The sequence below is a fragment of the Ctenocephalides felis genome, unplaced genomic scaffold (genome assembly GCF_003426905.1).
Source record: "Ctenocephalides felis isolate EL2017-DRISC unplaced genomic scaffold, ASM342690v1 CF-g0.4_SCAFFOLD_01886, whole genome shotgun sequence".
Classification (NCBI taxonomy): Eukaryota; Metazoa; Arthropoda; class Insecta; order Siphonaptera; family Pulicidae; genus Ctenocephalides; species Ctenocephalides felis.
In genome coordinates this window covers 77,459,069-77,599,068 of record NW_020538040.1, presented here as the reverse complement: position 1 = coordinate 77,599,068, position 140,000 = coordinate 77,459,069, and the positions used below count along the sequence as shown (strand labels likewise).

The 140,000-nt window shown below is 29.0% G+C and overlaps 6 protein-coding genes across 6 annotated transcripts; 5 read left to right on the top strand and 1 right to left on the bottom strand.

The window, feature by feature from the left end:
* Positions 1-18,062: 18,062 nt before the first annotated feature.
* On the bottom strand, positions 18,063-24,307 carry LOC113375379 (ADAMTS-like protein 3). Its single transcript, XM_026615316.1, has 13 exons — positions 24,293-24,307; positions 24,090-24,221; positions 23,617-23,787; positions 22,702-22,962; positions 22,051-22,195; positions 21,832-21,961; positions 21,533-21,635; positions 21,326-21,421; positions 20,870-21,028; positions 20,588-20,712; positions 18,783-20,106; positions 18,250-18,381; positions 18,063-18,128 (listed from the first exon to the last, which is right to left on the bottom strand). Exons 1-13 carry the CDS (start codon positions 24,305-24,307, stop codon positions 18,063-18,065), a joined length of 2,859 nt encoding a protein of 952 aa, XP_026471101.1.
* Positions 24,308-34,120: 9,813 nt separating this feature from the next.
* On the top strand, positions 34,121-42,361 carry LOC113375378 (pseudouridylate synthase 7 homolog). Its single transcript, XM_026615315.1, has 12 exons — positions 34,121-34,426; positions 36,664-36,768; positions 36,979-37,207; positions 37,499-37,640; positions 37,719-37,862; positions 37,956-38,193; positions 39,325-39,421; positions 40,829-41,097; positions 41,309-41,424; positions 41,568-41,805; positions 41,875-42,023; positions 42,102-42,361. The coding sequence occupies exons 1-12, from the start codon at positions 34,338-34,340 to the stop codon at positions 42,359-42,361; spliced, it is 2,076 nt and encodes a 691-aa protein (XP_026471100.1). The 5' UTR covers positions 34,121-34,337.
* Positions 42,362-43,174: 813 nt separating this feature from the next.
* On the top strand, positions 43,175-45,040 carry LOC113377625 (BTB/POZ domain-containing adapter for CUL3-mediated RhoA degradation protein 3). The gene is made up of 4 exons (XM_026617998.1): positions 43,175-43,298; positions 43,379-43,611; positions 44,010-44,269; positions 44,532-45,040. Exons 2-4 carry the CDS (start codon positions 43,446-43,448, stop codon positions 44,979-44,981), a joined length of 876 nt encoding a protein of 291 aa, XP_026473783.1. The 5' UTR covers positions 43,175-43,298; positions 43,379-43,445; the 3' UTR covers positions 44,982-45,040.
* Positions 45,041-47,173: 2,133 nt separating this feature from the next.
* Positions 47,174-61,259, top strand: LOC113375377. The gene is made up of 8 exons (XM_026615314.1): positions 47,174-47,384; positions 52,431-52,542; positions 55,686-55,801; positions 57,265-57,346; positions 58,081-58,144; positions 58,218-58,351; positions 60,006-60,233; positions 61,201-61,259. The coding sequence occupies exons 2-8, from the start codon at positions 52,431-52,433 to the stop codon at positions 61,257-61,259; spliced, it is 795 nt and encodes a 264-aa protein (XP_026471099.1). The 5' UTR covers positions 47,174-47,384.
* Positions 61,260-61,289: 30 nt separating this feature from the next.
* Positions 61,290-64,615, top strand: LOC113377361. The gene is made up of 4 exons (XM_026617654.1): positions 61,290-61,370; positions 61,548-61,690; positions 61,761-61,911; positions 64,031-64,615. The coding sequence occupies exons 1-4, from the start codon at positions 61,368-61,370 to the stop codon at positions 64,166-64,168; spliced, it is 435 nt and encodes a 144-aa protein (XP_026473439.1). The 5' UTR covers positions 61,290-61,367; the 3' UTR covers positions 64,169-64,615.
* Positions 64,616-69,052: 4,437 nt separating this feature from the next.
* Positions 69,053-134,175, top strand: LOC113377217 (heparan sulfate 2-O-sulfotransferase pipe). The gene is made up of 11 exons (XM_026617452.1): positions 69,053-69,076; positions 69,408-69,643; positions 99,966-100,099; positions 107,378-107,427; positions 119,763-119,828; positions 121,733-121,929; positions 125,018-125,174; positions 127,772-127,896; positions 129,576-129,730; positions 129,872-130,055; positions 134,039-134,175. Exons 2-10 carry the CDS (start codon positions 69,603-69,605, stop codon positions 130,039-130,041), a joined length of 1,095 nt encoding a protein of 364 aa, XP_026473237.1. The 5' UTR covers positions 69,053-69,076; positions 69,408-69,602; the 3' UTR covers positions 130,042-130,055; positions 134,039-134,175.
* The last annotated feature ends 5,825 nt before the right edge of the window (positions 134,176-140,000 follow it).

Genomic DNA, 140,000 nt, shown 5'->3' with positions numbered 1-140,000 from the left:
CATTCCGTTATAAACATGTAATTATGCAATAAATGTCTTACCTTTGGTTGAAGTAGATTGATCTCCAAAAGCGAGCTCAAATTGAATATTTTTTCCAGCACACTTTTTATCCACAAATGATAATTCAAAAATTATGCAACAGCAATTAAATTCATCATAATTCCAAATCGTTTCCTTAAATTAAAATAGTCAAGTTTTATAAACAAATTAATTATGTATTAGTAGCTAGTACATTATTAGTTTTTTTATCATTAGAACAATACATACTGGATCAATGGGGTGTATTACTTCTAATCCTTTATGTCCTTCAAATATTTCATTACCGATTGATGAGGACACTGATACTAGAAGACTTCCTAAATAGAACGGACCTGGCTGTATGTATATAAAGGCTGGACCAAACGTAGGTAAAAAGCCTAACAAAATATGCAAATTTTAAATATTTTTTAAATTTGAGAATTAAAAAAAATATAGAGATAAACTTAATGGTGTTCAAGTGATGATAGACAAGTTCGTAATTTGTAGTGGAATGAGTGCGAGTTCTATTGTTTACAGAAATTATTAATTTACATACTCTATGTCTGATTAAGATGGCATCAAAAAATTGCTCTTCCCTAAAATAGCAATCAAGATACAGTAAGATCTGTTTTATTTGAGGTGTTATCCTTAAATAATGACCTTATTAACTTCCCGTAGGGTAAGTTATTGTAATCGTCCAAAAATCGAAAATGAAATTTTTTACATTTCTTCACGTTTTGAAGGTTTCTGAACATTTTGGCACACCTCAGAAAAAATGGATATGTGTGTGTGTGTGTGTGTGTATTTATGGATACAATTTTTCGTCCACGTTTTCGGGCGCACGGATCAACCGATTTGAATGGTTCTATAAACATTCGATTCATATTAATAGGGAGATGTGCTGATTAGTTTTTGGCAAAGGCAGGTGCAGCCGTTTCGGAGATACGGAAAATAGAAATCGAGTTTTTGAGAGATCAGAGTATCGGATTTGAATTATCCAAAAAACATTCAATTCGTAATGACGGGGAAAAGTGGTGATTAGTTTTTGGCAAAGGCAGGTCTAGCGGTTTTGGAGATACAGAGCTAAATGTGAAAAAAATAGCAGTTTTTGAAAGAACTAAGCGTCCGATTTGAATGATTCAAAGAACTTTCTGCTTATTTTAACAAAATAATTGTTTTTGAAAAAAAAATTTGTTTCCATTTTTTTTACAATTTTTTTTTATCAAGAAATATTTTTTTGTGTATATCAAAAATAATTCAGATTTTAATTGCAATTCTGACTCAAATTCTAATATGCTTTAAACAACTATTTTCAACTTTGCAACTCAGTTTATATAATTCTTATAAATATTAGACAATGTTACGGTGTTTATTTATAATAATCTATTTGTAAACATTTAATATTCCTCGAACATTTCGTTACGGTACGAGAAGTTCCAGCAATTTGCCTTAAGGCACGATGCCACACACACCGTAAAATTTTTATATATCTTTTCGTTTCAGAAGTTTCTGAACATTTTGGCATACCTTAGAAAAAATTGATGTATGTGTGTGTGTGTGTGCTGATACAAATTTTCGTCGATGATTTTGGGAACACGGTTCAACCGATTTCAATCTTTTAAAATACGTTAAAAATTTAACTTTAATACAACAATCACAAACAGTAAACATGAATACAATTCGGCTCTTACGATATCAATAAGGAGAAGTTTACGATACCATTTTGGATATTGTAATATATAACGAACTAGCTGTAAGTGGAATTCTGTCTTAAGGCAATTAAGGCATCGTGCCTTAAGGCAAATTGCTGGAACTTCCCGTACCAAAAATTATTATTTTTTTAAAAACGATTAACATTTTTGAAAAAAAAATTACTTCGAAAAAATAAGATTTTTGACAAACAATTAGACAAAAAATTACTTTTTTTTGAAAAAAAAAATTTTTTTTAAATTTTTTTTTTAATTTTTTTTTTTTTTTGAAAAAAAAAATGTTTTCTTTATTTTGATATATTTTGAAAGATCTAAACTTTTTTTCAAAGCAATCGTACTGCTTTAACTGCATAAAGACGAAATATCAAACCGCGTAAGCGCCGCGTCGACGTCTAACGCGTAAACATTGGTACGGAACCCATAGGAATGTAAACCAAAATTATACTTATTGTTAAAATCTCTATAAAATATCTGATAATTTGATGTCCATATGTCTAATGATCATTTCTGACCGCCAAATGGCATTTTTTTTTACTTTTTTCATTAGATCTCCGAAACCGCTAGACCTGCTTTATGAAAATTTGATCGGTTCTTCACCTTGTCAATACAAGTAAAATGTTTTTTGAATTATTAAAATTGGACGCTCCGTTCTCTTAAAAACTGAGTTACCGTTTTTGGCACTTTTTGCCCCGTATCTTCGGAACGGCTAGACCTGAATTCGCCAAAAACTAATCAGCACGTCTCCTTATCAATACAGATCGAATGTTTTTTGAATTATTCAAATCGGTGTTCCCGAAATCGTCGACGAAAATTTGTATCCGCACATACATACACAGGCACACACACACATACATCCATTTTTTCTAAGGTATGCCAAAATATTCAGAAACCTTTGAAACGTCGAGAAATGCAAAAATTTTCATTTTCGATTTTTTTTCGATTACTTTAACTTGCCCTACGGGAAGTTAAAAAAAAAATTAAAATAAAATTTAAAAAAATTGAGCTGATCAAGAGTTTTGGATCGCGATAGAATTGATGATCATTGCGTCTTTTCTAAACAAAGCGCAAATTTGTCAGGGGCTTGCTCCGCTTCCGACACTAAATTATAAGGTGAACGTGCCTTTTGCTACTTTTTTCCAAATTCTGGTTCGGAATTGGTAATGGATTAAAAGTCAGCACATTTGAAAGTGTTATTCAAAATTTTCTAAAGTCAGTACAGTGTTTTATATTTTAATAAATTCAGTCGAGGACATCGTAATAAAATCGCTAGAATTCCCGGGCGGGAGCCTAGGAAAATGTCACAAGACATGGACGTCTTGACGAGCACCGTGTTGAAGAATAAGTACCAGGCGTTATCGGACCGCAGTGAAATGGATACAGACCGGGAGATAGATGAGTACCGGGTTGTGAAACGCAAGAAGCGGTTAAGGCAAAACAACGCAGACAATGTTATAGGAAACCAGATCACTAACACTCAGAAGCCATCTACATCGAGAACGGGGCATTTAGCACCCAAGAACTCCACCGTACCAGAGCCAAAGATCCCACCTATCATCGTTAAAGGCCAGCTGGATTTGAAAGTCATTAAATATATCAAAGATACGACGAAAATAACATTCAGGACCCAATATTTAAAACCCCAATTACACAAAATTTTCGCCGATACGATTGCAGATCACGAAAAATTAAAAAGCATACTAAGGGATTGTGATTTCCAATTTTACACCTATTCTATGCAGCACGACATCCCGAAGAAAATTACTATAACTGGCCTAAATCCAGACATAACTGAAACGGTGGTTCTTGATGAGCTGAAAGCCAAGGGCATTAAGGTGAAGCAGGTGGTCCAAATTAAGAAGAAGGAATCGGACGGCAGTCAACGCAAACTCCCTATATATATTGTCCTTCTAGATAAGGAACAAGAGATGGCCAAACTGAAGGAAATAAACAATATAGAAGGACATATATTTAAATGGGAAAGCTACAGGCCACTAAACAAGACCATCCAGTGCCACAAGTGCCTAAACTTCGGCCACACCTCGTACACGTGCGACATGCGGTATAGATGCATAAAATGCACGAACGTGCACCCACCGGGAGTGTGCACGAAGCCACCAACCGAGGATCCGAAATGCGTGAACTGCCAAGAAAACCACCCGGCTAACTATTCTAAATGCCCAGCTCTAATCAACTATAGAGCAAAAAGAGACAAAGATGCGCTTAAGAGAAATCCAGCATACAAGCCAGCGCCAACACCTGCGCCGCTGACGAGGAGCTTCTCGTCAGCATTACAACCCACCAACGATGGCCGTAACAACAGATCTGCGTTTCCTGAACTCCCGGTACCATCATCACCACGAACACAGCCGGCATCCCAGTATCCATCGCCGAAGATCCAGCCAACACCAGAACCGATCCGGCCAGCATCCTCACGAATCCGGCCTACCACCAGCCAGTCCGATCCAGACCTGAGTACACTGGAGGGACTATTTACTGTTATGGGCAAGATCAGGAAGTTATTCGCGGATCCCGAGGTAAGACAAATTTTCAGTGAGCTTTATAAACTGACAAAGACATTGAACACAAATATGACTTACAATGACAAATACACAACCATACTTAACTTTTTAACGGCATGCCCATAAATCACGCACGCGACATACACATAATGTACTTCAACTCCAACGGACTCAAAAACAACGTAGACGAACTGAAACAGACCATAACAAAATATGACTTGGACATTGTACTAATTAACGAGACACACCTTAAACCTACGGACAGACTTTACATCAACAACTACAAAGTATACAGGAACGACAGACCGACAAACTCACGCGGATGGGGAGGCACTGCGATATTGATCAAGTCTAATATAAGACACGAGCAAGTGCCAAACCTGACAGCGGGCGGTTCTGAAATAACAACTATTAATGTATACAAAAGAGGTCAAAAAGTGACTATAATATCGATTTACATCCCGGCAAGCGGACTGCAACTGACGGACCTACAAAACCTACTTGACTCAAATACACACGTCTTAATGGCAGGAGACTTCAACGCGCAACATACATCCTGGAACTGCAACTACAACAACGCGAACGGAATCCGACTCTACGAATATCTGACGGAACACAACACCACGGACGCACAACTACACTATCCTGACACGTCGACCAGATACGCCACCGTACAGACGCACCATCACAGCACGATCGACCTGGCCTTGACAAAAAATCTTCACATAACATCCGAACCCATAACTAGAACACTTTTCAACTCTGACCATAACCCTGTTTTTATGACTATCTCTGACAGACTCGACGTCGACAATACTCCAGAACGCAACATTTTGGATTATTGCAGAGCCAACTGGCCACTTTTTAGAGAAATTATTACAGACAATATACGACACACGATACCCATAGAGACCAATACAGACATAGAGGAGGCTGTGACACATCTGACACGGACGATCACGGACACCATCCAACACACAATACCGCTGCGACACGCAAATGCATCCACATTTGACACACTTCCTCAACAAATATTAGTAAAAATTAAATTAAAGAACAATATAAAGAAACTGTGGCAACGTACTGGTGACAAACTACTAAAGGAACACGTGAACAGACTGACAAAAATTATTCATAATGAGATACGTGAGCACCGGAATGACACTTGGACTAAAAAACTAGAAACCATCAACACTGACCCGCACAAAGTTTGGCAAACAGCCAAAAGGCTGACGAGGAAAACAACACCTATCCCGCCACTCAAACTGCCTGACAACAACTACGCCACGACACCAGCAGACAAGGCAGAAATTTTAGCAACACACTTTGAAAAGATACACAGACAAAACGCCGACATGTCCAACGCAGACTTAAGACGAGACGTACGCAATTCTATTCAAAATTTTACTGAAAAATTTAACGACAAAGACCTACGAATAGACCCTGCCACAGTTTCAGAAATAAAGTCGACAATCAGAAAACTACCGAACAGGAAAGCACCCGGACCGGACGGACTACAAAATATAATACTGAAACAACTACCAACGAACGACTAATATATTAATACATACTAATCACACGACTGGTTAACCGCATAATGGCCAAAGGCCACTTTCCTGCTTCATGGAAAACATCAACCATATTTCCTATCCTGAAGCCGAGGAAACAGCCAGACTCTCCGCAAAATTACAGACCAATCAGCCTCCTCAATACAATGAGCAAAGTAACTGAAAAAATACTGCTCAAACGCATCAACAGACACATCAGACGAAACAAGATAATACCAGACACACAGTACGGCTTTAAGAAACAGCACTCTACGTTACATCCACTGACACAACTAATAGAAAACACTGTACTCAACTTCAATAGACGAAACCATACCGGATTGGTGTTGCTTGATTTCGAGAAGGCCTTCGACACCATCTGGATGGACGGACTGATACATAAATTCATAACCCTTAACTTTCCACCATACATCACAAAACTACTCTATTCTTACCTCGCAGACCGCAATTTTACAGTACAAGTAGACAACACACCCTCGACGATTAAACAAGTGACGGCGGGAGTGCCGCAGGGCTCGATCCTGGGACCGTCCTTGTTTAACGTCTACATCCACGACATGCCCACTGACGCCGACACAACACTGCTGACATTTGCTGACGACACTGCCATTTACAGATCATCACGTTCACCAACGCTACTGATTACAAAAATACAGAGACATATAGACGCCCTGACTGATTACACGGAAAAATGGCAAATTAAAATTAATCCTTCTAAAACAGAAGCAATTTTCTTTACAAAAAGCCGTTGGTCCATTGCACTTACTGACTTGACGAAACTAAAGGTAATGGGCCATGAAGCTGAGTGGTCCAAGGAAGTCAAATACCTTGGCGTAACCTTGGACTATAGACTCAGCTTCACAAAACGTACGAATACAAAAATTGGACAGGCTTACGGGATGATGAATCTACTGAGACCTCTTTTGAACCACAACAGCCCGCTAAGCGTGAAGAACAAGCGGACAATTTACTTGACACTCATAAGACCGTTACTGACATACGCCGCTCCGGCATGGAACGCGACAACCAAGACCAACAGACGGAGACTACAAATAGCACAGAACAAAGCACTGAGATTGGTACTAGACAAATCAAGGGACCCACTGACGAGACACTACTATTCAACGAAATATTTACACGAACAGACGGACATACCGACCATACTCGAACACATAAAAAAGCTCACCGAGAATTTTTACCGAAAGTGTAGGGATCACGATAATAGTACCATCCGCGCGTTAGGCCAGTACACATCAGAAATGATCTGGTACGGGAATTATGCCATGCCTAACTACCTGATCGAGCCCGCAGTGGATACATAAGCCATAAAACACTGTAAAAAGGAATTTTTTTCAGGAGAATAAAACTATTCTCCTTTTTTTGTCCTTGTATCAAAATGAATGAAATATTGTGCAAATATTAATATGTTGTAAAACTAAAACAATTTTTGGGTAGAATACCTCCTCAGGGTAGAAAAACCCACATTCAATTCAATGTATATACAAATATAATGAATAAAATTTTTATTTCTGTTCTGTTCAACATTTTAAAAAATTCTACATGAAAAACTAAACGTAAAATGTTCCAAAACCCAAATATTAATATTACACATATGTTAGAAATACTTGAAAATGTAAAATTGATTATGGTCAACCCGCAAATCGCTTCGGTTTTCTAAATAAATTTAAAATCAATGTATTTTTTGTGTACTAAATCCAGAATGATTAATAATCAATTTAAAAAATTTACGTAAATATTTATGTATATAAGTTTAATACAGTTAAAATTATTGGGGCCGGGGGGGGGACGCTAGAACAAATTTTGTATGCGGGCGCTGAGGACCACCCCAGAACCGGCCCTGCATACATACATACGCACACAAAATACACATATTGATCCATTTTTTCCAATGCATGCCAAAATAATCAGAAGGTTTTGAAACGTAAAGGTATATAAACATTTTCATTTTCGTTTTTTTTGCGATCACTATAACTTACCCTGCGGAAAGTTATTTTTGGAAAACTTATCAAAATTGAATAAACTGCAATAGTTTTTTGCATATTGATGCTACAACAATTCGGTATACTTATAAAGCACTCAAATAAATCACTGATTAACATATTGATTTCTTGTTAATTAAGTCGATCATTTTTTGATCGACACATTTTTGATATCTCGACAGCTCTACGAGCTTAAGATGTTAACAACTCTGCAATTCGTTATTCTAACTCGCGTTTTAAAGTACTGCGCGGACCTAATATAATTCTTTAGATTAAAACTTACGGTAGGCAAAATTGGATGGACTGGCATTAATTGTCGGAGGATCGACAGAATTTTTGGAGGGCCTCTCGTGCTTGACACGAGGCCCCAATAAGACTTATTAAATATTATATAAGATATCCTTATTTATTAACTTCACAAATAGACATTTATTTTTTTGTCTGGAAAACCGGTTAAAACTGTTAGTTTTATTTTAAACTTCCCGTAGGGTAAGTTATAGTAATCGTAAAAAAATCGAAAATGAAAATTTTTGCATATCTTCCTCCCAATCAGAAAAAATGCGTGTGTGCGTGTGTGTGTGCGGATACAAATTTTTACGGATATTTTGCACGGATTAATCGATATGAATAATTAAAAATTCGGTTCCAACTGATAAGGACACGTGCTGATTAGTTTTTGGCAAAGTAGGTCCAGTCGTTTCGATGATACAGGACAAAGTAACAAAAACGGTAACACAGTTTTTTAAGAGATCGGGCGGTCAAAAATGATCATTAGACATATGCATATAAAATTGTCAGATTTTTTATAGAGATTTTAACAATAAGTATAAATTTTGTTTACATTCCTATGGGTTCCGTACCAATGTTTATCCGTTAGACGGCGACGCAGCGCTTACGCGCTTTGATATTTTGACTCTATGCAGTTAAAGCAGTACGATTGCTTGGAAAAAATGTTCAGAACTTCCAAAATATTTCAAAATAGAGAAAAGTCTTTTTTCCAAAAAAATATTTTTTTTTCAAAAATTTATTGTTTCTCAAAAATCTAATTTTTTCAAAGTAATTTTTTTTTTCAAAAATGTAAATCTTTTTAAAAAAAATAATTTTTGGTACGGAAAGTTCCAACAATTTTCCTTAAGGCACGATGCGATACTAGTTTTCGAATTCAAATTGACCAAATTGTGACCAAAATTCTTTTCTTCAATAATTTTTTGCGTTCATATAGAATAGTATAATATAATATGTGTTTAAAAAGGATAGTATAACATTTGCGTCTTTACTACTTAAACAAATCTACAACCTTGGTACCATTTGCAAAGAGCATTTGAGGCACTTTGTCCTCGAACTTTTTCAAATATATCTTCCGTTTCTCCGTAACAATTACTGTTTTTGAGTTTTGGCAAACTGTGATTGTTACAATTTAACGAATAATTAAGAGTTTTATCTGCTTTTTTTGGTATGGCTCCGACTCTAACATATTATGTTCATAATCCGGATAGTTTTTGATACATCTTTGGTAAAATATAAATAAAATATATATATGTTTTGACAAATACCAAAAATCTATATGAAACTGTGTAAAGACAGCGTATTTCAACCATTTTAAAATTGAATTGCGCAATCAAGTTTTTTTTTAATATTTGTAACAGCAATCAGAACCTTACGTCCTATGAGCTGTTGGGCTGAAACTTCTCCTCACTTCGTATCCGCAATCAAGATGAAACATGGGTTTTTTACACTATGTGCCAAAATTGCATTTACATTATTTCCAGAAGAAAAAAGAAATGCTATAATTTCAATACCCCCGTTTACCTTGTGCATGCTCGAAAATTATGTAAAAAGACTTCTGAAGAAATAAAATAAAATATGTGTTATTTATCATTTTGATTTGAGGTCATACTAGCACATTAGTATATCTCGAAAACTAGAGTTGTTAGCAAAGTTATGTTACTTTTTGCGGAATCAGCGTTCTCGAATTACTTAGGAACCATCATAATATCTAAGGAAAAAAAATCTGTCACCCAGTGTTATCTTTAAGTTTAAAATTATAATAATTTGATTTAAGTAAATTGTGAATTATAATTACACGTCGGTTGTTGTATCTTTATTTATTGCCGAAGTAACAATTTTATGTTATGCTATTACCTTTATCGCTGGCATCACTGATTGCAGATATTTCTAAATCATGTTGGGTTATGACAGTTTCGTACCCACAAGTAGAAGCCTTGAGTTCAATATTCAAGTGTTGGCACAATGGAGGAAAAGTGGCGACGAAACAAACAGCTTCGTTCCATTCGGTCGATGAAGTATATCGATGGCGTGATGTATTCATCTAATTTGTTAATACAATTTTATAAACTTTATATTGAATATTTCAAATTAATCTCATGTTTAAATATATCCGTCAATTAGTAATTTAAGAGTACCGTTCTTCCACCGAATGTAGCAGATACATGTAAATATTTCCCTCGTCTTCCATATCCACATCCGGGCCGAATCACAAAATCTCCTTTGTGAACATGTAGCTTGTATTGGGCTGCATCCGTACTTGTAGCACTAGACGACGGAAGCAGTAGGTTGCTGTTGATTTAATTAAAATTTATTCGTTTTGCTGCACAAGAAATACTGTCTTTTTACCTAATGGAAAAATAAAACCATTCCTTAAAAATTCCAATTTATTTTAGTGTTGCTTGTTTCGCAATCTTTTCATGGCAGGAGAGATTATTTTACATAGTTTTTAACATTACATTTAACATCATAACATGTCATTACATAGAAAATGTGACAAACAATTTTGTCCACCTAGTTAACTGTGATTGACGAATATTCTCGCCATGAACACGTATGCTCGCCATGTGTATAAATCTTTGACCGTTGACTATTTATATTACAATTTTTGAGAAGAAAAAAACAAAATCTAATCACAAATTTCAAGATATTCAGAATATTTTGAAGTTATGTTGGTATAAAATAAATAGTGGTGGTGGCATTATACATAAAAAAACGACATTTTATATCAATTCTGATGAAATAACACGGTCAATAGCCCTGATCTGGTATTTTGTCAAAAATATTGGTTTTTTTACCCCTTATAGACCTTGTATAGAAAAAATTGTTGAATCCAACTTACACTTAACTAACTTTTGAATTTAATATGAAATTAATTGAATGACGTATTCTTAAAAAATATATTAAGGTCTAGCCAACTAAGCAACAGTGCTCACAAAAAAAAAACAAATTACAATGAAAGAAAATACTTTTGTTATGGATTTTCAAACATTGTTTATCTCTTGATAGCGACGTCTTAAAAATCGAGGCGATGGCTGATTATACATCTCTTTCCCCCACTTTCAAATATTGTTACACAAAATCTTCACTGTTTTTTAAAATATCGGTGGTGAGCCTTTTTATCCTCGGATCTTCAAGGTTTGATTAAACTATGCCTCATCATAAAAAGTTTAGTCAAAGTTTTTAAATTTGTTAATCTACTTATCTACGATTTTCAAACAGTTTCGGCTTAGGGTTCTTTGCAAGAAGTGGCCAAAAATTGTTTGAATTTTAAAAAACATATCAGTTGATTGCCTTGAAAAACTAATCGCCGCATAGTCCAGTCATTTAAGCTTAAATTAGGTAAGAATCTCGGAATTCGAGATAACCAGCTGTAAGTCTATAAATACTCTGCAAGTACACACTAAAAGTTGTCTCAAAACCTATTATATTAAAAGTTTCAAACTATTTTTTTTTAAATAAAAGCTGTGATTATTATTTAATATAATACACAAATATATAATCAGTTGTGGCGCACACATTGAACTTTATGTACAGTTTTGTGTCGTCAGAATTGATATAAATTGTTGTTTTTTATGTATAATGCCACTTACCACTGTTTATTGTACGTACCACACAAATTTTAGCTTCCATACACATTCACATATTTATTATAGACCAATTATCAGGTAAAATAGACCACAATTTAGCGTTGTTATAGAAACGCCTTGTTACGCTTCTTTCTTAGTCTTAAAAACTGCCTATTGCTATGTATTTGCTGTGCGATCAGGCGTTCTACACATAAAATCTAAGTTTACGCGTTTGTTATTATGACATATCATAAAGATGCATTTATGATTATATTCTTTTTTTGACGTTTGTGCGTTTTCTAGGCTAGGTATTATATATAAAACGCCTGGCTGCACAGCATGTACATAGGATTTTGGCAATTTTAAATACTAAGAAATTACGTCACATATCGTTCCTATGTTATGGTCTATTTTACCGGAGACTGAGAGGCCAAGTCTTTCGAATTATAGACTCAAACAATTAAGCAAGTCGGATTTTCTACTGGAAATAAACTTCTCCTTCAAAAATTAATCATATCTTTTTTTCAATGCGTAAAAATATAATTAATTAGTAGTAAAATAGTTTTTTACTAGATAACAATAAGTATGAATACAAGGAATAATTTATTAACTTATGTATGATAAATCAATTATATTAATTTTTGATGCGATTAATTACCTCAATATATCTTCTGTATGAGGAACAACGGGTTTATTATAGATTATTTCATCTTTTGCCAGTACAATTAAATCAACAAGCAGATATCCGGCGGGTCTAACGGTTCCGCTGTAATTAGTACTGAGGACAGCCCACTTGTGATAGAACTGCCGATCTATTAGAAACGATGATCAAAAAGATTATTTTTAAATAGTTATTGTTATTAAATTGGTATATAATAGCCATTTCTAGTAAATGTTATTTCAATATTTGTACAACACAATATTCAATTATACATCTGTATATTATTCAATATATTTCAGTTAGGTGACCATACGTCCCGTTTTAGCCGGGAAAGTCCCGCATTTCCACCTTGTGTCCCGGGCTTATCTAAGAGCAATATTTGTCCCGCTCTTACTTGATAATAAAATTACAACTCCCCATAAAATATCTAAAAATGTTATGTACAACTGCATAGTATGCTTTTATGATAACAATACATTATGAATGAGGGTTAGAATAGCTTCTCACAATAATAATTTAGAACTCTTATTTTTATTTTCACGAAAAAATTATGGAATTATACTTTTTGACTGCTTGGAATAAACGCTTATTATTTTTAAATAATTATGAAGATATATCAAAAAATATTTATTAAAAGTTTAAATGTTGAAAAAATATGTAGTTCCAAAAATATAAGATAAAATATAGCATATAATGGAATAATAAAGTTCCTAGTTAGTTTTTCTGATTAAATAAAAATTGATTCAATTAAAAAAGGCAAATTTTTATTGCATTCTTAAATAGTATTTGTTATTTTCAAATAAATATTCAAAATATTTCTCCGTCCCAGATTAACATAACTAAAAATTACTCTTCCGGTTTTGACTAGGAAAAACATGGTCAACTTAATTTAAGTCTTAATGCCAAAGAACAAAGCTTTATTTAATGAACATTAAAATTATAGAATTTAAATTGTTATATTATAATCAGACGTTATAACTAGTTACCTACTCTATTACACATATTAAAAAGCCGTTTTTCAAAATAAATTAAAAAACAAACTTGTTTGCGCTATTATATACCTTTTTATATATCTTAACTAATATAACAAATTTATAGCCGTAAGGACAAAACAATAGTGAAATTTTCGTTATTAACTTCCCGTAGGGTAAGTTATAGTAATTGCAAAAAAATCGAAAATGAACATTTTTATATATCTTTACGTTTCAAAGGTGTGCGAATACAATTTCGAAGACGATTTCGGACATCAAATTATCAGATATTTTATAGAGATTTTAATAATAAGTATAAATTTTGTTTGCATTTCTATGCCGGCGCTTACCCGCTTCGATATTTCGACTCTATGCAGCGTTGCAAAAAAGTTCAAAATTTCCAAAATATTTCACAATATAAAAAATCACTTTTAAAAAAAAAAACAAATTTTTCAAAAACTTCAAAATTCTCGAAAATCGATTTTTTTCAAAGTTAAAAAAAAATAATCTTCTTTGAAAAAAATAATTTTTGGTATGGGAAGTTCTAGCAATTTGCCTAAAGGCATAATGCTATATACCACTAGTTTCTTATTTTAATCATTTTACGCAGTGTTTTATATAAATAATAAAATACTGTTTATAATATTTATTGTTTTCAATGTACTTAACTACTTTGTTTCCATACAGAAGCAATATCCAAGGTCGCGCTTCCTACAATTTTATCGCCCTTCATGCAGAAGGTCCTCTGCAGTACATTCAAAGTGATTGGTGTTCGCAGGAGGTTGTCCAACGTCGTGTAGATATCAAATACAAAATGCTGCGATAGAAACTAAAATATAGCGAGTTGTTTAATCGATTTTACTTCTTGGATCCGACATTTTATGTTTTTCAAGTTTTTAAAGGTCTCTGGGTAATGATCAAACCCGTTAGTTAGAGGAAGTACGGACAAAATGACATGGTATTTTGTTTTTTAATGATATTTATTTATTTAATAATTTTATGACCGATCTCGATCGTTTCTACTCATTTTTGGTTCATTGACTACCCGTATCATAATATTTAAATTAAGTTCAAACTATAATAACATATTTATTAAGGAAAAATGCAACCTATTACAAAAACCATTTTATCCATAAAGCACTGAAAATATGACATATAGAGTAAACAGATGCTAATTTTTAAAATAACAATTCATAATTAAATCGTTTCGTCTTCTTTGGTACATTAGTACATGAACCCAAAGGGATAAGCCATGTATGGTATAAGTCTTTTCTTTTTACCGATGGATCTTTTGGTCTGTCATTAGCAATTATTTCTTGCAAACTTAAAGTAGGAGTTAAAAACCAATTACCTTTGACAGGTCTTAATTTTTTTTGGTTCTGTAATTCTTGGGAAATAAAACTACGTCATTTTGTTCATTGTATAAGTATGTCATTTTATCCGAAATTGAACAAAAATGAATAATTAATCAAAGTGTTACTAAACATCTGATGATTGCAATAAAATTGTTCGAAGTAGTACTGGCATAAGTTAATTGATTTTAATTGAAGAAATTACGAATATCAATAAATAGGTTCCCAAAAAACATGAGAAAAATATCCTCAAAATAATTTTTTCAATGCGCGAAACACGTTTGAACAGATTACAAGACTGTGACAATGGCACTCAACATCTGAAAGGATTGTTATTATAGCTTTATTCATGTTAGTAAAACTAACCAATTTTTAAATGAGGTCACTGTGTCATTATGTTCATATATACCATTTTGTCCGTATTTCCTTTATATATTAATTCCACAGGAAAAATTAGACAAGCATTATGTAGATGTAGATAAGAAAACAGACGTATAAGCTTACTTTTGATATCGCAGAACGTGATAAAAAATTATTTTTAGTATAACACTTAAAATCATTGTGATAGTATTAATTTTATAAGCAAGTTTAGAATATTTTTGCATATTGTTTTAAAACCCAATTTTAAGAATATTCAAATATAGTATCTAAACTTTGAAAGTTATGCTGATATAGTTATTTAGCCTAAATCTTATTTTCTACTTAAATAAATTTAGCTTTTTCACACACCAACTTTCTGGCTGTCGTTGTTAATACTCACTGAATGTTATTTGAACTATTTAAACTTGAAATTTTGAACTATAGAAATCTTGAAAGAAAAGTTATATTCTAATATGTATGCATAATATACACACACTTAGGTATCCACAAACCACTATTTTGTTTGTAGAATGTGCCGAAATGACCACGGTATTTTTAAATGTGAAAACATAAAATATTTATCTTCCATTTCAATAACTTCTCCTATACGTATAAATTACTATACGTTTGATAAATAAGATTTTTTTTGTTATATAAGAACTAGTGACCTCATTGAAATATGGACTATCAGTTTTTCTTTGAACTTTAGTGCGTTTCTTTGAACTGCCAATTTTAATGACTGCATATGTATCCACTGCGGCCGTTAAAAGCTCTCTTCCCTCTAAAATGTTTGCATAGATCTGGTAGTACTGCGAAAGCTGTTCGATATCTTCACGTAACATAATTATTTGGAAATGATTTATTATTGAATTCAAATAATATACGGTTATTTAATGGAAGGCAGGCGTATGAACTATGATACATCGACATCAATAAACAAATGCAAACTGCATGACAATTTAAAATGACTAAAAGTCACTTTTTTGTATAAACGTATATTTTTTACAATTTTTTTTTAAATTTTAAAAAAATATACGTTGTAAGTCTCAAATAAATACTGTGCATTGTAATGAAGAAATGCTCTTTAAAATCTAATTTATATATATACCGTTTTTCTAAAATTTGTCATCTGTCCTTTTTTACTCCAGAGGCTGGGTAAAAAGGAGCAAGCTAGAGGGCAAACAGATCCAATGTCTTAATTTTAATTTTAAAGGGATTTAACGAAATGAAAGCTATATTATTCAGTCAATGCAAAATATAAATTTGTTAGCATATTTTTTTGCAAAGATTACACCCTATGTAATCTTGATCTTGGTATTTCGTCAGAAATATTCATCAACAGAGTTGGAATAATTTAATTATCTCTTTTAAAATTGCATTTTTAACACAGGTTTACTTTTCTATTTATTATTTTTTGTTGTTCACACCTTTGCCAAGATAAAAATTCAGTTGGTCTAATTTATCTCACTTACATGTAAGCATTTAGAAAGGCTATATAAAAAACTGTTGAGTCTAAATTACAGTACATATTATAAAACAATTAAATAACATATACATAAAAGCTATATTAAAGTCACATAAACTAAATAATAGTGCTCAATACTAAAAAACTAAAAACGCAAAATATACTCTTGTTATGAACCAAAATGTAGTGGCTGGTTAAACAATTCCTAACTTCACTTGTTTTTTAAATATCGGTGGTGGACCTTTTTATCCGCAGACCTTTAAGCCTCGTCCTACCTTATATATGTATATACAATTTATACACATATATAATAATCACTATAGCAAATGTTATAAATATCAAGATTTTAATAACATTTTGCAAGTTCAAAGTTCTTATTGGGTTGAATAGTGGTTTTCATACGGCTTATTGAATGGTTTCAATTATATCTGTTTAACAATTATGTTAAACCAATTGTTTTAAGTATGTCTTTTTTAATAATCGGTTAAATAATTGTTTGAGATCAAAACAGTTTTGAAAAAAAAAATTAATAACCGCCGATAACAGCCCAAAGATCAGTAGACAATTTATGACAATCAAATCAACCCTTCGTCGCGTGATAGTCGAAATTATTATCTATCTTATTATTTAGATTTTTCGAATTCAGTATTCTCTATTTTTACACTAACAGGGTTGTTGTAAAGTATTATTTTTATTGATTATATTTTTTTGTGTTTGTATCAAAATATTTTTTTTACAGAAAAAGTGTCAAATTGGAACCCATTTTCATCATTTGTATGTATGCCTACTTGAAAAGTATATATATATATATATTTATTTATTTATTTATATGGTGGAGGGTCAGTGTAAGTATGGGGATGTTTTGCTGTAAATTATTTTGTAAAAATTGAGTGTTTCATGGACAAAAAAGTCTACCACCACATTCTTCAGCGGCACGCATTTCCGTGTGGCAGAACAATTTTCGGTCGTGGATTTATTTTCCAGTTAGATAATGATCTTAAGAACACTTCTAAATTTTGCCGGGATTACATCGCAGCCAAAGAGAAGCAGAAAGAACTCAAATATATGAAATGGCCTCTTCAGTCGCCGGACGAGTTGGAGAGACAAGTGAGAAAATTGCAACCAACTAATACAAAACAGCTTTAGACATTCCTACAGAATCGCTGGAATCAAATAACGACGATATTATTGCATAAATTGATTGAAAAAATGTCCAGAATATGCGCTGCTGTTATACGAACAAAAGACGGATATTTCGAAGAAGCAAAAATATAGATACGGGGGTTTCTTTGTGACATATATTTTGTTTAAACAGTGATTACTTTTTCATAAATATACATAAAAAAACTGATTACTTTTTCATAAAAAACAATGAACGAAGAAAACCATCGTTTGTTGTACATTTCATCAACTTTGTGGACCTAACTTTTGACCGGTTGTGTATGTATGTATTATTAAAGATATAAAGATAACGACGAAAGATAGAAAATAATTCGCGTAGATATTAATTTATTTTAAATTAAATTGATTACAATTTTTGAGTTAATTGAAGTACTTTATTACAGAATTGGTTGATACATTAAATTTAACTACTATTTTCATAATTGCTTTGGTTGCCAAGTAGTCGAGCCAATTCACTTGCTATGAGCATCTATATTGAAAGAAACCATTATTAGTTATATCAACATATATATATATATATATATATATATATATATATATATATATATATATATAACAATTATATAGTTACATTATAACGATTAACTTGCCTTTAAAGTGGAAATGAGCATGCTGATATTAGGCACAGGGCGTTCAGCTGAACTTGCGGCGACTGCTACGTTTCCGGGTGCTGCTGTGTCGCTACCATCGTTCTGCTCGAAAATATGTGACGAAAGAGCTTTCTTCTTTGCAAAACAGTCATAGTAAAAATTTTGCAATATATCGAGATTACGTGCAATATATTAGAATTACGGATATTATAAAGTTTGTTATAAAATATTGTATATTTTGCTAGTGCTACTTAAATACATATGTAATAAATAAAGCGAGTCGATAAATACTTGAACCAGTGGTTTCCAACCTTTTTCAAACCGCGTTAGTTTTTTTAACAATTTAATTTTATAAATACTCAGCTGATATTATCAGACTACAAATTAATATGCAATATTATGTAAAATTATGTATAAAAACTAATTATTATAAAAGATTAAAGAAAATATGTATATATAAGTATCGATTTTTTTTTAAGTATTGAAGCATTATATAGATGTTACGCATGCTCTTAATTCTAAAGTATATTTACCTCTGTACTATTTTCAGATTGCAAAATTGTTGTAATAACTATCCTATTGGCAGCTGTACGTTGCGGTTTTGGACTTTTTGGTTCATTGCTTTCTTTATTGCTTTCATCGTCTGGTTGATATAACAGTTTAGCTTGATTATCACCTGTTCGATGCTGTCCGGCATCGAATTTTTTGCTATTACTGTATTCACCCGGTTTTGTCTTCACTGCCAGCACAAATTTTGCATATGACTGACCAGCGATACATGTGTAAATACCACCGTCGCGATATGTGACTTCCTGTATACGTAAGACGCCTTTTCGCGAAACTCGATATTTGTTTGACTTTGTTATTTGACTATCGTCTTTTGTCCAGAGTATACGTGTTTTATTAAACTTTTTGACTGGGCATTTTATTTTAACGTGAGTCCCATAAAATACCGTACCAGCGCCTCCGATTTTCAACGTAACCTTTTTGCGTTTTAAATCGTGCTGAATAAAAGAACTATTATTCATTGCTATGTGCGGTTTATCTAAGGAGACACAATTTTTATTATTGCAAGATTTTCTATCTTGTGGTCTAGCGGTAGCGCAGGCGCTTGCAGGCCTTTCAACTTCATGATTTTGTGCCATGACTTGCATACAACTGACATGCCGCATTTTCATACCTCCTCCGCAACTTTTATTACATCTTCCCCATTCACCAATTTTCCATCTCGCAGGGCAATCCAATACATTGCAGTACTGTCTGTCGGGAGGAGGTGGTTGTGGGCACATATTATTAGGAACTACGACTGTATTTCCACCGCCGCGTGTTACTTCGTGTATGCAATTAACTTCACGAGTTTGAATGCCAATACCGCAAGACTTTGTACATGGTTGAAAATTAGAATAATTCCACCGTGGCGGACAGGGATGATCATTACATGTTCGGATTCGATTCTCTGGCCTCGTTTCGGGCGAGCACATATAAGGTGAAGCTATTTTATCAGTGTCATCACGTACACAATTGATAATAAGTTCTTGAACACCACCCAAGCAGGAGGCACTGCAATGTGTGTAGCCTTGTTCTTGCCATGAATACGTTTTACCGGGGGTTCCGGCAACACGAACGCTATGCAAATCGTTAGGATAGGCGGCATCGCTAAATCCATAGGCAAATGAGCACGGCTCCAGTGTGCATCGCTCGGTCTCTGGTAATGGTTTTATGCCAGGACATTTTTCGTCTGGTACAATTGCTATTGTTTGAGAAAATTCTAGAAATATTTTACAGTGAAACTCGCGGCGGCGAACTCCTTCTCCGCACGTAACGCTACATGCGCTCCATTGATAGTCTTTTATAAATCTGAAATATTCAGAGAAATACTCAAATAAATCTTGCGATGAAGCAAATTGTTGGACCTTATCGATTATTTATAAAATTTTATGTTTTAAACTTACAAAGTTTAAAATCATTTTGGAAATTTTTGATAAACTGATTATTTTTTATTAATACGATATCATGAAACTGAGTATACGTACACAAACACACGTAACACACTCTCAAACACCCATTACATGTGAAATTTATTTGAAGACCTTGAATAGCAAAAATATCAAGAAGATATTATTGTTTTATATAATATTTTATGGTTCAATATAATATCGTTTTTTGCTTCAAAAAAAAAATTGAAAATTATTGGATATAATCATTCACACGTTTTAAAAAATTCAAACCCAAAAATATTCACGCTTTAAATGAAATCATACAAAATATCATAAATATAATTTTATATGTAATGGCATTGAATTTATTTATAAAGTTATTTTTTAAAATAGAAACCTACGTTGCTTCTGAAGGTGCAGCTTGCTTTGCCATAAGCCTTTCCGCTACAGCAGGAGGAAATAATTGAATTAATGGTTGAGTGTGATACAAAGCACTAGAAGAACGATCCTTTTCTTTTTCATTATCCTAGAAAAAAATGGATTGTGAGTGAACATAAAATAAATGTTCCCAAAATTGAGCGTAAATATAATAATCTTAAATATCTTGCTTATAAGTAAAATCATCATTCATTATTTAAATATTCCAATAAAAATACATATTTGAGAATGTTTCAATATCTTACCAATTCGAGATGGTGTTGTATAGGGCATGCAATTCCCGTACTACATGCTTCCATACGTTCTGGCATTTTGGATTCGTCGCAGTTCTGATCAATAGCTCCATCCAAATTTACACATTCCACTCCGCGAACACGAATTCCAGAACCACAGGAAACAGAGCACTTAAGAAGAAAAAATATATATATTTGATATACAACCATTTTCTTCGAAAATTTTCAATTAGAAATATTTTATAGTTCTGAAATCTTCATCTACACGGTGTTGGTAAGGGTTTGATCGTGATCAACAAATACAGTTTGTTATTTATTCAATTCAATAAATGTATTTTTTGTCCTATTTATTATATTTTTTTGTTAAATAAAATATAAGTAAACTTTACAAAACTTTATAAAACTTATAGTATATGACAAAAGATCAATTATCTCTTCAGAAAATATCCTTAAATATAATGAGCTTACCCCAGACCAATTTCGCGTTTCCCAACGTGAGCAGCCTCTGAGGCCGCAAGGCTCCTGCGTTCGCGGACGATCTAACCTGCAATTGCTATCTGGAACCTGCAAATAACAATACGTATATTGTTTTCTGGGTATATATTACTATTAATTATATATTGGAAATTTCTATAGTTAATGAATCTAATGTTAATGTGAAAAAAATATATTTACTTTAATTATTGTCCCATTATCTTCTTCCACACAGTTCACAACTCTTATTCTCACGCCGCCACCACATGATGCAGAGCATTCGCCCCACTCGCTGACCATCCACCTATTATTAACAATATTAATTATTTGTATGACATTAAATATCATTTATATGTTTATTAAATAGTTCAACTAGTAAAATAATCACACATGTGGGTAACCTAAGTCATTACATATAGTCTTAATCCTGCATAGTTCTTTAATCTAGTAATAATATTTTTAATGTTTTTAATATATATTTATACGTGTAATTGACTCACTTAGCAGGACATTTAATCATATTGCACTGGATAACTTGCATATCTGGTCTTTGAGTTTCGTTGCATAATTGGTCTTCTACATCTACCCCTGTAACACGATTTCTACACGTCGGTCGTGACATCTTGTAACCTATAATATATAATATTTAAATATAAATATTTTGCAATTGCCTCTGCTAATATTTTTGTAAAATGTATTTTTGATCAAACATCATTTACCTCCTCCGCAAGTGGCTGAGCAATGGGACATTGTTGATAGTACCCAATGGTAAAGCGGTAAACCGCATGACTTTCCATCACCGCCGCATATGCCGCAAACATCAACCTTCTTAGATGATCCAATTCGCAAATCACAACCAACATGCTAAAACACAAATTACGTTATTCTACAAAGACTTCCTACTTTGCTACTACATATTTAAAAAAATTGTTTTGTCGCAGGATGATTCTTCAGAAATTATTGAAACTGCATAATACTGATGTCAAACTTTCATAATGAAGTCTTTCTTTATATTCAACTTCATTTTTGTTTTTTTTTAACTTTTCTTGGGGTGTTAATAGAATCATAAAATACTGAAAATATTTGTACGTTTAGTGCACTTTGATCATTAAAATATCTTAAGAAGTAAAAAAATTATTATATATATTTATATTTATATAGTATAAAAAATATTCGATTTGTTTTTTCAAAAGTACGAATGCACATTTTCGAAGAAATAAGATTCTTTTTTAGCTCTGTTGGTCAGTACTTTTATTTATTGATTTTGTAAATAAACTAGTTTCTTGATTTTATTTATCTAATATTTGTTAATAGATGGAAATGGAAAGTTTATAATAGCATTAACTTCTATTCTACTAATTGATGCATACCTGGCATTGTCCATGAATACACATATCAAGACTGCCAGGCCGGCACCTTGTTCCATCTTGTACCCTTGGCGCCATTTGGACAACCATAATGGCATCTTCATCTATTGACGACCCCTGAGCGGCTGGACGACCGCGGCAAGTTAACGCACATGGCTCGGAATCGTCATAATGAGGACTCCAAAGCCATAGCACACCTTCATACAGCATACCATCGTAAGCTGAACACTGGTGTGCGCGGAAATCTTGATATTCTGGACAAGGCTAGAAAATATACATTTAGATGATGAGAAGATCAAGGTATTTGAATTTTTTTTTTGTTACAATTTATTTTTGTTAATCAAGACATCAATGTCTTATTTACAAAATTGATATGAGCAAAAAAAAAACAAAAATACAAAAAAATGCAATAAATTGAATATAAAATGATAAAAAGTTAAAATAAAAACAGTAATACAAAAATAATAACATAAATGAACTACGACGTGAAGATGTATGCCGCGTACTACGTCAGGGCGCGTGCAGACATTGGGCTAGGTGTTTGGTAGATCGGAAGGCCATTTCTTGCTCAATCTTCTTAACGGTCTGGGAATCGCTTGAATAGTAGGATTTGTATGCTGGATTAATTTATTGTTGAAAGATGAACATCTAATCTTGATCATTTCGTTGACTGTTGAGATTTTCAAATCCTTATGTAGGCAAAAGTTCGAAATATACCAAGGGGCATTAGTAAGGATACGCAGAATTTTCTTCTGGCACCTTTGAATGATGTTTATGTTAGATTTGCAAGAGCAACCCCATAGTTCGATTCCATAAGTCCAAATGGGCACTGTGATAGTATTTGAAATGATGCGAAAAACGAGAAAGTGGAAAAGAAAACATTACTATTAATGAGAATTAAAAATTATATTTTTTTACCTGCATGTTGCAAATTTTGTAACGTAATGGCTCTCCCTGACAACCTTGTTCCGCAATGCAGCGCCTTAACTGATGGGAAACTCCACCATCGCAAGACCGCGAACATGTTGACCATTGAGACCATCTGCTCCAACTATCATACCATTCTTTATTGTGATCTGAGGCAGCAGTCTGTGATGATATATTGATAATTTGATCATTAAATTAAGTATATATTTTTGTCAAAATTATGAAATATCCGTTGTAAGAGAGTACCATATCTCGCAATAATCTAATTACAAAAAATAATCAAATGTGGAATATGATCTTGTTGTGCAATTTAATTTTAAGTAGAATCACTACTTTCAATTTTTGTAAAATAAGCATGAGTTTTAAGAGAAATCTTTATCTGCTGTAAAAACATTCGGCTTTGTAATTTTTAACTATTTATCTTATATGTCTAATACCAGAATGGAAGATACGGTCACACTCACCCAATTTGAATTAGAATTATCATCTATTCGAAAGTTGTCATATATAATTATATCTTGTGTTGTTGTGACAAAATTATTATCATTTAACCAAGCTGCTGGAGCCAAAACTGCTACACTGACAAAAAATACAATCTGCAAAAGCAATTAATTATAACATATGTTTGTAATTCTTTTTACAATTTTTATCTATTCAAAGGACTTACAATAGAAAAACTCATGTTGGTAAAGTAAACAGCGAACAATGCTTGGACTTAATTTGTTCGGTTTCAGAGTTTTTTAGACTCGAATAAGGTGGTAATAAGAATTTAGAGCTACATTTGGCATTTGCATAATGCTCACCTCCTACTGAAATAGATAAAGAATTTTTAATAGTTCAGTTTACTACATGTTTCTAATGTCATTTTTTGGTACCCAAAATTGATAAAGGTTTTTATTTTTCAAACTTTATAAAATCTGGTAAAGTAGGAAAGAGACACTGAAAAATATGATACGGGCAAAATATTTGCTTTGAAAACTTGAAAATATTTTTTAAAATTTATCTCTTTTTCAATGAAACACATAAACAGTAATATACGCATCTTCATATAAGGATATTCTATATTATATTATAAATGAAACATTATTTTAACAATTATGTGCTAGTACTGAAATCTTGGCAAGCAACTTTTATTTGCGCCATGATCCGAGAAATAATATCTAAATTACATGGTCTATCTAGTGCATAGAATTGAGATAGTACAGAATTATTTGTACACACACACAAATAAAAATATAATATATATATATATATATATATATATATATATATATATATATAATTAACATACCTTAAAATAAATCATCGTTTGATATTATTTATGAGATCCAATCTGGATAGTTTTTGATACTTAACATTTTTAACTTTGTTATCTGCATTGTTAGTATTTATCCTACAAATTAAATTATTTTATTAGTTAAATATATTTTATGAATAAATCTCTAAAAATTATGTTGTTGTAGTTGGTTGGTGTAAAACATTGATTCGAACAAAGCATTTGTTTCAAAGTTTATACACATGTTTAGATAAGACATTTAAAAATAAAAAGAAAACCATTTTGATACTTGATATTTTAAATAAATGAATATTATAATCTATTCGATAAATCATCACTTACATTATAGTGACTATTTAAATGGTATCAGATGTATTCACTTAATGAATTGTTGTTTTGTAATTATTGTAAACTAATTTGTCATGCTGACAAATAAATAATTCTAATTAGAATAGAAACATTTTAAACCCTTACAAATCTTATATTCAAATATAAGAGAAATCTATAAATTAATTCTAAAACGAACAATGCAACCAAATTCTAACATACAAATTAAATCCAACATCAAACATATTTTTTCTTGAAGACTTAATAATATTGTTTGAGCAGAGGGGTGATACTTTACAATAATAATTAGCAAAAAATTGAAAACAAAAACACATTCAATATTTTATCAATAGTTCGTATCCATCATTTATACGCCAGATATTTAAAATTAAATGATAAAATTTATAAAATTATTTAATTGCGTGTTTAGATATTTTTCCAACCAAATACATTGTTATTTACTGCTAATAAAAAGAACAAATATAACTTTTATTTTTGTTGAAATGTAATAAAAATTATCAGCAATTGATAATTATCGAAACTTATTTCACTTATTTATATTTACTTGTATACGCTATACTATTTGGGGTTGACCCATTGACGTACTGTTTTGCGCATGCCTAATATATACTTGCAAACAAATATATGTATATATATATAAATATATATATGGTAGAGCGGGGCTTGAAGGTCCGCAGATAAAAAGGTAAAGTTAGGAATTTTTTAACAACGTTATTTGACAGTAGAGGGCAAAAGATGTATAACCAGCTATCACCTTAGTTTTTACAACGTTACTATAGGGAATTAAACGGCAATATTTGAAAATCCATAACAAAAGTATTTCCTTTTGATTGGCAATAAAACTATGGAAATAAATAAAAAAAAAGTATTTCCTTTCGTTGTTTGTTTTTTTTTGGGTATGAGCACTGTTGTTTTGTTTACGAAAGCTTAATGTAATTTTAAAGTATATGTTATTTAATTGTTTTATAAGAAGTATTATAATTTTTATTTTAGATTGATGAAAGCATATATATGAGTGGGATGAAAAAGACTAACTTTACCCGGGCAAAGATGTAATATAATAATAATAAATAAAATAGTAAAATTTAAAAAAGCCATTTAAAAAACGGTAAATTAAATTGATAGTTATTCCAACTCTGCTGATGAACATTTCTGACGAAATACTAGATCAAAGTGATATACAGTTATGTTATTTTTGTAAAAATTGTCCCCATGAAATTTATATTTTGCATCAATGTAGCTATTATTTCAAAAAACTCCTTTAAATTCAAAATTAAAACATTAGATTTGTTTGCCTGCTGGTCTTCCCATTTTACCCCGCCTGTGGGGTAGAAAAGACAGTGACAAATTTTAGAAAATTAGTAAAAAAAAACACTTCTCTAATTGGAAATTAACTGGGAGATTTTGTTTGATACATTATGTGTTAATGTAGTTTATTTGGTTGGACAGTATAATTACTGCTTAAAGTCAAATTGAACCTTTGTGCCCCGGCCTACGCTAAATTTATACATATATGTACGTATTTTTGTTAAATAACAGCATTGTTAGCTTTTTATAATAATAAGGTTATAATGGTTAATGAATTATTTCTCTAATTAATGTGAAACTGTACACATTAACTTTTACTAATAATGAAAAATAATTTCAAATGTTACTATGCAATCTGCAAAATATGTTAGAATTACTTTTTGCTACCGTTAATGACCTTATCGCAAAAGTTGTTTAAATTTCAATATTTTCATATGCTTTTTTTTTCAAAGACAATTATTTCTGCGTGCAATATCGAAGACTAATTGATAAAATTTATTACACATCTAATTATTTTACTATTGACACGTGATTAATTGCAAATATAATTATTTTGGTACAAAAGCTTATAGGTCGTTTTACAATAAATTTGTGTTCTTCGGATTTCAATCTGAATTTCACTGGAAATAATTCGATTGTTCCATTATTAAAACGCAATAGATCGGTTTTCTTGTCGTTGGTAGTCACATTACCAACACTATGTTACATACTTGCTTGCGGTTTTGGCAATTCGCATTTTCTTTAGCCTGATTTAGTATTCGGTTCAATAATTTCGCATAATATATACAGATAAATTTTAATATTTTCACATAACTCCTATAATAAAATCATTTTTTCGTTCCTAATTATTACTTAAACAGACAATTGTTGAATATGCTTGAATTGCATGCATTTGATAAAACTTTTGCTTGTTCTTAACATTTCTATAGAGCATTTTTGCTGGTCATATATTATTAATATTTCAATTGATGTTTTGTGCACTAATATACCCAACAAACGTAAAAATATATGAAAAATCTCATGTCAATAACAAGAGTATGATTGTTCATAATACAAATACTGTTATCATAAGGAAAATTAATCGAAGGGAAATTTATATAGAAAATTCATATAGTTTATAACAAATGTTAAATTCATTGATATAATAGTCGCTATTTATTCTTAATATTCAATAATTTTATTACCATTAACATTGTATATGGGTTAAACAATTTTATAGATCTAATTTTGTTGTTTTTGTTATTATGATAATCAGATATTTTGTTGAATTGATCTACATGTGCATAAATATATATATATATATATATATATATATATATATATATATATATATATCACATATAATTACATGCCTATACGTTTAGCAAAATTATCACTTGGAGGAGTATATTTAGCCTATGTCTTATTTATTGAACCATATATAAAATGATACATTTTGCAATACTTACTCAAGTATTCATGAACTTCGAAAAAAGTCAATACTCAATCTATTTTAACAACGTGAAAGGGCGCACTAATTTCAAAGATACACACCCCGATATCACTCATATAATAACAACTTAGTCCAATGTGCTTGATTGCATTTTGCAGATATTTTAGTATTTAGCAGAATAGGAGTCATGAAATACACAAGAAAAAAACATAAAACCCTCGTATGGGGTTACTATCTCATAGAAACTGCAATGAAAAGCTCCGTAGAGTATCGGCCGGATAATTCGCCAGAAAGAGACCGTAAGGAAAATCCGAGGAGGGCGCCGGCGCAATATCTTGTTTTTAAAAGGGACGGCATTGCTATTTGCATACGCAGATATCTATATATATACACACAAATATATATATATATATATATATATATACATATTGTGTATCTATATGTATAAATATAGATACACAATAGATAGAGATATATTATATATATTGCTTTTTCCCTTGTGTAAGTAACTGAACTCCTCCCAAACGACTGGACCGATTATTATGTGAAATTAAGTTGATTCGAGAACAATTAAAAAAAATAATATTTAATACGAGAATAAGGATATAATAATCATAAACTCATTGTCTCTAGCGTATTAGCGGGTTCAGCTCCTCCCGAAACACTTGCCCAATAGTTTTGTTACTATTAAATTTATTCAATTCAATACTTATTACTTATTAGTATTAATTAAATTTTAATTTGCTAGTTTCATAAAAGATAATTAACAAAGTTTTATATTAAAAGATTAGATTTTTTTAAAAAACTTTTATTTATCTGTAAAGTTTTCTTTTTGATAATATAACCGCTTTTTGATAGTATAACCGCTTCAGAAATAATTATTTTCTATGCTTTTTGTGATAAATTTAAACTTTTATCCAAGATGCGCTAGTTTAAATCACTTTATATATATATATATATATATATATATATATATATATATATATATCTTGACAGTCTTTCCGACGTTAAAACATATTGAAAAATAATTAACAGTCCATTCGTCAAACTAAAGTTATAAAAAAATAACTTCCTTTATTAATATACGTTTCGACACTTGATGTATGTCATCATTCAGTAATCACCAGGATAAAAGCACAAAACTTAAAGCAATATTAACAAACTCATATAATGAGAGACCCAAAAATGATTAGTAATGAATTAAAAAAAAATAAAAAAATATTATTAAAAAGGGAAGATGGACTATGTATAAATATTTTTATCATGATTTCTTATATCAGACACCCCTGTTTGACGTAAAATATGTGTCATATATTAATAAAAAAAAGTAATAAATATCAATATGTAATCTTATAAACGCGGTACGTGAGCGGTGTAACTTCATTATCATATTGAAACATATATTATCGAGTTAAGTAAAAAATAAATAAATAAACGATAAAGTTAAAATGCTACTCCCAGATTACAATTTCTGGTACGATTCGTCTATTGCTATATTTTTCTTATGCATGATTCAATAATTGATTATTATAGTAATACAGCTTGATTGTAATATACAGTATACTATATCATATGGCATGTCTTAGGACAAGAAATATATACAATAAACCCTGTTAAAACAATTTCTGAGAATCCTAGTCATTCAACCTGAAGCGTAGTGTAAAGGTTTCTCACAAATTAAAAGAAATATTTAATAATCGCAAATATATGTCACTCTTTAATTATTTTTTTTCAAACAAACTGATTTATTAAATCATTTATAGCTGTGAAAATGACTCAGATTTTCTAAAGATTCTGGAAAAATTGGTAGATTTTGATTATCACTTGCTTACCACGCAGCGGTATGCCCCTGTAATTCAATTAAAACCTTTTCCAATTTGTCAAACTTTTTGTTTGCTTTTTTTTGCTACACGCCTTATAATCTGTATATTTTCTTTAATTTTATCATTTGGGTGGCTTACGATTCTCTGTTTATAATTATTGCTATGAATCTGAAATCCTGCATATAAGTACTGTATTGATCTTTATGTATAAGCTAATTTGGTACAAATTTATCGAGACGAGGAAATGCGAGCGTGGTTACTGAACGAATTAGGCTCGTAAGGCGAGGTATTACTGTACTTGGCGACATTTGATTGGCGTATATTAGTATTGAACAGGTTAACTGAAGAACACCTATTTTTCTTGAGAGTAAAATAAATTGACTTCGAATCTCCATAGTAACAACCATTCTTCGATATTTGGCAGTTGAATCTGTGTTTTTGCGGATGCTTTTGATGGGTCTTGATGTACTGCAAGTATTGCTGTGGCATATCCATAAGTGTCTTTTATAGATGAAGTAGATGTTGATGTATTGTATATGAATTTGAGGGATTTCTGCAGTAAATATTAAGTAGAGAATGGTCCGAGAACACTTCCCTGCGGGACACCAGCAGCTGCCGAATGTTGTGAAGAATGTGTATCTTTAATGTTTCAGATATATATGATTTTAGTAGTGTGAGAATGTCAGTAAAAAGATCTTCTTAACTTTGTATAACAGGCCGGGATGCCAGACTTTATCAAACGCTTGGCTTATGTCTACAAATGCGACCGAGAACTAAGAATTCTGTTGAAGTGCATCCATTATTTTGTCTGTATTTGTTCAGTGGTTGAATGTTTTTGTTTGAATCCAAATTAGTGTTTTGGTATTGCCTCTATGTGTTCTAGACAATGACTTATTCATTTCAGGAGGAATTTTTCGTATATTTTGAATATATATTGATAGGAGTCTTATTAGTCTGTAACTTGAAGGAAGATTTGGGTCTTTACCAGATTTTGTGACTACTATCAATTTAGCCGTTTTCGAGATTGATAGAAGTTAAAATACTTTAACTCTTAAATTTTTCAAAATATGTAGTCCGTTGGTCCGTAACGTAGTAACTGGTGAGTGAAGCTGAGCAGCTAACTGAGTTTGATTTGTTTTTGTGACTTTCGATTCACATTGAACATTCTTCATTGAACACTTTCGATATCTCTTCTTCGATATTTGTTTTTGAGTACCTATCACGTATTAAACGGGACAAGTCGTATTAAGCGTATAGAAGTATTTTTTAACGTGCACAAACCAGCGTAAAAATACGTATTATGCAAAAATCATATTAAAGATAATCGTATTAACCATAATCGTTTTAACGGGGTTCTACTGTATATTGTGTATATGATTTGTAGCTCTTCTTTTATCTATGATTTGTATATTTTTCTTTTATCTATGATTTGTAGCATAGGCAATATTATACTTATTTATAATCTATGATATACACATGTAACTAGTGGGGTGCATGGCATCGTACCTTAAGGCAAATTGCTGGAACTTCCCGTACCGTAATTAAACATTCGAGATATGAAAACAATCAATAATTGTTTCAAATAATTTCAAATAATTTATTTATTATAAATACATACTGTAAATGTATAAATGCTTATTAAATTGGGCGACGAGAGTATTCCGCAAGCAACTTATGTGTTTATAAGAAATTTGTTCTTTTTTTAAATTTGATTTTTTTGATAATTCAGAAATTTTTTCAAAATTTTGAAATTTTTTCAGAAGTTTGAATTGTTTTGAAATTTCAAAAAAAAATTTTTTTTCTTAATTAAATATTCGATTTTTTCAAATTTCGAAATAATCTCAAATTTTTGTAAGAAATCGATTTTTTTTAAATTTTATTAATATTTATAATATTTATAATTATTATTTTAAATTTTTCAAAATTTAGTTTATTTTTTGAAAACGATGAAAAATTTCGAAAGTTTTAATTTTTTGAAAATTTTGATTTTTTTTTTGATAATTTTCAAAAATGCAAAATTTTCTGTAAGACCGTTTTTTGCACACCATCTACTCAAGCAAAATGTTATTCGAATTAATTTAATCGGATGATCCGTTCTCTCAAAAACTGCCATACCTCCGAAAGGCAAAATTTTCTTTTGCAAAGACACCTCGCGATCGAGTACGAACCTACGAACTGAATAACAAATCGTGGTTATTACATAATGTCGAAAATGTCGAGGAACCATATTTGTTTGAACGATATACGTAAATTTTAAAAATACAAATCTTGGTACGAAACCCAAAAAAATGACACAAAATGTGTACACGTTATTAAAATCTTTATAAAACTAGTTGGTATTGGTATTTAGCCTTGAGGCAAGTTAGATGAACTTCCCGATATGTGTAAATAATCGACTTAATCAATAAAATATGAATTAATTAATAAGTGGTTGAAAGTATTCCGAGTGGATTTATTACACATAATTGACAACGCAAATTGAATATTTTCGAAAAGCAAATTTTCACAAATTAATAATTTTTATAATTGAACCAGTTTTCATAGGACGTTAATGGTTTAGTGTGTTCATTAAGACCAAGTAGTCTATCATTATACCAAGTACATCATCTAATTTTAATTTTAACAAATGTCAAAAATCTACTCATTTTCTCACACTTTGGTGAATTTTTTAAATTAAACTACTTGTCGTAAGGCCGTAGTATTTTAATATGTTGTATAAGACAATGATATATATCGCCAAAAAAAGTTCCACAAAAATGGGCTTAATTTTTTTTCAACAGTTAATTAAAAGAAAACGGCTCGGTAGATTTTCACCTAAAACTAATCAGTACCATTCCCAACTAATATCTTTCGAACAGTTTTTGATTTTTTTAAATTGGTTCGGTAGAATGAGCTTAAATGTGGACGAAAAGTTTAAAACTTTTTTTCAAATTACAAAGAAACGGCTTGGCAGATCGTCGCACAAAACTGACAAACGATAGTCCTCATCAAAATACATCAAATGGCTTTTAAATTTCTGAAATCGGTTCAGGCGTTTTTGAGAAAACGTCGATGAAAGGTTTCATTTTGACAAATGCCAAAAAAACGATACCAATTTTTGCAAACTTTGGCGAATTTTCAAAGTTAAACCAATTGTCGTAGGGCCGTAATATTTTAGTATGATCTATAAGACTATAGTATCTACCGTCAAAAAAATAATAATAAAAATCGTCGAAAAAAAATTTTTTAACACTTTATTACAAGAAAATGGCCCGGCCGATCTTTACCAAAAACTAATCAGCACGATTCCCAATCAATACCTTTCGAACGGTTTTTGAATTTTCATAATCGGTTCAGAATTGCGGGCCAAAACGTGCACGAAATTTTTTTCACTTTTCTGTTATTTATAAAGAAACGTCTCGGGCGATCGTTCCGCAAGGCTTTTAAATTTTTGAAATCGGCCCAGCCGTTTTCGAGAAAACGTCGATTTATGGCAAAAAAACTGTTCACATACACACACACACACACATACTTTTTCCAAATTTAGTCTCATTCGATTCAGAATGGCTTGAAACGTCGAGAAAACATAAAATTAGCGAATCGGATTTTTTGATGAAAGCATAAACTTCTCCTTCGGGAAGTTAAATCTGATAATTTGATGCGCATATGTCTTATGGTTATTTTTGACCACCAAACGATATTTAAAAAAAAAAATTGAAACTTCACAATCGCTGAACCTGCCTTTCCAAAACAGTTTCTTCGTTTAATCAACATAAATAAAATGTTTTTATAAATTATTCAAATCGGACGCTTCGTTCTCTCACAAACTAAATTACCATTTTTGGTACTAAAAACTAATCGGTACGTCTCCTTATCAATACGAATCGAATATTTTTTAAATTATTCAAATCGGTTGATCCGTGTTCCCGAAATCGTCGACGAACATTTGTTTTCAAACGCACACACACACATCTATTTTTTTTTTTCTAACAATAAGGTATGCCAAAATGTTCAGAAACCTTTGAAACGTAAAAATATATAAAACATTTCATTTTCGATTTTTCTGCGATTACTATAACTTACCCCATAGATAAGTAAACATAAACTGACTTACCCTTAATTATAAAATGACTTACCCTTTTATGCTTATTTATCTATGAACTTACCCTACGGGAAGTTAATAATCATCATATGCAATCATATGCTTATTTATCTAGGTTAATAATATAGGTTCGAAGGTTAGTATCAGAATGTTTTAACAGGGGTTCGAAGCCTAGATGCAAATACTATGGTTCGGATTGGAACCTGGAACATTGGTAATTTAACACGTGCTCATGAATTGACAGTCCATGGTGTATAATAACCTTATAATAATTAACATCGCGACGGAAGAATAACTTCATTTACTATATTTGATTTTATAGTGAAGTTACTAATTTTACTACTTGCTATTCAGTTAATTCCCAAATATAAAAATTGTGATTTTATATTTTCATTTGACGTTATTGGTTTATGTATGAATTTAGTGATTTGACTGACTTGTAAGATGTATCGTGGTAATCGAAAACATTCAGCCGGCAGACGTAGATTTGGAGAAACTAAGAAAAAACCATTCGTTACAAACAAAAATATTAGGTATTTATTCTTTTCAAGCTTCTGGTTATGTTGCGTTTTCATAAAAAAAGTAAAAAAATGAGGGTCAACAAAATTATCCCTAAAATTTGATGACATTTATTTATGATAGAAAATTGAATAAATAGGAATACGAACCGGTAGGACTATCTACAAATAATAGGTTGTCAAATATCTCCCTTCCGCCTTTTTGTATTATAAACCAAGAGCAAAAAAGCGGAAGGGAGATATTTGACAACCTAATATTAAACATTAATCATGTGCCCAATAATATGAAAACCTATAATTATCTACACATTATCATATGTACATTCACACATATTATATGTGAGTAAGTTAGCTACCCTCATCAATTATTTACTGTTTTGTGTTATTGTATTTCTTTAAATTATTTTTATGTATTCACATCGTTGATAAGTTATACCAAGGCATGATTGTGTAATTAAATTTTTTAAATTAGCTGGCATTGTTTTCATTCAACAATATGGATTCTTATTTAATACATATCCTTTACCATCCAAAATACTATATATATATATATATATATATATATATATATATATATATATATATATATATATCTTATATATAAAAATGGATCGCAAAATGTGTTGGTAAGTGCATAACTCAACAACGCCTGGACCAATTTGGACAATTCTTCTTTTAAAATGTTCGTTCATGTCCAAGGATGGTTCTTACGGCGAGAAAAAAATCGAATAATTGCCGGGAAATCCCTAAAAACAGCCCTTTTCTTTTTTGATCGAGTAGGCAACGAAATTTGTAGAAAAACCAATGATCTATGTCATGACATTTTGTGTAGTTTTTGATAATCTAATTTTTAATATATTTACATAAACATAGAAATATCTTTCTATTAATTAACGAGCTATATTGGCAGCCAAAACATTGATGTAAATAAATTAAATTTCAAAATTCAAGAACAAATTTCAGGCGAATCAGTTGATTCGGCAACTAACCAAGACGATCCACCGGAGTTTTTAAACTCGCTGGATTTGCTAGGATTGTCACCTCACAATCTTCAATTAAAGGTTGGATCGGCAATTATAATGTTGCGAAATATTGACCAACCGCGCCTTTGCAACGGCACAAGGTTAGCGATAAAAAAACTATCAAACAACGTGATGGAAGCAACTATATTGAAAGGATTATACTACATTTACATATTATACTATATTTAAAGCAGAAGATGTTCTCGCACCGTGCATCCCAATGATTCCGACTGATGTGCCATTTGAGATTAAACGACTACAGTTTCCTGTGCGTTTATGGCATCATTAAGTGTTTGTGATATGATTTTGGTAAACCCATGTTTTTCACATGGAAAATTGTATGTTGTCTGTTCCCGTATTGGAAAACCATCAGATTTGTTTGTCTATGCGCCAGGTAATCAAACAAAAAACATCGTTTATCACAAAGCACTACAATAAAATTTGAACTGATTTTTGAATTATGATTTACATGATTAAAATTACTTACTTTTAAATGCTTATAGTGTTTTATTTAATTATTTTTAATTCACACCGAATTATTACCAGGGTGACCTTTCTGTTTAGGATAATTTTTTGCAAAGAATAGAAAAAAGGTAGGAACAGAACACCGCCACATTACAAATTTTTTTGACAGGGCGAAGTCTGTCGGGTCGGCTAGTATATATATATATATATATATATATATATATATATATATATATATATATATATATATATAGTGTACGTATGCTATACATAGTTATAAGGGTTTATGTTATTGGGCACATGATTAATGTTTAATATTCGTAGATAAATAGTTCCCATCCTAAACATTTACTTTTACATCTTTTATTACTACGGACAATATTTATTTATTACAATAAATATTGTCTGTATATTGTCCAATACCATCATGTTGATTTAGATATAATTTTATGCATAGTACACTACTCTCTGATTTTCATTGAAAAACTAATGTTTATTTTATAGTTTTTTTTTTTCATCAGATAAAATACGTCTCTAAAATAATGAATTTCTACTTATCGACTATTGCATAAAAGCATTCACCCTTTTGCTTGCTTTTGTTAAAATTATTAAATAATATATTATTGCAACCTTGAGTATTTTACAAAATATTAAAATTTTACCTTTTAAAATTGCTTCGTAACTGCTGATGACATTTAAATTATGTATTTTTATTCATATTCTTATGCTTTACTGGATTATACTAAACTTCTCTATTTATTTTAGTAATAAATTTACCAATGATCCAGGAAAAAGATTAAGTGAATCAGCTGTAGGTATTACTGAATACATAAGCGACTTGCCTGGCTTTAGTGGAATAATTAAAGCAAGGTATGTATAGAGAACCAAACTCAATTAAAAAAAATCTGTGATAAAATAAATTGAGGTTCTGTAACTATTTTAATCACCTATCTTGTGAAATAATTCAAGCTTATTAAAAATAATTGTTTATTGTACTATATGTAGTGTTTGTCTATAGGGTTCAGTTCAGTAAGATTCAGTGATATAATAATTGTGTTTTAAATATATTTTTATTGCTAGATATTCAGATTTTCATGTAAATGAAATAGATCTCTCTGGAGCAATTACTAAATTGACTGATATTGAATCTCCACCAACTCCGCCTCAGTGCAGTCAAAATAGTAGTAACGCTAATCAATTAGAAGATGATGTCAACAATCCCCATAAATATGATATTGAGATATTACCATTGGAAACATGGAAAGAAATTGAAGAAATTATAAAATCTGATGATAAACGTATTGTAAAAGTAAGTTCAAAGGGTTTAGGATAACAATGTGCATCTTCATTACATTATTACCGAGAGATAAATAATCCTGTAAATGGTATTTGTATATATATATATATATATATATATATATATATATACTCGTATATATATATATATATATATATATATATATATACTCGTATATATATATATATATATATATATATAGATATAGATATATAGATATATAGATATATAGATATATATTACATAATGATGAAATTGTATGAAAAAATAATTTATAAACTATATCTGTAATTGAATATCTAGGTTGATGCATGTTTGATAACCAAAGAAGATCGAACAAAAATATATGGTGCAGTCAAACAAAAATTTGGGAGCGCTGTTGTTGGCAGTACACTGAATGAGGCTGATAAAAAATATATAACATTTGCAAAGTTTAATAAATCTGGTAAAATATATAAAAATTACAGCATGCATTTTATTTATAAGTAATATTATTAAAGAATTTGCTAAATTTACCTTTCAGTTCGTATTGACAATCGTGAAAAGTGGCTCTGGCCTGGAGAGTGGGTACATTTTTTACTTCATAAATTTAATCTTGATACGATGCAGGCAGCTGCTGAGTTAGCGCAAGGTTTACAAATGAAACCTGGAAATATAACTTATGCTGGTAAGTATAGTTTCACATGCTTATTGAAAAAATATATTGCATATTATCTATGTTCTTTAAATTCACTGTTTGTTTTAATATGGTTTCTTCTAGGAACAAAAGATCGTAGAGGTAAAACCACACAATGGTTTTGCGTTAAGAAAGTACAACCTCGGCGTTTGTTAACAGCTTGCAAGTTTGCAAAAAACATTGCTATAGGTAATTTCACATTTAAAGATCACGCTTTAAAACTTGGACAATTAAAAGGAAATAGATTCAGAATTGTTCTTAGAAACATTGTTGGTGATATTGAAGTTATAGATAAGGCTTTAGAGAGCTTGAAGAATAATGGGTATGTATGATATTTTGGGCAGTTGTTCGCTTGTAAACAAATTATTCACAGTTGTATTATCTGCTAGAACATTTTACAGAATTAACAATTGCTGTATGTATATTATATATATACAGTGATACTCCGTATAACGTACGCCTCGCACAATGGACGATCCCCATAATGTTTGTTTCGGTCTCTAACGTCGTTCCATACAACAAACTTTGTTTCACATAATGTACTAAATTATTATCATTTGTAGTCAAAAAACATATATTGCTTAAATTAATTGAAAGAGCGTACCATGGAAATTTTTGCTCCACAGTGAAAACTTGTTGGAAAAACCTATCGACAGTTTATTTAAAAATTCAGAAGCTAAAAGGGCACCGAAGGAAGCAGTATGACTCTGATAACTTATTTCGTAAATCAGTAATATTTTTTTAAATGTCTTAATTATGTGTAAAATGAATCTTATTTTCTATGACCACATTTTAAACTACATAATGAATTAATTTTATATTCATGTATTTGCATGGAAAAACTCGTTTCGCATAGCGAACTTTTCGCACAACGAATTAAGTACGTAATGCATAATATATATATATTAGGTTGTCAAATATCTCCCTTCCGCTTTTTTGCTCTTGGTTTATAATACAAAAAGGCGGAAGGGAGATATTTGACAACCTATTATATATATATATATATATATATATATATATTTATTATTTTATATACTTTCACAATATATATTTGTTATAAAACAAATTTATTAAATTGATCACTTTGACACTGAAGATGGGTCAAATCAAGACCCGAAACGTATGTTTTCATACTAAAAACATTTTCCTATATATATTATAAATATAATATATATATATATATATATATATATATATATATATTATACAAAATAATATAATAGAAAATAAAATAATATAATAAAAAATATTACAAAAATTTCATTTTGTCAAATTTTAAATATTACCTTACTGAACAAAATTTCTGATGTGAGTCTTCTTTCATTCTTATGTGATGCAACTGACCTAATCAGAAGCCGGTATATATTTGATTAACCTACCCTTATTATTAGACAGTACAGTAAACAGTAGAAAACTGTTTGAATTTATTTATAATTATACTATCATATTTCAGGTTCATAAATTACTATGGGCTTCAAAGATTTGGAAGCTGTGTAGAAGTTCCTACTTATGCTATTGGCTTGGCTTTGCTTAAAAGTAACTGGAAAGAGGTTAGTGATTCAATTTTGATTCCTCACTCATATAAGTATATATATATATATATATATATATATATATATATATATGAGTGAGTTCTTGAGGGCGATACATCAAACAAAGAAAAGCCAAAGATTTATAAAATAATCTAATCTAATAATAATTAGATTATTTTATAAATCTTTGGCTTTTCTTTGTTATTTATATTCATATATATCAAATTATTCATATATATCAAACAAAGAAAAGCCAAAGATTTATAAAATAATCTAATCTAATAATAATTAGATTATTTTATAAATCTTTGGCTTTTCTTTGTTTGATGTATCGCCCTCAAGAACTCACTCATATATTTCAACATCAAAATTAACTACTAAATCATATATATATATATATATATATATATATATATATATATATATATATATACAAATGTTGTCAAATATCTCCCTTCCGCCTTTTTGTATTATAAACCAAGAGCAAAAAAGCGGAAGGGAGATATTTGACAACCTAATATATTACATATGGCCATCTTCAGTGGTACTGAACAGATCGAAACCAGAATACAATAGAATTGAACTATAAAACCAGAAAACAATAAAACAGTTAATGATAATTAAAACTAATATAAAATACATAAACAGCATGAAAAGACAATCTTTACAATCTCAAGCACGTCTGAACTAATTCGTGTCAATTTAAAAACCTAATCCATTATTATAAATTGAAATATAATAACTTCCTTGCTTTCTCTACATTCATTAAATTGCTTGCTATAACTCTTTAAGTTTGATATAGTAATAAGTTTTCCTTTGGAACTTATACTATTGACAAAAAATACTATTTGCTATTCGCATTTGTATGATAGGTGAATTATTAAAATTGTAAGATATTTTTAATGTTATTATATATAACTATGTATTTATGCTATGTATAAATTTCCATATTATGTTTAAAATAAAAATGTAATTGTCAATTGGTTCGCTCTGTCCATGCTAAAATTAAATCTTAGTGTGCCATGCCATCCTCTTATATTGTTCAGGAAACATGTACTCAAAACAAAAATATTTTTTTAATCAATATTTATTTTTGTATAAATAGATTTTTTTTTTTTATATATTTATTTAATTTTTTTAATGAGAGTGCAAGAGTGTTAAGGTTAATTTGCAATGTCTTCGCTGCCTACTGAATCAAGGATTACTAAAGAGGTTGCATTTTATTATATAGCCCTTGTCTTCTATGTATATATAATATATGTGATTGTTCTTTAGTTATAATATTCTCAATATTTATAGCTAAAATATAATTTAACGAGTATCAATATTTTGCTTTTATTATCAGATTATATCTATATAAATCGAATTAATAGATTTCAGTTTTTTTTTACTTTGTTTTGATGTTATATGCATTTCACTTTGCAGGCTATAGATCTTATTCTCCAACCTCGTCAAGATGAAAGTGATTATCAAATGCAGCTTGCAAGGAAAGAATGGATGGAGACCAGAAATCCAATTACTGCTTTAAATGAGTTATGCCGTCATAAAAGCACTGTAGAGTACAAACTCTTATTTGGTTTATCAAAATGCAACAAGAATGATTATGTTACAGCTTTAGAATACATACCTAGAAATATGAGATTACTTTATTTGCATTCCTATCAAAGTTTTGTTTGGAATAAGTTGGTTTCAAGGTAATAAAATTATTATAATGAGGTTTTAAAAAAACATCATTAATTTATTGCTAGAACTTGAAAAATATGCATTTTTTTATTTTAAGAAAACTGGATTTACACATTTTTTTTATTATTTTATTTTTATATCTCAGTCAGGCAGGGGTGCCTCATTATGAAATAATTTACATAAGCATACATGAAAGCATAAATGAGAATCTATTATTTACAGGCGAGTTCGTGAAGGTGGTTTGAAACCTCTGGTAGGGGATTTAGTTTTCATTAATGATAAAGAAATAGAAGAAGTAACTGATGATTTATTATCAATAATTGAAGAAAACGATTTAGGTATGAAACTTCACTATATTTACTATTCATATTTCTAAATTGGTTTAAATAAAATATCTGAAAACATGATATCTGTATGGAAATGACCAGACTCTTTTATGATCCTTAAAAAAGTTGGAGTAAATAGTACTATGATCTCTCAGGTGAGCCATCTCAAAATGAGAAAATAGAAAATAATGATAAAATTGAAAAGGATCAAAAACTACAAGTTAGGGCATTGACAAAAGATGATATAGATTCTGGACAATTTTCTATATTTGATGTAGTAATGCCACTACCTGGTTTTGATGTACTTTATCCGAATAATGAGTTGGCAATTTGGTATAAAGACATGCTTGTTGAAGATGGTTTATCTATAGATTCTATGAGAAACAAAGTCAAGTAAGTATTTTTTATTTAACTTGATTTTTGTGTTCTTATTTGTAGTTGTTACTAATATTTTAACATCAGGTGTTACTCATTGTCTGGATCATATAGAAAAATAATATCTAAACCAGAAAGTATTGTTTGGGAGGTAGCATTTTATGATGATCCTAATGAAAACTTAATATTGTCAGACTTAGAGGAACTTAAAGGCGAAAAAATAGCTAAAAAGAATAGTAAGTATATTACAATAACCTAATATTTCGTTCTTTGTTAAAAAATTAAAGTACTATATTCTTATTGCTTATTTGCAGATGGCAAGTATAAGGCATTACTATTAGACTTTTGTTTGAATTCATCAACATATGCTACAATGGCACTTCGGGAATTATTAAAAGGCGATACATCATCAGAGAGTCAAGCTAAATTAAATTGTTATCACACATCTATTGAAAATAATGATTTACAAGTGACCAAGGAAATTCCTGAAGAAAAACATGAACCTAGCGCTTCCAAAAGAGAAAATGAAGATGTGGGGGATGAAATTGCATCCAAGAAATTGAAGTCAGAGTAATTTAAACAATTTTTATAGAAAATATCATTGTTTTAATAAAATATTTTTAACTAGTATGTTTTTATTATTTGTAATTGATGTATGTCTCTGTGTGTGTATGTACGAGTATGTGTGAGTGTGTATGTGGATACAAAATTTCGTCGACGATTTTGGGATCACCGATTTTAATAATTCAAAAAACATTTGATTCGTATTGATAAGCAGACGTGCTGATTAGTTTTTGGCGAAGGCAAGTCTAGCCGTTCCAAAGATACGGGGCAAAAAGTCCCAAAAACGGTAACTCAGTTTTTAAGAGAACGAACCTTTCGATTTTAATAATTCAAAAAACATTTTACTAGTATTGACAAGATGAAGAACTGATCCAATTTTTGGGAAGGCAGATCCAACGGTTATGGACTCTCAATAAAAATAAGTTATAAAAATGTCATTTGGCGGTCAAAAATGTTTATTGGAAATATGTACATCAAATTATCAGATATTTTATAGAGATTTTAATAATGTGTACACATTTTGTGTAAATTTTTTTTGGGTTCTGTACCAAGAGTTTTAATTACGGTACGGGAAGTTCCAGCAATTTGTCTTAAGGCACGATGCCATGCACCCCACTAGTTTTCTATTTATTCTTGCATTTGCTTTTCTGAAAAGCAATGATGTGTTCGTGAAAATTCCGGCAAATTAATTTGCGTATTGAAAATTCATATTCTCAAAGTTTCATTCCATTTAAATCGTTTCTGCAACAGAATGGCGCTAAAATTTGTAGGACTCAAACTCGGTCTAACGAAAGAGTCATCTTCTTTTATCTATGGGAAGAGTGGTCAACAGGTCATTTACAAATTCTGCTGTCACTGTCAGTGTCAGATTGTCGGTGTCAACGTCATAGATCGAGTTCGAGTGTCCATCAAATTTAATTCAATAATTTAGCGTAAACTAAATAATTGTAAGATTAGTAGTATATTATTTTTCACATGTTAACAGTAACATATGATTTATTTAAATAACTTTCCTTTTATATTTTAGGTATAGTGCATTCAATAGAAATATGAGAATAATAAATATCAGTTGTTATAATTAGACATTATTCGAAATGTCAGGCGATCAAAAAATTCTTATCAAAGGCAGCCCTTCCCAATATGTAAAATTGAATGTTGGGGGTTGTTTACATTATACAACTATAGGAACTCTGATAAAAAATGATTCAATGCTCAGAGCTATGTTCAGTGGCCGAATGGAAGTGTTGACAGATTCAGAAGGTGAATATCATTCCAATATATATTCATAAGTACATGTATGTGAACTATATTATACTGTTATTGTTTTGTCTATTTGTTCGTAATCTGAACTATAGTTTTGAAGTTGAATTCTTGAGCCAATATTGTTTACGTGCCGATCATATATATTGTACCTCTCTTAATGACATTTTCAATAAAATGTAATTTATATATTATTACGTGGAACTGATTTATCTTATGTTAGGTTTATGTTCTTTGTAATGATAGTTGAATCTAAAATAATGGGCTAAACATGATTGTTAACTGTTATAAAATAATATGATTATAATTGTCTTATTGCTTTATATATATATATATATATATATATATATATATATATATATATATTCTGTATATAACAATTTATATACTTGGTATAGGCTGGATACTAATTGATCGTTGTGGAAAGCATTTTGGGTCTATATTAAATTTTATGCGTGATGGAAGTGTACCACTACCAGAAAACAAAGAAGCTATGGCCGAACTATTAGCTGAGGCTAAATATTATTGCGTTTCGGAATTAGCGGAATCATGTGAAAAGGCTCTTATGAGAAAAGACAGAGATTTAGAATCCATATGTAGAGTTCCACTTATTACATCTTTAAAAGAAGAGCAAATTCTTATTGGATCAACACTCAAGGTATATTATCTTCTATGTGCAATGCTTTTCATCAATAATATTTATATCAACTAATTTTTACAATTGTATTATTTGTGTCACAATACATAAGAATAGTGTATATAAAAAGTTAATCATTTATATATTTATTGACAGTGGAAAATTGTTGATTTGAAAAGAATTTTTTTTATGATATACCACTAAAGGATTAACTTCAGTGATACTATATCTGCTTAAACAATGTTTTAATTTTTAATTTAGTGTTAAATATTTTTTTCTACAGCCCGTTGTAAAGCTGTTGATCAATCGACACAACAATAAATATTCTTATACCCATACATCAGATGATAATTTGCTCAAGAATATAGAATTATTTGATAAGCTTTCTTTGAGATTTAGTGGTCGTGTGTTATTCATAAAAGATGTAATTGGATCTAGTGAAATATGCTGTTGGTCATTTTATGGGCACAGTAAAAAAATTGCAGAAGTCTGCTGCACCTCAATAGTGTATGCCACTGATAAAAAACATACTAAAGTAGAGTTTCCGGAAGCTAGAATTTATGAGGAAACATTAAATATATTATTATATGAAAGTAGAAATGCTCCTGATCAAGAACTAATGCAAGCCACTTCAATGAGAGGAGCAGGATTATCTAGTTATACAAGTGATGAAGAAGAAGAGCGATCTGGACTAGCTCGACTCAGATCTAACAAACAGAATAATATAACATGATGAATGTACTTGTATTTTTATACAAAGAATAATTATAAAAGTGATAAGGTATAATATATTGATTGTATGTTTACTGTTTAAGCTGTTCTTGAACATTTGAGTTTTATTATTTGTTATATATTGATATATATATTAGTAAGTAGTAACAAAGTCATAATTATACATCTAAAACATTATCAACGGTCCTGAAGGACCAAATTTTTTGTTTTGTGTGAACTATCACTTTTTTTTTACCAGATACATTATATTAATCATACAAATATTTTAGAGTTTTTGACATTTGCATGTTTATTATCATTTTCCGAAGTAACACAAATAAATTATATGAACATAATGTAGACTGATTTTTATTCTGCAAGTATACTAAAATAAATATATGCATATATATATTCCGATAAGCAGGAGTTATATTTACATTAATGCAAAAACCTAGTGTATACATATATATATGTATATATATATATCAACAGTAGTGCCTCATGTAAGGAAGAATTCAATTCAAGAGGTGCATTATTCAATCGCAAGAGTGCTTTAACTGTGAGATTTTTCTTCAACAAGTTTGTTCTCAAAGTGTGGCAAAAATTCTCAAGATTCACTCATTGAATATAACTTAGGATTACTTGGGTCATTTGATTGGACTGCAATGAACAGGTAACTTAATTTATTTACTGCAATTGATAGCACTGCAGCACGTTGTGCGATGCAATGTTTGTTGTAAAATTCGTTCACGCTTGTGTGAAGTAAAGTTAATGCCCTAATTTCATTGGATGTTTAGAACAAACATAAACACACTCATGTATATATACATATTACATATATATATAAAAAACGTATATTTATAAAATAGAATAATAGTATAATCTATTTTCGACGTTTCGGATCTAAGTCCATCCTCGGGATATATGTTGAAAGCTTTGCATTTGTTCAAAATTATTTTGGCGCATATGTCAAGAAACTCATTTATTTATTGATAAATGAATATACGATTGAAATATGCTCATTCTGCGTTTTTTAGTATCTAAAATTTTCCAAGTGCGGATGTTGTAGTGACAACGGTGAAATATTCGAACTGATGCGCGGCCCAATAGTTAGTGGATAGATGGATGTGTATACATGCAATTTCTCTTAATGTTAATTCTTCTTTATGATATTCCACAATAGTAAGGATAATTAATTTTTACAATTTTTAAACGAATGCAGCATATTAAAATATTTCAATAAAATTGATCGGCCAAAGCCGATGTTTGGAGAAAGCGTATTATATTGAAGAAATATTAAGTAACTCAAGCGCTTAGCATTTGCGATGTATTATATATTGTATACTCTTTCTCTCCACGGTTTTAATTTTAATTATAATGAATCTTAATATGAAATCATAATTTGACTTGGGTTTTTACTTAAAATGCATGTTTTGTTTATTAACTTTCCGTAGGGTAAGTTATAGTATTTGCGAAAAAATCAAAAATATTTTTTTTGCATATCTTTACGTTTCAAAGCGTTCTGAACATTTTGACATGCCTTAGAAAAAATTGATGTATGTGTGCGCGCTGATACAAATTTACGTCGCCGATTTCTGGAACACGGATCAATCGATTTGAATAATTTACAAAACATACGATTTGTATTGATGGGAATGACGTGCTTATTAGTTTTTGGCAATGGCAGGTCCAGCTGTTTCAAAGATACGGGGCAAAAAGTGCCAAAAGGTGATATTCAGTTTTTGGAATCGTCCGATTTCAAATTCAATTTCCGGGCGTCCGATTTGTTATTCAAAATTTTATTTGTGTTGATTAGCTAAGTAGCGCTATTCCTTTGAAAAAAAAGGTCAAAGTTTTCAAAAATTTTAGACTAATAAAAATTTTTTTCAACAATTTCAAAATCTTCAAAAATCTTTTTTTTTTAAGTTTTCAAAAAAATTTAAAGTTTAAGGCACGATGTCATGCACACCACCATTGGTTTAATTTTAAAATAATTAACCACATACACGCAAATACACACTTGAATTGTAATGGTTCAACACATCCTCTCCTTTATTTCCCGCCATTTCGAATAAACAAATATACCAATGTATATATATATATACATATATATATATATATATATATATATATATATATATATATATATAATATATCACACGTTACGGGGAATTGCAATCAGGCCGACGTTCTATTCTTGAACATTGGCATCTCGTATGTAGGCGAGCAAGTGTGGGTCGAACTGATCGCTCACGTAGTATCAAGATTCAGTAATGTTTTATGTAAAGTTCGAAAATTTACGTTCAACACGAAACAACAGCAAAAGTAATATAATTCGCGTTTAATTTATACATTTATTGTAATATTTTCAGTTTAATTCACCATTGTTAAATATATGTAATAGTTGCCACTTAATAAAACCAGAGTAAGTTTTAATGTTATATAAAATCTAACTTATTACAAAAACTAACCTTAAATAGCATTCGTCTTCTACATTTCTGCACGTTTATATTCTATATTTATAAAATCGGTTGCTTATAGATACTAATTCGGTCTTGATTATAATTTGAATTTAATGATGCTGTGAAAATATAAATGATATTTTTTCAGTAACGCAGTAATACAATTATTTATATAATCGTTAATGCAAATATATTGTATTAAATAATATTTAAGAAGATAACATTAAACGATACGCATCTTATCTGTGTGAGTGATATTAGTGAAGGTCGCCGTCGAACTTGCACACAGAAAATGACGCATCAGATTTCTAATTTTGAAGGCTATTTTGATTATGTATACACAAATATATATATATATATATATATATATATATATATATTGTGTAGGGTGATAAATCTTGTCAAGGTGTAGTAGAATGCTGTAATTTGGGTGTATCGTTACTTGTTCTTTGTTCTTGAGCAACCCACTATAAACACATGTTTGTTTTCGTTTGTGAGTTTTCGTTTTAAAATAAATTTTTGGCAAGGATATGACTCATGACATAAAATTTTCAATGCTACTAGGAAAATATATTTTTCCAGGAAATTATATTCTAAAACATCTTTTTATTCATTGTCATTATCTATATATAACATTACATTTTGTGTTGAATCTGTTACAAGGTCTTATTCTGAACCCAACGCAATAAATAATTTTTGTAAATGAAATAATATAAAACGTTTAATGTTTATATTCTTACTTTTTGCTATTTTTTATGAATCTAATTATTCTTTAATATAAAAAAAATATTGCAGCTAATATGCTGTTTTTTAACAGTGTAAACAAAATGTGATTTGAATTTTAATACTTTTTTGTAAATATTATATAGTAATCTCATTTAACTTTTTTTTATTTTTATCTCGAATGAGACCGAATTTGAAAAAAGTGTGTGTGTATGTACGTAAGACGATTTTTGACCTTTTGTCGATTTTTTTTTATTTCATAAGCCATACGATGTAACTCGATGAGGACTAGGGTTTACTAGATTTGCGCGATGGTCGGCTAAGCCGTTTCTTTGTAATTAACAAAAAAAGTGTTAAATTTTTCGTTCACGTTTTAGCCCATAATCCTGAACCGATTTTAAAATTGCTAATTAGGTTTTGGTGAAGATCGGCCAGGCCGTTTTCTTGTAATTAACTGTTAAAAAACATCGACGATTTTCATCAAACATTTTTTGACATTTAGTCTTATAGAACGGCATGGTCTTATAGAACATACTAAAATATTACGGTCATACAAAAAGTTGTTTCATTTAAAAAAAATTAAAGTTTGAAAAAATATGATCAAAAAAGTTTGAAAATAAATAAATAAATAAAGGAATTCATTATTTAAAAAAAATGTTTCAGCGTTTTAACATGCCAATAAACATCATGTACTGAACAGCCCTGCGAAAATTGGTTGAATTATATAAATTAATTAAAATTTGGTTTAATTTGGCGCTATTACTATATACAAGCACGTATTTGTTTTAGAAAAGTGAAAACTTTATTTCAGAAATAAACGGTTGAAAATTGTATTACACCTATAGGGATGTCACTTTGAACTAGTTTCATTTTGCATTATGTTTTACTAATATTGATATTACAACTAAACTAAATTTGATTAGTAACAACAAGAACTGATTCGTTAACAGCTCAGCTAATGCTTGATCAATTAAATTATGTATCTAACAAATTGCATAATATTTATGCATAAAAATAATTAAAATTTAAAATATGGAACAACAGCTTATTTGAAGTAAGATAGACGAAAATAGAATTATTTGGGTGATGGGCAAGCAAGAAAAATATAAACCTTTCAACGAACTGTGATATTTCATTATCATCTAAATATATAAAAACGTTTGAATGGGGGATCGACGTTGCGTATTTTACGTAAAAGATATATTTTTAATATAAAGTGCATTTTCTGAAATGTACTTACTTGAGAGGATGTATTTACATTCATACACATTTTAATATTAAAATTTTTACTAATAATCAAATTGAACATATATAATACATTTAATTTTATTTATTACAATGTTTATTAAAAACTGTTGGTTTTAATAATTTTAAACCAAAAAGTGAATTCTTTCAATTTTCAAATGAAATTTTATGATAATATTTTTAAACGAAATATTAAATAATTTTTAAGTAAAAAGGCTTTATATGTAATATTTCAGATTATATATTAGGTTTTTTGGTTTGGCTAATATGTGGTTATTTCACTTATCGTGTTTTGAATGTGAATGATTGAAATCACTTTAATTTATTTCTTCTATAAAATAAACATAACTTCATAGCCCCCTATCAAGTAATTTAGTATGAATATATTTTTTCTTTGAATAGGAGTCGATTGATTGATTGATTGATTTTTAATTCACAAGTGAGGCAATAGCAATCATCAGGCATTTAATAATTTGTGATTTATATTTATATATTTAGTGCAATCATATATTGTGAAAAATTGCATAAAATGGAAGTTGTTTAGGTTTTTTCTATATTTTATATATTGCTGATGACAATATTTTAGAAAAAAAGGTGCGCAGCTGTTATTTCCTAATATTTCGATTTAGATCTCAGTGCTCGATTTTTAATTATATATACAATTATATATATATATAATATATATATATATATATAATATATATATATATATAATATATATATATATATATATATATATATATATATATCTGTGCATGTACATATATTTACATCTCATGTTATTAAAACACGCGTTAAAAATGTTTTCATTCTCTATAGTTTATATTTTATCATTGTAATTACAAACAAATTAACAATATTGTAATAGCAATAAACATGGTTATAAATATGATTAATTAAAAACTTATTGATTAGACTCAAGTATTTTCTTACTGCTTTGCTAGACTTGGCTCTTTGAAATGAATACTGATGAAAACTTTAATTAGAAGCAGCAAGTGATTTGGTGAGGTAGTGAAGTAAAAGTAATGAATAGAGAAATATAAATTGTTAATATTTTTGCGCAAAACGAGCTGTTTTTTCATAATTAGGAGAAAAGTGATTTTTTTTTCTCATAATTTCGGTAAAAATGATGATACGATATACGTTTTGCCTACTTTTTGGTAAGGATCAACCAAGGCGTATTGTTAGACTTTTTTTTAACGATAATATATTTTATATTATTATGTATTATTATTGGAGCGAAATGGTTCATGGTTTTAACGAACAGCGCTCGATCGTGCAGTTGAACAGCCGAGTGCTTACTAAGGCACATTATTATAAAACATTATAATTTATACATTATAATTTATACATAGCTCTTAAACCTTTTGAATTACGGCGTGAGCTTTCCGGTATGGACCAAGAGCTACTGAACATTTAGAATATCGGTATTCCTGTAAGGTTACAATTTTTTGTACTGGTGATTCTTAGCGTCCTAAGTACGAAAACCATCGTCTGACATGTTTCAGCTCTGCACATTATGGTCGCTCAGGAGTTATCTTTTTAAAATCAGTTAGACAAACACATATAAATTTTAACCTTATAAGACAAAGTTTATTTTAAGGCATATAAAACTGAATATTTCGGCACAAGTACCGAACTTGTGCAGGTTGAAATCGTCTGTCAATTTGATTTTTGAACTTCTCATAAACTCATAAACTCATAAAAATTGCATAAACATTTGAAGTTTACATGAACAGGCCTAACTGTCGTTTTTTTTAGCATTTTCAAACTCCTGGGCGACCATAATGTGCAGGCTTGAAACCTGTCAGACAATGGTTTTCATACTTAGCACGCTAAGAATGACCAATACAAAAATTTGTAGCCTTACCGGAGCACCATTATTCCAGAGCTTCAGTAGCTCTTGATCTCGGTTCATACTGGAAAACTCATGCAACTTTTCTTAATGCAAAAACTACTTACTTTTGTTTGTTACTTAATTTGTTGAATAGAGAACGTATTATTGAAGAAATTACTATACTTAATTTTAGAATAAAAATCAAATCAAATAATATATTTTGCTTTGCGCAAAATCATGATTTTTTGTTCTACGGCTTATCTTTAGTGGTAGTTTGTAATTGTTGTGAACGTAATTGTTCACAGAAAGCTCATTTTCTATATCGATTGCATCTGATGTCAGACATTTAAAAATATTTTTCTTTTTACTCAATTTTTATTTATTAAAGAAATTACACCTAAAGCGGTCAAAAGTTTGGGTCCACTTCTCAATATCGATGAAATGTACAAGAAACCAAGGTTTCCTTTGTTCATTATTTTTTATTATCAATATTCATGAAAAACTAATAATTGTTTGTACAAAATATATCAACTCACAAAGAAACCCGCAAATATTTTATCTATATTTTTGATTTTTCGTAATATCCGCCTATTGCTCGTATAACTGCAGCGCATATTCTGGGCATCCTTTCATTTGGTACTTATGCAGTCGTTATTTCATTCCAGCGATTCTGTACAAACGTGCAAAGCTGTTTTGTATTAGTTGGTTGCAATTTTTTTACTTGTCTGTCCAATTCGTCCCACAGCAACTCATCCGGCGACTGAGGAGGCCATTCTATATATTTGAGTTCTTTTTGCTTCTTTTTGGCTGCGATGTAATCCCAGAAAAATTTAGAAATGTGCTTAAGATTATTATCTTGCTGAAAAATGAATTCGCGACCCACAATTCGTTTTCCACACGGAAAAGCGCGTTGTTGAAGAATGTTGTGAAAGACTTCAACTTTCTTGTCCATGATATCCTCAATTTTTACAACGTCACCAACAATGTTTCCTGTACATTTCATTAACATTGTGAAGTGGTCCCTAACTTTTGACCGATAGTGTATATATCGAGTTGCATGAAATATAAAATATCAAATTAAAAGTTGACATAATTCTAATATTAATTTTATTATACACATATACTAAAATTATCTAAGTGCAACATGTGAATAGAAGCTCATTAATATAGTTTAAACAAAATAATAAATAAATTAAATTTTCAGATGACTGGAGATTATCATGAGAGTTACAGTAATGTATCTGGATCAAGCAACAACATGCTTCGCTCGCCTATGTTACGACCCCAATCACCGCAGCACCTCGACTCTTGCTTAGGTATTATTTAATTTTATTATATATATATATATATATATATATATATATATATAAATATTTATATATATATATTAGGGCGGGTCGATTTAAAAGTCGCTTAAGCACATATAATTTTCGGATACTAGGGATCAAAATAAGATACTTCGCTGGAAAAACCATACCTCTAAAATGAATTCTGATAAAGATTGATTTGATTGATTTTGAAAAATTCCGTTTTAATCTATTTAGAGTGCTCAAATTGCATCCAAGTGTCAAAACTCCTACTAACTTTGGAAGGCCGATCCACCTATGCCTATGGTTCACCCCTGGAACCTCCCCTTAGAGGTCTACCATACAAATATTGCAAAAAATCATCGTTTTTGGTATTTTACTCAGCAAAAAATGTTTTTTTAGACAATTTTCTTTAGATATTAATTCAAACACACATAAAAAACTTTTTTACAAAATTTTTTTATTAAAATTCTTCTTTGTTTCAATTTTTCCAATGCATTTTGTCTCTGCGTTTCTATGCTAGCTAGAGGCTGTTACGGCGACGATATTAGAGAGCCGTGCAAAATTTTCCAGACTTGAAACTAAAAAAGACTTCAAACAATAGTTTATGAGCTTTACATAGTTTTATTTACATATCTTATGATTAAATAAATATTAAAATAAAAATGAATCGCAGATTCTTGTCATGTTGAAGTACCCAAAATGATGCAACTTTTGTATGGGGGACCTCTAAAGAGAGGTCCCAGGGGGTGAAACATGGGCATGGGTAGATCGGCCTTCCAAAATTACTGGAGGTCGGTCATACATTTGGACATTATTGAGGCGCTCTAAATGAGCCAAAACAGGATTTATTAATATTTGACCCAATCTTTGGGTGAATGCACGGACATCAGAAGATAGAGTTATGGTTTCTTCCGCAAAGTATCTTATTTTGATCCCTAGTATACGTAAATCATATGTGCCTATGTGACTTTTTTTACCCATACAAATCGACCCGCCCTTATATATATATATATATATATATATATATATAAATAAACTAGCTGTAAGTGGAATTCTGTCTTAAGGCAATTAGGGCATCGTGCCTTAAGGCAAATTGCTGGAACTTCCCGTACCCAAAATTATTATTTTTTTTAAAAACGATTAACATTTTTGAAAAAAAATTACTTCGAAAAAATTAGATTTTTGAAAAACTATAAATTTGATAAAAAATTACTATTTTTTGAAAAAAAAAATTTTATTTGAAAAAAAATTTTTTTTTTGAAAGAAAAAAATTTTTTTTGAAAAGAAAAATGTTTTCTTCATTTTGGCATATTTTGGAAATTCTGAACTTTTTTTTTTCAATGCAATCGTACTGCTTGAACTGCATATAGAGACGAAATGTCACAGCGCAAGTGCCGCGCCGCCGCCTAACGCATAAGCATTGGTACGGAACCCATAGAAATGTGAAAAAAAATTATACTTACTGTTAAAATCTCTATAAAATATCTGATAATTTGATGTGCATATGTCTAATGATCATTTTTAACCGCCGAATAGCATTTTTTTTTACTTTTTTCGTTAGATCTCCGAAACCGCTAGACCTGCCCTCATGAAAATGTGATCAATTTTTTATCTCGTCAATACAAGTAAAATGTTTTTTGAATTATTCAAATCGGACGCTCCGTTCTCTTAAAAACGGATGTACCGTTTTTGGCACTTTTTGCCCCGTATCTTCGGAACGGTCAGACCTGCCTTCGCCAAAAACTAATCAGCACGTCTCCTTATCAATACGAATCGAATGTTTTTTGAATTATTCAAATCGGTTGATCCGTGTTCCCGAAATCGTCGACGAAAATTTGTATCCGCACATACATACACACACGTACATACATACATACATACATACATACATACATACATACACACACACACACACACACACACACACATACATCCATTTTTTCTAAGGTATGCCAAAATGTTCAGAAACCTCTGAAACGTAAAGATATATAAAAATTTTCATTTTCGATTTTTTTGCGATTACTATAACTTGCCCTACGGGAAGTTAATAAATAAATAAATAAATATATATATATATATATATATATATATATATATATATAAAGCGAGAGGTTTTTCTTCAGATGGTGAAATAATATGGTAACATTGTTTCTTGGGCATCCATCCAGTAATTAAAAACAGTTTTATTGAAGGAAAATGTTTTTATTCAGAGAACATACGTTTCGGGTCTTGATTTGATCCATCATATAAAGAAATTTGAAAAAAAATCATATAAAAAAATATGAAACAAAAAATTGATAAAACGTCGAGTTTTGATAAATTTTAAAAAAATTGTAAAATTTAAATAAATAATATATTTATTATAAAAATATATTTTATAATAAAAAAGCTTATTCCAAACGAACATGTTGTCAGCTTGGAGTATGTATTACGTGTGTAATATAATAATAAAATATATTATTTATTTTAATTTTACAATTTTCGTATCATTTATCGAGCTATATAAAAATGATTGGGCTACTAAAATTATTATTATGAAATAGGACAGTGAAAAGTTGTATGTATTTTTCAAATTCAAAATTCAAATTTTCAAAGTTAAAAAGAAAAGAAATTTGATTCCAAAACTTTAAAAAAAAGTTTGAACAGCCCTCGATAAAAATAAATTGGTTTTTGAAGGTAAATTTAAGCTTTTTTATCAAATTAAAAAATCTCAATCAAAATTCAGTGAAAAATACTCATTGACTGAAAGCTGGTAGAAAAATTATTCGATTACTAAAATGACTTTTACGAAATAATAGGGGTTTGTGATGAGAGGGTGGAAATTTAGAACCGTATGTATTTTTAAATACAAATTATAAAAAAATAAAATAAATTGGTCCACAAACTAAAAAAAATCGGTATGCTCTTCGGTATGAAAAATAGATAATACATATACGATGCGATGATAATAGATGATTTGATTGATTTGGAGCCGATATTAAAACATATTGACATTTGCATTAAAAACTAATAAATAGATGATCTGAAGAATGTTTATGGTATCTAAATATCATTGGTGAACTCTATAAACCTGAAATTCCAGACGGATTTTTTTTTTGACATTAACCGACCATTAGTTTACATTATAATTGACTATTTTTACATTGCAGATGTTATGTTAGATGACTTACAAGCCACAGTTTCACGGCCAGGCAGCAGATTAGACGACCACACAAGATCGAGTACGAAAAGATACACTACTACATCGACTCCGGTTAGCAGACAGGTCAGTAATATTTATTTAGAGCTTTGGTCTTTCAAATCGAAGTTATCAGGCATAAATAAGGGTGTAAACTAGTGGCGTATGGCATCGTGCCTTAAGGCGAATTGTTGTAACTCCCCGTACCGTAACGAAATGTTTAATAAATATTAAATGCTTTCAAATAGATTATTACAAATACTGTAACACTGTCTAATATTTATAAGAGTTATATAAACTGAATTACAAAGTTAAGATTATTTATTTGAAGTATATAAGTGAGTTTTAGTATTTAGCCAGAATTAAAATTAAAATCTGAATTATTTTTGATATACAAAAAATAAATTTTTTTGCGAAAAAAAAATTTGGAAAAAAATAATTGAAATAATTTTTTTTCCAAAAGCAATTATTTTGTCAAAATAAGCATAAAGTTTTTTTAATCATTCAAATCGGATGCTTAGTTTTTTCAAAAAGTGCCATTTTTTGCATATTTAGCTCGGTATCTCAGAAACGGCTGGACCTGCCTTTGCCAAAATGTAGTCTCCACTTCTCCCCATCATTACGAATTGAATGTTTTTTAGATCATTCAAATTGGATGCTCCGTCTCTCAAGAACTCGATTTTTATTTTCTGCCCTCTTTGCTCCGTTTTTCCGGAACGGTTGGACCTACCTTTGCCAAAAACTAATCAGAACATCTCCCTATCAATAGGAATCGAATGTTCTTTGAACCATTCAAATTGGTTGATCTGTGCGCCAGAAAACGTGGACAAAAAATTGTATCTATACATACATACACACACAAACATATACATCCATTTTGTCTAATAATAAGGTATGCCAAAATGTTCAGAAGCTTTTGAAACGCACAGATATATACAAATTTTTATTTTCGATTTTTTTGCGATTTCTATAACTTACCCTTCGGGAAGTTAATATGGTCCGATGTCAACCAGTAGTAATAACAGTTTCCGCTTGAAAATATTGATGAAAATAGTCAAGTAATATATTTTCGAGTGAAAATAGTCTTTCCTCGGCGTTGATGCATCAAATTTAGTAATTTTGATTAGCTATATAGTTTTTTATGTGTTATAACTTTATTAACATATATTTTTCAGTATGGTGAATCTCAAAAGAATCAAGTTCAAGAGGATATCGATCATATCTATACATACATACACACACAAACATATACATCCATTTTGTCTAATAATAAGGTATGCCAAATGTTCAAAAGGTTTGAAACGCACAGATATATACAAATTTTTCATTTTCGATTTTTTGCGATTTCTATAACTTACCCTACGGGAAGTTAATATGGTCCGATGTCAGACCAGTAGTAATAACAGTTTCCGCTTGAAATATTGATGAAAATGAAAATATATTTTCGAGTGAAAATAGTCTTTCCTCGGCGTTGATGCATCAAATTTAGTAATTTTGATTAGCTATATAGTTTTTTATATGTTATAACTTTATTAACATATATTTTTCAGTATGGTGAATCTCAAAAGAATCAAGTTCAAGAGGATATCGATCAACTTGTACAATTATTGGATCACCATGGATCGAGTAATGGTACGTTAATATAATAACAGAATTACATTCTAAATCTTTAGTCAACGTTCATAAACACTTAACGTTCACAAAAAAAATATGAAAGGAATAACATCAAGTAAAAGTTACAAAGTAGTTTTATAAGTTACTTAGAACTTCAATTAAGTCTTCTTATTAGTTATTTGTATCTTCCATCGAAATTATCTGGAATGAAAACAAAAAGTATAGGCACTTAACAATATAAATATAACTTATATTGATGTAATATCAAATTTCTCAATTTTTCAATGTTTATGTCGCTGATTCAGGGTCAAGAATATAGGTTCTGATTATTCCACTGATATTAGTGTAAGTAAGTATATTAGCGATAATTCATACCAATTTCTTACAAGTGAAGCTTGTATGTAAGGCCACAGGGCCAAATTAATTAGAAATGTTACAATTATATATATATATATATATATATATATATATTATATATATATATATATATATATATATATATATATATATATATATATAGTTATTTTAATTGACAAGAACTGGTTCAGTTGTGCATTTGTGAATATGTTACTAGTTAATTGGTGTTACTGCAGTTTCAATTGAAGATAACATTTGATCATATGTCGATAGTATGAAAGTAATCAAGATATTATAAAATATTTTACATTATTATTTAATTTATTGCTCCGAAAAATTTGGTATATATATTTATATCTAAAGCATAAAATAATTTTTTAATGTTTATATTTCAGGAATGAATAAGTCAACAACTGGGCAAGATACGAAGTCTACGTCACTGACAAATACCAATCTAAAGTAAGACTTTTTATATATATTCAAATTATATTAAATTCAAATAGAAATTAATTAAAATTCTGTATTATTCAAGCCTGGGTTCATGGAATAGTGATATGAACGCTGGTGATATGACGTATACACGAACGGAAACTATTACGCGCGATAGATTCGGAACCGATAGTTCAGGAAGGATATATCGGGACTCAAGTCCATTACGATTGACTGGTAACAGAAATAAATTTTATGTGATACTATTCATAAACTCTTATGAAATCTAACCGATTTGCAATGCTAACACATATTAACAACAATAATTAAATTTATGTTGTTCTAAAATGCATAACGTAGCTGCAGATTTTTAAACCCTTAATTTAATAGGAATTTGCATTGTGCATTTTTAATTTTATCATCTTATTAAGGATTAGTTTACCATTAAAGATTGAAATAGAATATAGTAGATAACATATACTGTAAAATATATGCAATCAATTAAAAAATCTTAACATGACTACAAGGATTATTAAATCTGATTAATGCGACGATTTGATTTCAAATAGTTTAATACAGTTTATGGTAATCTTGAAAATCAGCTTGGTTATTAATTTAGTGAAGAATGGTAATGGAGATCAGTTAGGAATTAGCTATCAAAAGCTATTTATTTGAAATACTATTGTAAATGTTTGTATTAAATTTACGGGCTTTTACAAAAAAATATTTGGTTGTGACACCTTTTGTACTGCAACTCCCTCACCCGTTTGTTTTAAAAGTTGAGCTTTTTTATAAGAAAAATTATATATTTTTTGATAATCTAATTTCATAAATGCTTAACTGATATTATAATTTATTTAACAAGCTGGTAAGGATGGTCATTTTTTTATACCAGTTCGAGTTTTTTGTTTGTATTCGAAAATAGTATTTTTGCTGCATGATCTATAGCAACAGTTTCCACTAGTCAGAAATCAATGCCGTAACACATATTGTTTTCTTATTAAATGTGCACTCATGAATAAATACGTACGAAAAACTATTTATTTGGTAATTTTTTGACATGAATTCGAGTTTTTTGTTTGCATTTGAAAATAGTATTTTTGCTGCATGATCTATTGCAAAAGTTTCCAAAATTTGGAAATCAGTACAACACAATGTTTTCCAACTAAATCTTATAAACATTATAAATGAAAAATTCCCCAAATAAATTCGGTTTGAAAATCAGCTAGTGGTGCATGGCATTGTGCCTTCAGGCAAATTGCTGAAACTTCCCATAGCGAAAAATAAATTAAAAAAAAACTTTTTAATATTTTTTATTTTAAAATCAGATTTTTGAGAAGTTTTGAAATTTTTTGTATTCGCAAAATCGTCGACGAAAAATTGTATCCGCACATACATACACAAGCACACACACACACACGTACATCCATTTTTTCTAAGATATGCCAAATTGTTCAGAAACTTCTGCAACTTAAAAATATATAAAAAATTTCATTTTCGATTTTTTTGTGATTACTATAACTTACCCTTCGAGAAGTTAATAACACTGAAACGTTACTTATAGTTGAAGTTCGACTCACGCAATTTTTTCTAAGATATGCCAAATTGTTCAGAAACTTCTGCAACTTAAAAATATATAAAAAATTTCATTTTCGATTTTTTTGTGATTACTATAACTTACCCTTCGAGAAGTTAATAACACTGAAACGTTACTTATAGTTGAAGTTCGACTCACGCAAAGCGGCTATCTTTTAGAACTCATAGTATTTACTAGCAATTGATATGTATATATTCCATATATATATACATAAATATAAGATTATGTGCTTAACTATATTACTGAGCAATGATATCCTGCAAAGCTAAGCACATTGTATTTTGATTTTTTTAGGTCCAGGAGCTCCGGCATTAAACGCGCCATCAACAACAAAATCGTTTGTCGTCTCGAAACATAAAGTGGACTCGTACGTTCCTCATGCATCAAACAAAATGTCTTCGGAAAGTTCTAGAGAAGGAATTGAGTACAATATTCCAATAACTCATACAACCGTTCAGGGACCTGGAACAAAAACTAGGACTATTGAAACTTCTTATTCTTATGAAGTACAAGGAGACGGCGGTGAGTGTATAATTAATTATTTATATGAGATCAATTTGATGAAACAGTTATATTTTATTTGATGTTATCAACCTTATAATTATAAATAACGATTTAAAGTTTGAGATTCATACGTTTTTTATTTTAATTTACCGTTTTAACTTGAAGAAACAATTATTGTGCAATATAAGTTGGAGTTTTTTGAGATCATTCATTTTCAGTAACTTCCTAATTATAACAACTATTGATTTTATAATATTTACTATTCTGAACAAAAAATATAGAATAATAAATATTATAATTGCTAGATAAATGCTGTATTTTAAACATACTACTGGATTTGTAGGAAAACGGTTTCATCTTCAAAATTTTAAAACAGCGGCGTTAAATGGTCAACCAACAGTAGTAATAGAGAGTTGAGAATTGTAATAGCAAGTTGAAATTGATAAATTTAACTTCCTATCAATCTTTCTTGTTAATTGTCGGAATTAAGCTGTAGGTCAACTTTGATGTTGAAATTACGGCATCGGTACCGTCAAAATATTTTCTTACCTAGCCCCAAAGTTTTGTTTCTCAACTTACCATAGGTGTGATTTTTTTACATTTTCAAGATTTATTCGATTTAAAATCACAAGAATCGTTGCATATTAGCAAAGATTGATAAGTTTGAAAAGAAATACGATGTTCAAAATTCAAAATTAGTCGATAATAATACCGCAGTATGAAATTTTATAAATTTATCATTTTTATATCACCTATCGAAAATGACGGATCTGCACAGTTCTGTTTATTGCGTCGGCCTGCGAGACAGTAGCTATGATGTTATTATGCAGAACGGTTTACATGTTCAATCGAGACAAAAAAATATTTTAACATCGTTTAACATCGATAAAAACATCCTATAAACGTCTATCACTAGTAGCCTCAATTAAAAATAACAAATACAAATTATATATATTTTTATTGTTCATATATTTTATGGTTTTAGATAATGCAAGGAACTTTGAAAGAAATGGAAAATTTGAAAGCAGCGGAACTTCAATATAAATGAAAAAAAAGCAAGAGAAAAATACAAATGAAAAATCTACTGATCCAAATAAAGCCTTACCTCCTAAACATGTCGATGAGTTAATAGAAACGTTATCTGATAGTTCAATGGTTAGTATGTGCACAAACAAAAATTTATATGTTAATTTATTTAGTACGCTTTGAATAAGTTGCATCTATCACTTAGCTATTGGAATCATTTAAATGATGAAATGAGTGGAATTACCAAAACATTTTAATTATTTTTTATATTTAGAGAAAATAAAGTAATATACATTCATATTGCAGTACGGCCAGAATCACAATGTTGGAAAAACCTCTGACATGTCGATGTCTTACGCTTCTAACAAATCTCAACAAGCTCACGACAGATCTTTTGTCGATGGCAAAAACAATTATAATTATAAAGTTTCATCATCTACAACTCAAAGGTACAAATTTAAAATTAATTTGCAATAATCTCAAATGATATGTTTTATTAATGTTTCGTGTTAAATTCAGTGCTGGCGGTCAAGCCGGTTCAGGCATGGCTGGTAACCGAAGTCATAACATCGTGGGATCTCCAGTCTATTATCCACCTAACTATGAAATAAATTCACGCAGAGATCAAGCAAATCTTGGAACTGGTGCTAATTATTCCAACGCTGGAATGGTATGATATTTTAAATTCGATTAACTTTTATTATTCATACATATTCCCGAATATCGTCATCAGCTTCAGCAAACAAACATTATTCAAATGTACTTAATTAACTTCCCAAAGGAGAAGTTTATGTTTTCATCAAAAAATCAGATTCGCTAATTTTATGTTTTCTCGACGTTTCAAGCCATTCTCAATCGAATGAGACCAAATTTGCGAAAAGTATATGTCTGTGTATGTGTGTGTGTTTGTGAACAGATTTTTTGCCGTAAATCGACGTTTTCTCAAAAACGGCTGGACCGATTTCAAAAATTTAAAAGTCAGTTGATGAATTTCAATGAGGACTATCGTTTGTCAGTTTTGTGCGACAATCTGCCAAGCCTTTGTAATTTGGCAAAAAGTGTTAAACTTTTCGTCCACATTTAAGCTCATACTACCGAATCGATTTTAATAATTCAAAAACTGATCGAAAGATATTAGTTGGGAATGATACTGATTAGTTTTAGGTGAAAATCCACCGAGCCGTTTTCTTGTTATTAACTGTTGAAAAAAAAATTTAAGTCAACTTTTATGGAACATTTTTTGGCGATATATATCATGGTCTTACTGAAATATTACGGCCTTACGACAAGTAGTTTAATTTTAAAAATTCATCAAAGTTTGAGATAATGAGTAGTTTTTTTGACGTTTTTTAAAATTAAAATTAGACGATTTACTTGATATAACAATAGAGTACTCGGTCTTAATGAACATACTAAACCATTAAAGTCCTACGGAAACTGGTTCAATTATACAAATAGTTGATTTTTGAAAATTTGCTTTTAGAGAATACTCCGAGTTAACGTGTTCATTCTTTTTCAATGATGGGTAATAAATCTACTCGGAATACTTTTAATCACTCATAAATTAATTAATTTTTTATTGATTAAGTCGATTATTTAAACATATCGGGAAGTTTATGTAACTTGCCTCAAGGCAAAATACCAATACCAACTAGTTTTATTTTAGCTTCAATTGCATTCATTTTATCTTTTTGATATTAAATATGATTTTATTTTATTTTATTTTTATTTTCATATTTTAACGGCACTCAGAATCTTGCGTCCTATAAGTATTTGGGCTGAAACTTCTCCTTACGTCGTATTTTTAGATGATAACTCAAATGTTGATCTATTCATAAATATATAAAATTAAATATAATATTTGTATATTGAATAAAAAAAAATTATTTTTATGTTTAAAATGACTGTTTAATATGACTATCCAAAACTACTGCGTAGAATAAGAAATTTTGTTCACACCCAATTTTATCTAAGCTTTTAATCTATGCAATCTTCTGCAAGACTTGAGTATGAAGTTGGATTTAAAATATACGAGGTCTGTTCAAAAAGTACCCGGAATTTTCGTTTTTTCAAAAAAATATTTATTTATTCGTCTACATTAATGTGGTCCCCTTCAAAGTAGTCCCCCCAGATATAATACACTTATGCCAGCGTTTTTTCCAATTTTCGAAGCACCCTTGATATTCACTTTTTGATATGTCCTTGAGCACTCTCAGCGATTTTCTTCAATCGAGGAAAACCGCCGTCCTTTCATGGGTCTCTTCAACTTTGGGAATAGGAAAAAGTCACACGGAGCCATATCTGGTGAATTTTTGCACTTTGCAACACTTTATTTCATTTTTTACGCAAAATTTAATACAAATTCTTTGACTTTTCAATTCTTCCATTGTAAAAATCGCCGAGCTCAGAAAAACACGTCGAACCTTAGCGACTACCACAGACAAAGTAAACAGTGAATATAGCTGAAAATTTCATCATACTTTAGGGGCATGTATACCAACACAATAAAAAAAAAATTTTGACAATCAGACACTCCAGACCCGCGAAATTTAATTATTAGTAATTCCGGGTACTTTTTGAACACACCTCGTATAATTAAATTTTTGTCGGGGAATATATAAGATTTATGGTAATTTTAGTAACAACTACTTCGTACTATTAATCCAGAACTTGATTTAGTCTAATATAAGTAGTATTTAATTAATTGGATCATGGAAGTAATAGTACAGTAAGCCATCACAAATAATATATTTTGCGGATTGGAATATAATAGTTATTATAATTTTCAGCAGGAAAACTGGGAATCAAGTAACCGTCATAAGCAGGGTCATGGTAAGTCTAAGTCAAGATCAAAAGATGATCCGAAGAAAGTTGCAGTGCCCATTTGCCTGCCACTGTGTTGCGGATTGCCTTGTACTATCATGTAAAGTTTCAATTATATTACAAAGATTGACGCATTATAAAATGTATATAAATGCAGTATGCGAATTTAATAACAACAAATTAATACCATCCATTCATTTATTTTTACATTTCACTATATTTCTACGAGATATAGCATTCAAGCATAACATTTTTAACGTTTATCATAATCCGTCCATTCAGTGTTCGAATTTAAATTTTATTTTGAAAACTGATAAATCATATAGAATTTTCAACTATAAAATTATAAGTTTCAGTTAATTGCACCACCATTGGGATTTTTCTATATGAAGTTCTACTTAAAATGCATATTTTTATATTAATAATATATAATATTAAAAAAAAATGTAATAGTGGTTTAAGCTTACGAAATGACCACATTAAAATCATATAGCCAAAGCGTTGCTTAATAAAATATATAGTTTTTATTATCGTAGTCACATTAATATAATTAGAAACTGCAGCTTTAGTGTTCAAAATATATTTTTCTATCTTATTGCATATTTATTTATTATTCGTTCAATTGAATTGCAAATTATATCATATGAAGTTTACCTTTGCTGGAGAATTTCATGGTTGATTATATTATTGATACTATTTAATAACGCGCGTACGCGTAGATTTTTTTAGGTAGTGTTATTAAAAAATTATAATATAAGAAATTTACAGATAAATATGCCCTATCATAATTATTTTTATAAACTATTTTATAATAAAAAGAAAATATGTTAATTATTTAAATGATTTATGTCATAGTCTCGCCACACTGAACTTTTCGATAAAGTAAAAGTTTTGATGATTTATCGTGGTTAGAAAAATATTTCGGATTTATTCCAAATAACTTCGTAATGTTTTGTTAAACTTGGTGCATCATTGATATCTTTTTTCTCTGAAATACCTAAAAAATTTAGTATTACAAATTTATGAAAGACCTATCTTATCTTTCATGCGTTTGTGGTTATTAGTGGCTTGATATATATATATATATATATATATATATATATATATATATATATATCATATTGCTGTCTCAAAATATTATCCTAAACAAAGAGCGTTTTAATATATATTTTTATAAAGTTGAATGAACAATAAATACCTAACTTGATATTATATTTATGTATTGCTATGCAATATGTTATGAATCTTACATGTGCCAACGTTTTTATTTATATGTTATAATTAATAATATTACATTTACAATTATTAATTAGCATGCAACTATTAGCTTGTATTTGTTAAAAATAAGATCTAGATTCTTCTAATCCTACAATATAATTTATTTTTTATATCAAAATTACAATATGCACCAAATTATTTTCACAAATGTTGGTGTAAGCGTATGTTCCACAAATAAGTGCAACTATTAAAATTTACAAAATATTATTAATTTTATCTTAAAAGCGATTGTTGAATTAGCGATAAATTATATCAGCGCTTTTTCCAATCTGAGGAACATTTTTCTTATTTACTTAAAAACTGCTTTATGATATTTCGTTAATTTTAAAAATGCTGAAAAACGAAACACAATCACAACGAAAGGTATGCGATAATAAATTGATGCGGTATGAGAAGTAACTTTTTTAGACATACAAAATTTAAAAAAAAATGCATTTATTTGTTGAACAATCCCTATACACGAAGACAATATTTTATTCAGAAGTATTCATGTGTCACAAATTTTGTTATTTCAATCATATATTTTTTGCTTGTATAACTGTTGAAATAAATTATTGCCTACTAAATTTAATGTTTTTGCTTTCCAGCAAAATGTTCTGATCAAACATCAAAACAAACGGAAATATGTAAGCTTGCTCACTAAAGTTATATTTTTAATAATATTGATAAACTTTAAATTTATCAAATAACATAAACCTGAATTAAAATAAAGAATTTGATTTTTTGATACAGTAAGGCTATTTTGCTAATAGCGCCGTTTACAAATATTGCTATTTATTGTCTTGGTATCGACCATTTCAAAGTCGCCCAGCCATTTATGCAACATTTTGCTGCATTTCTATTTCATGCAGTAGCGATATAAATTTTCACTTGCAAATATAGATCATAAATATGTTACCTAGTAAAAACAGCCTTTCCCGGGTATTGTTGCACCAAATTGATTGATAGTCAGCCCTATAAGAAAAATTCGAATGATAATGTAATCAAATATCAATAGATCAACCGTTGGGTTACCATCTTAATCAGTGATTCCCAACCTTTCTTGGGCCCCGCCCCACCATGAGGTTTCTTAAAACGTTATGCCCCCCCCATACAATTTTTTTTGTTCCTGTACAAATGTTAATGATAACTTTCAAGATAAAAGCACTGTTAAATTGTTATTAAACATCATAAGTAAAATTTTGGAATAAGGTAAAAAACGAGAAATTTATTTAATGCGATTCTTAAGCTTACATGCTGCACCAAGATTTTATATTCTAACTTACTGAGCTTTAAACTCAAGTCTCCACGTTGTGCTATATCCAATACTATGACAATAAGTCAATTTTTTTATCAATAAATTATAGCAAAATATTTTACATATGGTTACATTTGGGCATTTGGTTTCAATTTCTTTATAAAGCTGCCAGAAACTTTGTTTACCAAATTTTTTGGTAGTTTTCGTAAATTTGAAAATGAAAGTTTAGAATAATTAGTAAACGGCTATTTGGATCCTTAGAATTTTTGCATTCCGTAACATTCTCTTTCAGAATCGCATATATCATTTTTAGATTATGACGGAAAGTTGTAATTTTACTCTAAAAATAATGAGGAAAATTCAAATTCAAACTAAACTTTTTAAAAAGTCAGGTTAATCCGGGAAAAAAACATAACAACCCGTCCAAATCGGGACACCTCAGTTGGATCTAAGAAGCATTTTTTGTTAAATAGTTTATCGATACTATATTATATTACATTCAAATCATCATAATTTATAAATTGCCCCTCTGAATTTACAAATTGCTCCCCGGTAAAGAGTGCGCCCCATAGATAAGTAAACAAGTCCCACGTTAGGAATCACTGATCTATATATTTTAGGTAAGGAGAAGTTTCAACCCAACAGCTATTAGAACGTAAAGTATGAATTGCTGTTAAAATAGGAGACAAAAACTTGTAATACATGAAGTTATACATTTTACACACCTTTTAGTATGGTAGAAAATCACTAGTGTTTTATCTGTTGCCATCGATTCGTCTACCGGCTATAAATATTTGTCTTGAAAAAGTGCGAATTCGATAACTCGAATACAGATGGACCTCAAGTAGTGTTAGCTCGTACATCACTTGGTGAAGAATAGGATGATGTCACACCAGAGAATACAAAATATATTTTTCAAGGAGGAAAGAGGTCGAAATAAGGATAAGTGATAGTGATAAATTTCCATTATTCATTAAGTGAATTTAAAATGTAATGTATTACAACTTTTAATTCACAACAAGTCAATAAACAATACTTTTGTACCTTTACACAGTTTTACATTTAACATCACTCATATAGATATACACAATATATTTCTGTATGGACTACCATATAAAAATCTAATTAATTTTATATAAAAAGCAAATATTAGTATAGGATACTAAAAATAATTAGTATTTTTGAACTGTAGACGTGGGTACAGTACAACGTTTGTCGGGTCAGCTAGTATATATATATATATATATATTTATATATATATATATATATATATATATATATATAGAGAGAGAGAGAGAGAGTTAAGTTTGAAGATCGAACATTACATCAATGAAAAACTGTATGATTTTTTTAAATTTCTTTAAAACCCATATGTTTCGGCTAACATCTAAGCTTTATTCAGTGGAATTTTATTTTTGGTACCCATAATTAATTCCAAATGCTTAATTAATATAATTATTTAACATCATATTCCACTGAATGAAAGCTAGGATGTTAATAGTCGATACGTATGGATTTAAAATAAATATATAAAAAAATCAAACGATTTTTGTACCGCATCTTTAAACCTAACTAATATATATTATATCAACATCAAGTCAAGATTATATAACAAATTATATATATATATATATATATATATATATATATATATATATATATATATATATATATATATATAAACGGTAAAATAGACAAATTCTTTATTCTATTAAACATTTCGACACTTAATGTGTGTCATCATTCAATAATCTAAAAAAAACATTACATAAATTTATTGTATATTATATTATATATATATATATATATATATATATACAAATTTATCAGTTAATCAAAATTATTAATTTTATTATCATTACGATATTACAAAAATATAAAATTTTGAATAATGATTTTTTCGCCAAACATACATCGGTAAACAATGTGTGGTTTAGTTTGTTTTTCCATGATTATTATACAGAATACTAGTGATCAGTGTTATTAATGTATAAGGTTGTCAAATATCTCCCTTCCGCCTTTTTGTATTATAAACCAATAGCAAAAAAGCGGAAAGGAGATATTTGACAACCTAATATATACATAGTTACATAGTTTCATATTTTGTTCATATAATCTGTTCCCGAAACGGTGATTCCATCCATATTCCAAGTAAATTAGCAAATTTTTTAATTCTAATATTTCAAAAGGTAATTGAATCATTAATCGGATAGACTAAGTAATTAAGTAATCCGTTAAAATATAATAATTCCATTTATTTTCTTTTCAAAATTATAAGTTTTATTATATTGCGAAATATACAGCATGTAAGATATAACAAGTTACTCGTAATATATTAAATCTTTTCATATATAGATGGAAATTTTATAAAATCACGATATTTTTAAATCAAGTGCTTTATGATTGATATCGATATTATTCGATATCAATGCCAACAAATTTGGCATTCTTTGGTAGGATATTGACAGAAATGTTAGTAACATGAAATCTATAGGAGGTGCTATAGCAAAACAATTGTTGAACTAGAATTATAGGCTAATGTCAATTAATATGTTGTAAATGATGGAGGTTTAATTTTTTTTTAATTGCAGTGTAAACCAAATTGATATTAGCCTAGTATATATATATATATATATATATATATATTTATAATGTGAGTGTGTGTGTGTGGTTAAATGGTGTGTATTTGCAAGTGCAATTGTTTATGTCGGTAAATGAAAACAAATTCACTACTGTTTATGTGCTTTAAATAAAAACAATGCGACTATCATAGTGCATGAAACGGTTAAAACAGGAATGGCAGGCAATTCACGCGACCGACTTTACAGGCCTACAATCAGTTCAACTTCAGCAACTTGGCTGCATGCGCCTTCGTACACATTGTCTTCGTGAGTGGATAAATTCAGTTAAATTTGATGATGTTTATTTAATATTAAATCAAATTTGTGGACAGTTTTATGAATTAAATCAGTGATCAATTTTACATCCTAATCGGTTGTGAAAATTGTGTAGAATTTATATAAATGATGGATAATATGTTCCGGAATAGAAGATGCCCAAAGCGGTAAGTTTTTTATTTTTTCATATTATTTTAGTATATTAAAAAAATATTTGAACAAGATTAATTATGTATTTACGTATCACTATTTACAAAATATTTTGCTATTAATAAATAAATATTTTAATAATTCCGTATCAAATTGGGATTAATTAATTTCTATTATTGTGGATATATATATATATAATATAATATAATATTATTATTATTAATGTTAATATTATTAATATCATTACTATATAATATTGATTAAAATGTTAAAACATTAAAAATTTAAATGTTGTAGATTTTCGTTAATTGACGCGACTATCGGTCTAATGATATATAAATATATATATATATATATATATATATATATATATATATTATAAAGACAAAATATTAATAGCTAATTGTACACCTACCTAATTGATATCAATACAATCGTTGAAATTACATAATGAACTATAGTGGATTGGAATTAATTGTAATATATGATAATAAAAATAATGCAAAAATTCTATACTAATGATATATTATTATTATATAGTATGTATTATATAGTATAGTATGAATTTTAATTTTCATAATGAATTTTTGAGCTCATCAAATAGTTTACTTCAGCCGATTATATATGGATTTTTTTCTCTTCATTTGATATTATTTTGTTCTATCTCATTATTGTCCTACATATAATATTTTTATTAGATTTTGGCGTCCTTCAAAAATTGCGAATATCGGACTTTATTCAAGAGTTGCTGTCTCTAATTAAGCCATCCCAATAATTTTGTTTTAGTGATATATATTATTACTATTACTACGATTTCGTGCGAGATTTGTATATTTATAATAATATCCAATAATCCATATAATCCATTTTATATATTTTTTCTATTTTTTTATCGATTTGTACGTTAAAATATATAGCGTTGCCGCAGGAATGGTCTGTCCAGTATAACTGTAACTAGAACTGTCAATAGGCGGCTTCTCAAACCGTCGTAAAAATTTATTTGAAGAATTGATTTCGAATATTTCGTATATATTTATCATAAATGTATACATAAATTTATGCATATTATAAATTAACACACACGGATATATATATATATATATATATATATATATGTGTGTGTGTATGTGTATGTGTGTGTATGTATGTGAAAGTGTTTTTAAATCAATTAATCAAAGAAATAACTAGTTGTGTATGGCATCGTGCCAAATTGCTGGAACTTTTCGTACCGTAACGAAAGTTCGAGAAATATTAAATGTTTTCATATAGATTATTATAAATACTGTAGCATTGTCTAATATTTATAAGAATTATATAAACTGAATTGCAAATTTAAAATTATATATCTAAAGTATATAAGTGAGCTTTAGAACTTTAGCCAAAATCAAAATTAAAATCTGGATTATTTTTGAAACAAAAAAATATTTTTTTTTCAAAAGCAATTATTTTGTCAAAACAAGCAGAAAGTTTTTAGAATCATTCAAATCGGATGCTTAGTTCTTTCAAAAACTGCAATTTTTTGCACATTTAGCTCGGTATCTTTGAAACGGCTGGACTTGTCTTTGCCAAGATCTAGTCACCACTTTTCCCCGTCAATACGAATTGAATGTTTTTTAGATCATTCAAATCGGACGCTTCGTTCTCTCAAAAACTCGATTTCTATTTTCTACACTCTTTGCTCTGTATCTCCGAAACAGCTGGACCTGCCTTTGCTAAAAACTAATCAGCACATTTTCCTATCAATAGGAATCGAATGTTGTTTTGCACCATTGACGAAAATTTGTATCCATATATACATACACACACACATCCATTTTTTCTGAGGTATGCCAAAATGTTCAGAAATCTTCAAAACGTGAATAAATGTAAAAATTTTCAATTTCGATTTTTAGACGATTACAATAACTTATCCTACGGAAAGTTAAAAAACAATTGGTTTTTTGGAAATGTATAAATACGACACTTCGAAGCTAGATACGTTCCATCATCAGGTTTTTCTGTCAAAAATATTTTTTATATAGACTAACAATATTAATGATGATGATTACAAAATTGAGAAAAAATTTAATAAAGAAAATGGATTATGTATCAAAAGAAAGTAAAAAAAGAAGGAAGATGTGTAGAAAAGTACAAAAAATATAAAATTGAGAAGCAAAAATTATTTACTTAGAATATTGATCTATAAATCTATATCACTAATTTTTTGTCAAAAGCACTGGCAACTAATATGTATATTTGACATTTTTTGACTTGGTAACTGTCTGTAATGCAGTTCTGTGAAAATCCAGGACTTATCATTTAAATACTACTATACTAGATTAAAAAAGAAATTTTGTTACTTCGACTTTATAATATTTTTGTAATGACAAACTATCATAACTTCATTTAATATCCTTTCAAAGGTCAAATTATCCTTTGCGATTTTAGTTTTGTTTTTTTTCCTTTCCATGGCTTTTGTAGTCTGTTTTGCATTTGTAGTAATATTTACCACATAATTTTGAATCATGTGTGTTATTACAGTATTTTATATCTTGAAAAACAAGCCCAATTACAGGTTCAAAACGTGTCATTATGAACCTTCCCAAAATATGGCTCTGCTCTTCATTACTCTTCATCGTTTTTATTTGTATGTAATATATAGCAAAATTCATATTAATTAATTAATTAATTGATTATGTGTTTTAATTTAAAATTTCATAATATCAATTTGAATAAAATATTTTTATTTGGGGAAAAAATAATACTTTGAAAATGAATTAATGATAATTAATTAATTATAGAAAGTTAAAAGTACTATTGTTGGCTAGTAGTTATAAGATTTTTTTCATATTTAAAATATAAAAATGATAGTGTACCTTTACAGCAACCTTATAAGAACAATAATAATTATTTTAAAATATTGATACTAACGAAAAACTCGAAGGTTGTTTTGAAAAGTTCTGTTTCAGTGCAATTTTGATTTCGGACTATTTTTGTCTTAACTTGAGGTCTTACAATTTGTAATACACAAATTAGTTATTGCAAATACTACCATTCGGATGACTAATACAAAAATAGTAATACGAAAATTACCTTATGTGTGTAACAAGGAAAAAATAATTTTGATGAAAGTAATATCAAACCAAGAAACGCATGGCATTTATTATACATTAATGACTGATACTTCTGGATTTTTTTTGTATCTACATATAATTGAATATGTATATTCGGCCACAATTGTGTTCCTGATCGATCTCTGCGATATATAAGAATCAAATCAATGATGATAATATATCAATTTGGGCCACGTTTATTCCGTTAGCTGGCAAAAAAACATCGATTGCAGAACCACTTAATAGGAATTTTAACGTTAGGTTTGGCGATCAGCTCGTGCTACACATGTGCCATGGGCTATCTTACATTTCCGTTAAATGGCCCAAAGACTACATTTTAATATTATATTTTTATTGTTTGCGGTTTAAGCGTACATTGAGAACATTTTTAATTTCCACATTTTGGAATGTTATCTGCTACGGTAAACAGAAGTCAAATCCTAAAATATGTGTATATATTTTGTGCTAATTACCACGAAGTGAAACTTTTCTTAAATTTACTTTTCAATTATTTTGCTGTACGTTTCATATTTACATGTTTCTACAGAGATGTATTAAAGCAAGTTGTTTTGCTTATTGTACAAGCGCAAACAAATAATAATAAGACATTTCTAGTGATGCATTTGTGGTTACATTTTCCTGTTATATATTATTCATTCTTTCCGCAATGCAATTCCAGCCTGGAGTAATTTTTGTCATTCAGATGATATTTTTTGCCGAGTTTTTACGGATATAGGATACCGTTTAAATGTTAAACGGTACATTTTTTATATAATGTGCTATTCAGTTATACTAACTCAAATGAGTCAAATACATAAATATAGAATATCTTCGCTTGATATTGTGTTCGAATTGCGTAATCCCATTGTAATGTTTTTCTCGTCTGATCATCTTTTCCTCTTAAAATAAAAAAGATTCGGTTTTCGGATATTTATTCTTAAAATAAGGCTAATTGAAGTTAATTAAGAAAATGCTTTGGAGAGAAATTATTTTGTTGTACTTTGTATATTTAAGATACTCATTGTCAGTATATAGATTATATACTTTTTTTGTTTATGGTTATATAGTGAATAAATAAATTGGATCTTATCGACTCAATTTGATGGAAAGTTTGTCGGCCATAAGGTGAAGACTATGAAAATTTTGTCTGATTTATCGAATTCTTCCGTACCTTGTATATTCCATAATCGTAATTAGAATTTGTTTTCTAATATTGCAATCAACATCTTTTATTATATTAAAAAAACTAATTTACTTTACTATTAGTTATATTGAAATGATTGTTTATGCACATCATCGGCTAATGATTGTGATTAAAATAATTCTCAAACTTCTTGATAATCTTGATTATTAGTAAAATCTTTAAAACCGGTAAAATGCACTCATATTTTGATTATCTATATATATAGCGTGTTCCATGACATGGACATTAATATTAATACGGGTAAAATGCATTAAAAATATTGCACGACATTGGACTGGTTTTACAAAGAGTGTATTTTTTTCTCTTTGAAAATATGTCAGTAAATGGTTACACGAAAACGTTAGCAAAGAAATTCTACTCGAAAAATCTTAAATATTTGTTTTTAAATAATACGACAATTTTAATGACATTTAATGGCCAATCAAAAAAGTAGTTTCATTACCTTGTTATGTTATCTCCGTGCGAACTAAACGAAAAAACTGCACAACTGTACTTTTTCTGACAGTGACAGTTTTAAATTTTTATTAAAACATAATTGGGCTTGTTCATCGACTAGAGCTATGGACTTTGAATCAGAGGTTCCAGATTCGATACTTGACTCGAGCAGCCTGATGTCAAGCAGTAGTGACATTGTGTAAAATATATATAGCGATCTGTTTTGAAGTAAAAGTAGCCCTCGGCATTGCTTCATCGAATAAAAAGTATCAGTGATAAAAAAATTATAATAATAAACTTTTCACATAGAGATAAGACAACCGTTTGGGTTTCCATCTATGTCAGCCGCATCGTTTAAAAAGTAGGCACGATAGCTCATAGGGATCGGCAAGTTCTGATTGCTTTTACAAATATATGAAAAAAATCTGTGCATAAAAATATGCACGTTAATCATAATTTTCATTTTTTATTAAAACATAAGAAATGATGTTTTGGTATATCACATTGTTGATAGTATATTTTTTTTGTATATACTATCTCTTCTTATATCCTAATTTTCCATTAAATTTTCTTTCTACTGATTTTCATTCGTCTTGTTCTTCTCATTTTCTAAAATAAACTTCTTTTTTCCTTCTTACTTCTAATACAATTTTTTCTTGTATTCTACAAATTAACAATTTTTAATCTTGCTTAATATTTTATATTTTGATTCTGGTATTGCTGGAGATTCGAACCGAATTCCTTCAGCGTGTGAGTCGAGAATGCTACTGAGTGAGCTATTATAAAATTTTAAAAATTATCTTTAAAATTGAAAATTATAATTTCAAACTGTATTACTATTATTTTCAAAGAGCTCTTTTTTGTTTAATGTGCTCACAATGAAAGGTTTTCTTCCACACATTAAAAAAAACATTTATATATATATATATATATATATATATGTATATAAATAAATATATATATATATATATATGTATATAAATAAATAAACATATATATATATATATGTATATAAATAAATAAATATATATATATATATATATGTATATAAATAAATAAATATATATATATATGTATATAAATAAATAAATATATATATATATATATATATATATATATATATATATATATTTAACAGCAATCAGAACCTCACGTCTTATAAGCTGTTGAGATGAAACTTCTCTTTACTTCATATTCTTAGATGGTAACCCAATGGTTAATCCATCCATATTTGATGATTCTTTCTATAATTAAAATTTATCTAATAGAGCTTTTTTATTGGTGCAACAATGCCGTGTGAGGGCTATTTTTACTTGGAAACTTATTGCTATCTATATTTCCAAGTGAAAATTGTTGTTACTGCTGCCTGACAACAGGCTGCTCGAAGTGGGTTTCGAACCCGGGATCTCTGAATCAAGTCAAAATAAAATCACATGATATGAAATTCTGCGGATATTTAAGATTATCATTACGTAATATTTTCTCGTCTATCATTCAGCAAATGAAGTGACTCGTATCAAATATATTCAACAATTAAAGAAATCAAGTAGTTATGAAGCTCGATCCAATAATTTATTTCGTAACACTTGATAAATTTTAATGTTTTTTTTTTAGATTTTATGATTTAATCATCATTCATTTAAATATAAACCGCTCGTAATAACATGTTTTATTGTGTAAAAAAAAGTACTAGGCGTGTGTATGTATGTCGGTGTGTAGGTGTTTGTAGGTGTGTGCGTGTGTGTATGTATGCTGCATGTGCATGTGGGTATGTATTGTGTCTAGGTGTTTATAACTAGTTTTATATGATATCGGAGAGAAATAAGTAGTCTTATGGGCACGGTCAACGACCTTACCTGATCGGCTGCAGAATGTGATTTCCCGTTGACACGCATTGCCGATATATTCAATTTATTCCGTATTCGCAAAATGGTATTATGTGCATCCAAACTCTAATCACCTAAAGGTCCGAAACTATAACTTACAAATCCAGAAACGGTCGAAATATTTTATTGAATTCTCGGTTTTTACATTCGGTAATCGTATTATGCTACAGCCAAATTTATCACTCTCAATTTCTCATAAAACAAAAATTATTTCTTGTTTCACAAATATAATTCGTTCAAAGTAATATACAAACTCTTTGAAGATGCTTATACGTATACAAACCGTGCACTTAGAGTTTCTCTGCAGTTTTATTGTCTTTTTATCGTTTTACTGCAATCATCGTTGACATACGCAAAAACTAATAAAATCTGCAATATTTGCTAATATAAATTATTATTAATTATTTGACTATTGCCACTTTGGCACAGAACACTTTGTACACTGAGGATTCTGTGGAACACAAATTGGTATTAGTCTATAAATATAAATTTGTTTATGGTTTTGTACACCTATATATATATATATATATATATATATATATATATATATCTACCATTCAATATATATATATATATATATATATATATATATATATATATGGCAATGGGAAATCTCTTATGCTATTCTTCCCCTAATCGCGTTGGTGTTTAACTCAGCCCACGCACCTGCTCTAGGGTGCACCAAAAAGTTAAAACTTGTTCAAATTACAACTGCGGATTGTCTTATGAGGCTACTTTGTTCTATTATCTGGTTATAAAATCCTTGTTAAGTTAAATTTGATCAATCATTTTGTTAGAGACTTCTCTGTGGCTCAGTGGTGGGTACGGCTTCAGCCTTCCATCCAGAGGGTTCCAGGTTGGATACCCCCCTCGGATATCCTGATGTCATACAGAAGTATTTCTGTTTTTACTTGAGAATATATATAGCAATATGTTTGCAAGTTAAATTAGCGCTTCCCCAGCATTGCTGCATCAAATTAAAAATCATCACGATTATGTATTATCGAATAACAAATATATTGCATAGAAATAGACCAACTGTTAGGTTGTCTTTTGGAAAGCGCATAATAAATATTATCACACAGCTTATAGTGTGCCTGTGTTCGAATTACGGTTCAAATAAAAAATATAAGAAATCATTACTTTTAATTTTTTAGGCCTTACAATTGCTCAATTAATTTTTTTTAAACTTTCTCTAAGGCAGTTATAGAAATGGGCCGAAAGTCGAAAATGAAAATTTTTGCATTACTCTACGTTTTGAAGGTTTCTGAACATTTTGGCATACCTCAGAAAAAATGTATGTGTGTGTGTGTATGTATGTATGAATACAATTTTTCGTTTCTATCATCCGATTCTTATCGATAGGGAGGTGTGCTGAATAGTTTTTGGCAATGGCAGGTCCAGCCATTTCAGAGATACGGAGTAAAGAGTGCTTCGAGTTTTTGAGAGAACGGAGTATCCGATTTGAATGATAAAGAACATTTAATTTGTAATGATTGGGAGAATAGGTGATTCGTTTTTGGTAAAGGCAGGTTCAGCCATTTCGAAGATACAGAGCTAAATATGTCCGATTTGAATGATTCAAAGAACTTTCTGCTTGTTTCAATGAAATAATTGTTTAAATAATTTTTTAATAATTAATAATAATTTTTTGGTATATCGAAAATAATTCAGATTTTAATTTTAATTCTGTTTTAATATACTTTTTAAACAAATAATTTCAACTTCGCAATTCAGTTTATATAATTCTTATAAATATTATACATTGTAACAGTATTTATAATAATTTATTTGAAAACATTTAATATTCCTCGAACATTTCGTTACGGTGCGGGAAATTCCAGCAATTTGTCTTAAGATGCGATGCCACACCCCACAGGTTATTTATCAAAATCCAAAGTACTTCTATATGATACAATATTATCATTAAAAAAATCAGGGACCAAATTAATTTATTTTGAACAATTTTACTATAAAATATAAATTTGAATATAATTTATTCGAATTTTAGTTAAAACTTTTTGATTTTGATATTTGATTTTTAAATTGCACCACCTCAGGTAGCAATCCAAAAAGCAATCGAAATGTATTTTTTAAAGAAATTTCAATTATTTGGTACAATATTTTTGTACGAAGACAAAACATTCATGTGAGTGTATGTGAACATTATTACAGAAAACTATGGAATGTAATTTATTTTGTTAAAATGAAATGCCCTAGAATCGAGCAGTCTGGCGCTGATATACTTTTTAAATCTCTGATCTTGTTTTAATGCGCAGTACAGTTACGGTTGTCTACAATATCCTGGGTTCTTGTGTAATAACTACATGCTGAGTTTATCGTAATAGAAATAATTTGAAGTATATATGCCGTTTCTACAAACGTTATCTAATATAATATTAACTTTATGTAATATAAAGATACCCATAATATAATATAATATGGTATATAACATATAAAAATTCCTAACGTTTTTTTTCCAAAATTTATTTGATCTATAATAATTACAAATAATTATACAATACATAGGGCAAAGTGAAACTTCTAAAGTTAAATTATTATAAAAAATTTAATAATATTTTTATTAAAAAAAATCATACTGGAAAGCCGAAAACGAAATGGTTAAAACATTTTTTATACAATTTCAATTAACAATCAAATTTGAATTAATAATAAAACAAACTTCAACAACATAACAAATAATAGGAAACAAAAATCGCAAAATATTAAGATGTTCGATAATTTGATGATCCATCATTTCATAACGTTAACTATGTCAAAACAATATCTATAATTAGGGTTTTTGCGTAGGTACGTTGAGCTAAATAATAATGCCAACTAAACTCTCCATTTTCGTATTTTCACGTATTTACTTTTTTCCAAATGCAAATTGATGAGGACTTGTCTTTTAATGCGCTGCTGGCGTTCCAAGCAGCCAGCTTTACCTCTACTAGTAAATATGATGCCATTTTTTTATTCATAGCCGTCTCTACATCATCACGTTGTGCACTACGATTTTCACTTGAAAATATAGATAGCAATATATTTTCAAGTGAAAATAGCCCATGCCCGGCATTGCTGCACCAATAAAAAGTCAGACCTATTAGATTAAATCTAATAACAAAAAACCATCAAATATGGATGGATTAACCATTGGGTTACCATCTAAAAAATACTAAGAAAGGAGAAGTTTCAGCCCAACAGCTTATAGGACGTAAGGTTCTGATTGCTGTTACAATAAATTAACAAAAAAAAAAAAAACGTTGTGCACTAAAACGTGGGCAAGAGTACGTGTTTCGTACCTTTGATATCTTCAAGTATTTATATTAATTTTTTAGTATTATTTTTTATTAGGGTTTATTGCATGTATCGTGTGTTGACAAATCATGTAACAAATTCTCATAAGTTAACTATTTGTTTAAACTGTTAAATGTTTATGAACATGATCCTATATCTACTCTCTGCGTTAGCAGTGCTGATGATCATCAAATATCAATTTTGTCTAACGATTAATCAAGATGTTTTTTAAATGTGTTTCGAATGTTATGAATATAAGAATATTCCGTTAGTCCCTATACTCTATTTAGATGTTCTGCGACGTGGGCTTCGCCAGCTGCAAAACAACATTACATTTGCTCTCAATACGAGTGTATGAAATAGAATTGAAATTACTTAGACCGTAGTAAATGTTCGAAAGTTACATACAGCTCGTAAATATGATCCAAGGCCAATAATTATCTCATGGAAAATTGAAAAGTCGTTTGGAAGTAGAACTCAAAATATTTTATTATATAAATTAAAAATTTGCATATTCATATTTATGGCAGCTTGAACAGCAATTTCCAAGAACCCTAACATGTAAAATAGTAATAAATTTTGATACTAATGAATTGTTTATTGCAATTATTATTTATGTGTCAAGATCTATCAATAAAATATAATTTAAAATAAAAGCTCCTTAAAATGTGTGGTTTGCTAGCAGTTTCTTTATTGTCTATAGATATTTTACGTGATATTTTAACGTTGATTACTAATATCGTAAAATGATTTCGTTCCGTTACATTGAAGAATAATAAAACTAAGTAAATTACATAAACGTTATTGAAATGGCCATAAATCGTATTATTAACTACAACTAAATGTTCTCCAGCGGCGAGGTCTATGTTAAAAAACAAAAACGAATTATTATTCGCCTATATATATATATATATACAGGGCCGGATTTAGAAATTTGGCGCCCCGGGGCACTGACAAAAATGCCGCCCCATCCCTGAAATTTTACGAACTTTCGAACTTTTTTTAAAGCAATCGCGCTGCTTTAGCTGCGGATGACAAGATATAGAAGCGCGTAAGCGCCGCGTCGCTGTCTAACGGATAAACAATTTTACAGAATTTATATAAATGTAAACAAAATTTATACTTATTATTATAATATCTTTAAAATATCTGATAATTTAATGTGCATATGTCTTATGATCACTTTTGTCCGCCAAATGTTTCTTTTTCATTTTTTTTATTGGATCATCAAAACCGCTAAACCTGCCCCCCACAAATTTAAGCAGTTATTTATTCTGTAAATTTTTTTGAATGTTATTGGACGCTTTTTTTTTCAAAAACTGAATTATCATTTTTGGCATTTTGGTCCGTATCTTTAAAACTGTTGGACCTGTCTTGACCAATAACTAATCAGCACGACGTCTCCTTATCAATAAGAATTGAATCATAAATCGGTTGATCCGTGTTCTCGAAATCGACTTGAATAATTAAAAAATATTAGATTTGTATTGATGGGGAGACGTGCTGATTAGCTTTTGGTACAGGCAATTACGAAAAATGGTAATTTAGTTTCGATATTTCTTCTCTGAAACAGCTATGCAGCGCGATTGCTTTGCAAAAAGTTCATAGAAATTTTTTAGTTCGAAAAATTTCAAAATAAAAAAAATGTGTTTTAGAAGTCATTTTTTCATTTTTCAATAAAATTTAAAGCTCTTTATAAAATGTAATTTTTAGTACGGGATGTTTCAGTAATTTGTCTTAAGGCACAATGCCATGAGTCACTAGTTTAAATTTTTTTTTCGACGCTATAAGCTTGGAAGTGCACAAATATGTCATTTTAAGAGGGCTCGAGAACTGAAGAACATGTTTATATTAGCCAAATTGCCAAATTTGATAATTTATTAACCAATTTGATAATTTACGTTCGGAGAGGGAGACAAGGCAAAATAATAAATTTTAGTTATCGTTTATTTCAACCCAAATTTTGCATTGCAATCGTATTATGTTTTGTTAATTATATTTCTTGAAATAAAAAATGTTGTTAAAAAAAGTTGATTATATTGTATAGAATTTTTTTTTCACTATCCAAATTTTGCCGCCCCTCAAAATTTGCCGCCCTGGGCAGTAGCCCCGATTGCCCCTACTGTAAATCCAGCACTGTATATATATATATATATATATATATATAAAATTGTCATATTTTAAGTTAAATCAAATCTATTTATTGGAAAGTCATTTATAGGATTTTCGGTTATATAATACAAAATTTCTCATTAGTACTTTCTTAATTTCGGGCTCGCCCGTAGATAAGCAGTTAAGAGCGACGAAACTTGATTGTGAGGTCCTGGGTTCTATACCCACTTCGAGCAACCAGTGACAACGATTTTCACTTGGAAATATATATAGCAATATGGTTCCTAATGAAAATAGCCCTCACCCGGCATTGCTGCGGCAATAAAATGCCAGCCCTAATAGATTAATTATAATAATAAAATCATCAAATATGAATGGATTAACCGTTGGGTTACCATTTAAAAATACGAAGTAAGAAGTTTCAGCCCAACAGCTTATAGGACGTAAGGTTCTGATTGCTCTTCAGATATGAAAAAAAAAAAAAACTTTTTTAATTTCTTAGTTTGTCAGTATGCAAACAGAACCAAATCATTTTTGATATTTTATATATCAGCGGTATACAAGTAAGGAAATGTAAAATTTTATTTTAGTAATTCTAGCATAATATTCTATACGGAAGCTGTGCTATAGTATGGGCATCGTTTCAAACATTCAACTCATTGTTATGTCAACATGCACATTTTAATGTACGACTATATTATCTAGTGAACAATGAATTTTTGCATTTTATTATGACCAATCAATTCATGTGTGACTTTCGAACAGGCCACATTGCAATTTTCTATCTTTATTGTATATATCTACTGTAGATATACTCGTTTGAAAGGCGTTGTGTAATCTGGATATTTGTCAGAAAACAAAAATAGTCTCATTGCACCGTTGGGTTCAATGAAACTTCATTAAACATATGGTTTTAAATTAAAACTTATAATTATTAAAATTATTATTCTAATTATTATTTTGAAACCTCTGAGTCGACGGGCTTTGGCTTGGCAAGATAGAATCTCCGTACTATCATATGTAGACAAAAAGTTGATGTACTTGAAAACTTTTATGTTAATAGAAATGTATAAAAATTAATATGTTAAAAACTATTTTAAAATTTACTATTGTAAAGGTAAAAAAGAACGTTGAAATTTCTATAATTCAATATTTTAGAATCAAATTACTCAAATATTTTATATTGCATTTTTTTGATTTTTTAAATATTTTATTAAGCTATAGAAAAACCCATTTTTTCTTTTGTTATTAATAGTTAAGTAGTTAATTAACAATAAATATTGAAATAAAGTTTTGATTCATTTTAGTTTTTTCATTAAAAGCTTTACGCACAGTTGGTATTTTTCAACATCCACATATAAACGATAATTTATTACATACTAGAAAAATTAAGGCGCTTATGTTTATGATACAATATAATTTATTAGAAAAAATATAATCAAGTCAAGGTTTACAATAAATTGTTATTTAAAAAGCAATTAATTAAATTAGTACTAATTATTAGAACTTAAAAATTATTAATAAAAAATTTAACTAATGTGTTTCTTTGAGATACGCTTAAAAATGTTTCATTTTTTAAAATGTGTATTATAACATTAATTTCTTTATTCAAAAATTTCTTAATATCTATTCTTTCCATTAATATTTTTTTCAAAGTCATTGTTGCTCATACTTCGAAAACTTATTATTATTATTAAATATTTTGACTTTTCATTCATTTCGAATATTCAATTGAATGTGAATGTAATATTTTTACACGGGTCATGGTATCTTTATTGGATAATTGAGTTAAAAATGTATCAAGCTAATTTAATGTATCAAAGAATTTTTTTCCAAAATTTCTGGAAAAACACTAATTTATTATGTCACACATATATTACTTACAAGATAGAATAGAGTGATGTGGGTGACAGATAATTCGAAAGCTGTCTTGTAATAATTTAAAAGGTTATTAATAAAAGAAATAATTAGTAATATTGTATCGCAAAAATTCTATATTAATTTGTTTTTACTTGATGTATTGCAGTCGCGTAGTAGAACTCGGCTCATGTAGAACTTCTTACCGTCAGACACATATGACTGACATGGCGATTAACGTGTTAATATTCAGCAACGCTTAGCTGAGCTGTTCTCGAGTCTTATTTAATTATATAAAATTTTACATTGTTCAATATGCAATCAGTTTGTCTCATACTTTATGTCAATCAAATAATTGAATGGTTGTCTAAACGACATGAAAATAAATTCATTATCGCCTTCATACTAAGTAGGGGAGACTGAGTACGGTTGGGTTATCGTAGAGACAGTCGTCATAACAGTAAGACTGTACTGATCTTGAGATAGAATCCAAAGGGTGAAAGATGCAATATGTTTTATCGAACAAGTTTTAATTATTGAATTGAGTCAGCGCTCTACATTTATATGGTCTGTAGACCGAATTGCTTTTAAAGACCCAAAAGTAAATTTAAACAGGTAGAGAAAAATAACTCAACTAATAATAAGACAAAATACAAAAGAGGAAGGTAAATGAAAATTCAATACAAAAAACGAAATATTTCATAAACAAAGATATATTGTTTTGTAATATTTTGTTATATTATAATCATAAGCTTCGTTTAAATGGTAATATTGTATTGTCGTTATAAACCATTCTGGTAAATTATCTATTATTTTTTAACCCTTTCCACTTGCATGCCGCCGCTGTGGCGGCAAAATTTATATAAATCTCGGAATTGGCGAGTGTAAAGGGTTAATTTATTTTTATGTCTTTCACCACCGTCTCTCGGGTGTGGACGGTTGTGACACTCGCCCTTTTCTTGTATGGTTTGATTTTGTGACTAATCCACCATATTTGAGGATAGTATGTCAGTATACCCTCGTAGACAAATGATCAAATTACCATTTAATTAACTTCTCTAAGGAGGCGTCCATTAATTACGTGGGAGAGGGAGGGTATAGTAAAATATTACGTGTATTTATTTTTTAAGTGATTTTTTTTAAGAAATCCAAACGTTCTCAAAAAAAATTAAAAAAAACATTTTTTTCTCGTAACTAAAAATACACGTCTGTTTGGTGGAGGAGGGGGTAATTTTGAATATCACCACGTATCACCAAGGGGTAGGTAAGTCCAAAAATGCTTAAATAATCGATCACGTGATTGATGGACGCCTCCTTACTGGTAAAGTAGCAAAATCATTGCTGATAAAAAAAGTGGCACAACCGTACCCAGTCTCCAAAAATTTTTATGTTTTTATATGTATTAAAGTTGTAAATGTTCGGCAAGTTATAAATTGTACAGCGGTCTAATATGTATGTTAATAATATAGACGGTACGATTTTTGTATTTTTGTATTTGAGTGTAATATGAGATATATAACATTTGGCATGATAAATATTTTGGAGGCATACGATATATTATTGAACTAATACGTATTGGAATGCTACTTCTATAATAATTGTCAGTATTAATATTTATCTATCTAAAACTAAAAGTGTAAGTTAGCAAAGAGTCAATTGAAAGGCAAATAGATATCAGCTCTAATGAGTCACCGGCCCAGAAAATCATTGCAGAAAGCAAATCCTGACTAAATGTAACAGCGATCAACCTACTTAAAGGCATGTATGCGCTCAAATATCTCCCACTGCATCCCAAACAAATAAGCACTTTCACCTCAGCTGCATTGGACAATACAGTTAAACCCGGAGCACTCGCTCATTCCACGTCGAAACTGGCCGACAAGGCAGAAACTTCCAACAAGACATGGACAACTCGATTTGTAAAGTAAATCAACGGCAAGATCATTAGTAGAGCATGTTTCTGCTAAAGCAGCTTACATGTTCCTTATCCAAGCCCCGATAATACATCATATCCTACGCATAGGCATTTGGAATGCCAGCGGCCTTGCACAACACAACCGATAGCTGCTTTAATTTTTCCCATTACAGAAAATATATCTCATAGACCAGTTCAGTTTCTCACAGTCACACTCCACCAGTTACTCCATTTTCTCTATAAACTTTGCAGATGTCACTGCATAGTGAAATAACATTTCAGCTACCATAAAACATCACTAATGAATAATAACAGTATTTCTATTTTTGACATTTGCTCACATTCTCTCGGAAATATCTGTTCCGATTGTATGAATTTGACTGACCCACGATGATTTGATTGATCGATCAAATCATCATTTAACGATTAACAACGTTTTGATTGATTTTGAAAATTTTCAGAAGTTTATACTCTTGCTTTGGCAGGTTTCTATTCTAGTAACGTTGTTCTTTTTTATTCAAGTAGAACAATTTATTCGTAGTTAACCGTTAAATAAATATTTTGCATAATCAAAAGTTGACTAGACTTGTGTGACGATTATCTGAGCTTTTTTTCACTAACTTTCTTCACTATTTTACCAAGCGTTATATAATCACATTATATTTAACATAAAGCAGTAATTTTTGAACCCCAAAATATTGAAGCTATTTATATTTACTTTGGACAACTACCAACGGATAAAAACGGATAAAGCTTTTAGATTTATTTTTAGCAAAATAAATCTAGAAGCAGAGTCTAAAACTATTACATGTGACATGGCTTTGTGGGTTGTCATTTTTAATATAGGTAATTTTATCTTAAAAATCCAGTAATTATTCTATTCTTAATTTTTCGTATTCATTTCCGAAATCTGCAGATGATTCTTACTTTAACGATGTCGATCAGGTTCTGTTATTTTTTTCATTAATATTACTTATGTTTCAAGACCGGTTGGGAAACATTCATTTGTGACACGAGCTTTCAATTGTAGGAGGAGAAATTATATAGAAATTTTAAAATTATGCCTCTACTTGTTCATGTCTTTCAATTCCCTGTATTTTTTCCTTCTTGCATAAGACATAATGTATTCATGTTCGCCCTAGTTCTTCCATCCCACCTGAACACAACTTGTATAGAAAAGTATTTTTTGATCAACATCAACATGAATCCGATCCAGTTTCTCTTGAATTCTTTTTTCTTTAAGAGCTGTAGTACACAGAAAGTGATTCTCATTATAATTTACGAAAGGGAAGTCCAATTATATAACTGAAGTGAGCGACTGCTGGGTAATGGATATCTTTTTACCCATAGCAATAATAGTAAAATAAGTTTACGTTTTCAAATATTATATTTATATACTAATTATATAGCATTTATTATTACAAAACGAATCGATCAACGTTAACTTTACAATACTATAGATTGGTAATATATGAGAGGATAATATCACAAACTTCAAAGTCTCTTACTCTGATTTCAATCATAAAATAATACTGAAATTATCCTTACGACATTTGACTTTCGGGCATTGCCGATTCCTTTCATACATATTGGAATAATACAAACAGTAAGTAATAAAAGCTTGATCAAATCATAAATGTATCGTGGTACTTGCTCAACTGAATAAATTATATATAAGAAAATTTTGAAATCTCCATACTCAACAATACAAACGGGAAAACATGTAGGTCTAGACCTTGTTTAACAACAATTTGTGCAAATACATATTTTTAAAAATTAGATTTTAATATGAGACTTTTGTTAAAACAATTATGTTTGGATATTGGTCGAGTGATTTATTTGATATGATTTTCGGATTCTAGGGATCAAAATAAGATAGTTTGTTGAATAAACCATACCTCTAAAATGAATTCTGATGTCTGATGTGCATTGACCCAAAGATAGAGGTAAAATTTGAAAAACGGGCTTGTATGGATAGGCCTTTAAAAGTTATTGGGGGTTGGTCGTACATTTGGACTCTGAATGGATCAAAATGGATTTTTTCAAATTTTAACCCTTATTTTTGGGTCGATGCACAGAACATCAAAATTAATTTTAGAGGTATGGTTTCTTTAGCAAAGTATCTTATTTAGACCCTTTGTATCCGAAAATCATATGTGCGTATGCAACTTTTTTGACCATACAAATCTATTTGCTCTAATATACATATATTTGATTATAATCTGTTGTTAATAATAATGTAATCTATTTTGGCACACAATCAACATATTAAAATATAAATTAAATTGAATAACAAATACAAAAAGTTTAAATTTAATAGATCTCGTCAAATAATAATGAACATATAGACAGTATATTGTAGATTTTTCAAAATTTTATTAAATTTGATTAAAAAAAAGATATTTTAGTACTTTTGCTCTTAGAACTCAATAAATATTTTTATTTTGCAAGCAGGCAATAATGATTTGATAAGAAGGTCCAATTTAGCCCGAAGCATGTGAGAATTGAGACGAATGAAGTCACTTTTATATATTTTTACATTTCTGTAAGTTATAGCAATACCAAAATATCGAAAATATTTTTTTTTGCCTAATCTTACGTTTTAAGGGTTTCTGAACATTTGGTGTGTGTGTATATGTTCAGATACAATTTTTCGTCCAAGATTTCGGGCGCACGGTTTAACCGATTTTAATGATTCAGAAAGCATTCGATATCTATTGATGGCAAGATGTGCTGATTAGTTTTTGGCAAAGGCAGGTCCACCCGTTTTGAAGATCCATATCAAATCATAAGATATTTTATGAATATTATAATTTAGAAAATTTCAAAATTAAAAAAAGTCAAATATTATCAAAAATTCTCAAAAATTTAATTCTTTTAAATAGGGGGCGAAGTTACAGCAATTTGCCTCAAGGCACGATACAATGCCCCACTAGTTTATAACATGCAAGAGATAAAAGTCATAGAGCTATGATATTCATGATATCTTCTTAATAATTTGATGTAAAAAAAAAATATTCTTTAAATATTTCTCCAATCGACCGATTTTTTTTGCTAAATAGAACAAACTGCTGATTGTACATAATTGTGAACAATACAATTTTCATTTTATTTGCAACAAAATTTTTATACGAGAACGTTTTTGCAGTAAAAATAAATTTATTACCAAATAAATTTAGAAAAACGTTGGAAACTTTTGAATGTAGAGTATTAAAAAATAAGTTTACTGGAAGAATTTGACCCTAGAGATTTGATTGACGTTATAATTCATATTATACTATATTACTTTATATTTATATATATATATATATATATATATATATATATATATATATATTTGTTCTGAATGAAAATTACGAGTTTGGTCCTGTCTGCAAACGTCATATTTTTCTGTAATAAATTTCAAAAAGAAGATATTTTTAAAGATTTATGACGTAAATAAGATATTCGTTTAAGGTAATCCGAAAGTGGCTGTGCTTTCTAAATTAATTTAAAACAATAGCGCTCTATAGGTGGTATGAAATATATCACAGGTGGACTACTGGAGATGACTGGATTTGGTCCACTGATAAATTATTCATGAGATCAAATTGGTGATTACCGTTGATGACGATAAAAGCCCCGAACATTTTTTCTCTAGTAACGGTGTCGTCTAGAATGTATCTTTCGGATCGTCTCCGTGCGATCAAATTATCATATTGAGTTATGTTTATTGTCAACCGATACATAATGAAACCGCTTTCATTGATGATGGTATATAATTAATTTTATAACCTATTTTTAGGTAAAAAAACGGCAAATTTTGGACGTTTGCAATACGCGAAAAAACTTTAGTTCCCCATATTTTCTTGTCTATAGCCAACTTGTTATAACTATTAATACAGTTGTGTACTTAGTCCAACATCTTATTGGAATATTAAATAAGTTATCCATCTTACAACTATAAATTATATACATATATATATATATATATATATATATATATATATATATGCAGTGCTGGATTTACAGTAGGGGCAATCGGGGCTACTGCCCAGGGCGGCAAATTTTGGGGGGCGGCAAAATTTGGATAGTGAGAAAAAAATTCTATACAATATAATCAACTTTTTTTAACAACATTTTTTATTTCAAGAAATACAATTAACAAAACATAATACGAATGCAATGCAAATTTTGGGTTGAAATAAACGATAACTAAAATTTATTATTTTGCCTTTAGTAAATTATCACACTGGTTAATAAGTTATCAAATTTGGCAATTTGGCTAATATAAAGATCCGTAAACAAGCTGAAAGTTTAAGAAAAATATGTTCTTCAGTTCTCGAGCCCTCTTAAAATGACGTATTTGTGCACTTCCAAGCTTATAGCGTCGAAAAAAAATTTAAACCAGTGACTCATGGCTTTGTGCCTTAAGACAAATTACTGAAACATCCCCTACTGAAAATTGCATTTTATAAAGAGCTTTCAATTTTATAGAAAAATGAAAAAAAAGACAAAACACATTTTTTGTATTTTCAAATTTTTCGAAAATTATGAACTTTTTGCAAAAAAGAGAAAAAATATCGAAACTCAATTACCATTTTTCGTAATTGCCTGTACCAAAAGCTAATCAGCACGTCTGCTCATCAATACAAATCTAATGTTTTTTAATTATTCAAGTCGATTTCGAGAGCACGGATCAACTGATTTATGATTCAATTCCTATTGATAAGGAGACGTGCTGATTAGTTATTGGTTAAGACAGGTCCAACTAAAAATGATAATTTAGTTTTTGAGAAAAAAGGCTCCAATAACATTCAAAAAAAATTGCAGAATAAATAACTGCTTAAATCTGTGGAGGGCAGGTTTAGCGGTTTCGATGATCCAATAAAAAAATTTGAAAAAGAAACATTTGGCGGACAAAAGTGATCATAAGACATATGCAGATTAAATTATCAGATATTATAATAATAAGTATAAATTTTGTTTGCATTTATATAAGTTCTGTAACATTGTTTATCCGTTAGACTGCGACGCGGCGCTTACGCGCTTCTATATCTTGTACTTCGCAGCTGAAGCAGGGCGATTGCTTTAAAAAAAAGTTCGAAAGTTCGTAAAATTTCAGGGATGGGGCGGCATTTTTGTCAGTGCCCCGGGGCGCCAAATTTCTAAATCCGGCCCTGTATATATGTATATATATATATATATATATATATATATATATATATATGTAATATCGATATTGCTTCCAAAATGTTAAAAAAAATCATTTGATAATGATTTGCTTTTAATATTACCTTCACGATAGTCCGCACTCCAACCAAAGTTTTCTATGAAAATATCATGCTTCCATTTGTTTTTTTTTAGAGTTTTATAACTTGGCGACAAGTGAATCAAAATTTTGAGAACAACATTGTATTTACTTATTTTGATTGTAAATAAAACAAAATACAACAAAAATTTGATATACTTTATAAAATAAGTATTTACTTAGGAAGAAGAACCAAGAAACTTTGGTTGAAGTGCGGACCATCTTAAAGTTAATATTAAAACTTAAAACATTCAGAGAAATTGTTTTTATCAATTTGGAAGCATTTTAGCTCTATTATTAAAATATGATTACGTACAAACACTCATATATCAGTTACTTTTTTATTATTTGAAAGAATATATTATATTATATATAAACCCAACTTAATTGCACTTAATTGGTTAATGTTCTTGTATTGAAATTAATGGATTATTAGTATTTTACTAGGTTATGCTAGGTGAAAATGGTTCAAATTAATTATAATTATAATCTTTGCTTCAACTAGTAGAGCTTCAAGCGATTTTCTTACAAATGATGCTTTTAAGACATCAAAGTCGCCGGATAGAAATTTTATGAACAAGTTTTGACGCTGTCGTACATTTTCTCCATATACCAACAAATATTTTCTATATTGATTATGTTTATTGCTTCTATAGTACAAAAATATAATGTGAAAAAGAAACTGTCTATAATTGATTAAGTTTTTAATCCGCAATTCTCGAAACAAATTATTAGGCAGTTTAAATACGAAGTAAATGAAATTTTTCATAGAAAAAAATTAACCGAACAACTTAATATTTACATGACATATCATATTCCTGCGGTTTATTTAGTAATTAACTTCCCGTAGGTTAATTTATAGTAATCGCAAAAAAATCGAAAATAATTTGTTTTGCATATCTTTACGTTTCAAAGACTTCTGAACATTATGGCTTATCTTATTGTTAGAAATAATGGATATACATCCATTGTGTGTATGTTTGAATTCAATTTTTTGTCCACGATTTTGAGAGCACGGATCACGTTGTGAATAATCAAAAAAATATTCGATTTGAATCGACATGGAGACATGCTTATTTGTTTTAGGCAAAGACGGGTTTAGCCGTTTCTAAGATACAGGGCTAATAGTGCCAAAAATGACAACTCAGTTTTTGAGAGAATGGAGTCAATTTTTCAATTGACAATTGAATGTAAATTGTCGCAAATTATTTCTTCTCAGAATAATAAATTTTTCATCTAAGCCATAGTTATTTTTTATGGTGAATATACAAACGGGCACAAACAGAAAAATTTAAAGAATAGGATTTTTTTACACCATAAATGTTAGGAAGATTTTATAAATAGCATAGCTCTATGGCTTTTATCTCTTAATTGTTAAAAACTAGTGGTGCATTGAATCGTAAATTGCTGTAAGGTGGGTCCAATTTAAATATTTCAAAAAACATTTTACTTGTGTTGATAGACTGAATAATTGATTAATTTTTTGACAAAGCAGTTTCAGCGATTTCGGACATCCAAAAAGTTGGAAAAAAAAAACCTTTTGGCGGTCAAATCTATATACACATCAATTTATCAGACAGGACATATGCACATCAATTTATCAGATATTTCATGAAGATTTAAATAATGAGTACTTTTATTCACATTTCTGTGGGTTTCGTACCAAGATTAATAATGTTTAAATGATAGATTGCATCGCAGCGCTTACGCGCTTCGATACTTCGACTCTAAAATAACTAGGCAGTGCGATTGCTTAAAAAAATCCAAGTGTTTTCAAAATCCTCAATTTTACTTAATTTTTCAAAGTTAAAATTTTTTCAAAATTTGGTATGAAAAGTTTGGTATCTTAAGACGCGATGCTACGCACCATTAGTTACATAATTGTAGTTTTTTGCTTAATGAATTTATTATCAAACACTACCATCTTTTAATACTTACATAGTTATTTTTCAAACAATAGACTAAATAGACCATCATCAATACAATTAACTTAATTAATATAAGTCACAATCAACTGCAAGTTCATCACCACGTTTACCGTCAATAGTATCGTTTGAATATTTAAATTTTACCACTGTTCTTTATTAGATTTAGTTGCTGTTAGAAAATTGATAAATTTTATGATAATGCCTGATTATCATAAAATCCTAAAAATTAACTTAATTTTTCAAAATTTAAAAATATTGAAGCTTTAAAAATTTTCAAGTTTTGGTACAAAAAGTTCCAGCAATTTATCTTAAGGCGCGATGCTACGCACCATTAGTTACATAATTATTTATCAATGTCGGCACTCTGACTACAAATTTGGAAATTAAAATATATTTTCTCTTCCATGGTTTTTACTTAACTGTACGGAACTTAATGAATTATTATTATCATTATTAATGATTGATTATTTTCTATCGATGATTGTGGTCGCCTTTCGCATTTATTTCCTTTCCGCGTTTATTTATTCGGGCCATGGCTCGTCGAAGCAAATTGAAAGGACAGGCGAAAGCTGTCTATTGCTTTTCGAACAAATTCTCGAATAACTATTATTGGTCTTAAATCAAGAAATTTATTAACTCTCTTCTCAATAGGCCAAAGACATAAAGTAACATATGAAACGATTTCATTAGTTTTTATTACCATAATAATAAATTTTGTCTAACACCTACTTTTGATTGAATATTGTTGCAAAATGAAAATTACTCACCACTAAACACTGCTAGTAATTAATTTCATTTTATGGCTTAAAATGATGTCTAATAAAATGATACAAATAATTCAATCTCAATAAATCTAAATAATTTAATAACATTGGGATATAGCATTGTATAATAATGAACTTTGATAAAATTAAGAAATAGTAATAAAAATCATTAGTAAATATTATTATGTAATATATTAAAAATAGTAATATTAGTAAAAATATAATAATTGTATTGTAATAAATATAATAATTTTAATATTATTGGTTCAATATTTTTTAAAAAAATTACTAATATAATACAAATATTAAGTATGCTTCTTTGCTAAGCTTTGGTATAAATATAAAAAAAAACCAACTTATTCAATAATAATTAATAAACTTTGATAAGAAGAGTTGTAAATAATATCAGAATCCTGTTTCTCTAATATAATATCAAATAAGTTTTTTTTAAATACCAATCAAAAATAATACAATTTTCAAAAGCTATTTGGCCAATTATAAGAAACACACAACACTTACAAAAAAATATATTTACACATTCGCATTAACATATATTATACTTAATTGCTATTAACATATATTATATTGCATAAGTAACCTCCCCAATGTGAGATTTACAAATATAAATATATAGATATAGAATAAACCTAAATTGATACAATGTGAATTAAATCTGTTGGGGTGCTTCACTATTGGAGAATTAATTTTTTTTTCTTATAAATTACAATCTCTCTAAATGGAAAGACATTGAGTAATTAGTTTGACAAATAACATAGAATTTTAAAAGGAAAACCCAGTACACCTTATCATTAATGTACTAAATTATATCTGAATTAAATTTTGGTATCGAAGAATTAAATACGTAACAAAAATAATATAAGATATAAAAATTTTGTAACAAAAATACATAGTAGTATGCATGCATGGTTCCACATAGTAATAATAATAATAACATAACTTTACAAAATATATTTTTCAAATAAAATCATTCGTGTAGTAGTATTAATAATAGTAGAAGTTTATACGCATATGGCTAAATTATACAAGAACTGGAGGTGTATGGCATCATGCTTTAGGGCAAATTGCTGGAACTTTCCGTATCATAATATTAAATGTTTTCAAAAACATTATTATAAGTGATATTTTAAGTATATAAGTGAGCTTTAGAATTTTACCTAGAATTAAAATCAAAATCCGAATTATTTTCGATATTCAATACATTTTTTGGAAAAATAAAAAAAAAAGAAGAATAGATTTTTTTTTTTTTTTGCTTTTACATTTTCTCAAAAACTGCCATTTTTTGCACATTTAGCTTTGTAACTCCAAAACTGCTGGACATGTCTTTGCTAAAAACTTATTAGCACGTCTCTCCTTCAGTAGGAATTGAATGTTTTTTTAATATTCCAAATTGGCTGAACCGCATCCACACAAAACACACACACATTTATTTTTCCAAGTTATGCCAAAATGTTCAGAAACCTGTAAAACCTAAAGATATGCAAAAAATTTGATTTTTGATTTTTAGACGGTTACAATAACTTACCCTACGGAAAGTTAATCATGATGAAACAAAAGGAAGAAACCAGAAAAAGTAAAAATTGCTCCAATAATCAATTGACTAAGGAATACATTTTTTTCATTAATGGGCATTGTCAGATAATATGACTATGTTACGTTACCGACCTTACATGATGACATAACATGTCACAAATTAGAGTACGTTGGAAAATAAGGTGTTAATTATTGGTGCACCAAGAAATATTCTTGGTGCATATTTATAAGTTATGTTTCCTTGGCGTTACTCTCAATTTGTTAGTAGTTAAAAAACTTTACTCTCAATTTGTTGTGCTAAAAAAAAGCTAATTGGGCGGCAATTGTGTGAGCGCTTATTACATTCTTAAATGTCAAAACAAATAACATTAGTTCTGCTTCTCGCAACAATTTGAGTCCTATGTGAGCAAAACTGGCAGTTCGCGACCGATTGAAACAGCAAGCGCGGAAAGCTTTGGCGCATGCGCAGAACGTTTTGGCGCATGCGCTGAACCTTTTTGCGCATGCGCAGAATATTTTGGCGCGCACACAGAGTTTCGGATTGTCAGTTTTGCTCACGCCGGACAAACTCGTTATGTATAAGTGCAACAGTAGCTTTTATTTTGTACTGCTTAATATTATTTCTATGTTGCAACAGAACATAAAACATGTAACTGAGAATACTTACTACAGTTATAACATTTTGAACGAAATAAGTGTAATCTTGCCGAATAAGGAGCGAATGAGCCATTGTTATATGATAGTGAATTTTTCATGTTTCATTTCGCGTTCAAATTGCTTTTCTGAGTATGACTTTCTTGCTAATTAACAATGGGTGTATCAAAAATCGGTTTTGTATGGTTAGCATTGGATTAGCCCCAAAGTTGGCTCCTACAAGTACGTATAGGTTTAATATTAATGTATACATTAGCAGCTTGTTATCTAATAATAGGTTCTGATTTATGACTAATAAGCTACTTTAAATTAAAAAGTTTGAGTGTAATTCACTTGAGTTTGCCAACGATGAGCGACTTTCATGTTAGTGTGCGATTTATTTGAATACCCAGATATTTCACAAATTTTCCTTTCATTTATGTAAACTTTTTGACAGGTTGACTTGTTAAGTGTGAATGTAATAAAGGTTGACTTCTTATATTTAATTGTGATGCGCAACCATTTTGTCCAAGTATTTGAAATAAATTTCTTTGAGGTGGTTTTGTAAGATGTTAGAAGCAAGAGCAGTGTTAGCAATGCTTGTCAAAATTACAATATCACCAGCAAGAGTAGCAGTATTAGATCTAGGCATGGTTAGAAAATCACTTCTGCAGGTAATCTTTTGTTCTGGGTTTTGTTTAATATTGAGTAGGTCCCTAAGACTAAAGTAAAATCAGTAATAATACATTAGTGAAAATTCATCAAATTTATTGATAAGGGATATTGATGCAATATGTTTTTCATTTCGTAACCAATCCGCTAATTATATTAGATAAAATATTATTTATGCTACCATTTGATTTTCTTTAATAATGATTAAAATAATTTTAGTATAATATAAAGAAATATAGGTAACGTGATATTTCTGCATACTCTTTTAGCACATATATAAGGGAGCTAGGGGGTAACTAGGGGTGACTAGTAATAAGCGTTTTTTAATAGTATCTTGAACGAAATAGATTTTCATCTCATTGAACATGTATACCGTTCTGCATAATATTGCCACAGCGACTCTCCTGTAGTTCGACGAACTACTACAACAAGCCCTTAGCTCTTCTATACATGTTTATTTGATTTTTATTAAATTATTTTAAAACTATCTGAAGTACATGTAATTTCATGTGCACGTATTTATTTTAAAGGTAATCACATTTGATTAATGTTTTTGACTCTGCAGCATTTTAAAGTTACTTCAAAGTTTAGAGTAATGAAGACTTTAAGTTGTGTTTAGTTAGTAATATAGCTTGAGTTTTTTATTTATATTAATGCTATATTTATTAGTCAAAATTCATTCAAATAAGTATTGCTCAATATTTCATTAAAATTTAAAAAAAATCAAGATCGACTGTGATATGAAACAATTTAATTATTATTAAATTAACCTAATATTACTTCAGTATTTATGTTTTTGTGCACAGATTATTATTGTTTTCCACTAGCTGAACTATTAAGTTGTGTTCCGACGAAGATCAAGAGATATAATTACCCATATCTATTGATTTTTTTAAGAGTAATATATAGTAACTATTCTAATACTAATTATAAGGTGGTCATATTTTTTTTTATTTCAAATTCAGTTGAATATAATAAAAATTATATACAATAAATACTATATTTAGTAATAAAATAAACATCAGTTTTTTTAACTAATAAAACAAACTTATTAATCCGAATAATTGAATACAAAACTCTCAATATTGTTAAACATCTCCCGCGGTTTTAAGCATTGTAAACATATTTGTATAATTTTTTATAGTGAAGTTCACGTTTCGTATTCAGGACTTTTGTTTCAAATTTAGTTAAAATATATTTAAAAATAAACATTTTCAAAAGTTTGGAACAATTAAGGATCAATATTGTTTTTTAAAAAAATCTCGAGCGCTAGGTGGAAAGTGGGGCTGTTCCAAACAGTTCGGGACGTATGGTCACCTTACAAACACCTACTTAAATATTTTCTAAAAAAGTGTTAGCTATTACATATATCATGCTAAATTTGTTTACTATTATTAATTTATCACGCTACTTTTCTTATTAACTAAAGACAGTATTTATATTTTATTAGGTTACGCTATGACCCGGGATTCTATTTGTCTGGCCGATGCTCCAGATCGATCAATCATATCCGGATGCATTATCCGCATCATAATGCAATCACTTTAAAAGAATCTATTACATTTTGAAAAATTATACAAGTTTAAGATTTACTTAATTTAATTTTTAGCATAAAAATTATTTACAGTAAAAAGGCGTGTTCTATATATATATTTATGTTTCTTTTATTTAGTGTCTTATAAATTTTCTGAGAAAATGATATATGTAATCTAAAATTTCAAAGCATGCTTATGATTTTGGTCAGAATATTGCAATGATTTTTGCTAAAATATTTTGCGAAAAAAAACAGTGTAGTTGATTTGACAAAGTAATTGTTTGCCATTTTTTGACATCAATAAATAAATAGTTGTAGAAATTAAAGTTTTGCATTTTGAGCTGTGAGAACATATTGTATATATTTTATTGTAGTAATTAATTTATGTCTCTTAATATTTTTACTTTGATTTAAATGTAAATTAATAAATAAAAATTTGTTTTAATCAGACAAAAAAATGGCTACTGTAGAACGACTTCTTGCATTTGTAATTTTATTTTCTATTATTTTGTTCCGATAAAAAAATCAATGATGCTTAAGTTCGCCTTAACTACTAATGGATATTGATTCACTTCACTGTATTATACTTTAATTTATCTACTATGACTGCAAACTTATAGTTATATGGGGTAGGGCGGGGTACAAAGGTCCAATTGAACTTCAAGTAATTACACTATTTAAACCAAATGAACTACATCATACATGTAACATGTGTAAATATACAACTACAGTTTTTTTTCTAAAATTTGTCATATGGCCCATTTTACCCCATAAACATAGATAAAATGGGACAGTCAGGGGACAACAGTTCTTCTAATGTCTGATTTTACAAAATAATAGCTAAATATTTAATCAATGAAAAATTTACAAAGATTATATTGTATATGACTTAGATCTGGTATTTTATCAGAAGTATTTATGAGCAGAGTTGGTATAATTATTAATTTTTTTCCTTGTAAAATTGCTTTTTTTTAACTGAGTTTACATTTTTATTTACATTTTTTATTATATACTTTTTTGCCAGGGTAAAGGTTCAGTTGGTTCTTTTTGCCCCATCCACATGTAAGCCATTATAGAGGTTATATAGAAACATCTGTTGAATCTAATTTGAAATTAACAATAGATTTTATAAAACAATTCAATAACATATCTTTAAAAATTATAAATGTATTGTAAACTAAACAAGAGTGATCACAACCAAAAAAAAAAACTAAAAACAAAAGAAAATACTATTTTTATAGATTTTCAAACATAACCTGAACTCTTGATAGCGATGTTAAAATAAGATAAAATAATTCTTTGTTATAATATGTAAGTGCACAAAAACACGCAATATTTTTATCGTGTGATAAAAAAAATGGGATAAGTTTTTATTCATTTGTAACACAATAAATATCTAATATTATTGTTAGATTGATTAGAATTTTGGGTAAGTATTAGAAAAATATTAGGTTGTTGGGGAAGTAACTTAGAACTCTAGATAGGATTAAAATTACTTTTGATTAAAGGTTAAAATTAAAATTTAACTTATTTTCCAAATCGGAAGTTCTGGAATTACTAGTTATTCATTAGCGTACTGTCAACACATTTTGTCGAAAAATTTTTGCGGTTAAATTATCTTTAGCTTAATGCATTATTACATTTTTATAATAAAAAACTAATACACGACAATGCTGCATAGAATCTGGATTTTTTTATATACAACCATTGTTATATCAGTAAAGTGTACATTTAGCAGCAAAAAATATTGTTAAATGATCTGTATAAAAAAAATTATTTGTTAGTTAACTATTGAAGCATTGAGTAGTCACCTATCTTTGCAATAAAACCGTATCTTTCAGTCATTTTATTAAATATCTATAATTCATTAATATGTATACAATAGTTGAGAATAATAAATATAAGTTATAAGATAGCTGTTGTAGATGATATAAATAGCCGTATTTATTATTTACCAGAGTATGATATTACAGTACATGCCGATGAACTACAATACAACATTGTCATTTACGATTATGAACACAACGAACTCGTTCTATTGTTGAACGAATGATTTATTTTCGATTGCACTTCTTGACTATCGTACGAGAAATTGGACTTGATTTAGAACTATTAAAGCCATAAACTATTTAGTTATTAGTCACTACATTAATTATTTTTTCTTTCCAGAACTAGTGAATTACTGGCCTTGATGGCCGTGTCATGCACGCTATTCCTTTTTATACACACTAGAGATCTGAATGCAAAGTTGGAAGAAATGCAAAATAAACTTAATATCGACTTGGACAATGAAATTGAATCAGGTAAATTAAATTTATTATGTTATGTACATATACTTACGCATATGCATGCTTTTAACGTGAATTCGTAATAAGAACTTGATCACTCGTTTTGGACTCGATACCCATCACGAATATGGACTTTTATCCCAATATTTTCGAATTTTAAAGTAAAATCACAAAGTAAAATAAAGCTTTTTAGACATTTTTGATTCCTAGCATCATTGCTCATAGTTCTATGGGAGCAAATTAAAAAATAGATAGGGGCACAAAGGTCCAATTTTACTTTGAGAAATTATATTGTGAAAACCAAACCAAATATGCCAATAACAAGTTCATTAAAACTCCCAGCTAATTTATCATTGTAGAAATGTATTTTTCTTTGCTGTGTTTCAAATTTTTTTACCTGTTTTTTTTTGCCCCATAGGCGGAATAAATCGGGAACATTCAACCAATGCAAAATATGAATTTTATACAGTATATTTTTTACAGGAATAATACAGTATATAACCTTGATCTGGTGTTTCCTCAAAAGTATTCATTAGCAGAGTTAGAATAACTATTTAATATATCTTTTATTAAATTGATTTTTTAAACTTAATTTACTATTTTTTATTGTTTATACATTTGTTAGGGTAAAGGTTCTTTTTAGTCCTTTTTACCCCACTCACGTGCAAGTTTTTATAGAGATCATATAAAAAACTGCGCATCTTAACCAGTACTCTATTGGGTCCCCTCATTAATAATATATCAGCACTGTTTTTTCCGCGGTTTCTTTACTAAATAATTAAATAATTAGTGCTAAGGTGATACGACGACACGCAAAAAAAGACGAGTGCTCGTAGAGTCACGGTGGTCCGGTGGTTAGGTCGATGTCTGCCACGAGGGCCTGGGTTTGAATCCCGCTAAGAGTAAAAATAGTATGCAAGAAAAATAATAGGTGTAAGATAATAAATATTAGACATATGTGAAGCGCACTTAAAGAAATATGTGATTTAGGGGTTATAGTATAAGAAATGCAAATATTATATAAATTTCAATTTATAAATATTCTTTCTTTTATGCGAATATTTATCTTGTTATTAGATATCTAAAATAATGTTAAAATCGTGTCATTTTTTAATCTAACAATACACCCCCCCCCCCTGAATTCAAAAATTGCGTGAAGCGTGCGCCGTCTTTGGAAATTACTGGTTTAGACCCTAAACCATAGGTAGGGATCCTGCGGCCTCCCTGATAGTTTCACGAAAATTCTCCAAAGACGGCCATATTGTAACATGACGTCATATGCTAGCCTGAAACCCAGACTCTACACGCACAAAATATTTTTTATGGTATTTTTTTTTGTAAAATTTTTATATTATTTTATAAGTATATAATATTTAAACTTTTGCAGTTTTTTTTACATATAATGCAATGAATATTTAAATCTACAGAAAAAGCCTGTAATAATTTTACAAAAGTCACTTTCTTAAGTCAATCGGCTCATGCGGGCTCTCTTATTGCTGCCTAATTTAAGTGCGGCCTCTGATGGTAAAAAGGTTCTCTATCTCTGCCCTAAACTATTCAAAAAAATATATGGCTTAGCATATTAAAATAATCATTTTAATTAATGATCTCTTGCATTCGAATAAATATACTATTATCGTGAACTAATTAGAAATTGTTAAACGTAATACAACAAACTAGTCACAACTTTTATATAACAAGCTGTTTTGTTGTGATAAGGATAATAGTTGTTGGTTTAGTGTTACAATGTATATGAACCCCTGCTCTGGACAACCGGATAACATGCAGTAATGATATCAAATTTTACTCGAAATTATAGATTAAAAATATGTTTCCAATTTAAAATTGTCTACTTCGGGCGCTGCGGTTATGAAATGGCAAAATTCTAGTCGGAGTTTAACCTGCCCTTGGCAGAGCACTCATAGTCTCATAAATATGTGATATGTGGAGCAATATTGACGTGCTATGTCGCAGCCAATATTTTATTATTATTATTTATAGTAATTATTATTTATTACTATAAATTTGTATATTTCCTACTCTAATCGTTGATAAAATTGACAACATAATGTTGGTACGACTGCAAATGTATAAATAAATGATTTAATTATATTTTTGAACTTTCTCTTATATTTAAATATATAAAGTAAAATAAAATATTTATCTTTACATTTAAATATCTACATTTGTTTAATATTATTAAGTATACTGCAAATTAGTTAACAGCTCGATGACATTAGAAATTTCTCTCTACTATTTATACAATTTATGTTTATTTCAGATACATAAAATGTTTTAAATTATACATATATAAATACATATGTATTTATATGTATATATATATATATATATATTTATTTATTTTTCGTCATCAGCGTATATGAAGTTTTTAACAATAAATATAGAGCACAATAATAGTATGAAAATGTTAAAGTATTAAATGCAGAGTCCCAATTTTCTTTGGTTGCATACTGTGTTTTTTAAAAATTATGTCTAAAAATCTTTCACAGTGCAAATTATATAACGTTTATGTTTTCATACCTAATTGTACGTTATATTTAATTTTAAAAATTTTATATTCTCGTAGTCCCTGGACGAATCCACATGATGTGTTGTGTGTACGCATGTCGTCCCTGGACGACATGTTGTGTTTGCCTTTGCTTCAAGATTTATCACTAAATTAATTTTACTAAAGTAATTTTACTTCACTAGAAGCTTTTAGCACATTTTATTTGATAATTATAAAATTATCCTAAAATATATCGTTATGCTTGTCCGTTCAATAGTGTCTCCTGCAGAAAGCACTTCCGTAGCGGAAGGGTTATTTTAATACTAATATATATTATATATATTTATATTATATATATAAGGGTGGTCTTTAATATGGACATTTTAGAATTTTACTGCTCCCAGGAGCTTAAATGCTTTTAAATTGATAAAAAAAATCTCTAAAAATTTTTGCTCTTGATATTAACGCTTAGATAGCAAATTCAATCAAAGCTTCGTATGAAAATAGCATGGAAAAAAGTTCTTTTAGGTATAACTTAGCGACAAATGAATTAAAAGTTACAATTCTTGTCATATTTTTTTGAATTTTAAATTCGACGGTTTACAAAACAGGTTTTTTTATAGTTTGTTTTGTAGAGCGTCAAATGCTATTTCCATACAAAACTTTGATTGAATTGCGCACTATCTAAAAGACAATCTTAGGAGCTTAAACTTATAGAGGATTTTATCAATTTGGAAGCACTCGAGTCCTTGGGAGCAAAGAAATTCGAAAATGTCCATATTAAGGACCACCCTATATATATATATATATATATATATATATATATCAAAAAAGTTCATATATCAAAATATATCGTTCATTTTCATTTTTTATTATTAAACAGCAATTAGAACGAACAATATTCTATGAACAACAATAAAATATATCGTAAAGTAACTATGTGTTCCAAATTAACTGGAATGTTGTGTTTATTATTTAGAATATATTTATGAATATTTAGAATTTTTTGTATAAAAAACAATATTACTCAAATCTACTCTAGTGGGAGGAGGAAAATAGAAAAACAATAAAACGAAGAAGCTTGTGTCACTTTCACTATACGATGAAGAGATTTTAAAAAAGAAAGCCTCCTATATTTATGATACTGCATTCAGGCCGTCGATATAAAAACCAATCAAAAGACTTTCAAATAGGGACTGAATATAATTATAATGACGTTTCCAAGTTTAGATACTTTTGCGCAACTCCTAGTTAGTACTCACGTCAGAACAGGAGTTGGTTTAGGTGTGATCCATTTTAATTTATCTTTCCTTATTGAAATGTCACGATTATATATATTGCTGTATAAAACTAACTATTCATTAGCCGTTCACAATATATTATAGTGTGTACTCGTTAAACTCATTCCGCACATAAAGTGAATGTTGATCCGAATCGATTCCGGTCAAGCGGGCCAACAGATATGAACTCGACGTTCCGATTCAACAAAGAATATACGATCGAATCGGACGATTGTTATCACAATTACTTTATTATGGCTAATAAAGTCGAAAGAGAGTAAAAACATAGCACATATGAGAACCAAAATAACATGTATGTTAATTGACGGCAATTTCATATTTATGGGAATAGAAATTTCGATTTTCATCACAATTGAGGTACTCGGGCATAGTCGGATGTATAAGAACCGATAGAACATTCTAATAGTCTAGCAAGGATGTTGGTAGATTTAACTCGTAACAGAAGAATTTTAAAAAATCTAATGATTTATTCTGAGTTTATTAATAGAATAGAGTGGGGTTTACAGACTCGCACGTAAAAGGATCCACCACTAATATCTCAAAAACAAGTGAAATTAGGAATTTTTCCTAATAGCCATAACCTCAAATCAAGCAACGTGGCTATCAGGAGATTAACGGCAATTTTAAAAAATCTATACATAACAAAAGTATTTTCTTTTGTAGTTAGTTTTTTTTTGTTGTGGGCACTCTTGTTAAGTTTACGAGACTTTAATATAATATTTGAGTATACTTTATTTAATTGTTTCATGAGTTGTATTATTAAATTTAAGTTACATTCAACACATGTTTTTATATATCCTTACATGTGGATGGGATAAAAAGTACCAAATAAACCTTTACCCAGCAAAGGCGTAAACAATAAAAAATAGTAAATAAAAATAAATTTTTACACTTTTACAAAAAATAAATTAATAGTTATTCCAACTCTGCTGATGAATATTTCTGACAAAATGCTAGATCATGGTTATATACAATGTAAATGGGCGTCTATTAATCGCGTGATCGATTTATTAGGGGTTTTTAGACCTACCTCCCCTTGGTGATACGTGGTAATGTTCAAAATTACCCTTACCCCTCTTCCCCACAAAATAAACATCACGTATATTTTCAGTTACAAGAAAAAAATTTAAAATTTATTTTTTGAAAATTTTTGGATTTTTTTTTAAATTCAGGTAAAAAATAAATACTCGTAATATCTTACTATACCCCTTACTCCCCACGTGATATTTTGTGATTTTTTTTCAAACTAAGAAAGTAACGTGATTAATAGACGCCCCCTTATCTTTGTAAAAAAATGTGCCTACGAAATTTATAGTTTACATTGATTGATATTGTAGCTATTATTTCATGAGATGCTTAAAAAAATAGTAGACACATTTCTATAATTATAAATTAACTGAGAAATTTACTGAACATAGTACGATAGTTGTTTGCTTGATACATGTTATGTGTTGTGATTTGTGATGTAGTACATTTGGTATATAGACAATATAATTACTTGACGTCAAATTAGATCTTTGTTCCCGGCCCTACCCTATGTGAAAATCAATATTATTTTTTTTTATAATTCTGGAAATATTATAATTGAGTTAATGATTTATGTAAAACTGAATGATCACTGTAATTGTCTCGCAAGGAAGTTGTTAGATCAAATTTATGACAAAAGAAATAAAAAAAATCCTAATAGTCTATTTGTTAGTAAGTAAAACTCTACCTTGTCTTTTTCATTGTACAGGTTTATTTTTATTTTACTTTACCAACAATTGATTCAATGTGTTAGGTAAATAGATTATCAAGCAAATGAAAAATAACTAAAAACCATATTTTAAAAATATATTTTTTTGTTTACTTATGGTTTTTAAAATACATTGCAAAAGAGATCTTGCATTTAATTTACAATCAGTTTTATATTATTGAATTTTTGCGGTTCCTCATTCATCGTGCAAATATTCACCAGTCAATGTATTTACTAATGACATTCTCTTCATGAAATTAAATTGAATCATAGGTAGAATTTATAAATTTTAGAGTACATTTATAAAAAGCAGTTGTATTGAACGAAAAATAGACAAATCGCGCACGTGATACAAGTTATGCTACAAACTGCAATGTTTTTAATTGTAATTTGAAATGACAAAATTTATAAATTGATAAGATGTAAATGATTAATTTTTTAAGCGGATTATTTTAATGGCCTGTATTTGTAATCCGTGATTTGGATGTAAGTATATGTATTTTAAATTATGTACAATAATGTGAAAAATGCGTTTATGTTTATTCGTTTATAAGTATGTTCTTCATAAAATAATTATAAATCATGTGATGAAGTATATAAATAGATCGCGTACGCAACATGATATTTTCGCAAGTTTTTATTTATAGTATTATAAAAAAGTCTCGGTGAATAAGTTTCACTTGCAACATCTGAATTAAATAATGATTAAATATAATTAGAGGTACATAATGCATCGAACAGCATGATGAACAGTTTCACAATTTAGATATAAATATTAAGATCAATTCTATTTATTTACCGAATGGTTAAATTTATATTTATATTAAAAAATTATAGTTATAAACAATATCGATAAAACGAAGCACATATTATATAGTCTGCAAAAATGAATTAAGAATATGTTTATGTTTTGCATATCTTAACGTTTATGCTTTTATACTTTTTTGATCATATTCATATTTTATTCTTCATATTTTAACTTACTTAATTGAAAGTAAAAAAGATACTTTTGTACAGTTAACTGTATGCAAGTAGTTTGTATGAATTATGCATGCACACATATACATAAATATTTATATATATATATATATATATATATATAGCAAATGTATTCTGAGTGGATAATAGATATTAATTTGCAAATATGAACAAACAACACTTTTTGTTGCACCAATTTATTAAATAATAATTTTCACAAACGTTTCGAGACTAGGTTTGTTTCATCATCAGTGTGTTATAATTTAAAATTTAAAATATGGAAACCTAAATTAGCGGATAACACATAATGCTAATTTAGGTTTCCATATTTTAAATTTTAAATTATAACACACTGATGATGAAACAAACCTAGTCTCGAAACGTTTGTGAAAATTATTATTTAATAAATTTGTGCAACAAAAAGTGTTTTGTTCATATTTCCAAATTAATATATATATATATATATATATATATATATATATATATATACATGTATGTATGTATGTATGTATTTAATTAGGAAAGTGGTTTAAGGGACGTTTTAAAAATATGACAGAAAAAGGTGATTTCGAAGCTTTCAAAAAGACAATTCGATGCTTAGTCAAAAATTTGTCAAAAATAAAAATAAATAATATTTCAGTTTCAGTAATGCTAAAAATATTTAAATAGAAAAAAAATCGAAAAAATGTTTATGATATTACACAGTATATTATACACTTCATATTAACATATATACTTTATTGATAATGATATTATTTATATATTTTTAGGAGCTGCTCAGTTAACGCTAAAAGGTTTTGCTCAAGCCAGCGAAGATGAGGTATGCATATTTATATGAAATAATTGATACAATCTTAAATTTTTCGAAGAATTTGATTATTTTGTTCTGATATTTAACTTCCCAAACATAAGCATGTTTTTGCGAGAAAATCCGATTTGCTAGATGTTTTAAATCATTCTGAAGTATGTGAGCCGATTTTTGGCCTTTCGTCGACGTTTTCTTAATAACGGCTGGACCGATTTCATAAATTGAATCCAATTGGGTTAACTCGATAAGCACTAGCCGTCCATGCTGTTTTTTTTATAAACTATAAAGTTAGCACAAAGGTGTAAAATGTTTCGTATACGTTTTAGCTCACAATTCTGAATCCATTTTAAAAATTCAAAATTCGTTTAAGAGATATTGGTTAGGAATTGTGCTGATTAGGTTTTGGTAAAGATCGGCTGGGCCATTTCTTTGTAATTGTTGAAAGAACTTTTTTTTTTGTCAATTTTTATGAAACTGTTTATAATTATAGAGGTCATCATAAGGTCTTAAAGAACATAGACATTAAAATATTACGGCCCTACGATAAATTTAATTAAAGTTTGGATTAATCGCTGCGCTTTTAGAAAATGCTACGTTTTAGAAAAAATTTTTGGTACGGGAAGTTCCAGCAATTTGCCTTTAGGCACGATGCCATGCGCCCCACTAGTTTTCGATTTTTTGCGATTACTATAACTTGCCCTACGGGAAGTTAAAAAATTTACAAAATTGAATAATCCGCAGTACTTTCTCACATTATGATGCCCTATAGCAACTCAATACATTTAAAATCACTGATGAATTAATATATTGATTTCTCATTGATCAAGTCAAATATTTTATTTATTCGTGCAACATCCCTTAAAACAAAATACCACTTACAACTAATTTTGTTATGAAATCTAAAAATATTTAAAAAATATAATACAATAATTCATGTAAAATGCACTTTAATTAATATTAGCAAAGGTAGAGATTTATTTAATCTTCAATTGTCTAGGACTGAGCGGTTCACGGTAATGATGATTTTTTAATTATCGATGATAAGTATTTAATAATAGGGTAGGGCGGGGCTAGTTGAGCAAATTTTTACTTAAACGGATGTAGCTCCTCAATGAAAAGTCTCAATAAATTGCTATACGGCTTATTCGATTTGTTGTTTATCGCATAACAAAATTGTTAATACTTGTTTTTGGTAATAAGTAAAATTTAAAAGCTACAGCTGTTTGAATGCAAAAAGTCAAGTATGCTCAATGTACCCCATAGGTGGGGCAAGTTGAGCACTAAGAAAGTATAATGAAATTATAGGTTCAATGTCGATTAGTGATGAAATAAAATAAGTTTTTAATAACCAGTTCTATATTTATAGTCTTTATTGACAGAGGAAACAAAACTTATAGTAATTTGCTTTGAATAATTAACGATTAATTAACTTAGGAATTATTTGACCATTATATTCAGTATTTTTGTTCAAAATCATTATTTCTTTATATCATTACTCATAGACTTAGCTTAAATCTTAAAAATAATAATTAATTTCTGGAAGTTAATGGTAATTGTCTTAGTGACAGAACAAGTTTAGCAACTATGCTCAACTAGCCCCAACTCGGAATTTCAAAATAAAAGTGAGTTTATAAAAAAACCGTGATAATTATACCCAGAATCTCTGTGCATATTAAAAGTACTATAATTATATGGAAGAATAAAATTTACCTGGTTAAAAATAAATAACATTTGACTAAACTAGACGAAAACTCGAGATGAATGACTTTTTTACTTTTTGGTCTCAAAATAAACAAAACGCCCGTGAGCCTCACTCATTTGTCCAGCGGCCACTAGCGATCGCGGGATGTTTATTTCTCCTAAACCTCTATCTTTACGCCATATAATGCCTAAACGGACGGTGAATAGTTCTCGAGATATTTCGATTGCTCAACTTGCCCCTATGCTCAACTAGCCCCGCCCTACCCTACTCGAGAAAATAAAAATACTTTGAATAAATTTGCGCATATAGGTCAATGTTTTCTTCTGAAGATAAGTAAAACTTTTAAAATGATTATTTTTTGTCAAAAAGCAAGACCGTTATTATTATGCTGAACAATTTTCATGTTCCACTTTTCATTGTAAACCTGTCATATGGTTAATGCCTTCCTTTTCTTTGACAAGTTATCCAGATTTAATTTCCGTGTTACAAGTTTTTTCGCTTTTGTCTGCAGTCCATCCAATTTCTTGTAGATGCATCGTAGACGACGTCACCAGATGCATTAAATCATATCTTTCAAGGTTTTGCTTTTCCGCGATTTTATTGCAAGTTACTTCCGTGTACCTCACCTTGGCTTTATCATAAGACCTGATGTTAATTTTTTTCTTTTACTTCAAACTTGTTTTTCATAATACTTTTCTTCAACATCCATGTATTAGCTATCTGAAATGTTTTAGGAAGGGAGAGGAAAGTTTGTCCGTAAACTTGCATTAGAGGTCATTTTGACCCGTTAGGTTCAGTGCAATACCGCCGATAATCGATGAGTGCAGGGATAGGAGCATTCTCATATATAAGAAATTGATTAAAATAAATTGCAGTTTGTGATTTTATATGTCTGAAATATAAGAAATTTGATGTCAAAATTATGAAACATAATATTAAAAAGGTATATATTAAAAATATTTAAAAGTTACGTTACCTTTTTTATTATAACTTAATCTTTAGTATCACAATGTTTATCTCTGATCGCTTAAGAAAATTTTATCTGATTTTTATTTAATTCGTGCAAAAATATTTTCTTGTTATATGAGTAAAAACCCCAGAAAGTGAATTGCAATATTGAAAATTTCAGAACAAAGGCTACTCTGACCCCAAATCGGAAGTAGTTCATACTTAATTATATTAAACAATTAATAACAAGTGGTGCATGGCATTGTGCTTAAGGCAAAACTGCTGGTTATTGTAACACATTTGAAGAATAAAAATAATTAATAATGAATAAAAAATATTAATAATTGTTTTAAATGTTTTTAAATATATTATTTAAATTACTGTAACCATTCAGTATTTTATAGACAAAATATAAGACCTTATAAATTTGACGAAAGAATAATATAAACTGAATTGCACAAAAATCGCGATCTCGACATATATAACTGTACAATCAATATTAATGTATAGTCAAAATTTCAAACTAACTATAAAATAATTTACTATCATAAAACAGCGAAAATATTTATTGGTAGGATCATTGTAACAACTGACAAAATTTTTCATATATTCAATTTTCCGAAATAGTAGTTTATGTATTCATCAAAAAATCCGATTCGCTAATTGTATGTTTTCTCGACGTTTCAAGTCATTCTGAATCGAATGCGACAAGTATGTATGTGTGCATGCGTGCGTGTGTGGTGTATGTGATGTATGTGAAGAGATTTTTTGCCGTAAATCGACGTTTTCTCAGAAGCGGCTGGACCAATTTCAAAAATTTAAATGTATCTCGATGAGGACTAGCGTTTAACAACATTGCGCGACGATCAGCCAAGCCGTTTCTTTGTAAATAGCAGAAAAGTGAATTTTTTTGACCATGTTTTAGCCCGGAATTTTGAATCGATTTTGAAAATTCAAAAATCGTTCAAAAATTCATCCAAGTTTGAGAAAATACTATAGTCAAAATTTGTGTCAAAAGTTGCTTTTGTGATGTGAAGTCACATACCTTGGAAAAAATGGATGTATGTGTGTGTGTGTGTGTGTGTGTGTGCGTGTGTGTATGTGTGTTCGGATACCGAAATTTTTGTCGACGATTTCGGGAACACGAATGATGCGATTTGAATAATTCAAAAAACATTCGATGCGTATTGATAAGGAGACGTGCTGATTAGTTTTTGGCGAAGGCAGGTCTAGCCGTTCCTAAGATATGGGACAAAATGTGCCAAAAACGGCAACTCAGTTTTTAAGAGAAAGGAGCGTCCGATTTGAATGATTAAAAAACATTTTACTTGTATTAACAAGATGAAGAACTGATCAAATTTTCATGAAGGCAGGTCTAGCGGTTTCGGAGATCTAGTAAAAAAAGTTAAAAAAGTGCCATCTGGCGGTCAAAAATGATTATTAGGCATATGCACATCAAATTATCAGATATGTATTTTATAGAGATTTTAACAATAAGTGTACATTTTGTTTACATTCATAGGGGTTCCAAACCAATGCTACCCGTTAGACGGCGGCTCGGCGCTTACGCGCTTCTATATTTCGTCTCTATGCAGTTAAAGCAGTACGATTGCTTTGAAAAAAAGTTCAGAATTTCCAAAATATTTAAAATACACTTTTCTTCAAAAAGTCTTTTTTTTTTCAAAAAAAGTAAATTTTTGTCAAAAATTTGTAGTTCTCAAAAAACTAATTTTTTAGAGTAAATGTTTTTCAAAAATGTTAATCTTTAAAAAAAAAAAAAATTTGGTACGGAAAGTTTCAGCTATTTGCCTTAAGGCACGATGCCATGCGCCCCACTAGTTTGAATATTGCTCGTATATCAAAACATGAATCGCTCTTTTGACGGCTCGTCAGGTCACTCGTAAGTTCATTTTTCCTGTAAAATGTTTTGAAAAGACGCATAGTTTTCAATACATTTACCATTCGTCTTGTTTCGTGTTGCCTCATTGTTAAATATGTGAAAAATGTCCAGGAAGAGGTCTCGCAGCGCTATATATCTTGTATTCATTGTATATTTTTACATATTGAAGATAATTAAACATCCGATTGTTCTTTGCACTTCGTTCAGATTTCTACGCTTTCTATTTTTTATCACAATTTTTATGAAGCATAACAACTTATCTCAGCGGTCAAAAATTTACATCATATACCATCAGTGTTCATATTTAAGTAATAAAAATTTCATCTCGTTTCAATTTGCCAATTTAATTCTGAGATGTAATGAAAGATGCATATTAGCGTTCTACTTGTTCAGCTTCATGCACAGACATATCACGGAAGAGATAAAGAATATAGCACGATGACAGCGAACACTTATTTTTTCAGTTCTCTATTAAAGCACAATTTATAATGCAGGTCAAATGCTTTTTAATACACAGAATAATATTTCAAGCAATGCCTACGCGAGTGATAAAGCTTAACTAGGTGCAAGTGGCGTTTTGTCTCGGGCCAAGTTACATAATATTCCCGATTTAATCAATAAAAACTAGTGGTGTATGGCATCGTGCCTTAAGGCAAATTGCTGGAACTTCCCGTACCGTTACGAAATGATCGAGAAAAATTATGTTTTCATATAGATTTTTATAAATATTGTAACATTGTCTAATATTTATAAGAATTATATAAACTGAATTGCAAAGTTGAAATTTTTTGATTAAAGTATATTAGAACAGAATTAAAATTAAAACCTGAATTATTTTCGATATACAAAAAAATTCCTTGAAAAACAAAATTGAAAAAAAAATTAGAAACAATTTTGTTTTCATCTAAAAGCAATTATTTTGTTGAAACAATCAGAAAGTTTCTTGGGTAATTCAAATCGAACTCTTAGTTCTCTCAAAAACTGCCATTTAGCTCTGTATCTTCGAAATGGCCGGTCCTGTCTTTGCTAAAAACTAATCACCTCTCCCCCAATCATTACAAATTGAATGTTTTTAGATCATTCAGATTGGATACTCCGTTCTCTCGAAAACTTGATTTGTATTTTCCGCATTTCTTGCTCTGTATCTCCGTAATGGCTGGACCTGCCTTTGTCAAAAGCTAATCAGCACATCTCCCTATCAATAGGAGTCGAATGTTTTTTGAACTATCCAAATCGGTTGATCCGTGCGCCCGAAAACATGGACGAAAAAATGCGGACATACAAAACACACACACACATTCATTCTATCTGAGGTATGCCAAAATGTTCAGAAACTTTCAACCCTACGGGAAGTTAATAAAGATTTAATTTTGGCAATTAAATTTGTTACGATCAAAATTTTAACTGTTTAATTCAAAAAACAGTTTTGGCTTCTCAATCAAAACTAATTAAGGCGATTTCCAATTACTATTATACACTCTATATGTCTTACTCGTCATACACACGTTATATTTCCATTATTCCAAACATTAATAAATTTTTATAATTTGATCAATTTTATATGCCTATAGATTTTTGAATGTTTAAGACCTTATACTCTATCATCTTACAAAGTTTCATCAAATTAATCGAAGAAATTACAAAAATTATTACAAAAAAACGGCTAGCCTCAATTAAAAAAAAAAATCAGCACGATTATCAACTGATATGTTTTGAACAGTTTTTGATTTTCAAGATTGGTTCAGAAGAACATGAGGACAAATTTTACACTTATCATCTATAATTACAGAGAAAACGCTCGGCACAATGTTCGGCAAAACTAAGTTCTTATCCAGGTCTTATCGAGTTTCATCAATTAGATTTTAACCCTTTCCACTCGCGAATTGCAAAATTTATATGTATTTTTTTTCCGGATTTTTGAAAACATATACATACTTTTTTCAAATTTGGATAAAGAAGGATTCTAACTATTTGAAACGTAAAACGAGAAAACATAAAATTAGCAAATTGGAATTTCTCGAAAAAAAAAGTTTTTTCGTTTCCTATACAAAATTATTAAATAAATGATAACGATGAGAACAATCTGTATGACTGTACAGCAAAGTATAAATATTGGTTTTGATACACAACGCTAAATTACTAAAAAATCATCAATGCATGCATGTATTTTTTATATTGGTATAAAGGTTATTTTGATTTGTCAACAATTTATAAAGTTACGTCTTTGTACAAAAGTTCAAATTTTTATAAAACTATCTAGAAGGACTTTCGAGTTCAGATCACCTTTCACATATAAAATTTTATACATGCAGCTTTTTATTGATATAAAGTATCTCCTAATTTTCATATAATTTTGCCAACTACATTACCGAAGTCCGAAAGTATTACCGAGATGTGTTTAAAATTAATTTTGTTTTAACATGCATTTTCCGGAATAAACTATATGGGAAATACAGTCAAAATTTACTGATGTTTTGTTTTTTTTATTTTATTCATTTATTTAATGATATAACCGAAGGAAAAAAAGGATTCCCAATAAATGCAAATTTCTTCTTTTTTCCTGGATTTTTTTCTGTTTTTAGAAGTAGTTAGAGTAAAATATTAGAGCCTATTTGATCATATTTGAAATATTTCAACTTTCTTCTTTCTTGTTCTCGAATGAACTACCTTGCAGTTCTTGCGAAATAGTACTATGTCATTTTGTCCAAAAGTAAAGAAAAATGAATAAACAATAAAAAATTCATCAAACACCAGGTAATTGCTATAAAATGCATTAAAATCGCTAGTACTGGTATAAGTACATAATGAATAAGTCTCAAAAAACACGATAGAACCACCTAGAAAACAAACTTTTGAAGGCACGATACACGTTTGTACCCATCACTCCTACATCACTGTGACAATGACGTTCAACATCTGACAGAGTTGTAATTATGGCTTTTTTCACGTTATACAGTCGCGGAAATGTTACTAAATCTAGCCAATTTTTCAATAAGGCCACTTTGTCATTTTGTACATATTTTTTTAAAGCTATTAAAATTTACTAAAATTGTAAATGAAACGCCATGATTAACTAAAGATGCGTTTTACTTAAAATCTTCTTTAGAAATCCATATTATCCGCTGTTACTACCACAACGCTATGACTAAAAACTGTAACATGGAATGTGTATTGAAATCTCAAATGCCATTTCCATTACTAATATATAATGTATCATTATGTTTATAACTGTAAAATAAAAGATTAAGATATATACAATAATTATATCTGTACCGCAAATTGCCGTCTTCAATTCATTATGTTTCGACGTTGTTTTACAACTTTTTGCTGTCATTTGTAATTATTCTAATTATTGAAACATTTGGAATAATGGCTTTGAAAATACGCATGGACAACGTACGTCATAACTTTAGGTGGAGACCGAACGTAAATATAAAAACAATCAGCAAAAAGTTTAAATTAATCTGTAATACATTAAACGATATAATTTTGTTGTTGTGAATGTCGTTGAGTTATGAAGGAAATACTGCTCTTTATTTCTTACCATTGTTTAAAACAATATAAGATATACCAAAAATTATTTTGATTTATTGTCTATTTACAAGGTGTGATTCACATCAACAAATACTTTTTTTTTTATAATTATACTTTATTTCTTAAACATCTACATTATAATTTACAAAATTTGTACATAAATGAATTATTCTTATTTTATTTCTTATTATATTCTTTCCGCTTCTCTCTTAAATTCCTTTCGATTAATGTTAATTCTTCAATTCCATTATATATATTATTTAGATATACCAGATAATAGCCATATTATGATATTGTTTTCTTCTTGTGATCTTTTCATAATGTCGAATTTTATTAATTTATGATCTTTCTCATTTAGATTAATTTTTAATAATTTCAGTCTATGCTTCATCCAATTCCATATCTTTTTATTTTCACCGCACTCTGTTAAGAACTGTATTGCATTTTCTTCTTTATTACATTTTGTACAATTAGCAGTATCAGTCAGTCTCATTTTAAACAGCTTCATTTTCATGGCTATACATTCATTGACTATCATATAGTTTGTGGTTTTCCAGTCAGAAGGAATATTTTTATTTCTTAAATTCTTCCAAATATTATTCCAGTTCAAATTCGGGTTTGCTCCATTATTCTTGGGGTATAATCATTAATTAGTTTTATATATATTGTTTTAGTTGTAATATTTTGTAGATTTCATTGATATTTTTCATTTATAATTACCCATTCATTTTTAATAGATTTCGGAAATTATTATTGGTCCGAAGTTCTAAAAATCCTGTGTTGATTTCCTTTGTTATGATCTGTTTTAGCATATTTTTAAAGAGTAATGCTTTACATTTTTCAGCAGTTGATATTAAATTTAGACCTCCTTGGTTTTCTTTCAATTTTAATTGGTTTCTATTAATTCTTATTCTATAGCCATTCCATATATAATAACCTATTATAGTTTCAATTTTTTGTGAAAATACTTTATGCATTGGTAATACTTGCGCTAAATACCATAATTTTGCTAAGGCAAATTGATTTATATGCCAGATTTTTTGAATTACATTTAGTCGTCTTGATAAATCTGTATTTAATGTCACTATTATGTTAATTATTAATTTATTCCAGTTCTCATTAATCATTTTCTCTGAAAATTTTATATAATCATTCCAAATATTTAATTTTTGGGGTTTCTGGTATGTTGCTTTCTGAATCCTTTTCCCACCTAGCGATAAAAATGTGGATTTATGTTCATTTATTTCTGCTCCTGAACTTTTACAATAAGATTTAATGATTTCTAAGGATTTTCTTTCTTCACTGTTTGATTTAACTATTAAAGTAACATCATCAGCATAAGCAAGTATCTTAATATTTTTAGTTATTATTTTTTGACCTTCTAATTTATTTTCCAATTCTTCAAGTAAAGGATCTAAACCAATAACAAATAGAATCATTGACAAAGGACATCCTGTCTGACGGATCTTTCAATTTTTATATAATCAGATATATTCCCATTTATTTGTAATCGTGAGGTTGCATTTTTATTAAGATTCATTATTACTTGGTTATTTTGTCAGGAATTGATATTTTTTTAGTACATTCAGGAAATAATCATGTGACATCATGTCAAAGGCTTTCTTAAAATCTATGTTTATCAAAGATGCTTTTTCATTATGTTTTGTATTATAGTATGCCACTAAGTTTCAAACAGTTATTAAATTATTAACAATATTCCTTTTGTCCATACAGCATGATTGCCCTGGTTTATAATATTTTGAACAGCCATTTTTATTCTATTCGAAATAATTTTTGAAAATAATTTCATATCACAGTTTAAAAGCGTAATTGGTCTATAATCTTCTGTATATTTTGGATCCTTTTTTTTCGAAATTAATATTATTATTTCTTCATTAAGTTTTTATTTATCTTTTCCGGTTCGTTTAAAAATTCGTTAAATATTTTAACTAAAAAGGGTGTTAAAATGTCTTCATATTTTTGATAAAATTCATACGGAATGCCATCTATTCCAGGTGTCCTATTTATGCTTTTTCATTATGTTTTGTATTATAGTATGCCACTAAGTTTCAAACAGTTATTAAATATTAACAATATTCCTTTTTGTCCATACAGCATGATTGCCCCTGGTTTATAAATTTGAACAGCCATTTTTATTCTATTCGAAATAATTTTTGAAAATAATTTCATATCACAGTTTAAAGCGTATTGGTCTATAATCTTCTGTATATTTTGGATCCTTTTTTTTCGAAATTAATATTATTATTTCTTCATTAAGTTTTTTATTTATCTTTTCCGGTTCGTTTAAAAATTCGTTAAATATTTTAACTAAAAAGGGTGTTAAAATGTCTTCATATTTTGATAAAATTCATACGGAATGCCATCTATTCCAGGTGTCCTATTTTTACTGCTTGTCTTAATCGCTTCCCTCACTTCTTCCTCCAAAATTTCTTTTCTTAGTTGTTCATTAGAAAGAATGCTTATGTTTTTATTATATTTCCTAAGTATGACATCTATTTCCTTATAATCTATCGGTTTTTCTTTGTAGAAATTTTTGTATGATCTTTCCATTTCTACAATTATTTCTTTTGAATTTTTAAACAAATATTTTCGTTATTAAATAACGATTTAATGAATTTGTTTTATCCATTGATTTTTTCCTTTGCAATTTGATATGTAGTAATATACGCTCTTCTTCTGTAATTGTTTGGGTCTTGTTGATCTTATTTTAATTCCTTCGTTACGAATATCATATAATTTCTTATTGTGGCTTTTGTTTCTTTAATTATTTCCTAAAACTAGGTGTAAATTGCATTTTGCTTTAAAGCAAATATTTTCCGTTGCGGGTCAATAACACGTAATCAAAACAACTTGAAATTGCAATTTGAAAATTGTCACAAAAGTGGTTTAAAATTCTAACACGACGGATTATCCTAAACTTTAATGATAATCCCAAACTTTAATTATTAAATCATTTTTCGTAGGCCTATAATATTGTACGATATTTACTTTGAGACCATAATCTCTATCATTATAAAAAGTTTCAGCAAAACAAATTTTTTAACAATTAAAAACATAGAAACGACACGGCTGATCTTGCCAAAATCTAATTTCCACGATCGACTGATGTCTTTCAAACGGTGTTAAATTCTCATAATCGGTTCAAAACTTTAAGAAAAACTTGGACAATTTTTTTTGGAGTTTTCTCGGAAAACTAGTCAAGGGAGCCATCGAATCGTTCCATCAAATGACTTTTAAATTTTGATTTTTGATATGGTTCGGCCGTTTTTGTAAGAAACGTCATCGAAAAGTCAAATTTTGACACACATACGATTCAGAATTACTTTCAGCAAAACATCGAAAAACATAAAATTGGCAAAGTCGGATTTTTGGGAAAAAATAAACGTCTCCTTCAAAAAACAGGTTTGTTCTTTGTTGTAGAATCATTTAGTACTATGTATTTTCGCCATATATATTTTTTTTTGCGATAACTGCTTAATTCTTAATATGATTTTAAGAAGAAAAAAATTAAGTATTAAACCTTAGCTGTGAAATTATTAACATCGGGGTTTTTCATATAATTTTCATGAATCTAAATTGTATTTGAATTGTTCATAGAGTTAAAATTAAAGCTTATAACTATGTCTAGGTGATGCAGTTCTTTACAGTGATCATAGTACAAAAAAAAAATCGTTAAAAAATCTTTATTAAAGATACATTGGACTTTATAATTAGTAGTATAAGTAATTAGATTTTTTAATTTAGTTATGAATTTGATACTATAGGCTGTTTTAGTGTATTTTTATATTTCTGATTCTACATGAGCACCGAATTTCTGATGAAATCTTAATCTTGATACATAAAGCATACAAATATCGTGAAATTTTTAGTAGAGTTGCATTTAATTTATTGTTTATATATCAGGACAAACACGTTAAAGCAATTGATCAATTTTGTGGCAATTGGCACCTGTATTGTGCATGCAAAAGTATTGCAGAATTTGTATTATCTATTTGATCAAAAATTTGTTTGAACAAATAACTGAAATATTGACAGAGCACACCTAAAAATTTAAAAACAATCGAAATAGAAGCTTTCTTTGACTTTGCATTGAAAGATGATTTACCGTTAGTATTGCGATCAGAAATTACAAAATACAAATATTTAAAAAGTCTCTAAACTAATATGTAAAACAACGTATACTTTTATTTGATTTGATCAATAGGTTGTAAACATAAATAACATTTTTTAATTTATTTGCAGTTGCTGTCTTTGAACAACACAAGGAAAGCTGAATTGGAGGTGATATTCTTTAACCGAGTGCCAAAGGTAAGATAATACTTATAATTTATATAAGAATAGATATACACTTATATTTATGGTAATGAATAATATAGATCTCTTTGTTTACGATATAAAATGTCTAAAATGATTCAAATAATTTGGATCGTCTTTAAAATATGCAATTTTTTTTAACTCGATTTCAGTAACTTTGTTTTAATAATTAAGGAAACGAAATTCAGCATTTATATAATTTAATATTATATTACACGATGTAGATCGGCATTTTTATTTTATATAAATGATAACCCAAAAATCACACAACACTTACCTTTCCTGTCTTGTGAATTATCTTACTCCACCTTATCTTTTTAATAGAATTTTTAATCAAGTAATAACGTTTATGTGGAGATATAAATTCCAAATATAAATAATATTATTATTACAAAATTTAAACTTTTTATTTTGAAAATTTTTATTACATTTCTTTCTGTAAATTATAATTTTTTAAAAACACTTTTCTGGCAGTGCGTAATACTAATAAAACTATGTTTTTAATACCTAAACTACCTAAACTTTTATTACCTAAAGCAACTAAAACCAATTGCTGATCAATTAGACTAAAACGATTTTTCCAATTTGAAAATTTGGTGCAAATATTTGCATAATTCTTTACCCAACTAATGAAAAAAGTCTATATATAAAATAGAAACATATGTCACAACCATATATACATATAACAACTGTTATTCAAAGATATGCTAAGAAGTGAATTTTTGTGCAAATAGCAAAATAAAATCAAACAACAAACTTATATAGAAAATAAATTATTAAAGATTTAACGCTACCAGTTCTTGCAACAACAAAATATCCTTGCAAACATTTTAAATTTATTAATACAACGTTTTTAAGAATATCATGAATACCATAAATGAATACCCATGTTTCGGCATTGACATGAAAGACGTAGATACAAGTCTGTTTTTGATATTTAATTACTAAGCAAATGCAATCATTATATTATTGAGTCATGAATAAAACTGCAAAATTTTGAAGATACAGGAATACCCCGTTTAACGCGGGGGATACGTTTCATCAAATTAGAGCGCAATGCAAAACAGCGCTAAACGAGGCTATCGTTACTGGAAATATTGGGGAAGACAGCTAGGAAATTGGTTCGGCATTAAATTTAAAAAGTATGTTATTTTTACTAAAAAACCAAACATTTATTCCTTAAAGCTCAAATTAATACCATTTTGCCTTTTTGTGACAAAAGCATCTATGTTTCACTTTTTTGCGTTGTTCTCTCAAAACTCATCATAAACGGATAGAGCATCTCTAACACCACGCCTTACTTTAGAGATCCTGTCAAAATTCGGATCATTTTCAATGAGTTGATCAATTATTTCAGTTATGGTAGACAAACTCTTTTTTATAAACACCATCGAAAGTTCTTTTTGCTTTTCCGCTGAAACACTGCTGTCAACATTTTTGTTTTCTTCTTGTTCAATTCATTCCTTGAGCTCATCATTAGAAAGTCTGCGCTGCTTCTTGAATTATTTCTTCAACATCTTTCTCATTTATCCCTTCAAAACCTGGGTTGAAATAAGAGCGCTAAATCAAAACAGCGCTAAATGATGCAAGGTTAAACGGGGTATTGCTGTATAATGCTTCCACTAAAGAATACACTAAAGAATACATTGTGGTTAATATGTTATTATTAGTTCCATTTACATTTTATTTAAATAGCCAGAAGACCTACTAACTTAAGTTAAGCACTAACACAGATCATTAACTACAGGGAAATTTCCTCAGTGGAGGAGACCTCTAAACGACATATTTAATGGATCACATAGGCTCATAGAAATTTGTCTATAGTGAATGAATTACAAAAAAACATTTTATTGTGGTTTATTCAAATTTCTTTATTCATTATTTTTAATTTGTAACAGGTGGGTTCGCAAACATTTATGGAACTCCTGCGTCGTCTGAGCATCCGTAATAGTTTCACTTTCCACAAAGACCGAGTGCAGCGCGTGGAAACTATTCGACTGGCAACTCCTGATCAGCAGGAACTCGCAGCTATTGTTGCAGGACTAGAAGCTCCTTCTGTTTATGTGAAACATGTCTGCTTCACAAACTTCACTAGGTAAATTATATGCCGCATCCATGCAGGGCCGTGCCTGGTCAGCGTGCAGTGCGTGCACCGCCTTTTGAGGCGGCCGTGGGGCTGCCAAATCAAAAAAAGAACAAATTCAAAAGCGGCAATAACAATTATCATAAACGGATAGAGCATCTCTAACACCACGCCTTACTTCAGAGATCCTGTCAAAATTCGGATCATTTTCAATGAATTGATCAATTATTTCAGTTATGGTAGACAAACTCTTTTTTATAAACACCATCGAAAGTTCTTTTTGCTTTTCCGCTGAAACACTGCTGTCAACATTTTTGTTTTCTTCTTGTTCAATTCATTCCTTGAGCTCATCATTAGAAAGTCTGCGCTGCTTCTTGAATTATTTCTTCAACATCTTTCTCATTTATCCCTTCAAAACCTGGGTTGAAATAAGAGCGCTAAATCAAAACAGCGCTAAATGATGCAAGGTTAAACGGGGTATTGCTGTATAATGCTTCCACTAAAGAATACACTAAAGAATACATTGTGGTTAATATGTTATTATTAGTTCCATTTACATTTTATTTAAATAGCCAGAAGACCTACTAACTTAAGTTAAGCACTAACACAGATCATTAACTACAGGGAAATTTCCTCAGTGGAGGAGACCTCTAAACGACATATTTAATGGATCACATAGGCTCATAGAAATTTGTCTATAGTGAATGAATTACAAAAAAACATTTTATTGTGGTTTATTCAAATTTCTTTATTCATTATTTTTAATTTGTAACAGGTGGGTTCGCAAACATTTATGGAACTCCTGCGTCGTCTGAGCATCCGTAATAGTTTCACTTTCCACAAAGACCGAGTGCAGCGCGTGGAAACTATTCGACTGGCAACTCCTGATCAGCAGGAACTCGCAGCTATTGTTGCAGGACTAGAAGCTCCTTCTGTTTATGTGAAACATGTCTGCTTCACAAACTTCACTAGGTAAATTATATGCCGCATCCATGCAGGGCCGTGCCTGGTCAGCGTGCAGTGCGTGCACCGCCTTTTGAGGCGGCCGTGGGGCTGCCAAATCAAAAAAAGAACAAATTCAAAAGCGGCAATAACAAAAAGTAGTCGTAATAAATAGCTCTCGCATTAAAATTCCACTGAATTAAAAGGCGGCCAAATTAAAAGACTGCTGGACTAAGAGGCGGCCAAATTCAAAGTCCGCTGAACTCATTCGCTGCCGTAAAGTCCGCTGTATTTATCTAAAAGCCAAAGTACCGTAGTAAAAATCAGCCAAAGCCGGCCGCATTGAATGCGGCTCTGTTTCCCAATAATTTATAAGTGTATAAACTTGGTGTAAGTGGCAACTTTGCCTTAAAGCAAGTTGCATGAACTATCCAACATGTGTAAATAATCGACTTATCAATAAAAAATATATTAATTCATGAGTACATTCAATGTGAAAAATTATCGCAGATTATTCAATTTTGTACAAATTTTCTAAAAATGTTAATTATTTTTTATAAATTACATATTATTGAACAAGAAATAAACTGTAGTAAATTAAAAACAAGATCCAAATTTCCAAAGCAATTTGTTAATCAATAACTGAGAAACGACTCGTCGATTATTGACAAAATTTATTCAGCACTATTCTCAAATAGAAAACTTTTTTATTGGTTTTTGAATTTTCAAAATCGATTCACAAATGCACGCTATAACGTGAACAAAAAATTTAAAACTTTTTTGAAAATTCTAAAGAATCGGCTCGGCCGATTGTGAGGCAAAACTAGCCAGCACGAGTGCTTATCGAATTTGCGAATTTCAACGATTTTTCGGATAGGATTTTGCATTTTTAAGAAAACGTCGACTAAAGATGTAATTTTGACTCACGTAAAAAAGTGCTGCTAATTTTTTTGAAAATTTTTATATTTTTCTGTTGATTAGAAACAGCTTGGCCGATCGTCGCACAAAACTAAAAGACGCTAGTCATTATCTAGTTACATCAAATGACTTTTAAACTTTTGAATTGGATTTAACCGTTTTTGAGAAAACGTTGGCGAAAAGGCAAAAATCGGCTCATATACAAAGTATATTTTTTAAAGTTTGGTCTCAAACGATTCAGAATGACTTGAAATGCCGAGAAAACATGAAAATTACAAGTCGAATTTTTTCGTGAGAACATATTGGATATTTTCCTATTATGCTATTTTTTAAGGGCGGCCATTTATATGCTCGCACGCAGGCGGCCACATACCCAGGTACGGCCCTGCATCCATGTTGCAATCGAACACGTTACATTTACTGCAATTCAATTTTAATATCTTAAACTAGATAGTGAGAAATAAACAAAACAATATCGCAGAAAGGAAACAACAAAATATAGCGTACAAATACAAAAAAGTAAGGCTTATTACGAGTAAAAGGTATGTAGGGTGTATGTTATACGTAGATAATAAGTTAATAAGCAGATAATAATCTAGCGGTAACAGATTATTTGTAAGGATAGAAATTGATGGTATAGGTATCTCACGGTATGATAAAGAATAGTTGTATTATCTGATATATAATATCAGTATTACCTATCATATCATAAGATTGTCTTGTAAGATTGTAATAAATGTTGAGTACTTTTATATCATAAACTTCTGAAATCGGTGCAGCCTATTAAACAAATGTCCAGAAATCATAAAATTAGCAAGCTATATTTTCTGGCAAAAACAAACCTCTTCTTCGAACAGTTAGAAAAAAGAAGTTGAATTGATTGAGTGTAAAAAAATCAGTAATGAAATTAATTTGAATTTCAATTTTTATAGCATGTTTCACACTTATAAGAAGTTTTGATCACAATTTAATAGTTATTTCTAAAAGCTTAATATTCAAACTTTTTATCCATAAAAGGTTGGAAAACACTGATATAACCTAAAAATAATTATCTCAAATCTACAAAATGCAAGCAAGATAATTTCTCTACGAAACGTATCTAGAAGAGTTGTTACTAAGGCGTTACGAAGATGCGAAAACATTTACACTTTCATTGTTAGATATAAATTTATATTATGCCTTTAAGTCGAATTTAGTCAAATATACTAGTTTACAAAGCCAATGAATTATTTTATTTTAGATGGGGCTTGCCACAACCTATTTACGTAAACATTGTACGAGATCCAGTAGAAAGAGTTATATCATGGTATTACTATGTTCGTGCTCCATGGTATTATGTTGAAAGAAAACAAGCATTTCCTGATTTACCACTACCAGACCCAGCCTGGTTAAAAAAGGTACTAATCGATTTTTAGTTTTTTACTTATTTGTAGATACATTTTAAAACTCTATCTAAAACTATGACAAACTATTTGGCTATGTTTCTAATGTAAAAATTAGGTGAATTTACTGCGTGAAGTAAGAAATCAAAATTTCGTTGATTTAGAAGAGGAATAGAGAATAGAGTGTAACAACTGTTTTTACAAACAAAATGCGAAAGATAACAAATCGTTTTTTGATGAGTTTTTACAATATTAATTGCAGACAAAGTATACTATTGCTGCTTCGATATATTAACAAACTAAAGATTTCAGAGCTTTTGCGGCCTTAGTTTTATTTTGATTGATTTAGTAGTTTATTCGGAATATTACAACTGAACAAACTCTTGTCACCTTTAAACGAAGACATATTACAAAACTGTCGGTTAATGAAAGTTGAACTTTGCTACCAATTTAAGGCTCTAAAAATATGCTTCTAAGGTCCCTGAAACAAAATTTTGTGGCACTGGCCCGTATAAAAATTTATTTGGGCGTCTCTGATTTAAAGATAAAACTAGCTGTAAGTGGAATTCTGTCTTAAGGCAATTAAGGCATCGTGCCTTAAGGCAAATTGCTGGAACTTCCCGTACAAAATATTATTATTTTTTTAAAAACGATTAACATTCTTGAAAAAATTTTACTTCGAATAAATAAGATTTTTGAAAAACTATAAATTGGACAAAAAATTACTTTTTTTGAAAAAAAAAATTTTTAAAAAAAAATTTTTCTTTTAATTTTTTTTTTTTTTTTGAAAAAAAATGTTTTCTTTATTTTGACATATTTTGAAAGATCTGAACTTTTTTTCAAAGCAATCGTACGGCTTTAACTGCATATGGAGACAAAATATAAAGCGCGTAAGCGCCGCGTCGCCGTCTAACGGATAAACATTGGTACGGAACCCATAGGAATGTAAACAAAATTCATACTTATTGTTAAAATCTCTATAAAATATCTGATAATTTAATGTGCATATGTCTAATGTTTATTTTTGACCGCCAAATGGCTAATTTTTTTACTTTTTCCCCCATATCTCCAAAGTCGTTGGACCTGCCTTTCCAAAAATTTGAACTGTTTTTTATTTAGTCAATACAAATAAAATGTTTTTTGAATTATTCAAATCGGACGCTCCGTTCTCTTAAAAACTGAGTTACCGTTTTTGGCACTTTTTGCCCCGTAGCTCCGGAACGGCTAGACCTGCCTTCTCCAAAAACTAATCAGCACGTCTCCTTATCAATACGGATCGAATGTTTTTTAAATTATTCAAATTGCTTCATCCGTGTTCCCGAAATCGTCGACGAAAATGTGTATCCGCACACACATACATACTACGCACACACACACACACACACACACGCATACATCCATTATTTCTAAGGTATGCCAAAATGTTCAGAAACCTCTAAAACGTAAAGATCTATAAAAATTTTCATTTTCGATTTTTTTGCGATTACTATAACTTACCCTACGGGAAGTTAATTACCCTACGGGAAGTTAACTAGTGATGCATGGCATCGTGTCTTAAGGCAAATTGCTGGAACTTCCCGTACCAAAAACTAAATTATTAAAAAAAACTTTGAAAATCTTAAATTATCAAATCTTAGAAAAAAAATTGATTTTTCAGAAATTTTGAAATTTTTGAAAAAATTTGACTCTTGAAAAATTTGATTTTTTTTGTATTTTGATTTATTTTGAATATTTTGTGAAATTTTTTTAGCAATCGCACTGCATAGCTGATTTGGAGTCGAAATATCAAAGCGCGTGAGCGCCGCGTATTTGTCTAACGTGTATACATTGGTACGAGAGCCCATATAAACGTACACATTTGTACTTATTATTATGATCTTTATAAAATATTTGATAATACGATGTACATATGTCTAATGTTCAGTTTTGACCGCCAAATGGCATTATTTTTCACTTTTTTATATAGGATCTCTGGAGGCGCTGGAACTGCCTTTACAAAAATTTCACCACTTGTTCATTTCGTCAATACAAGTACAATGTTTTTCGAATTGTTTATGTCGGACCCTCCGTTATCTCAAAAACTAAAATACCATTTTTGCCACTTTTTGCCCCGTATCTCCAAAATGGCTGGACCTGCTTTTGCTAAAAACTCATCCGCACGTCTCCTTATCAGTAGGAATCGAATGTTTTTTTAATTAATCAAATCGGTTAATCCGTGTTCGCGAAATTGTCGACGAAATTTTGTATCCGCACAAACAAACATATATCTATTTTTTCTAAGGTATGCCAAAATGTTCAGAACCCTCTGAAACGTAAAGATATATGAAAATTATTATTTTCGATTTTTTTGCGATTACTATAACTTACGCATAAGAAATGACCACTTTCGTGTATCCGCATACTTTTTCACCGTACGAATTTTAAATGTATAAATTTGATAGAAATCGATTGAATATTCAATAACTGAATCTGCATAATAAGTTACAATAATTTTTGTAACAATGATAAAAAAAACATATGTAAAGAATGAATAGTCATTATTTTATAATAACTAATTATATGCAAATAAATAGCATAAATGTAGAATTTTTAACAATACAATGTCATTGTAGGATTTTGAGACTTGCGTGTTACACGAAGATAGAGAATGCCGCTACGTCGAAGGTGAAACTCACGAAGGAATTGGTGATCATAGGCGACAATCTTTGTTCTTTTGCGGACACGACGACGCGTGCACGTAAGTAGAATTCATAATAATGAAAAGGATTCCAATAAAGTAATAAAATGTTTGTATAAGAAGGTCAAGCATTGTGATGAAAATATCATTTCTGTTTTTGTTCTTCTGACAAGTGAGGATTCCCGGCTGCAGTCACACTCTCACTATCTTTGATTTGTTATCTTTTGATAAATATCTAATATAAATAAATTTTCCCACGACGCTGTTGGTAATATTATATAGTTCACTGCTAAAACGTCAAGTATATATGTATATAGAGAATATGCATATTTTATAATTAACTTCCCGGTTTACGCCAGAAAATCTATCTATCTATCTTTGAGCAAAGTTTAAAGTCATTCTGAATCGATTCAGACCAAAATTGGAAAAGGCATCCAATCCGATCGATTTCAATAACTTAAAATTCGTTTTATATAACTTATTTAGAACTATCGTTTTACGGGACAATCATTAAACTGTTTCTTTTATTAGCAGAAAAGTCTAAAAAATGTTCATATTTTAGCCGAATAACCTAAATTGATTTTAGCAATACAAAAGTCGTTCAAAACATTCATTGAGAACCGTGCTAGTCAGATTTTGGTAAAGATCGGCTCGGCCGTGTCTTCGTAATTGATTGATTTTTTATGATTTTGATAAAAATTATGATGACCACTCTATGACAAACACTTCTGTGTTGTGTGTCAAAATTTGACTTTCCTTGTTTTTATTTTTAAGAACCGCTAGACTAATTTAAAAATTTAATGCGTTGATTTGGCCGAACGGTTTGTTTACAAATAACAAAAAAGTGTTGTCTTTTGTGTCCACTATTTAGCCAAAAATCCTGAACCGATTTTGAAAATTTAATAAGTGTTCGAAAGACTTGTTAAAAATCATCGTGCTGATTAGTTTTCGTTAAAATTCAGCCAAATCGTTTCTTTGTAATTAGTACAGGGTCCGCCATCTAACTTTTTTTTTAATTTGTTCTGAGAATATATAGTTTTTCTTGTTGTTTTGCTTAGTTTTTTTTTTAATTATTTTGTATTGATAACCGGAAGCATTTTACTTTCAAATGAAAAAGAAATTTGAGAGAATTTTTAATAGTTTTTTGATAGCATTTTCAAAAAAAAAGTTATTTGGCGGACTTTTTAGTTAATTTTTATTTTGATCTAACTAAACATCAACATTATGAGTTTACGAAAAGTGTTTTAATTATAAAAATTTTTCAAAATTTTGAATAATAAACCGTTAAAATTTTAAAATTGTTTTGCCACAATGATGTTGCTACATTTGAATTTTTATTTCGTATTGTCGATTATTCACATTTTTTTTGATTATTTTTTCTTATGAATTGTTCAGAAGGTATTAAAACTACGCGTACAAATATGAAGGAGCATCCAGAACATGTATATTAGTTGTAACAATAAATGATGAAATATTTTATGTTTTGAATACTCAAACTCGTTGTTCATACTTCAACAGAATTGTAATAAGCAATATAAAGTTGTTGTTAAAATTATAACTATATTGTCATTAAAAATGTGAAAACAAAGATGGAGTGCTCCTAAACATATTTATGAGATTGTGATAAAATACTAATATGTATATACTAAAATTATGCTACTTATGAGCATCAATATGACATCTTTGATCTTTATATACTAATTTGAATTATTAAGAAATGTTGATTGTTTCATTTTTAGACCTTTTAATACATTGCAAGCTCTGCAAATGGCCAAAAGAGCAGTAGAGCAGCATTATGCCGTAGTTGGTGTTTTAGAAGATATTAATTCGACTCTTACCGTACTCGAAGGATATATACCAAAATTTTTCAAAGGGGCATCAACAGTTTACTACGGTAATTAATATATTTTGCTTGCGAAACACACACACACACATATATATATATATATATATATATATATATATATATAATTGACATTGAAATTGTGATAAAAAGAGTCAATATTTTTACTTGTCTATACAATAAAATTTACAGATAAAATCAACAAATTCCATGGAATAAATCGAAATCTCTTCAAACCAACTGTAAGTGAAGAAGTGAAAGCCATTGTACGAAGAAATTTTACACGTGAGATGGAATTTTATCAATTTTGTAAGCAGAGATTACATAAGCAAATGCTTGCACTTAAATTATCACAGCAGTGAGCAGCATAGTATAAGTAAGTAATTTTAATAAGAATTTTATTTAATCAATAAAAATAAATAATTTTAATCAATAAAAAAATGCAAAAATTTAGGTAATTCTGGCTAAAGCTAAAAACTGTCAATAATACCAAATATATATATATATATATATATATATATATATATATATATATATTATAATTTACCAAATTATAAATATATATATATATATATATATATATATAATATTTATATACCAAATTATATATATATATATATATATATATATATATATATATAATATGTGCACTCTTGGGCTAACAACAATTTATGTTGTGGATCCGTTGCCAACAATTATGTTGCGTCACGCCAACGATGTCAACATCTAAAATTAGGTTCCTCTGCTGCTAACATAAGCTTTTCACTGTGGAAATATTTAATTAAACATTTGAAGACATCTATTAACTTTATTTACTTCATTATTCGGTTACACTTAATACACAATTGATATTTTAAAATAAGACTGATGTGAACTGTTTGGCGTCTACTCGAGAATGAACCCTGGTTCCGTCGTCCTCAGGCTTTTTATAATCTCTGATGATGACGTAACCATCCTTCCAGAAAAATACGTTACAATGATTCATACTTGCTTATTTGTCATCGAAGAAACCGTTACGAATGACTCAACTATTTATTTTAGACGTATATTGTGGTTTTGTCCGTCGAAGAAACCGTTACAGGCTTGCATACAATGTTGCTTATCCCTGATACAATCTATGAGCTGTGAGTCAACAACGTATTGCGTCTTTCATATTGACTGTTATATCGAATTTATAATATTATTTATAATTATTGCAAAGGGTGAATACCACTACAATATATATATATATATATATATATATATATATATATATATATATATATATATCTTATATATAAAAATTCAGCTCTCGATCAAATGATTTAGTAAAACTCGAAAACGGCTAAATCGATTTGACCATTCTTAGTCTTGAAAAATTCGTGCCAATCCAGAGAAGATCCAAAAGGTGAGAAATTATTTCAAATCCGCGTAGAAACTTTACATTTTTAATTAGAAAATTTTTGTAGAAGCGTAATTTAAATAAAACAATGGACGGTGGCTTTTATGTGATATGTCAAACGTTTTTGACAGATGATGTTCAATTACGTTTAGTATGATGTTTTACGTAAATATTATTTAATTATTATTAAATTGCAGTAAGTAGTTCCATGTGTAGTTTTATTTATATACAAAAACGTTAGTAAACGGGGCGCAAGTATTACTAGAGACTGAAAATATCTGAGACTGAAATGTTAATATGAAAATGCACTTTTTGGCATATTTTTCTCAAACACGGTGCTCCGAAAAATCTCGTTTGTAAAATTATATACTCATTGGTATTTATAAAACATTCTCTAGCTTATATTATTTTTTATTTATTTTATTTAAATTCGGAACCTAAATTTGGTATCGATCAAAGAGACATTTTGTCGAATATTTTTTAACTTCCCGTAGGGCAAGTTATAGTAATCGCAAAAAAATCAAAAATGAAAATTTTTATATATCTTTACGTTTCAGAATTTTGAACATTTTGGCATACCTTAGAAAAAATGGATGTATGCGTGTGTGTGTGTGTGTGTGTGTATGTACGTGTGTGTATGTATGTGCGGATACAAATTTTCGTCGACGATTTCGGGAACACGGATCAACCGATTTGAATAATTCAAAAAACATTCGAATTGTATTGATAAGGAGACGTGCTGATTAGTTTTTGGCGAAGGCAGGTCTAGCCGTTCCGAAGATACGGGGCAAAAAGTGCCGAAAACGGTAACTCAGTTTTCAAGATAACGGAGCTTCCGATTTGAATAATTCAAAAAGCATTTCACTTGTATTGACAAGATGAAGAATCGATAAAAATTTCATAAATGTAGGTTTAGCGGTTTCGGAGATATGGAGGAAAAAGTAAAAAAATGAGCCATTTGACGGTCAAAAATGATCATTAGACATATGCACATCAAATTATCAGATATTTTATAGAGATTTTAACAATAAGTATACATTATGTTAACATTTCTATGGGTTTTGTACCAATGCTTATGCGTTAGACAGCGACGCGGCGCTTACGCGCTTTATATTTTGTCCCTTTGCAGTTAAAGCAGTACGATTGCTTTGAAAAAAAAGTTCAGATCTTCCACAATATGTCAAAATAAAAAAAAAAAATTATTTTCAAAAAAAAAAAAAAATTAAAAATATTTTTCTTTTTTAATTTTTTTTTTCAAAAAAAACTAATTTTTTGTCCAATTTATAGTTTCTCAAAAATCTTATTTTTTCAAAGTAATTTTTTTTCAAAAATGTTAATCGTTTTTAAAAAAATAATAATTTTTGGTACGGGAAGTTCCAGCAATTTGCCTTAAGGCACGATGCCTTAATTGCCTTAAGACAGAATTCCACTTACAGCTAGTTTCCCAGTTAGAATTTCCCAGAATTTATCGAAAAATAGATAGTATTATATGCAAGTCCGGGGTTAAAAAAGTCCACCACCAGTGTGTCAAAAAGCAGTAATGTTAAGCATTGTTTAACAACAATATTTGAAAGTAGAGGGAAAAGACGTAAAACCAGATATAACCTTGATTCTTACGACTTTGCTATCGGGAGATAAACGGTAATGTTTGAAAAGCCATAATAAAAATATTTTCTTCCGTTGGTAGTTTTTTATCATTAGTTAAAAGTGTAATTATTTTGTGAAACACCTTTGAAATTAAAATAAGACAGTAAACATTTTTGCCACCTGGCCGTTTCATTTAACCCATATGAAACTAAGAGGTAAAAAGGTCTAGATAACAAATTTTTGTGAGACAACAAAAAAGCACATTTCTACAATGATGAAGTAGCTGGCAGTTTTGCTGAACAAAGTCAGATAATTGTTCGTTTGAGATATATTATTTGTTGTGATATAATTGGTTTGATTTTCATAATATAGTTTAGAATTGCTCAAAGTCAAATTTGACCTTTGTGCCTCGCTCTGCTCTACATATATACTTTTTATCAAATTTACCTTAATTCATCGAATGTTACTTGAAACTTATCAAAAAGCAGGTCAAAAAAGAAATATTTAATTCATTTTTTATTTCTTCTCGCAGAAATTTGAAAATTTTGTATAAGCTCAGTAGTATTATTTACAATTATACACAAAATCCAAAATCCAAAAAGAATCTGAAAAATTTGAAACGTAATCAATAAGCCGAAAGACCAAAAAAGATTTGGTTTGGATTAAGCCATGTTTTCTATAGAAAGTGTATAAAACTTCCAGTTTGATTGTATTAACAAAATATAGACAAACTAATGGGGTTTAACACAAAACACATCCTTATACACTTAAAGTATTAATATTTTTGATTCTCTAGAAATTGTTAAGAATATAACTTATTTAGCAAAACAACGTTTGCCGGGTCAGCTAGTATATAATATATATACCAAATTATAAAAACAATTTTTTATATGCCAAAAAAATAATTTTTTGGCATATACTCTCTTAGGTTTTTCCTACTTAAGCATGATTTAGTTATTTTCATGGTTTATAAGCAATAAGACAACGATCACACAACGATCTTTACATAGAATTCATAAAAATAAACAGTGTTCAACATTTTCAAAAACTGGAACCTCATTCAAATTCAATAGTCACTCAGCTTCTTGAGACACCAATTTCAAGAAGACTGAAAGAAAGAAGATGTCCAAAGATAATATTGAAAACCTTTAGCACTACTATATCTTTGTAGATATGAACAGAATTGGTGAATCACTCGTTGGAGTGATCCTCCAACTATCGATATAGTAAAATTTATCACAATAATAATAATGTATATGTGTGTCTAAAAGTGTGTGAGTGAATGATATAAGCCAAATAGCTCATAGGATTGTACTGTATTCTGATTGCTGTTGAAAATACAAAAAAATATTTATGCGGAAAATTAACGAATATATCATTTAATTCTGTAGTTATTGAACCAGCAGTAAATCTCCACGGCACCAGAAAATGTAACAGCGACGGCGTATATTCTAAGCATTGAGGACAACTATTTTGCAATTAGGAGCCGAAGAAGAAAATCAACAAAATATTCCAGGTTATGTCAGATCAGGTGAATATAATGAAATTATTTGATTCATCACACATATTGAAATCTCGGAGCAAGAAAAACTGCCGGGCAATCAGGTAACCAGCTGCAGTGTATTGTTTCTGCAATGGATATTCTTCTTATGAGATTCGAGTAGCCCAATCAGTCAATTTTTTTTTCATTATTCACCAGTCTGACATCATCTCTATTTATATAGATACTGTATTTTTGAACAATAGTATTCTCGTTTGTTTATAATTCATTTAGATTTATTATAAACAAGTCGTATTTGAAATTTATACTATTGTGCAAAAGCGAAGTACAATGACGTAAGTTTTAGTTTATACAAAATCATTTATGTGATATAAGTAAATCCAGATATATGTAAAATACACATACTATTTATTGAAATGGAAAGAGTTTGTAGTTAAATTTAATAATAAGATACATGTGGTTAATTTAATTTGAACAAACTTATGTACAACAATTACAATTGTATTGTATTGTATTAAGAAACTAGTTTTTTATATATTATATGTATTAAACCAAAAAATTTTTTCGTAAAATTTGCCTATTATTTATAATATCTTTAATTTTATATATGTTCTATATATATATATATATATATATATATATATATATATATATATTTGTCTATTATTTATGAACTTCTCATATTTAGTTCAACAGAGTGATAAAAAAATGCAAAAATCTCTCTAGACTTTTGATTCATACAGTTGAAATATAAATGCTTAAGTTTTGATAATTAACTTCCCGTAGGGTAAGTAAATTACAGTCAAAAATTACATTTTTGTTTATCTTTATGTTTTAAGGTCTTCTGAACATTTTGGCATACATTATAAAAAATTGTTGTATGTGTGTATACACACAGTGTGTATGTGTGCGGATACAAATTTTCGTCAACGATTTGGGGAACACGGTTCAACCGATTTGAATAATTCAAAAAACATTTGATTTATATTGATTAAGAGACGTGCTGATTAGTTTTTAGCAAAGGCAGGTCGAGCCGTTTTGAAGATACAAGGCAAAAAAATAAAAAAATGGTAATTGTTTTTTTGAGAGAACGAAACGTCCGATTCAAATGATTACAAAAACATTTTATTTGTATTGACAAAATGAAGAACTGATAACTGACTTTTGAGATGGCAGGTTTAGCGGTTTCCGAGATCCAATAAAGTGAAAAAATGTCATTTGGCTGACAAAATGATTATTAGACATATGCACAGCAAATTATCACATTTTATAGATATTTTAATTATAAGAACGAATTTTGTTTACTTGTCTATAGGTTCCGTACCAATGTTAATCCGTTATACTACGACGGGGCGCACGTGCTTCTATATTTTGTTTCTACGCAACCGATCGATATGAAAAAAAGTTCAAAATTTCTAAATTTCCAAAATATTTCAGAGTACAAAAAGAATAAAATCAAAAAGGTTCTTTTTTCAATAATTTTGAAAATATCAAAAATCGATTTTTTTCAGAGTTCTAAAATAAAATTGAATCTTTAAAAAAAAAAAATTAATGCGGGAAGTTCCAGCAATTTGCCTTAAGGCACGATGCCATGCACTACTAGTTTTTATTAAAATGCATATTTACTTAATTAATAATTTCCTTATATGATATGTATATATATATATATATATATATATATATATATATATACTAGATGACCAACAATCTGTATATAATATTATATATCATTTCTTGTTGATTAAAAATTTATTGAAAACGATCTCGTCCACTGTCATCTCTCGCAACTGTTATTTATATAACAGTTTTATAACTTTTAGTGTTAGACTAGATACATCGAAATGGCGCCAAATGGTATATGGCGCACACAAATTTTTCTCATTTTTTTTTCAAAATTTTTTTTCTAAAGCTCTTTTTCTGAATTTTTTTGGGAATTCTATTTTCTCCAAAAAAAATATTTTTTCCAAAACTTTTTTTCTTGAAATTTTTCCCAATTTTTTTTCCGAATTTTGTTTCCTAAATTTTTCCCCCCAAATTTTTTTTCCTTAATTGCTTTTACCCAAAATTTTTTTCCACACTTTTTACCCCCAAAATTTTTTTCCAAAAACTTTTTTATAAAAAAGACTATAGTTTTTTACCAAAAATTTTTTCTCTAAAACTATAGTCTATTTTCTATTTTATAGTCTAGTTTTTCCCAATTTTTCCCCAAATTTTTATCCTCAATTTTTTTCTGACCAAAATTTTTTTGTTCCAAAATTTTTTTGACCAAATTTTTTTTCGCAAATTTTTTTTGACCAAATTTTATTTTCCCGAAATTTTTTGGACCAAAATTTTTTTGAACAAAAATTTTTTTGAACAAAAATTTTTTTGTCCCAAAAATTTTTCTGACCAAAATTTTTTTGACCAAAAATTTTTTGGTCCAAAATTTTTTTGACCAAATTTTTTTCCTTAATTGTTTTTACCCAAAATTTTTTTCCACATATTTTACCCCCAAAATTTTTTTCCAAAAACTTGTTTATAAAAAAGACTATATCTATAGTTTTTCACCAAAAATTTTTTCTCTAAAACTATAGTCTATGGTTTTTCCCAATTTTTCCCCAAATTTATATCCTCAAAATTTTTCCCAAAAAATCAAAGACCAGATCCATGGTTTCTTCCCAAAATTTTTTTTTCCTAAAACTATAGTCCATGATTTTTCCACAATTTTTTTCCCCAAAATTTTTTTCCAAAAAAATGTTTTTCCCAAAATTTTTTTCCCTAATTTTTTTTTCCAAAAATTTTTTTTCCTCAAAATCATTTTCCAAAAAATCAAAGTTTAAAATTTTTTTCCCGAATTTTTTGTTCCTAAATTTTTTTCTCCAAAATTTTCTTCCCCAATTTTTTTTGTCCAAATTTTTTTTACAAAAAAATTTTTTCGCCAAAATTTTTTTTCCAAAATTTTTTTTTGACCAAAAATTTTTTTGACCAAATATTTTTTTGACTAAAATTTTTTTGACCAAAAATTTTTTGACCAAAATTTTTTTTGACTAAAATTTTTTTGACCAAAATTTTTCTGACCAAAATTTTTTTGACCAAAATTTTTTGGCCAAAATTTTTCTGACCTAAAATTTTTTTGTCCAAAAATTGTTTTGACCAAAATTTTTTTTTCCAAAATTTTATCCAAAAATCTTTTTGGATCAAAATTTTTTTGTCCAAAAATTTTTTGGTCCAAAATTTTTTTGACCAAATTTTTTTTTCCAAATTTTTCTGACCAAAATTATTTTGACCAAATATTTTTTGACCAAAATTTTTTTGACCAAAATTTTTTGGACCAAAATTTTTTTCTAAGATATTTTGGACCAAAATTTTTTTTCAAAAATTTTTTTGACCAAAATTTTTTTGACCAAAAATTTTTTTGACCAAAATTTTTTTTGACCAAAAATTTTTTTGACCAAAATTTTTTTTGACCAAAAATTTTTTTGACCAATTTTTTTTTTTCGAAAATTTGTTGGGTCAAAATTTTTTTGAATAAATTTTTTTTGACCAAATTTTTTTTGAACAAAAATTTTTTTGTCCAAAAATTTTTTTGTGACCAAAATTTTTTTGACCGAAATGTTTTATCCCAAAATTTTTTTCCTAAAATTTTTTTGACCAAATTTTTTTTGACCAAAAATTTTGACCAATTTTTTTTGTGACCAAAATTTTTTTGGCCAAAAATTTTTTTGACCAAAATTTTTTTTGACCAAAAATTTTTTTGACCAAAATTTTTTTTCGAAAATTTTTTTTCGAAAATTTTTTTTCGAAAATTTTTTTTCAAAAATTTTTTGGGCCAAAATTTTTTTGAACAAATTTTTTTTGACTAAAATTTTTTTGAACAAAAATTTTTTTGTCCAAAAATTTTTTTGACCAAAATTTGACCAAATTTTTTTGTGACCAAAATTTTTTTGACCAAAATGTTTTATCCCAAAATTTTTTTGACTAAAAATTTTTTTGGCCAAAAATTTTTTTGACCAAATTTTTTTGTGACCAAATTTTTTTTGGCCAAAAATTTTTTTGACCAAAATTGTTTTTGACCAAAAATTTTTTTGACCAAAATTTTTTTTCCAAAATTTTTTTTTGACCAAAAATTTTTTTGACCGAAATGTTTTATCCCAAAATTTTTTTCCTAAAATGTTTTATCCCAAAATTTTTTTCCTAAAATTTTTTTGACCAAAATTTTTTTGACCAAAAATTTTTTTGACCAAAATTTTTTTTGACCAAAAATTTTTTGACCAAATTTTTTTTTCGAAAATTTTTTGGGTCAAAAATTTTTTGAATAAATTTTTTTTGACCAAATTTTTTTTGAACAAAAATTTTTTTGTGACCAAAATTTTTTTGACCGAAATGTTTTATCCCAAAATTTTTTTCCTAAAATTTTTTTGACCAAATTTTTTTTGACCAAAAATTTTGACCAATTTTTTTTGTGACCAAAATTTTTTTGGCCAAAAATTTTTTTGACCAAAATTTTTTTTGACCAAAAATTTTTTTGACCAAAATTTTTTTGACCAAAATTTTTTTTCGAAAATTTTTTTTCGAAAATTTTTTTTCGAAAATTTTTTTTCGAAAATTTTTTTTCGAAAATTTTTTTTCAAAAATTTTTTTTCGAAAATTTTTTTTCAAAAATTTTTTGGGCCAAAATTTTTTTGAATAAATTTTTTTTGACTAAAATTTTTTTGAACAAAAATTTTTTTGACCAAAATTTTACCAAATTTTTTTTACCCAAAATTTTTTTCCCAAATTTTTTTTGACCCAAATTTTTTTGACCCAAATTTCTTTGACCAAATTTTTTTGACCCAAATTTTTTTGACCAAAATTTTTTTGACCAAAGTTTTCTGGGCCAAAATTTTTTGGACCAAATTTTTTTGGACCAAATTTTTTTTGACCAAAATTTTTTTGACCAAATTTTTTTTGACTAAAATTTTTTTGAACAAAAATTTTTTTGTCCAAAAATTTTTTTGACCAAAATTTTTTTCCAAAAATTTTTTTGACCAAAATTTTTTTGGTAAAAATTTTTTTAACCAAAATTTTTTGGGCCAAAATTTTTTAGACCAAATTTTTTTTGAGCAAAAATTTTTTTGACCAAAATTTTTTTGACCAAAGTTTTCTGGGTCAAAATTTTTTGGTCCAAATTTTTTTTGACTAAAATTTTTTTGACCAAAATTTTTTTGCCCAAAATTTTTTTGACCAAAATTTTTTTTGACCGAAAATTGTTTTGACCAAAAATTTTTTTCCAAAATTTTTTTTTGACCAAAAATTTTTTTGACCAAAAATTTTTTTGACCAAAAATTTTTTTGACTAAAATTTTTTTTACCAAAAATTTTTTGACCAAAATTTTTTTTGACAAAAATTTTTCTGACCAAAATTTTTCTGACCAATATTTTTTTGACCAAAATTTTTTGGCCAAAATTTTTCTGACCTAAAATTTTTTTGTCCAAAAATTGTTTTGACCAAAATTTTTTTTTCCAAAATTTTATCCAAAAATTTTTTTGACCAAAATTTTTTTTCAAAAATTTTTTTGACCAAAATTTTTTTGACCAAAAATTTTTTTGACCCAAATTTTTTTGACCAAAAATTTTTTTGACCAAAATTTTTTTGTCCAAAAATTTTTTTGACCAAAATTTTTTTGACCAAAATTTTTTTGACAAAAATTTTTTTGACCAAAATTTATTTGACCAAAAATTTTTTTGACCAATATTTTTTGGGCCAAAATTTTTTTGACCAAAATTTTTTTGACCAAAATTTTTTTGACCAAAATTTTTTGGGCCAAAATTTTTTTGACCAAAATTTTTTGGACCAAAATTTTTTTGACCAAAATTTTTTTGACCAAAATTTTT

Coding starts and splice junctions, on each gene's coding strand:
- LOC113375379 (XM_026615316.1), bottom strand. Junction 23,788..24,089: donor ATAATTCTAATTCAAATTGG/GTGAGTGTGACC, acceptor ATATCATCACAG/ACTGCTGCCTCAGATCACAA. Junction 22,963..23,616: donor ACAAAATTTGCAACATGCAG/GTAAAAAAATAT, acceptor TATATTTTCTAG/CCTTGTCCAGAATATCAAGA.
- LOC113375378 (XM_026615315.1), top strand. CDS start 34,338: ATGTATCGTGGTAATCGAAAACATTCAGCCGGCAGACGTAGATTTGGA. Junction 39,422..40,828: donor TTAAAAGTAACTGGAAAGAG/GTTAGTGATTCA, acceptor TTCACTTTGCAG/GCTATAGATCTTATTCTCCA. Junction 42,024..42,101: donor AAAAATAGCTAAAAAGAATA/GTAAGTATATTA, acceptor GCTTATTTGCAG/ATGGCAAGTATAAGGCATTA.
- LOC113377625 (XM_026617998.1), top strand. CDS start 43,446: ATGTCAGGCGATCAAAAAATTCTTATCAAAGGCAGCCCTTCCCAATAT. Junction 43,612..44,009: donor AGTGTTGACAGATTCAGAAG/GTGAATATCATT, acceptor TACTTGGTATAG/GCTGGATACTAATTGATCGT. Junction 44,270..44,531: donor TTATTGGATCAACACTCAAG/GTATATTATCTT, acceptor TTTTTTCTACAG/CCCGTTGTAAAGCTGTTGAT.
- LOC113375377 (XM_026615314.1), top strand. CDS start 52,431: ATGACTGGAGATTATCATGAGAGTTACAGTAATGTATCTGGATCAAGC. Junction 55,802..57,264: donor CGACTCCGGTTAGCAGACAG/GTCAGTAATATT, acceptor TATATTTTTCAG/TATGGTGAATCTCAAAAGAA. Junction 58,145..58,217: donor CTGACAAATACCAATCTAAA/GTAAGACTTTTT, acceptor GTATTATTCAAG/CCTGGGTTCATGGAATAGTG.
- LOC113377361 (XM_026617654.1), top strand. Junction 61,691..61,760: donor TCATCATCTACAACTCAAAG/GTACAAATTTAA, acceptor TGTTAAATTCAG/TGCTGGCGGTCAAGCCGGTT. Junction 61,912..64,030: donor ATTATTCCAACGCTGGAATG/GTATGATATTTT, acceptor TATAATTTTCAG/CAGGAAAACTGGGAATCAAG.
- LOC113377217 (XM_026617452.1), top strand. CDS start 69,603: ATGATGGATAATATGTTCCGGAATAGAAGATGCCCAAAGCG. Junction 121,930..125,017: donor TGCTTCACAAACTTCACTAG/GTAAATTATATG, acceptor ATTTTATTTTAG/ATGGGGCTTGCCACAACCTA. Junction 127,897..129,575: donor GGACACGACGACGCGTGCAC/GTAAGTAGAATT, acceptor TTTCATTTTTAG/ACCTTTTAATACATTGCAAG.